The 144,179-nt window shown below is 44.1% G+C and overlaps 1 protein-coding gene and 1 non-coding gene across 2 annotated transcripts; one reads left to right on the plus strand and one right to left on the minus strand.

The window, feature by feature from the left end:
* Positions 1 to 16,996: 16,996 nt before the first annotated feature.
* HS3ST3A1 (heparan sulfate-glucosamine 3-sulfotransferase 3A1) lies at positions 16,997 to 111,182 on the plus strand. Its single transcript, XM_045983872.1, has 2 exons — positions 16,997 to 18,333; positions 108,439 to 111,182. The coding sequence occupies exons 1-2, from the start codon at positions 17,735 to 17,737 to the stop codon at positions 109,058 to 109,060; spliced, it is 1,221 nt and encodes a 406-aa protein (XP_045839828.1). The 5' UTR covers positions 16,997 to 17,734; the 3' UTR covers positions 109,061 to 111,182.
* On the minus strand, positions 85,054 to 85,160 carry LOC123930317. The gene has a single exon (XR_006816038.1). It is a non-coding gene; the product is annotated as a U6 spliceosomal RNA (small nuclear RNA).
* Positions 111,183 to 144,179: the final 32,997 nt, after the last annotated feature.

Raw genomic sequence — 144,179 nt, forward strand, 5'->3', positions numbered from 1 at the left:
CCTCAAAGTTAGGCTGGATCCATTCTTCCTAAGGATAAAAGGGAGGGCCAGCTCCCCAAAGAGCTGTTTTGGGTCCTTCACATGCAAAATAAGGCAAGAGTTCCTCCCTTGTATAGATAAGGCTCATAACACAATGCCCAACATACAGTAAGTAATCCATTAGCCAGATACAAACACCACATAGGAAAACTTTGGGGTGTGGACCAAGTTCTACTTAGATAAAACATTATCGTCCTAAAAACTCCTACCACTGAGCAAGAAAGACATGAAAATGAATAAATATGATTTCTGTGTTTGCTCCATGTTCTAGAACATCACCACGAAATGTACCTAAGGAAAGAAGAAAGGAAATAACAAAGTTACAAGCAAAAATCAACAAGTCAGAAAACAGAAAATGGTCGTTGTACTTCTCAGTTGCCTTTCTGAACAAAAGAAATAAATGCACAGAACTCCAGCACGCTTGAACACTTAATAGAAAGGTGGGGGGGAGAAACACAGGTGCACTAAGAATTAGAATTATAATATAAGGAGATACCATGCTTTTTAAAATTAAAATTTCATGTATGTACAATTTGAATAACATGATAAATAGAATAATTTTAGTTTGCTCTTCATGTTTATTACACAAATATCATACCGATAAAGCATGAATACATTATCACAAAAGAAATCATTAAGTACAGCAAGAAAACGAATGTCTCCTTTTCACATTTCTTTGCTTGCTTTCTTCTTAAAAATAATCACTTTCAGGAGTTGGGTGTTCATTCGTTTCCCCCATGGATCCATTTACAAATGTATGGATTTATGCCTTCTGTGTTATATGGAAAAATCCACATGTGAGTTAATATTATCCATACCGCTCTGAAACGTACTTTTTTGCTTAAGCAAATGAGTTGGTGATAAATCTAGTGCTGACATATGGGTCTATCTCATCCAACAGACCAGCCGTGAAGCACTTCTCAAGAAGGTCTGCCTTTTAAATTATTTAACTGCTTCGCCGTTGATGGACGTTTCGGATGTTAACAATTTTGTTATTACAAATAGCATGGAAATCCAGCATCTCTGTGCATCTTTGGATACAAGTGCAAATACTTATTTAGCATAAATTCCTGGAAGGATTTATCATTTCTATTTTGACAGAGGGTGGCAACTTGCCTTCATAGAAATCAACACCAATATAGTCTTCATAGAACTGTTTCAGATTTTCTATTTTCCACTCATTCTTGAAAACAGTTTCTATCACCTATGTTTTTGCTCTGCTAATTGGATGAGGCCACCCCATAATTCATTCCGTGCATTTCCCGGCTCCCCAACAGCAATCTCTACTCCTCATTGATCAGAAGAGACAGAGAGAGAAAGCTGCCCTCCTCCGTTGTATTTCCTCCTGACTTGGGAATATTTGTAAAAATTCTCAGGATTATGTCTGTTCACCGGGATGGGTTCTGGGGATTGAAAGGCAGAGCAGAATCAAGCTTTATTACCCTGCGCTGTTCTGAATGAATCAGATTTTTTCTTTCTTTCTTTCTTATTTCTTTCTTTCTTTCTTTCTTTCTTTCTTTCTTTCTTTCTTTCTTCTTTCTTTCTTCTTTCTTTCTCTTTCCTCCCTCCCTCCCTCTCTCCCTCCTTCCTTCCTCCTTCCTTTCTTTCTTTCCTTCTTTCTTTTTTAAATGATGAAGTTTGGAATGGGAGAGAGGTAGGTTGTTTCTTCATTTTTTACTCATTTCTGCAGGTATTGGGAAAGAGATTTTCTGTGAAGACATTTCAATTTTTTAAAAAGATTTTTAAATTTTCTTTATTTGAGAGAGAGCAAGAGCGAGAGAAGCAGATTTCCCGCAGAGCGGGGAGCTCGATGCTGGCCTTGATCCCAGGACCCCGGGATGATGACTTGAGCAGAAGACAGACACTTAATGGACTGAGCCACCCAGGGACCCAAGACACTTCAATTTTAAGGCAGAAATCTAGTTGATTTTTTTCTATGAATGCAATAGTCTCTTGATCTTCACCGATGGTATTAATTTCCTTTTTAAAAAAAGATTTTATTTATTCATTTATTTGTTAGAGAGAGAGAGAGCACAAACACAGGGTATGGGCAGAGGGAGAAGCAAGCCCCCCACCAAGCAGGGATCCCAACACGGGACTGGATCCCAGGACTCTGGGATCATGACCTGAGCCAAAGGCAGACATTCAACCAACTGAGCCACCCCTTAATTTTAGTTTTTAAAGTGTTTTTCAGGGGTGCCTGGGTGGCTCAGTTAGTAAAGGGACTGACTCTTGATTTCAGCTCAGGTTATGATCTCAGGGTCCAGAGATGGAGCCCTGAGTTGGGCTCCTGCTCTGTATGGAGTCTGCTTGAGATTCTCTCTGTCTCCCTTCTCTCCCTCCTCCACCCCAATAATTAAATCAAGTGTTTAAAAAAATTAAGAAAGTTCTTTGTAGATATTTCCTTGGTCCCCCATTTTACCTACAGATATTGTTTCTTCTTTTAATATGATTAAGTATTGATCTGCCTCAATGGTTCAAAGCAGGTTAAACCAAATGTCATTACTAATATTCAGCTGTTTTGTAACCTACAAAAATAGCAATTTATATCTGGCTTATCTTTAAGAATCTCTGTTTTTCCGTCTAAGCTTTTCTTTGTGGTTTGGCCACTGACGGGGTGGGGGGGGGGTGTGTGTGTGTCAGGAGCTGTTTTCCAGGTGAGGTGGGCTGGTCCTTTTGTGAGCCAGAGCCTCTGAGGGCTTCCCCTCGGCTGGGCCACACAGCAAGCAGTGTGTGTGGAAGAGGCAGAGAAGGAGGTTGAAGGTCACTTCCCATTTCATCCCCCTGATGAATTGCCCTTTGCTTTTTGAACTACTTGTTGCCTGTGACATTGGGACTACGTGGGACCACTCTCCGAAACTATTCTTCCAACAATATTTTGGACTGGCTTGCCTCCACATAACTAATCTATTTTTCTGTCATGCTTTCATCCATTCTGCAACATTTCCAGTCTCCTTGTTACATTTCTTCCTTTTCCCGGGGTGGAGAAGGGGAGTGGGGGGGTGGGGTGGGGCTTAAGGTAATTGACTCACTTTGAGTGGGTGAAAACATGGATGAGCCACCATTTACCATCTTGATCTCATTTCTCATGAATGACTTTAAGGAATAATCACTGATTTAAAAAATGCTAGAAATCCTGAATATGACAGCCATGAGGAAAAGTTTGAATCGTCACCCTTTTCTATGAGGCTCTTGATCTGAATTGTCATAGGGATAATTTTGATATTACTATCAAGAAATATCTAATCTCTAAATGATTTATACTCTTGCAGACCACTTAAAAATATAGAAAGTTTTCATGTCATTTTAGAAATCCAGCTTACTCACACTAGAAAACACCTGACAAAAATGGAACACAACAAAAGGCTGGCTTATTTTTTTTAATTTATTTTTTAAATAAATTGACTGGGGCACCTGGACAGCTCAGTCCATTAAGCAACTGCCTTCAGCTCAGATTGTGATCTCAGGGTCCTGGGATCAAGTCCCTGCTGGACCCTCCTTGCTCAGGGGGGAAGCCTGCTTCTCCCTCTCCCATTGTCCTTTTCCCCTACTCGTGCTCACTTGTTCTCTCTCTCTGTATCTCAAATAAACAATATAACCTTTAAAAGGAAAAAAAAAAAAACTAAAACAGTCTTTAGAAAAAAAAAAAAGATCTAGGCGCACCTGGGTGGCTCGGTCTGTTAAGTGTTTGCCTTCGGCTCAGGTCTTGACCCCACAGTCTCTGGATCCAGAACCACATCAGACTCCCTGCTCAGTGGGGAGTCGCTTCTTCCTCTGCCCCTCACCCTGCTCATGCTCTCTCTCTCCTTCAAATAAATAAATAAAATCTTTAAAAGGAAAGAAAAAAAAGAACTAAAATGCCTTTAAAAAGTTTCTTTATTCATTTTAGAGAGAGAGCATGCACATGAGGGGGGATGGGGGCAGAGGAAGAGGGAGAGGGAGGAAGAAATCAAAAGCAGATGCCGCACTGAGTGTGAAGCCCAACCCGGGGCTCGATCTCACCACAGCGAGATCATGACCTGAGCCAAAACCAAGAGCCTTTACCTACTGAACCACCCAGGTGCCCCAAAAGGCTGGACTTTTCAATGACTACAGATGCAAGAAAATAAAACCTTAGCAAAAAACATGCAATAGCAAAATAAAATAAAAAATACCACCAACAAGGAGGCAAATGTGAGTACACTTCAACATTAAAACAAATAATGTACCATACAGATTGCTCAATCACAAAAAAATAAATAAATAAATGAAACAAAGCAAGACATTCCCTGTGCCCCCACCCAAGTATCTTAGTATCTATATCTTAGTATTAGTATCAGCAAAGGGCCCTAAATAAAATCCAAACTGATTTATAATGAATGTGTATTTTTAATACTAGAAATAAAGTTGGCTAATTCTTTAATGAGAGGAAGAATCCATCGTGGGGAAAAAAGACAAATGCCATACTTCACGATGAAAGTACAGAAGCATTTCATTAATAACATAAGCAGAAGAAAGATACATGATATTTTTAGTATTATTTCACATTATTCTTAATAGTTTTTTTAGAAATCAAGGATTTAATTAGTTAATTAATTTAGTGAGAGGAAGAGAGAGTGAGCGGGGGTGGGGGAGGGCAGAGGGTGAGGGAGAGAATCTCAAGCAGACTCCAGGCTTAGTGTGGAGTCTGATGGGGGCTGCATCTCATGACCCATGAGTTCAAGACCTGAGCTGAAATCAGGAATCAGACACTCAACCAAATGAGCCATCCAGATGCACTGTATTCTTAGAGTTTGAACCAACGCAACATGGCAATAAAAATGAATGAGTTAGATTTTGGGGAAAAAGGATTTAAAAATGTTTACCAACTAGAAATTAGGTCATTGTCTACTGAGAACATTGAAAGTAATAGGTGTGCCCAGTAAAGGTGCCCATTACTGGAAATATTTGGAAAAGTTCATAGCCTGCTTAGATGCAGGGGGGAAAAATCATGAAAATATCATGGGGGAAGATTCATCCCCAGAAGAGTCATTCATCTAAATCACTTAGGAACAACCACAGCAAACAATGCAAGGAATTTTATGAAGACAATGAAAAATTGTCCTGTGTCATAAAATAGAATAAAGTGTTCCATGTTCCTTGAAGTGGTCAGAATATATTATAAATAGGTGAATTCCATCCTCTTCCCCTCCCAAGCAATCAATAAATGTAATGATAGACCAATAAAAATGTTAACAGTCTGTTTTGGGGGTGACTGACCTAAGAAGCCTAAAATTGGGGGGAGAATAAATATGTGAGAATAATCAAGACACCTGAAATGATAGTATTTGGAGTCTTCGAGGGAAAGTATATAATAAATACCAATATTGTGTAGTTCTGATGTAAGTGACAGATCCATGGACCGAAATAAAACGTCCCAGCACAGATTCAAGTACATATCCATTTAAATACAAGGTAAATGTGTCGTTTCAAGTCAGCGGAGGAAAAGAATAGGTATTAGGAAAACAGTTCATCATTTGGGGAAAAAAAAAGTTAGATGGTTATGTTATTACAGACAGAGAAATTGATTAGTTTAGAAGCTCCCTCAGAGATCTCTTTCTGGGCAACTCTCCCTAGTCTTGCCCTTACTCCCTATCTAGGAACAAAAACAAAGAGATCTAATCATATACAAGCAAAGAAGGGACTGTTTTGGAAATGACTATACAGCCACGTCTAAAAACATTGTTTTGCCCTGTGTAAAGGGTCTTTTAAGAGTCACATTCTTATACAGGCTGGGATGTGAGTTCTTCTAAGTCCTTTAACAGAGGGGCACCTGTGTCATAGTTCAAGGTGTGAAAAGCATAGAGGTGAGCTTGGACATCCAGTGTCTTAACTAGTAAAAATAAGCAACTTCTTTGCAGTTTCAGCTTATATAATTGCCGCAGTTAAAGGACAGAATGCTAAGGGAGAAGAGGCGATCAGATTGGACGCGAGGCTCCGTTACCCCCCAGAGAAGTGACTTTGGCAAAATCCATTTCTGTTTCTCATCATCTCTCTCTCTCTTCCTCTCCCCCCTCCCTTCTTTCCTTCTCTCTCTCTTTCCCTCCCTGTCCCCATCCTTGTCCTGGAAAGACTGCAAAAATTACGGAGGCAATCAGGGATGCAAGAAGATCATCTTCCAGTCTTAGGAAATGAAAATGGTAAGAATGAGCAGAAGCTCCCAGAGGAGAAAGCCTGTAGGAGTTCTAACACCCTAGGACTTTTCTAGGACATCTACAGGTGTGAACAAGACACAACAACGCCCTTCTGAGCTACACAACTTAGGGCATGTTTCCTCATCTTCCTCAAGCCTCAACCTTTCCATCTGTCAAATAGGACTCATAAAACCCACTCTTACAGGAGAACCAAGGGAAACCCGGCTGCGAGTCACTTAACACAGGGTAAGAGCTCATCAGTATTAGCTATTATCAGGAAGCCAACTGCGTTGACGCATGTCTGTTGTGGTTTGAATTGCGTCCTCCCAAAAGTCATGTTCAAGTCCTAATCCTTAATACCTGTGAATGTGATCTTTTCTAAAAATATGGTCTTTACAGCTGTAATTAATATTTTGGAGGGAGTACGGCTCTGCTGACACCTCGATTTCAGACTTTTAATCTCCAGAATGAGGGGAAAATAACTTTCTGTTGGTGAAAAACACCCAGTTTGTGGCCATTTGTTATGGCAGCCCTAAAAAAATCAAACAGTGTACGGTAATTAATTTTGTGCTTTTATTTGCTTAGTGGTATGACTGAAGAAGCTATGTTATTGTGTAGAAAATAATAATCAGGACTAAAAAGAAAAGGAAAAACCATCTGCGGAAAGACGTGCCATCCATGGGTGTTTGAAGGCATGCCTTCTGGGTCTCATGAGAAAACTGCAGGTAGGGATCTATACCTTCCTCCGTGAGTGCTTCAGGGACAAAAATCTCTGGCTGGGAAGTCAGGTGTGCCAAAGAGAACTTTCCTGTGCTTTTGAAAACCGAACTGAGTTTCCATTCCAGCGCCCGTGTTTCTAAGTGGTAGAAATGTACTTTCAGTCCATTCTCGATAATCTCAGGGTCACTTCCTGTTCCCTTGTCCCCGAAACCCTTGTCAATCTCTCAGCTCCCACCCAGTGTCTCCTTTTTGGTCTTGGAGAGCCCCAAGATGTAATAGAGAATATGGGCTTTGGCCATCATTACCCATTCCTGGGACGACTGATGAGCTACCCTTTTGCCTTACCCGTCACTAGCCCCTCCCGTCAAGGTCATGTTTTATGCCTTGTTCTAGACTGCCAGCCTTCTCCAGATTTCACTCCCTCCTCCAGACCTTGCTCTTTCTCAGTTATTCTGGGTCCTTCTCCAAGTCTCTAGAGGTTTGAGGGACCCCTCCCCAAAGAGTTGTTGCGGGTTCTTTGTGAAAAGGAGCACCAAAGCTCTTCTGAACCCTCCATTGCTCTCAGATTCTCAGGCTCCGTCCATGTCTCTTCTCCAGGTCCTGCTGAATGGATGCCTTGGAGTGGAAGGGACAGGACATTGGCTCTTGCTCAGAAAGCACCAGCGTGTCACTCTCTTCCTTTCCCTCTGATTTATCCCCCCTTAAAGCACAAAGAAAAATTTTGACTCTCCTATACAGGTGGGGAACCAGGGAAACTCACTCAGACCCCCCTTACATTTCAGATGCATTATTTATATCCTACATCCTTCTCAAGTTCACTCAAAAGATTAACTTAATTTTTATCTGCTATGAAAAGTGAATGTTATCTTTAAAATAAGAGAAAGTGGAGCACCTCGGTGGCTCAATGGGTCAAAGCCTCTGCCTTCGTCTCAGGTCATGATCTCAGGGTCCTGGAATCGAGCCCCGCATCAGGCTCTCTGCTCAGCGGGGAGCCTGCTTCCCTTCTCTCTCTCTCTGCCTGCCTCTCTGCCTACTTGTGATCTCTCTGTGTCAAATAAATAAATAAAATCTTTAAAATAAAATAAAATAAAATAAAATAAAGCACTGATATTACCATCAAACAAACAAAAAGTTATGGACTCAGTGTCTTCCATGTTGAGAAAAGAAACCGAGGAAGAAGAAAATCATCACATAACCCTCCATGAGCCAAATTTTAGGTCAATATCACTTATTTAAATAAGTCCCATTTTTCAACAATCAGTTGTTTCTTCTGATGCTTTACTGGGATGGTCAGCCTATGGCACAAATGTCTCCTGACGCTTTTGCATGCTAATTCAATTTTTGGTTGGGTGTATTTTGAAACCTGCACCCCTTTCTTTCCATCTGGGAGAGAATCTGAAATAACTGAGCCAGAACAGAAGCAAGAAGCAGCTCGGGGAAATCTTTATGTAATGATCAATCTTCCCTGTTATTTTTGGCCAAATCAATAATTCATGAAAATTACCATTTGTCAAGTCCTTAGATAAAACTCCATTCCTTAGGGGCGGTGGGCCCCTGGAGAAATTACAGAACAAAGGAAATCCCAGATACTTGGGGAAAGGTCCTCCACCTGGTCTCGAAGTAAACCAGGCTCTCACTATAGGCAGCTGCGCCCCCACTGCGTTCACAAAACATGTGCCCTCCGAGGTTCCTAACAGTATCAGGCTCTATACAGTTTAGGGTTATGTTTCTGGATCTGTGTTCCTCAGAACAATGAATGTGACTAGATTGGACATGGGTAAAGGGAATCCGTTGTCCTAAAGTCTTGAAAACGTGGGATTGAGTGAAATCTGTCTTCTTTACTGAAAAGTCATCTCGGAAACGATAATATGCTAATATTTAACAGGAATCTCCCAGACTTCTTCATAGTGCCTTGTAATAATTTTTGTTTGTTTCTTTCTCAATCTGAAATGACCACTGCGGTCCTCTCCAGGTGCAAAACTCATACTCCTTCTTCAACAAGGACCTTCTAAATTCCACCTACTTTGGTCATCTCTCTATCTGATTTGAACTCTCAATAACTCACAGCATGGAAATCACAAATTGTTAGTCATCGTCTCACTTGCAATTGGGAAAGCAATTTTTCCCCCAGTGTGAGACGAGTGAGGACCTCATCTGACTTAGAGGACAATTGAGAGTCCCTGTGACCTCGTTTCCCGCCTGCCTCATCGTTTGCTGAGAATTGACTGGACACCAAGGCTGTATTATCAGTTCTGAATGGGACTTGACCCCACTTCCATTCCGGCTTGTCCCTTTGACTGCTGCCTACCCCACGCCATCTCTCCAGTCCTGCTGGCACATATCCAGGTCAATTTAGAGAGAGGAACCAGCCTACATGACTGCAGAGATAGAGAGAAAAGCCAACTGGCAAACAAACACCAGACCAGCCAGGGATGGACCGATTCAATGGCAATACTTTGGGTCGATTCTGACTTCTGTTTCTCCCTCATCTGCTGTATCTACTCTATCACATTTCTTGCTTTGTGAGATATTTCAGATTTTCTCTTCCTCTTTGTGCCCCCTGCAGACACTGTAGTTTGGGATTCTATGATTTTATGGCGAGTATTTAATTATAGCTTCTTCGCTGGCTTGTTTGCTTCAAGCTTTTCTACCTTATCCAGCATTCAGTTCTCAAAGTCATTTTCTAAAATGCTACCTTTATGAGTCCTGCGAATAAGAAATCAGGCACTTGAATTTGAGGTCTGAAGATCCTGGACTTTTCTTTTTCTTTCTTTTTTTTTTTTTTTTGTCTCTTTGTTTTTCTCTGTTATGATTAGAAGTAAGCCCAAGTATGTAGGACCAGGTAGTTTTATGTCCCAAGCAGGGATGTATCAACCTTCTATTCTCTTAATATTGTTGTGATTGAAATCAGTTCTGAGAAGCAAAAGGCTTCCATTCATGAATGATAAAGCTTTTAAAAACTATATTGGAATGATGCGTACATACAAGTCAGAATGATCAGTATATTTGTTGCATAAGAGTCATTGATTATTGGGTTTTGAAAGCAAGCATTTCTATAGCATAGTAAAAAAAAAAAAGCAGTAATGTGTCAAACCTCTCATCAGGCAAATATGAAGATGACTTAAAATATCCAGATTCGTCTCCGTGTCAGAGCTACACTTTCTGGAATCAGGCTAGGTGGGGCCTGGTTGGTGTGTGGGGGCAGATGAGGGACAATCCGACACCTGGTGGTCTCACCTCGCAAGCACACTAGGTACAGGTCAAGGTCATTAATAAGATCACCAGTAGGACCGTCTGCTCATGTGGCAAGAAATTCTGTATGGTGGAATAGGAAACGAGATCTGATGCTCTTGAGGCAAGACATGCTGCCTAAAATCTCAAAGAGCATTGGACAGAACAGAATTTACTCCAGTGTGGAGATGAATCAGGACTTGGACCAGTTCTCCCAGAACTGACCTCTCTTCCTGGTTCACCTTTGTTTCCTGTGATAATTTCTTCCTCAGGTCGGTTCTTCCCTCCCGGAATAAAAGATGGTGGCCAGCAGCTCCAGATCATCTCCCGCCCACCTAGGGTAAGGGCACAGATTTCCAGGAATCCCACCCAAGTCCTGTCCTTGAACCTCTGGGTCTGGCTTACTTACTTGCATTTTGGAAAACCAGGTGCTGCCCAGACTGGAAGACAGATTGCTCTGACATTGAGAAAGTCAAGGGGTGAGTTTAGCGGTATTGAGATTTTTATGGCATGAGTATAAGAAGGAGTTTTTGCCAGGAGGACAACCCAGATGCTGGTTTGAGAAAAAGGGCAGACAAACATCACAGGTGTCCACTGCCTTCCTACCTCTGGTCTGAATGGTCAGAGGTGCTTTCTGGTCCTTCCCAGGACCTCGTACATGTCACAGGCAAACTTTCAGCACCCATCTAAGTGCCCATTCACACTGATCAAGGTGCTTTGTCCCCAAAACACTGTCCTGCCTTCTGACAGGAAATTGTCACCACGAACTACAAAGCGGCGATGACTACCATGCCGATGATGTCTCCTGGGATGAATCAAGGTGGGTCAGACCTATACACCCAAAGTACGACCCATTGCTCATACTCCTTCAGTCTTCACGTTCCCCTTTCTTTTTTTTTTTTTAGATTATTTATTTATTTATTTGACACAGAGAGAGAGAGAGATCACAAGTAGACAGAGAGGCAGGCAGAGAGAGGGAGAGAAGCAGGCTCCCTGCTGAGCAGAGAGCCCGATGCGGGACTCGATCCCAGGACCCTGAGATCATGACCTGAGCCGAATGCAGAGGCTTAACCCACTGAGCCACCCAGGCGCCCCTACGTTCCCCTTTCTGATGAACAGTGCATTTTTTAAAAAGATTTTATTTATTTATTTGACAGAGAGAGGCACAGTAAGAGAGGGAACACAAGCAGAAGCGGTGGGAGAAGGAGAAGCAGGCTTCCCGCTGAGCAGGGAGCCCGATGTGGGGCTCGATCCCAGGACCCTGGGATCAGGACCCGAGCTGAAGGCAGACACTTAACAACTGAGCCCCCCAGGTGCCCCATAACAGGGACATTTTTTGAGGCTATTTTTGACCAAAGTTGATCCAAAGGAGACTTTAAGATAATTCCGGGATGCAAAATGTCTGATGCAAGTGTTGAGAGGGAGACAACCGAGGGTAACAGCAGTGTTGGGTGAGAACATGATAAAAGGAACATGGCCCCTTATCTGGTGACGCCATTCTCAGGAAGCTGAGTCCCCCAGAGAAAAGACAAGAGATGCGTGGTTAAACAGAGACTAGCGTCAAGTCATGAGGCTACCCAAATCACACTTCTGCTTTTAGGAAACTTTTCTTAAGTGAATAGATGAATAGAAATGCTTTCTTGGGGACTAAAATTAGTCTAAATAAATATTTGGCCCGTTATTAATTAAACATTTACTGCCACCATTGGTTGTGACCGCCACATTCGTACTTAACGCTCTGCGATCCCCGCTCCCAACCAATTCCTCAGGACCCATGTTGAAATCCACCACCTTCCCCAAGCCCCCCTCCTCATTTCCAGCTAATTGTGGACTGTCACAATGGCTGTGTTCTAGGAGGGTCAGTGACTGGGCTGGCGCAGCCTGTCCTCCAGTCTTGACCCTGCTGAGAAAGCTTTTATGGGAAGAAGTCCTCCTAAGAAAGCAAGTGTTTTCCTGTCGATCTCCGCAGATGTTCGACAAAAGTAGACTCTCAAGAAAATCACACAAGGACCTCAGCATCTGGCTGCTGCTTTCTTCTCTATCCTCATTTCTGGGTCACTTCTGGCTCCCTCCAATGGCTTCCCCAGGCCAAGCCCATGCTTCATTCCTGTTGAAACACAGTTAACCACACACAGCACCCTGTCTTGACTTGACCTTTCTGTGAGGTGCTCTCAGACAGCTCCATATTTTCCTGGGGTCATTAGTTCGTCCACATACCTTTACTGGGCATCTCCTTGTAGCAGGCGATACTACAAAGGAACGGTTTCAGGCTCTGTGGGATGCTTACTTTCTTCGGGGGGAGACGTAGCACAGGCGCGCTCTGATAACGTTACAAGCCTCATAAAATCTGTAGGAAAACTACTGGGAACTCGAAGAATCTGCCCGGGGAGATTCGCTCAAAGCAGGGACTGGGGATGGACACAAGGGATGGACACAAAGGGATCCTTGAAGATGTGTTGTTCCAGCTGATAGCTGAAGGGTGAAGGGGATGCGTATTATAGGGAGAGACACCGTGGACCTTGAGACAGTAAGGGGCGGGCGTAACCAAGCACTGACATGAATTTGGTGAACACAATCTGGTACCTGAGTTGAACACAATGCCAACTTGCATTCTAAGGACTGTGTGTATGTGTTTCGTCTCTTTAAGGTTATAAGCTCCTAAGGCTCCCGTTTCCCCATTGGTGGGACATACTCTGCTCTCTGGGATACGTTTTACCCCCTGTTCCTGACGTAATGTTCCTGCATTACGTCAGTGGGCTCCCGGCCTCTCTGGCTTCCATGTTGGGGTGGCGAGCAGGGTTGGAAGGACATGGCAGGAGGGCTGGCAGTAAGGGACAGACACAAAAGGAATAGGACAATGGAGGGCCATAGGAATGTCTTCTGGGGTAAGGGGAGGTTAAAAAAAAAAAAAAAGGTCCAAATGAGGCATCCAAGTTGAGCAGGACCAATCCTGGGTCTGTTATTACAGGCTAAAGGATGCTCTCTGTATTGTCCACACTGCTAGAAAGTCTTAGTATTTTAAAAAAATTTTAAGATTTTATTTATTTGTCAGAGAGAAAGCGTGAGAGACCATGAGCAGGGGGAGGGATAGAGGGAAAAGCAGCCTCCCCACTTAGCAAGGAGCCTGAAGCAGAACTCGATCCCAGGACGCAGGATCATCATGACCTGAGCCAAAGGCAGATGCTTCACCAACTGAGCCACCCAGCGCCCCAAAAGTTTTAGTATTTTTAAAGAATTATGTTTAATTGGGTGCCCGGGTGGCTCAGTTGGTTAGGCGGCTGCCTTTGGTTCAGGTCATGATCCTGGAGTTCCAGGATCGAGTCCTGCATCGGGCTTCCTGCTTCTCCCTCTGACCTTCCCCCTCTTGTGCTCTCTCTCATTGTCTCCTTCTTAAATAAATAAATGAAATCTTAAAAAAAATTATGTTTATCTGTCTATCTCATATATACCTACATCCACCTCTCTATATATTTATCTCTATATAGAAAGAACTTATGTATATAACATTATATAGAAATGCGTATAAATAATGTATATAACATGGAAATAACTAGCCAATATATTAATCATGGTCATCTCTGGGCAATAAAAGTGGAAATTGGGGATATGATTTGTTTTATTCTTGATATTTTTTTATGTACCACATTTTTAAAATAGCATGCATTCCTGCTTCCGGGGCAGGTAGGAGAAAGGCATCTGTAAAGATATTCTTCATTCTAAAATGTAAGCCCTCTGTGGGTGGGGCATGAGGAAGATAAGCGGGGGTCCTCTGTCTGGTAGAGCGAATGGGTTTATGGGATCCAGGGCTCGGGGAGGCCTGAGGGCAGGACACTGGGTGAGGATGCTGATGCAGGGGTGGGTATCCACTAGGGAGAGAGAAGGAGGAGGCTGGAAGTCACCAAACATCAACCTCACCTACTCAACCCTGAATACAAGATCAGCTCTATGGTAACAAAAGCTTTTCTTAGCAGAACCCTGTCACTTTTTTTTTTTTTAAGATTTTATTTATTTATTTATTTGACAGACACACAGATCACAAGCAGGCAGAGGTGGCGGGAGGGGGGGAAGCAGGTTTCCTTCTGAGCAGAGAGCCTGATGCGGGGCTTGATCCCAGGACCCTGAGATCATGACCTGAGTCGAAAGCAGAGGTTTAACCCACTGAGCCACCCAGGCACCCCCACCTTGTCACTTTTAAGGAGTAGCTATGCACTCTAACAAGGAAGGATGGATGAAAGGGAGAAGTAAGGAGAAACTGCAACGCAGTCCATTGTGCTTCTTGGTATTTTCGTGGCCGTTGTTCCTCTTGGAAAGCGCCCGTTTAATAATGATGAGCCGGAATTGTTTTCCACTCGAGTAAATGCATCGAGTGGATCAAAGACAAAGCATATTCTAACGAGTTGTAGGGGAGTATGATTCTCAGTAATGTTATCCAGAGACTTTAATCAGTCTTCTCCATGTTTTTATGATCAGACATAATGCCACATACTTCTCCCCTGATGTTTTGTCCAGAATCTTTCTTTCCCTCTTGCCCTGAAACATTGTACTTTTTTTGCAAATACCCTCCCCCCCATGAGTTAACCTGATTTGAACGTGTTGTTTTGTTTAAATGCTGAGAGATACACATCCTTCTCCAAAAATAACATCCCCGTTGATTTTGCCCAGCGTGGCAGCCAGTAGCCACCTGTGGATATCGAGTATCTGAAATGTGGCCAGTCCCTATAAAAATGTGTTGTGAAGGTAAAACATGCACTAGATTTCGAAGTCTTGATAAGAAAAGATCGTAAAATGATCTCGATCATTTTTGTATTGGCTGCAGGTTGAAGTCACGTTTTCAGATACGCCGGAGACATTATTAACATTGACTTCACCTGTTTCTTTTTAACCCTTTTCAAGGTGGTTGGTGGAAATCTCAAAGTTGCCTTTAAGGCTTGTATTTGTGGCTCAGAATTTATTTGGGAGGCCCAGTGCTGCCCTAGACATTGTGCGTGATCCTGAAACCATGTCTCCTCAACAGTGTAGGTCTTCAACGTTCCGGTAAAGAAAATACCTCTTTGAAATGAGAAAGCATAAATGCATGATCTTGTATCCTGTTGCAGCTTTGGAAGGGTACGTGGAGACCATCATTTGCCCAAGGAGGAAACCAAGGCATGTTTGTTGGTACTTAGGAGACTGTATAGGCTTTCGGCTTCATTTTAAACTGGTCTTTATTTTTATGTCTTCCTTCTGCAAATCAGACTGAAATATCTAGAGAAAAACTTCACAATATATTACAGCTCAAGACCGTACTAACACCGAACTGGTTTGTCGATATCCAATTTTAGGACACAAAGACAGCAGACCCTGGCAGTCCTCACTGTTCATCCTTGTAAAACTTCATTGCTTGAGGGCATCGGAAGCTAATAAGCTCTTGGCTGCTTTGTAGAATACAGTGGGATTGGTACTTCATAAACATAGAGCCACGTCCGGCAAAGGCACAAATACACCAGCGCCACCCGCTCACAGAGTTAGAATCACTGGATGTTCTTTAGAAGGGTCGGTAGGACTCCCCTGACTTCCACTTCCATGGTCAAATAGAGCACAGAGCGCAGGAAGGCAGGCGAGAAGGTTGGGAAGTCCCAGCAGCCGGCAGCTTAATTCCCTGTGAGGCCCAGGATGCGGTGCCTGCTCTAGGGAGGGGAGCGAGGGTGGAGTGTGTGTGGGCGGGGGAGGGGTCTGGTCAGCGTCTACACTGGGCCCAGAGAGCTGCCAGTGTAACTTACACGGGTTGGTGCCCAGCGGTCAGGCTACCGCCCACATTGCCGGGCGTCCTGCTGAGACAAGGAAGCTAAGAAATCAGCAACAAATCGAAATGGAATTAAAAACCACCCCATGCAGGGTCCACGGGCCACCTCCCTCCATTAAACAGCAAGGTGATTTGTATCCCTTCCTGACCTACTCTCCGAGGAGCGCGTGAAGAGGATATAGGGTCAGGGGAGGCAAGAGAAAGAGGAAACCGCTGTTTGGGAAAGGATATTTAACTCCTTTACCCAGACGCGTGCGCACACGCCCGCGCGCGCGCGTCCACACACTCCCCTACAAACACGCGCGCTAGTACACACAACATAAACAAATTCCTTCATCAAAAGCCATAAGGATGTGAAATCGGAGCTAATTTTTTTTTTTCTAAAACTTGATTTCTCTCCTTGATTCATTTACTCGTTCGTTTCCCAAGAGGTTCTTCCTTTCTAGGTCCTGGGGAAACTCTCGATCATCCTAAACTAACACAAGGCAAGACCGGCACAAGGAAAGACAAAATAAAATACCGCCGAGAGGCTAAAAGGCTTGCCTCCCGGCCGGCTGCGCACACTTCGAGTAGGTGCCAGCCGGGGCGGCCGGGAGGAACTCAGTGCGCCCCAGACAAACGGGGGCGTGGCGTGCCTCGGGGACTGGCCAAGGCAGCCAACAAAACTTCCAAAGGGCCGGGGAGGTGGCAGGGGGCGGGGCGGGGGCGCGTAGGATGGAGCGACAGAGGCGGGAGCAGGGGCTCCGAGGGAGTCAAGGGCTGAGCCGAGGCTGCGGGGTGGGTCGGATGGAAGTCAGGCCCCCGGGGATCCGGCCGGCCCTAGCTGTCACTCAGACTACCCCGGAGCCCCCGCAGACGCCCCGCTCGCCGGAAAGGGGGCGAGGCAGCGGCGGTGCAGGGAGGGCGGAGTGGGGAAGGGGCGTCGCCCCGGTCGCCCCCGCCCTCTCCGATGTCATTGGGCCGACGCTGCGGGGTCCGCGCCACCTTTTCTCCATCCCACCCCGTCCGCTCGGCTGCGCTCGTCCGGGGGCCGGTGCGGCCCGGGCCGTTGACGTCACCGCCAAGTTTGCTGCCCTCCGCGCCCCACGTGTGGCGGCGGCGACGGTCGGGAGGCGGCGGGGGAGCGCCTGCGAGCACCGTGGCGCGGCCGCTGACAGGTCCCGCGCAGCCCGGCTCCGGCACGCCGCTCCCAGGTGGGGACCGAAGGCAGTTTGGAGCAGCCGGGCGCGCGCGAAGAGGAGTGCACGGCCCGCCGCGGGCCTCCGGTTCCCGCTGGGGCAGAGAGAGTCGGTGGGACCTCGCAGCGGGGTGCAGAGGGCGCGCCCGGGCGGCCACCGGCACGAAGGAAGGGACTATCGCTCGCAGCTGTCTGCAGCGCACGGAGCTCCGCGGCCCGGGAGCCTCGAGTGCCCTCCCCGGGACCGAGCGAGGGATGCAGGATCGCTGAGCGGGGACCCGCGCCGGGAGGCCGCTCGGGGCCGGCGCTGAGACGCACGCCTTCGCCGCCGCCGCCAGGACCCCCGATCCGGCGACTCTCAGAGAAGCGGGGCGCCGCGGGCCACCCCAAGGCTCGGGACTCGGGCGAGGCTAAGACGATGGTTTCCTAAGCACGGCACCACGACCCCCTCCCGCCCCCTCGACCGGAGGCAGGGACCCCGCGCGGGGCGCCCGGGGCTCAGTCCCCCCGGGGCAGCTCGCACGGCCGCAGGGACGCACGGGCGATGCGGGGCCCCCCGCAGGAGGTCGCGGCACCCGGCGGAGTCCCGGCCTAGCATGGCCCGCGCGCGGCCCGACGTCGCCTCCGGCTAGGATGGCCCCTCCGGGCCCGGCCGGCGCCCACCCCGCCTCCGCCGAGCCGCTGTCCCGCAGCATCTTCCGGAAGTTCTTGCTCATGCTCTGCTCCCTGCTCACGTCCCTGTACGTCTTCTACTGCCTGGCCGAGCGCTGCCAGAGCCTGGCGGGCCCGGCGCTGCGGCCGTCGGGCGGCGGCGACGAGGCGGGGGCCCCGGGACGCGGCGCCCTGGCGGGAGGCCCGAGGGAGCTGGCGGTGTGGCCGGCGGCGGCGCACAGGAAGCGCCTCCTGCAGCTGCGGCAGTGGCGGGGACGCCGGCCGCCCGCGCCGCGCGACGACGGCCAGGAGGCGGCCTGGGAAGAGGAGCCCCCCGGGCTGGCCGGAGGTCCCGGCGGCTCCGGGGCCGGGAGCAGCGTGGCCGAGGCCCCGCCGGGGACCCTGGCCCTGCTGCTGGACGAAGGCAGCAAGCAGCTGCCGCAGGCCATCATCATCGGCGTGAAGAAGGGCGGCACGCGGGCGCTGCTCGAGTTCCTGCGCGTGCACCCCGATGTGCGCGCCGTGGGCGCCGAGCCCCACTTCTTCGACCGCAGCTACGACAAGGGCCTCGCCTGGTACCGGTGAGCTGGCGCAGGGCACAGCCGAAGCGCGGGGTGGGGGGACCCGCTCCCCTCCCTCCCGGTTTCCTGCAGAGGGCAAAGGGTCCTCAGTGGTTGCTTTTCCGTTGAGGGGTCTCGTCCCCCCCTCCCCCCGTGCCTTCTGCTTCCAGGGACGTGGGTGTCGAGGAAGGCGGTGGGAGGGAAATTTTGGCCTTGGTGATTTTTTCTTTTCCTCCTGCTCCTTGAAAGTGGCCTTGTTGTTAGCTAAAAGGGGGGGAAAGGAACTTGCTAAGTGAGAAACCTGTTCCTTACAGTCTACTCCACGCGCTCCCCAGAACGCCTAGTTTTTATTTCTTACTTATCTGCGGAACTAGCCCCTGAGGCTCCCGCAGTCTTTGCCCTCACGTGTTCATTTACCTTGACCCTTGTCCAGATCATTGTCCTGGGTGGTAAGTAATATGGAGACTTAGTAAAAGTGTCAAGAACTCCGTAGAGTCTCGGTAGTTGGGAAATATATGTTCGCGCAAGTGCCAAGAGCCAGTCAGTGTGCTTTAAGGAGGGGCTTCCTGGATAAAATAACTTTTGTTCGTGGTGAGGAATGAGTTTTGGAAAGTGTTCTCTAAATTTAAAGGGAATGCTACCTTGTGTTTTTGGCCTGGCTGAAACTTTCCTAAACGTCTTCAAACAACCCTCTTTACACAAGAGGTAGCCAATTTTTTTTTCCTTTAAGAGAAGAAAAGGGGGAAAAATAAGGACACTGGTTACATTGTGAAAAAGCCTCCTAATAAAAGTTTAGGAAACAAGTCTGATTCGGATCTTGATCTTAAATTTGCCAGTCTTCTCAAATTTAGACCACCTTTAGTAATGGAATCAGCCAAACGCCAATAAATCCTGGTGTCACCTGGATTTTATTTGCCATAAAATATTGGCCTGTTTCTTTCCTCTGAGAACAACCAAAAATCACGTGGTCGGAATGCTCACTTTACGAAGTTTCATCTTGTTCATTAAGTATGCATTCTCTGTTATTTTAACTGAAAGAACATTGCAAAAGTGACGGCACAATTTAGATATATTTCAAAAGTCCACTAAACAAATAATTCATCTCCCAAACAGAAATGAACATGATCTGACAAGTTTATTTACTTGAGGCTGGTCAGGCACACCCCCAGGTTGATTTCGGGAGCCCAATTTACAGTAACCCAACTTTAGGAGAAAACATTGGGTCCTAAAAGTCAAGTTCAAACATTAAACACTTTTAAAATAGTAACTTTCCATTTGTTGGAAAGAAAAACAAACAACCTTCCCTCAATATAGAATATATATCATTTAAAATCATTAGGCACTTAAAAAATACCCTTGTGTTTCTATCATTTATGTTGTATCCTCTGGGAAGTTCTTATAAAAATGACCTGTTGAATCTGAAAACAACAGGTCCTTCTTTTTAGCACAAAGGCAGCTCTGTTTTTTCCATCAAGGACACAAGAAAGAAGTGATTAAAGACCCCTAAAACTCTTATCTATAGCCGTTTGCATTGAATTGGGCCTCCTATAGTGCTAGAAGGGAACACATTTCAAGTCAGTTTCACGAAAGGTCTAAGACAACGTTTGGCTGTGAGGTGCCATTAAATATGGTGAAATATTTAGTACTAAAACCCTTTATTTTTGTTTTGCCATATAGACCCTATTTCCACAAAGTAGGATTGTTTCTTCTTATTCCAGAAATCGGTATTTGAGGGCACAGGATATCTACAGACCTGGATCTTATTTTCTGTGAGCCTTTCTAAGCTCATGTAAGAGAAGGAAGGTTTCAACGTAACTAGAAACACAAGTACGAACCAAAAAAAAAAAAAAAGGGAAGAAGAAGAAAGAGTCCTAAACTTTTAGGTCACTCTTTTGGAAGCTAGATGCACACTGTAAAGTAAATCTCTCCTTGGATTGTTTCTGCTGGATTCCAGCAGAGGAGTGTTATAAAGCAATTTATGGTAGTTACAAAAATAACTGTATGGTAGACTTCATGGTTTGCTGAATTTAATTTTCTAAGTGTTGGAGCAATGTCTTTGTTTTACCATTTGCAATGGTTTTTATTGGATGCATAAATTTAAGTTTAACTCAATTACATATAAAACTCTTACTTAAAAAAAAATCCTCCACCTATGCAGCCTGGATTATGCAATTATTTAATGAAATTTTGCCACAGTTCTCTTTCATCTTGGCTCTGAACTTGGGAGTTTGATGTTTGCGAGAGAAACTGAAGACTAACTATGAAAAAAAAAATCTCTTGCACGGAATACTACTTAACCTATATTAAGCACATGTTACCGCCTGTGTTTAGCTAGTATTTACAGTTAGGGATTTGGTGAGACCTTCCTGAGTCAGCCCCAAATCTGTAATACGGGATTTTGACCACAGACTGCTAACTCCCTGTCCCCTCCCCGCCACCACCAACATGAACAGAAAGAAAACTGCAGCGTTTGCACCCTAAAGTGAATTATGGAGGAAAAAAATGTGTAAAATATTTTGTAGATGCTCATTGACATGGGACAATCCTATATGTCCACTCGTGTGTTTTTCCCCCTGGTGACATCTCACAGTTGGCCATAATAATAGTTCGTTGTGGCAGTGCCCCCTACTGTCCAGACAAAGGGAGAAGTGTGTTGTTAGGAAGGCGGAGGAAAAAGCCATGGAGAATGAATTTGAGAATGAAAACAAGAAGGACACCATGGCTGGGATGTTTTGGTAAATTTCCCTCGTAAATTTCCACTGGGAGAAAACATAAAGTACTTTTCAAATTGCACTGGGAGACCAGTAAAATCAATTTCTTTCTTCCAACAGGTTGGTAGTAAAGGCAAGAAAGTGAGTTTTTTTTTTTAAATCCCTGAAGAAAGGAAGTTACTCTGAATTGGTTTAAGATGTCCTAATGTTATTCTAGAACAAATGAAAACAGTCCGATATTTATATGTCAGGAAATTTATTAACCATCACAGGGGATGCTTCACCCGAGTCTTCTGTATGTGAATGAAACTCCACCCTGATAGGGTTTTAAAAAACATTCCACATTACTTAATTTAGCAGACATGATACCAGTGCAACAAATGTTTGTGGCTTGCATGTCATGGGAAAGCAATGCTTTGCAGTGAACAGTCTGCATTTCCATTGTATGGGTGGCGGGTTCATAAAGGAACGTAGGGGATTGTTGCATTTGCTTTAAAACTCTGGATCCTTTTCTGGAATGCCAAATGCCTCTATGGTAGCTCAGAAGCAGGTTAGAATTCAGGAAGAAGGCCTCCCTCTCCCTGTGTATTTCTGCGCCAACAAGTTGTGTTGTGTTTTTGTTGTTGTTGTTGTTGTTGTTGTTGTTAGACAAATGATACCTATTTATAAAGTATTTAAGATACATGTGTACACACATATATATGTATATATAAATAACACTATATTTTCTGTACCGTTTCCGTCTCATCTCAAATTTGGGGGCAAGATAGTAAGTGTTCCGTGTTTCTGAAAGTGCTAGTACTTTATGTGTTCATGTGTTTAATTTAGGAATACTGGATCATTTGAGTGGAGAAGAGTATCACTAAAATATTTTACTCTGTAGCATCCAGGAAGATCAAAGATCACTCAACTTGGGGTTTAGGAGTTGGTTCTCTCCCCCCCCCCAAGTCCACCCCAGCTTCATCAAAATTTAAAAATTTTCTGGCCTCTAAAGATCATTGCCTTGTTTTCCAAATCCACTGAGGAGGCAGATGGAACAGAGGAACTTTCGGTTCCTATCAGGAGAAACCGGCCTTTCTTAGCAGCTGGGAGCAGCTGCAAAGTACCTCCCTGTACAGTTTCCCACCCTCCTGAGCGACGAGCCCCTTCTGCGCGAAGGGGTGGAAATGAAATTCGAGCCAAGGGAGCTGCAGAGTCTGGCCACCCATGCAAGGTCATAGGGACTGAAGTCCAAAGAGAGCTCTTCTGTCCTTAGAGCAGCGTTAAGAACAGTGGGACGGGATGTGGGGTGAGGAGGAAAGTGGGCAGAAGTTGCTTTGGACGGTGAGTCTAGGGTGCTCGTCTACAGGGGGAGAGGGTGTAATTTGGGCATAGAGTTCTCAGGAGCTCTCAGGGAGGATACACTCTCTATTCCCCCCAGAGGCTGCAAACAGCCCCTTTGCGAGCCGCGGTACTATCATTTTGTTAGCTGAGCGTCTCCCCTCTGGGCTTAGCATCCCAGCGGACAACTCCCATCAATACCAGTTCGGATAGCCTAGTTCCCGTACGTGTGTGTGTCCAGGGGTGCGGGTGAGAGCAGGCACCGCGTAGGTTGCGTAAAGTGATGGAGTTAGTAACAGGCAAGTTACTAAGGGCCTGTCGAACGCCCGAGCACTATCAGACACTCAGGATATGCAACAGGCTGTGGGATTGATGGGTCCAGCCATTAAAAACAAACAGCAACAACAAAACCCACATTTGTTATGGCCTGGAACCGGGAATACCTTGTGTGCTCCAATATTCCTGTATAACAATGAGATTTATCGTGTGCGGGTACGTTTCATGTGAAAGGCGTAACTGTCTCAGAGCAAAAAACGCTCCATAATACGGTCTTCCGCCCTCCCCTTGAAAAGAGAACCCTCCGGCCAAAATATGTGTCTCGTATACATAAGTCTGTTGATTGGCCAGCAAGGCGTACATGCCAGATCTGTATTTTGGAGGGGGTCATGGGAATAAAATAATAAGCCTGTGCAATTAATGACATGAGGGGGCTAACCTTACATAGACCAGATGCTCACATTGCTAGGGGAAGAGTGTCACAGAGCAAACAAACCTCCTTGATATAAACAACGAAAGGGCCTCCCATCTCTAAGGGGGGAACTATGTGAACAACTGCAAATTGCAATTAACCATCAGTCCTAACTGCCGGGTCCTGATGGGAACTTTACGCACTTAGCACTTTTCCTTAGGGGGAGGACGTCTTCCTCCCCCAAGTAATAGTAACTTGGCTGATAAAGAGTGTCCTTTCGGGGCGCCTGGGTGGCTCAGTGGTTTAAAAAGTGTCCTTTCTTGGTATGTTTCCCGGTGATTTCCCGGTGATCCTAGACTCCCCGCTTTTTGAAAATCGGTTTCTGCTGGGGTGATGAGTTACAGTTGTGAAAATGAGATTTCTTACTGAAGCTATGCCTTTAATAGGGAATCAGAGTGGTACTGTAACCACACAATGTTGTAACTCCCTGCTCCTCGCATTTGAGACAGTGTCTTAAGGTGCTCCACAGCACGTTTGCTGATTTGATACAGTTTGAAGAATCTCTGTGGCAGCTCGTGATACAGTTAACAGATAAACCTGTGTGAGACCAGAACTGAGAAACTGAGGAAATGCAGAGTTCGGTGACCTGAAGCATCTTCCCAGTTGCTGGTCTCTGGTGATGCAACCCTTGATTTTTTTTTTTTTTTTTTTTTTTTGGCATTAGTCAGAAAGGTCATGACCACCGTGCTGCCCTGTGATCCCTTGAGGACAGTATCCCAAAAGTCCAGGCTTGACCTGTTTCAGAAGCTGTCAGATGACAGTGAATGTTAAAAAAAAAAAGAAAGAAAAGAGGGAGTGCTCATTATGAATGAAATCTGGTACTTGCCACCAGCCGTGTGATTTTCTTGCACAGTTGAAAAATAGAATCCTTTCCTGCAGACGGTGGAGGGCAGCCCACTGTGGAGGTGACATGGAGCGCCACCTAGTGGGAGGGAGAGTCAGCAAGGGACCCAGGCTGCCGCTTGAACTTGGAAAAACCTGTTATCAGAGAGAAAGTGCTGTCTTCATTAGGGAAAGCGGGACAGGTCACCTTGGGTAGCACCTGGAGCGCGGATCGCCTGTCTAGCGTGGCTGAGCTGTGCTTTGCCTGTCTGAGCTCACTCCTTCTAGGCAAGGAGTTTATTCTTTGGAGAGAAATAAAAGAGACTTGCCTTCACCATAAACCTGAGAAACAAGATATAAATGATTAGGAGATTTTTATTAGAAATGTGCATGAGTGAAAAGGAACGCCAGATGCCCCAGATTAGTTTCGTTAGTGTGTCTTGCCTCTGTTTCTGAAAGCCGGCTTCAAATGAAAATACTTCCAGATGATTTTATTTTGACAGCAGTAATGCAGCCTTATTCCTTCCCCTGCGGTGCACAGGCTCTGGAGGAGGGTCCCCAGATTCCGAACAGGCACCACACAGAAGCATGTTTAATCCCGAATGCACGGAGACAGACAATGAAGATCCCACCCACAGGGGCTGGTGTCACGGGAGGTTGCTTTCAGAGTCCCAAAGAGAGAATCCTTCCCGGTGGGGGAACTGGGCAGCGGTCAGGTGAAAGTTACGCAGGGGACGAGGGGAAAAATAGGAACACCAGAAAGGAGACCCTGGCAGACCCCCATTATAGCCAGGTGCGAAGGTTAACGCCGCCTTGTTATCACACGGAGATCGTGCAGATCAGAGATAAGAGACTAACCACTAGTGAGTAAACACCGTGCGTGCGGCACCCTTGATGAGATCCCGACGGGAGAATGGGAATTACAGGGCTAGTCTGTTCATGGAATGATACCAAGATCAGTTCTGGGATTTGATCACAGTACGAGAGTAATGTGGGATGCTAACCTTAGGGGAGTCTGGGTGGAGGGGTATCTGAGAATTTTTTGCACCTTTTTTTTTTTTTTTTTTTTTTTTTTGGAGAGAGAGAGAGCATGAGCAGGGGGGAGGGGCAGAGGGAAGCTACCTAAAAGACAGGGGGCTCAATCCCAAGACCCTGGGATCATGACCTGAGCCAAAGGCAGACGTTTCACCGACTGAGCCACCCAGGCGCCCTGGTGCTTTTTTTTTTTTTTTTTAAACAGTCTTACTATCTAATATTACTTTAAAACCAAAGGGAAAACAGCCACATCCACTAAGAAGGGAGGAGATGCCTTATGGCATTATAGGAGAGGGCTCTGATCGCAGGACTCCTCTGCTCTGCCCGCCGGCTCCCGTCTCTGCTCTGTCCCTTCTTTCCTTCTGAAGGCCCCGGGCATGGGCCTGCCAGCGTTCCCTGCCCCAGCCAACACCTGTCGCTTCCAGACATGCCGATCCTTCCCTCTGCTCATTCCCCAGTAGAACCGGCCCACGGCTCCCCTCCTAGTCTCCTGTCCCTGAAACAAACACAGAGACTGTTTCCTGTTTCCTTGCTTCTCTTCTCTTAGGACTGGTGCATGTTAACGTGAAGACAAAATAGAAAGTCACCCACCCCTGACCGAATCCTGCTTGTTCTGAAACTTTGGTGACGTCCCGGACAGGTTTAGAGAGCACAGAGAACGGCAGTTAGGGGTCACAGGCAAATCCATCGTGGGCATCTGGTTTTTTGGCTGCAACATAGGAGAAGCAGTTGTTGGGCAGGGAAGCTGGTCATGGGGCTGAATGATTGCTCTCATGGCTGAGGTCCCGCATAGCTCAGATCTTCTCTCCAGCTTCCCTTTTCTGTCTGCTCACTTGACCCGGTGTCTTTGGTTTACACACTGTGGCTTAGGAGACCAGGCGTGGGAGCGACACAGACACAGAGCAATCCCAGGGTTCAAGGACGAGGAAGGACCAGAGAAAATCCAGCTTCTAGAACACTGGAGAACCAGGACCTGGGCACCTGGGGGAGGGGGGAGGGAGGAGGTTTCCCACTGGGACTACTGAGCCTGGCTGTCTCGCATCATCTGATTCAAATGTCCCTCCTGGGGGGCACCGTGGCATTTTCTGCTTATGGTTTTAAACACACACAGTTGTGCATTGGAGATTCTGCTTTACCAGAGTAATGAAAATCTCCCTTGAAACATTGCCTTTGATATTTTTAACAACTGTAAAAATAGTGTTATCCACATTACATCTTTACTTAAGCAAAACAAAACCGGGCACACTGACTCTTGAGACACGAAAAACCTAGTGTTTCCTCTTAGTCGTTATTCTCTTTCTTGATTGGATCAGTTTTTGTGCTTTTTAGAGACAGAGAGAGTATTGGGGAGGGGCAGAGGGAGGGGGAGGCGGAGACTCTTATTAAACAGACTCCACAGAGCCCAGCACAGAGCCCCACAAAAGGCTTGATCTCAAGCCTGTGACCATGACCTGAGCCAAATTTTAGAGTCATGGGCTTAACCAACTGAGCCACCCTGGTGCCCCACTGATTGGATTAGTTTTATGAACCTGTTTTGTGCAAAGAGCAGGCTAATAATGCTTGTGTAGATAAGAAAATTTCTGTGATTTAATACCATTCTCTGCTCCGCTGTTTGGCATCTTTCCATCTTAGTCTCTCTACACTTTTCTTCGGGTGTTTTGAACCTTTCTTAAAAATAGCAAAATAGGGGCACCTGGGTGGCTCAGTGGGTTAGAGCCTCTGCCTTCGGCTCAGGTCATGATCCCAGGGTCCTGGGATCGAGCCCCGTAACGGGCTCTCTGGTCAGCAGGGAGCCTGCTTCCCCCTCTCTCTCTGCCTGCCTCTCTACCTACTTGTGATCTCTGTCTGTCAAATAAATAAATAAAATCTTCAAAAAAAATAGCAAAATATTTGAACCTTGAAATGGACATTTGATGAAATATATCCTCCTAGTCTCTATTCCATTGATTTCTGCTCTGCTCTTTGTTTCCTTTCTTCTGCTAACTTTGGGCTTAGATGGTTCTTTTCCTAGTTCCTTGAGCTGTCAAGTTAGGTTGCTCATTTGAGAACTTTCTTTCCTTTTAACGTAGGCATTCGTTGCTCTAAACTTCCCTCTTAAAACTGCTTTAAGAGCAGGTTGTTCAATCTCTCCATATTCATAATATTTCCAGTTTCCCCCTTGTTATTGATCGCTAGTTTCACACCATTTGGTTGGAAAAGATACTTGACATGGTTTTAGTCTTCTGAAGGCTGTCAATACTTGTGTTGTGGACCAGCACGTGATGTGTCCTGGAGAACATTCTGCATGTGCTGGAGATGAATGTGTATTTTTGCTACTCTGGTGGGAATGATCTGTGTATGTCTGTGAGGTCCAGCTGGTCTAAAGGATCGTCAAGGTCAGTGTTTCCTTTTTGATCTTCTGTCTGGATGGACGATCTTTTATTTTAAATGGACGGGAAGGATTTAGGGACGTTTGGTGAGGCCTTACCTTGTGCTGGGTGTTACCGCATGTAGTCTGGATATCTTATTAGTATGATGACTGTTACTAGATAGACTCTATCGCTTTTTGCCTTCTAGAGATCAGGAAAGAGAGGCCCAGAAAGGTGAAGTAATTTGTCCAAGGTCATAGAGCCAAGTCAATGGTAGAGCTGTGTGGGATCCTGGGCCAGCTCCTCCCCACCAGGGAATTTTGTGGGGTTCTCAGAATTACCCCTGTGTGGTTCTGCCAGTGGCTCCAAGATCGTGGGGATGGAAAGGCTGCCCATGGGATGGGACATGTCTGATCCTGGTCATGGACCTTTCGTTAGAAAATTGGGCAATGTACCGACATATGGTTGGAAAAATAAATTTTTCAAGGTAGTTCTAGACCTTTGTGAGTCTGTTGGTCTGTATGGAAAAACTAAACCACTTGCGTGTTTGCTCAACTTTTCTCTTTCCATCTTTTTTTACAAAAGTAATCTGATGGCAAAATCCATCTTCCTGAGCGTAGCAAAATCCTGGCCGTTCGCTTGGTTCCCCCTCCCCTCCAACCATTAAATACAAACAATTTAACTATGGAAAACAACAACAACAACAACAAAACCTCTTAACTATGAAGTGGTCCACAGGAGTACATTTCCTCCTAAACTGCTGTATGGGAAAGCCAAGATGGTGTTGGACGAGCAGTCGGAAGGCTGCTCGTGGTAGTTGGGGCCGGGTGAGCTGGGGACTGTGTCTGGTGGCTCCCCTCATCCCGTCATGACATCCCGTCATGACATCCCGTCATTGCCTATAAGAATCCACTGAACACGTGCCTGGTCCTCCTGAGTACGGCTGAGTCATTGCCAACGTCCTGATTTCTCACCTTTCCCTGTGTGTGTACATTTTTTCTTCCTCCCCTCCTCCCCCTCCTTTCCTTCCTTCCTTCCTTGATTTTATTTATTTGAGAAGGAGACAGAGCCAGGGGTGAAGAGCACGGGGAGAGGGAGAAGCAGACTCCCCATGGAGCAGGGAGTCCAATGATGCTGATGATGCGGGGGCTTGATCCCAGGACCCCGAGATCATGACCTGAGCTGAAGGCAGATTAACCGACGGAGCCCCCCAGGAGCCCCCCTGTGTCACCTTTTGATTGACGTTTCAGGTTTTTTTAATTAATTGAGGTATGCTAATACTGCCCATCAGGGCACAGCCTAATTGTCACTCCAAAGCATGATTCTGTCTGTCTTCATTATTATTTTATTAATCACCATCATCTAATTGCTTCGCTGGCAGCCGGTCATCATGAGCGCCAAGCCCTTTACTGTAGTGGTCAGGTCAATGCTACGTAAGACATCGCTGGTGATGTGAATTTCCTTTGGTTCCAGCCGGATAGGATCATAGACTCTAAAGGTTGCTGGAGTCGGAGGGTATCTGGGAGATAAAGATTGTCTTGCTTACAAAGGGTCCACCGTGCCTTGCTCAATGTTCAGCTAAAAGACAAGAATCTAGGGCTTCTAATTCTGCAGTACCATTCTGGAGAGTACAATTAAGAAACAATTCTATGTCCAGAAGATACAAATTCGGTTTTGGAGACTTGGCAACCATGACAGAAACATTTGGGAGAATGGAACAAGTTATAGCATTACATTTTGCTCTTTCCAGAATGCATGCTTTAAAGCATTGAATTGAATTGAGTCAACGGTCAGTTCGTCTTTCAGTGGCTGGTTTTCATCTCAGATGACGGACTTCCCCAATATTTTGGTGCATGTAGATTTGGGGACCCAGCTAGCATGATTGGCCTGTGGATCAAAAAATTTGTGTTTTTTGGTTGTTGCCTGCTTGGTAAAGATTAGTAGGGGAAATCCCAGTACAGACAGGAAGAAGTTTGCTTTTTTTCTTCTTCTTTTTTTTTTTTTAAGTTTGCTTTTTCTCTCTTGAGTGTTCAGAGTAGGAAGTAATCAATCAAATTATGGGAATAAAATTCCTTTACCCTTTTTCAGGCTTCTTACTTGGATTAGATCTCTCCTTTCGATAAGAAATATCAAAGTTGCCAGGCTAGTTTGAAGGACAAAGTCAAAAACGATGGATGTGTTTGGTATGGTAATAAATCTTTGTAGATTCTTGCAAAGTTCATGTAGCTTAAAAAAAAAAAAAAAAAAAGAACCGGGTTAAGCTCAAAGCTAATTGTGTGCCTCATCATTCCAAACAGGGGCCTTGTCTGTTCTACCTTGATAGTTCAGAAGGTTGTGGCTCTAGGAAAACGCTACAGAGATGACATTATTTCATTTCCCAAAGCTTTGGAGTAAACAAAATCTGGCGTCTGTTTCTTTTTCTTTTTCTTTTTTTTTTTTTAAATTTCCTGGTGGACTCTTAATTATTCTTGTTCTTTGATCAAATGCTGTGGGTTTTTCTTTGCTTGCTTGCTTGCTTGCTTGCTTGCTTTCTTCTTCTTCTTCTCCTTCTTCTTCTTCTTCTTCTTTTTTAAGAAGAAGTAAAAGCTACTTGTTTTTCTTTCTAATGAGATCTCACTCTTTCTTCTTGGTGTGGGAGGATTTGGGATACAAAAGTATCTGTTAAAAAAGCTCTCCCCAGAGCCAGATGGTTACTGGAAAACCCTGCTAGGGTTTAATGATGGAAACAAAACAAATTGGATCTGTTTTATATTTATCTTGGGGGGAGGTCATGGGGCGCTAATGCCTGTGATGAAAATTCTTGGGATTTTCAGGTGCATTTGCCCTGTGGCAGAGGGTGGCGAGTTGGCAGCAAGCCGGGGAAAAATCGCTTCTCAGCTCTAGCTGATGGTTACCAAGTAAGAAAGTAGACTCATTATTGCCATGCCCTCTGATTTTTCAGAATGATCTCGGAATACTGACTTTTTAAAAAACATAATTGAGAAATAACATAATGATCATGAGAAACCCAACACAATGCTAAAAACAGAATTGTGCATGGGGGGACCTGATCAGTCTCATCTGAAGGTGAGTGGTGGCCAGTTTATAACCTTTGGTCTGTGGTGATGATGGGAGGAAGACCATCAAAAGCTGGGGTTAAATCCAGAGTTTCCTAAACTGTGAATCATAAGACATGAATTTATAATAAAATCCATTTTTATTTTTTTAATTTTCATTTTTTTAAAGATTTTATTTATTTCTTGACAGAGAGAGAGACACACACACAGCCAGAGAGGGAACACAAGCAGGGGGAGTGGGAGAGGGAGAAGCAAACTCCCCGCTGAACTGGGAGCCCAATGTGGGACTTAATCCCAGGACCTGGGATCATGACCTGAGCCGAAGGCAGGTGCCCAACGACTGAGCCATCCAGGCGCCCCCATTGTTAATTTTTTAAATGAAAGTCACTACGATAGGATGAAATAGGAGTGTTGATCCCATGTGGTAATAAGCAAGACAGATTATCTTGACAAAGTTGGTTCCGATGTTTACATAGGCATAGATGAGTGGGTGCAGAGAGGGTTAGTTGTAAAATGTATTTGTTACAGTGGCTCTTGGTGGGAAAAAAAGTTTGGAAGACGCTGGCTATTGTGAACAGAAGTCCTGTTAGCAAAATCCAAAATGAATGTGCTTCCGGGTCTCTCGAGGAAACTAAGCGGGAGTCCTGCTCCAAGCTGTGGAATCACCACCTTAGTTGTCTTCAACCTTGTATCTCCAGGGCGTGAAGCTCTCAGCCGCTTCATAAGAGACTGACTGTTAACTTAATGAAAAACTGGCCCTTGGGTCAAAGGTCAGCAATATTTTTCTGGAAAGGGCCTGATAGTAAATATTTTAGGTGCCCCCCCCACCCCGCTCCCCATCCTCCTACCCCCCACCCCCGGGGCAGATGGTCTCAACCCTTGAGCCATGCTTTTGTCCCGGAAAAGCACCCTTAGTTAGTGTGTAAATGAACAGGCTGGGCTGTGTTCGGATAAAACTTTATTTCCCAAACAGACCTTTAGCTCACTGCCAATAGTTTGCGCCCTGGTTGATTTCCCTTTCTTTACTTAATCTTGTTACTGGCTGGTGAGTGGCCTCCACCGACCCTCATGGCCGCTGTGCACGCGTGGTGTGGAAGTAACCTTGCACCTTAACCCAGCTCAGACCGAGCAGAGCTCCTACCTGCAGAGCAGTAAACGTCAGAAAGTTGGGTGAGATCTGCAGGTTTAGGATAGTGGCATTTCATGTTAACGGAGTTGATCTTACACTCAACTACACACGTTCTGTTTTGGAAGAGAGACCACATGAACAAAAATCAAAAGGAGACTTTGGTCGTTTTCCCCAAAAGCTGAAGAATCCATTTTGATGGCTCCTTGACCTTGTACTTGAATGCATTCTTGGTTGATAGATCTATCGTGTCTCCATTTTCCCTTTAGTCTTCTGGGTGCCCGGCGCATCCTGCAAAGCCTTTGGAGGGAGGACACCAGGAGGTCATCTTCCACAGCTGATCGCCGTTAGGAGAAAGCATCCTGCCGTGTGGTTGAATTAGCATTGTCTTTGCAGATGAGGGGTGAGACATCACGGCTGGAACCAAGCATGGGGAAAGAGTTGTGAGGATTAGTAATTGGCGTGTGTGAGGAGATGGGCTTTCTCCTAGATCGGCGCTATCTGATAGAAATATAATGGGAAGGACCCTTGGGTGGCTCCGTCCGTTAAGCCTCCGATGTTTGACTTCAGCTTGGGTCTTGATCTCAGGGTCACGAGTTCAAGCCTCACATTGGGCTCCATGCTAGGCGTGGAGTCTACTTAAAATACATATGTAATGTATTTATAATAATAATGTCAAATTAAGTATTAATTTATCATTTAATTATAAATGATTAATATTAATGATCATTGGTTGATTGTTAAATTAATTATTCATAACAGCATAAATGCTTATTAATAATTATAATGTATATTGTACATAATGTTATATATATAAATGGGAACCACATTGGGCATATTAAATTTCCTAGGGGCCACCTTATAAGTAAGACTGAAGAGGTGAAATTAATTTCAGTAATTGTTTGATTGAATTCAAAGCCAAGACGTCGGAAATACGGTAATTTCAATAGGTGATCAAAAACAAAACCTTCTAGATGAGATATTTTGCATTTTTCCTGCGGAGTCTTCCAAATCTACTGTGTGTTTGGTGCTTGCAACATGGCTTCCTGAGCCCCATGAGGCTGGTGGCCGCCACATTGGACACTACAACTCGGGAGGCGGGAATGGGGGAGTAGGTAGTGGGGGCTTCCAGCAGAGGATTGAACCCACAGATCGCCTCAGATTCTGCGGTGGACACCTAGTCCCAGGTGGCATAAGAAAAAGGGGGAAGATGCAGACGGAGCTGGGTGGCTGTTTCAGAACCCAGAAGATAACGATGGAGGCTTGATCTGGAGCTGGGCAGTGGGTGTGGGAAATGGGAGAAAGATTTGCCAGAAATTTTGGTAGTAGGGATTATAAAACGTGGTATGGACCACAAGGCATGAGGGAAGGAGGAGAAACTGGAGGGTGTTTGAAGATTTCTGGCTCAGGTATATTCCTGAGGAACTGCGACAGTGGTAAGGAGCATGGAAAGAAGTAACGGGCACCTATGAGAGCAACATCTGTGTGTTAGGCATGAACGGGAAGGGCTTCAGGGCAATAAGCAGGAGCTCATGAGTGAGGCTGGACTGGGGAGCCACATAAGGCATGGCTGTTGAGGTTTTGTCAGCCGTCACACAGCCGAGAGGTGAAAATGTGCAGAAGAACACAGGGAGTGGGCCAGAGAGAACAGGACCAGGAAAATGTGTTTATATTTAAAAAAATTTTTTTAAGATTTTATTTATTTATTTGGCAAACAGAGATCACAAGTAGGCAGAGAGGCAGGCAGGAAGAGAGAGAAGGAAGCAGGCTCCCCGCTGAGCAGAGAGCCCGATGTGGGGCTCGATCCCAGCACCTTGAGATCATGACCTGAGCTGAAGGCAGAGGCTTTAACCCACTGAGCCACCCAGGTGCCCCCGTGTTTATATTTTTATCCCAAGGGCATATAGTTTCTATCATTTATGCCGTGCATGCAGAAAGTGTAGAGTGGGAACCGTGCTGATGCCTATTAATTTCCCTTGAAACACATTACAAAAGATAAGAGGGTGGATGGATAAGGTGATAATACGAATAGAGATTTTTAAGGAAAATATATATTTAGAATTTAGTTGGAAGGCAGAGGGTGTTTGCTGCAGCATTCATTCCAGTTTTTGCGGTGTTGAAAATTTTCCTAACAAAATGTTAGAAGTAGTGGGGGCGCGTTTTACAATGAGCGGTATCAGATGCTGCGAAAAGGGGGCAATAGAGGTTTGGGATGGTGGAGGAGTGTTTGTCTCGTCAGGTAGGAAGTTACTGGTGACCCTGCGACCTGGTGGGTGGCTGTCACAGGACAGGCGCCAGCCAGCGGTGGGTTGATGAGTACGTGGAAATGTGTCATAAGACACAAGGAAGGTAATGAGTTTGGCCCCTGTGTCTGTCTGTCTCCTCTTGTCTGGAGTGGAGTCAACGAGTGGGGTCTTCACACAAGGCTTTCTGGCCATGACAGAGAGTCCTCATGTAGCTAAAACTGCCCTTTGTGAAAAGAGGGCTTAAAACGTGCTCGGTGGGCTTTTCGTTTGGTTGTTGTATTTGTCCATCCTGCCTTCTGCCTGTGGTCACTTAGGTGTGGTGACCCGATCATGACTTTCTTTATCAGAGGGTCTTAGCTAGGACTTTTTTTTTTTTTTTAATGGATGCTGAAGGCTTTCGGCATTGATTATGGAACACATGCAGTGTCGATATGCCTGTTTTCTTGGAAATCTTCGTAACTTTCCAAGGCAGTGCTGCGCCAGCCTATTCTAAACTCCACAGCAAGTGTGGAAGGGAAAATGGACTTGCTTTGCAAGCCGCGTTTTGCACACTCTCTTGAAAGTTCCGTGAGAGAAGCAAGACATGTAACTGCTTTGTGTTTCCTTGCTCTCTCATCAACGCTGGATTTTTTTTTTTTAAGTTTCAGCTATCAAGTAGTCTTCCCCATCAATGACATCATCTCATTGCTTCACTGCGCACACCAGGTAACAGACATTCGTGTCCTCCCGATACTGTCTCCATGGTCAGATGATGATTCTTTAAGTCGGGGGTTTCCAGGAAATTTCCCGAGACCCTCAATTTACTGCCCTTTCAGTTTCCCCCGTAACTCACTCGATCCACTCGATCTTTTTCGAAGAGAAACATTGCCCCCTGTTTCTGGATACTGAATGGCTACACGGTCTTCATAGGAGCTCGTGAACTCTGTCATCTACGTACACATTATCAAAGCCCATGCCCAGGGTTATTCTGCACGGCGATGCTAGTTTAAAATCAAAGCCCATGCCCAGGGTTATTCTGCAGGGCGATGCTAGTTTAAAATCAAAGCCCATGCCCAGGGTTATTCTGCATGGCGATGCTAGTTTAAATGTAAGGCGTTCAAAAAGATAGATGGTATTTCAAATATGGTTTCTTATAATGATTGATTTCCCAGGGAGAGGAAACATGAAAATTACTAATCAAATGATTCGATGTATGCGTCAAGCAGTGCAAATGTTAAAATGTGATGTTTACGAAATGCTTAGAAATCCACTGGACATTAACCTTCTCATTCCACAGGCAGCCCCTTGATCGTGTAGCAAACTGCATCAGATGGATACATTGTAGTTTGGCTCTATTTTTAAAAGCATGCTTACCCTTTGTTTATATAAAAAAAATACAGAAACAAAAACAAATAAATAATAGTTCATTTAAAGGACTCCGTCCCCGTATAATCAGCTTGAACATGTGAACTGTGTGTGCCTGTTACCATAACCGTTGGAAAGGTTGGGTGAAATCATTGCCCTTCAAAACAGGAAGTTCTTAAAAAATTGAAAAGTAGTGAGCTATGGAAGCAATTTCGGTATATTGATTTGGACGTCTGACGTATGCATGCCTGTTATCAGAATGTTGTAGAATATGCTAGCTCCGTGTTGAAGGGTTGGGCAAAATCATTTTCCTTGAAAACAGAAAGTTCTTTTTCTTCCTCCCCAAGGCCTCTAAAAATCTGAACTATTGAACTCAGATTTGAGTAATGATGTACGATACTTTGCCAAATGAGTCGCTTCCCTTTTTATAACATCCATCAGGAAAACGAGGAAGTGTCTCGCCGGACAAACTGTTTCCCAGGAAAGGCCTTTTTGTGTGTTTGCTTAAGTCAAGGTTACTTTTTAAAATCAAAGGAAAACTTGATATGGTTCTCGGGTGACATTTAGGAAGCGAAAACGCTGGAGTTTCTGGGTTCCCTTCTGTAGCCACAGAGAAAATAAGACAGTAGTTAAAGGAAATTAGTGTCGTCTGTAATCAAAAGAAAGCAATTTGCACTGTTTCACAGCATGTGTTCATATAAAAATGACAGAGATAAGAGATATTTCACATATTTGTGGTTGTTTAAAACGCTACTTCAACAAAACATCAAATGTATTTTAAATATTTGTGTGTGTGTGAAAAATCTGAAATATTTAGGCTCAGAATGGCACGACCGGACTTGACCGTTATTATATTCAGTTCCTGTTTGGAATGCATGGAGCTCGCTCGTGCTAAATCGCCACCCCCTGGGACGGGAGCCTGTTTATTCTTGGTGCCCAAATAAATACCTTGTTATTAAGAAAAAAAGCGTCCTGTCATAAAATCTCATCATTAGCGTTGGAAATGACCCCCGGGTTATCTAGTGCAATAGTTATCTGATAGACCAAAGTTTATTAAAACAGCTTCAGGGCTCTTTTCAAGGCGTGCTGTACAGATAGGGCTTCAAAACATTGATAAAACACAACTTCTTTAAAGAGTGAAATATTTAGTCCCTCTGTTGCTGCTTTTGCAGACCGGCTGCCAAGCTAATAGACATCTGTTTATTCTTTGTTCCTGGAACTAGGTGTTTTGAGACAGTGTAGGGTGTGTAGACGACTTTACAAATAGGATTTTATTAGCTCGTATTAAAGTTTATTTGCCTATTAGCAAGATAATACGGTCTGCTCTGCTGTGAGGCTTGTTTTGGAAACAGGAACGTGTGCCAACGGAATTAATATATTAGGAGCCCATTGTCGGATGATGCCAATCACGTTTGCTTATGCAGATTTGGGGGCACGAGAAGCGCAGGATGAATGCGGAAAACAGCGCTCAGCTGACGCCAGCGTGCAGGAATGGGCGTGCCCGCGTGCACACACAGGAGCTCAGCTCTCGCCAGCTACGTCTGTTCACTGCAGCACCCCCCGCCCAGTCACACTCACCCCTGCCTGGTAACCGGCTAGATGCAGCCCTCTGGTGCCCACTGCCACAAGCAAACTTCAGGGCTCCGTCAAGGTCAAGCGTCCTATTGTAGGACGTATGACTTTCCTAACCATGGAAGTGTGTAAAATTGTACTGCCGTTATTACTGGGTTCGTATCTTTTTAAAAATATGGCATGGATAAAGTTGAGAGCGTAATACCCTAACTCCGCTATCCCCACGGGCCCTGTGGTTTTTACTGTGTGATTTTATATAGTGCGGTGATTTTAGGAATGCGCCTGTTGGAGTTAACAGCGCCCCTGTGTGTGCGCTCCCCCATTGCAGAAAATGTAGCAAAGGCACTAAAGACTGTCCTTGTAACCAATCTGAAGTGTTGACTCCCAGAATCCCAGACATTTTATTCATCGTGACTTAGGTTTTAAAAAACTAAAACTTCGATTTTAAAAACTGGTTTACCTAATTTAGTGCAGGACGTATGTATACTTTCTTATGATTTTACCATTAGAAGAACAGTTTAAGTATTTCCTTTTAAAGATTTTATTTATTTATTTGAGGGGGTATGAGCTCTGGGGGTAGGGACGGAGGGAGAGGGAGAAGCAGACTCCCCGCTGAGCAGAGAGCCCGATTCAGGGCTCTATCCAGGACCCTGAGATCATGACCTGAGCTGGAGGCAGAGGCTTAACCAACTGATCCACCCAGGTGCCCCTAAACATTTTCTAACTATATTGTTAGTCCTCTTATAAATACTGTGATGACTTCTAAATCCCCCTTTAAGAACATATCATAGGGGTGCCTGGGTGGCCTGCTCTGTTAAGTGTTGGACTCTTGATTTTGGCTCAGGTGGTGATCACAAGGTCCTGGGGTTGAGCCCCACCTCTGGTTCCATGTCCAGCGTGAACTCTGCTTGGGATTCTCTCTTTCCCTGTCCCTCTGTCTCTATCCATGCGCTCTCTCACTCTCTCAAATAAATAAAATAATTTAAAAAGCACACATCATTGATTTGTCATTTAGCCTTCAGGTACTTTTTAATTTGGGGCTACTATAAATAGCACTGTGATGGCTATCTTTGTTTACTGTGCTATTTGTTACATGGAGTACAAGTTGTTTAGAACAAACTCCCAGGATTGAAAGGTCAAAGGCTATGGACGTTTGATACATTTTGCTAAGTGATTGCATGAATGGATACTCCCAACAGTACTGAACAGGTAGAGTGTGGCAAACTTCCCATGTGTCCACAATTCTCAAACAACAGAGAGAAAAATTTCATTTAAGTGGAAAAAGATGTTCAGTTATACAAATGTCTTACATTTATTTTTATAAAAAGAGACACAGTGCTGGGCATCTGGATATTTTAAAGCGTATAGTTGTGCGGGATGGTCAATGAGTCTCCAACATATCTAATATTAATATTAAAATATTTTTCTAGGTATTTAGACATCCCACAGCTCATACATTCTGTATACTTAATGTAAATGGTGAATTTCACTACCATAACAATGGAAAATCAATTTTTTTAAAAGATTTTATTTATTTATTTGAGAGAGAGACCAAGTGAGAGAGAGTGCATGAGCGGAGGTGGGGGGAGCAACAGCAGAGGGAGAAGCAGGCTTCCCACTGATCAGGGATCCCAATGTGGGGCTCAGTCCCAGGACCCCAAGATCATGACCTGAGCTAAAAGCAGATGCTTAACCGACTGAGCCACCTAGGCACCCCCAATTTCTGTTTTTAATACATGAACTAATTCAGATGATTGCCGTACTTGCAAATAGTTATTTATGTTGCTACAGTGTTAACTCGATTCTGGTATTTTACTATAACAAACTGTGGCGAATTCTGTGTTACTAAGCTTTGAATGCTTTCCCATGAGCATTTCCTTAGGATAATTTTTCAGAAGAAAAATGTTGGGTAAAATGGCATATACATTTTTTAAGTGTTTTGACAGAGAGTGCAGAATTAGCTTTGGGCAAAGTTACACCAAATGCTCCTTGTGGTGGTGTGAGAGAGTACGTTTGATTGGGTTCTAGATCAACGGCCATTCTGAGAAATTCGTGGGTGTGTATACAGAAGAAATACATATATACCCAAAAGCTGTTGTCAGTATTTCTTGGGATCTTTAGAGAGTCATCAGACATGAGAGTTAAATTAGACTGTACCTGAATTTGATGTCTATGGAGGTCATACTGACTGGGGTAGAAAAGCGTTTTGTGGTGAAGAGGTCTGGGATTTACTCCTGGTTTTGTCATTGATTAGCGAACTCATACCAGGCACTTGATTTCCCTGGGACTGAGTTTTGTTAAAATAATGTCAAACTATGTGATTTCTGTTCACTCCCTTGGTCTACGGTTGTACCATTCTATGGGTATTCTGGACTGTGCTGTATGAATATAGGGGAAGCTTCTGGATTTTTCTCTCATGACCAGTATTCTCAAGCTACCGTTCTTCCTTTCTCTTAGGAGGGCACAGTGTGGTTCCCTCCACAGCCAGACCTAAAGGTTCTTGGAGGTGAAAGGCTGTGGGGAAGTCATCTGGAAAACAACCCTGTGGGCCTGTTGGAAACACAGCCCAGAGTAGCTTAGAGGATCTCTCGCCTAGTCCAGGCTAGGCTGAATAGGGATTAAGATACCTAAGTTCCACTGATTACCAGCATGCTGGGTGGGCCATTGCCCCACACACATGCCTGTTCTAGCATCCAGTACTGGACAGTGGAAATTGTGTTAGTGGCACTGGTCCACTTAATGGCCAAGGAAGAAAAAATTAGAGGAATTGCTTGTACTCAGAGTCACTGAGTCTTACAGCATCCCTTGATCTCACATGCTGGAGAGATCTTAATGGAAATGGGTGCTGGGTGCTGTTAATGGTTGTGGGATACGTCCAACACTGCTGTGGTGGTTTTGAAGATAGGTCTACAGATTCCTGATGCTCCTTCCTTTAAGAGATGGAGCTTGGTCCTCCTCCTCTTGAATGTGCGCTGGGCCCGGTGACTTAACCACAACAACAAATTGAATATGGCAGAAGGGATAGAACACTGCTTCCGGGGTTCCCTCATTCAGAGACTGCGCTATCTAACTTGGGTGTGTTCTTTGTCTCCAATGACTCGACATGGGGAAGTAAGCTGCCATGCTTTGTGAGTAACTCCGTAGAGATGCCCATGTGGAAAGGAACTGAAGCCTCCTGCCAACAGCCCCATTAGTGACTTTGAAATGGATCTGTCAGCATAATCAAGCCTGTGACCTACCCCAGACCTAGCTGATAACTCGCCTGCCATCTCAAAAGATACCCTGAGCCCGAATTACTCAGATAAGCTGCCCCAGGACTCCTGTCCCATCAGAAACCATGTGAGATAATTAATCCCTGTTATTCTGAGTCACTAAATTCTGGAGTCATGTTATGTGGCCGTTTCTAACCCAACCCTCCCTTCCCCAGCACCATTTGTGAAGCCAGGATTTCTCAAATCTGAGTGGACGTCAGAATTATCTAGAGAGTGCATTAAAACACAGATTGCTTTGATGAAAGAAATTAAAGAAGACACAAAGAAGTGGGAAGATAGTCTATGTTCATGGATTGGAAGAATTGATACTGTTAAAATGTCTGTATTACCCAAAGCAATCTACAGATTTGGTGCATCCCTTATCAAATATCAGTGGCATTTTTCACAGTAATAGAAGAAACAATGCTGAAATTCGTATGTAGCCATTAAGGACCCTGAACTGCAAAAGCGATCTTAGAAAGACCAAAGGTGCAGGCTTTCCAGCTCACTCTTTACCAATACAGTCTCTCTCCTTTCTTACGTTTTATTGGCAGGCTCCTTGCTAATCGTTGGCACGGTCTTGTGCCATCTGGGAGTGGCTCAGGCAAATGCAGAACAAGCTAAAATCTCTGAATGACCCATTGAATAGGCTATCAGCTGCATGGGAGGGAGTTGAATGTTAGGAAAGGTTTTCTAGGGCACCTGGGTGGCTCAGTCAGTTAAGTGTCCACACTCTTGATTTCGGCTTAAGTCATGATCTCAAGGTTGTGTGATCAAAACCTGCGTTAGGCTCTGTGCTCAGTGGAGAATCTGCTTGAGATCCTCTCCCTCTCCCTCTCCCTCCACCCCTCTCCCCCAACTCACGCTCTCTCTCAAAAGAAAAAAAAAATCCCACTTTTTTATCTGACAGAGTCACACCATAATTAGAGACAGAGAGAGAGCAAGAGCTCCCTGACTGAACTAGGAATGCACTGGGTGTGAACTCCTGTACACATTTCTGTGGTCTGGCTCCTTCTTGAGAGCACACACGGTTCCACGTACGATGTCTTGCAAATTTAGCAAAGGAGAAAATCAGAACGGGAGTCTGGGAATTTCATTTCCTTCTGACCTCAAGCGCCATGAGCCAACTTTTTGAGCCTCCAAAAGATACCTTCTTCCCCTCAGCACAGGAGCTTGCCATTCGGTGGGGGCATTTGGGAAGGAGTCGCAGTAGGGGGTAGCGTATGCCATGTCAGGTGAGGGGGAGCAGATGGCAAATAGCAGAGAATTTCAGAGCTTGAGTGAGCAGGAGAGATCCTGTGTGGTGGGGCATTGAGGTAAAGCCTCCTGAAGGAGATGAGATCATTAAAAACGGGTAGAAAGTAGATAAGCAAGGGGACTTTGGGAAGAATTCCGGGGTGGGGGAGGGAGGTACACGTGGGTGCTGTTGCACTGTGGAGGCAATAAGATTCATGTAACTGGGTGGCTGTTTTGTCTATGGAGAGGATTATGAGATAACACAAGAAAGACAAAAATTAGAACCTCATGGTGGGGGATCTGGGACGTCAGTTGGAAAGTTCTGAAATTCTTTTCTACAGAAATAGGGAAGCTTCAGAGCAGGGTAATGATGAATGCGCTTACAGGCCTTCGGAAGATGGATAGAGCCGTGAGTATAGACTGAGTTAATCAAGGGGGTGCTGGGTATGGGATAGAGCTCCCACCAAGGAACCACTTCTGTTTTCGGGGCTAGAGCTAGTGAAGCGAGCCGTGGTAGGAGACCTGTTGCATGCAAGAGGGCAGACCATCCCCATTTTGGGGTCTAGTTGGCTTGGGAGAATTACGAGGAATTAAAAGCAACTCTCCCCAGTTTTTCATCCTAGAGGTATGGCGACGGGTGAAGGCAAGTGAGCGTGGGCAGAGTTGTTGTAGATGCACAGAGAGGTCTGGGGGTGAGTTCCGGGGGGAGCCTTCATCAGACAGAGGGGTCACGCTGCAGTGCAGACTTGGAGCGATCTGTTGGAAATCTGAGAACACGAGAGGATGAGCAGGCCTTGTAAGAAGTCTTAGTGGAGCCATTGGGATATTTTAAAATGTGTCCAGGAGGTCAGATGGAGGTTCAGTGGGATGCCAGGGAGGACGGTGTTCATCTTAAATGCAGACAGGCGGGAGCTAGGAGAACCAGGAACAATAAAGATCGAATGGGTCTGGCAATTAGGAGTTCAGGGTGAGCAATCTGAGGGCATTCTGGATTTTGACTGAAATCCAAGTGTAAGAGGAAAACCTTTAATGGAGCGGGTTGTACTCTTTCCCCAGGACCTCCCGAACTCCAAGGCCACACATAAAAATCCCCTCCTGCCCACTGGGATTGGGCTATTAAATAAGCAAGGTCTTATGAAAAGGGTCATCACTGTTCTGCAATTCAATACGTAACCTTTTAACTTATTCTTTTCACATCTCCTATAGCCTTAGCAGCACGGTGAGTTCCTCGAGTATGTGTTTTGCTCAGTTTTTTTTTTTTTTTTTTAAATATGTTTCCTGTGGTTTCTGGCCCAGTGCCTCACACCTGGTAGGAAATCAGAAACTAGCTGTGGAATTCCCTGGCTCCTTTATTCCTGCAAAATAAGAGCTTGGTCTGACGATCAAGCAGGTGAGGCGACTTGAGCAGATGAAGATGACCTTTATCACTGCTGGGCAGTCTGAACATCTCCTCTAGGGATCTCAGCCTCTATGAACAGAAGCCAGAGGTTCAGTAACAGCCCTGTGTCAGCCACAGAATCAAACTCACTGGGGCAGCTCTCCCATCCCCTTGGCTAGCTCGTGGCTTTTCCTCAGCGTCCTTACTTGTTTTAAACCTCCACTGAAAGGTTCCAAACACGTTAGTTCTCCAGTTCCCTTCAGATTAAAGTCCCACAAGAAGGAGGTCCAACTGCTCATCCCCTAGAAAGGAAAGTGTATAGGGACACTGTGTCTTTTGGAACACAGGACACCTGTGTTCTGCTCCTGAACTGGACTTGGCTTGTGCAATGGATTGATTTGGGACAAGTCAGTTCCCCTCTTTAGGACTCACTTTGTCCTCCCCAAGAAGGGTTTGGCTCAGTACTTACGGGCCACATTTGGTCATCTTTAGGGACATGGTCCCAAGAAATTCATAGAAGTCAAAAGAACAGGGTGAGAGGGTGAGGAGAACAAAGCTGAAGAGACATGAAAAAAAAGTAGCCAGCAGCATTTTGTTACTTAGAAAAGCATTTTCCTGGGAAGCTCACTTTCTTCTCTTCTTTTTTTCTTTTCTTACCTTTTCTTCTCTTTCTTTTCTTACCTTTTCTTTTAAAGATTTTGTTTACTTATTTGTCAGAGACAGACAGAGAGAGAGAGAGAAGGCACAAGCAGGGGGAGCAGCAGGAAGGGAGAGAAGCAGACTCCCTACTGAGCAGAGAGCCCAGTGCGGGGCTCAATCCCAGGACCCTGAGATTATGACCTGAGCCGAAGGCAGAAGGCTTAACCCACTGTGCTACCCAAGTGCACCTTGTTGTCTTTTTTTAAACAGCGTTTTAGCATGAAAAATTGCAATATGTAGCAAAGCTGAAAGGATTTTACAGTGTGTGTGTACCTACTCATTGTCTAGATTGTCCTTAACGTTTTATTCTACTTGTTGTATCACCTCTCTTTCCATCTGTTGATCCTCTGTCCAGTGAGAATTCTCTTCCATTTTCATGATCCCTCAGGGCACTGGGAATCCTCAGAGCCACGGGAAAATTAGGGAAAGTTGTCAGTGAACCTCAGAGGCAAATTGGAGTTGGCAGATGGGTCACCAGCGCCATCTTGGATGTCCTCCGAGGGAGATTTTTCTTTGTGCAATCTTCAGAGGAGAGCGTTTGCTAGAGTAGTGCATCAGCTGTGTGGTATAAAATATAAAAATAAAGACACTGCTTTTTTTATAATTTGTCATTTTAAGTGAGTGCAGTTCACCAAAGCAGCCTCCAGTAGAGATACATACCTATTTCAATATTGCTGTTATGCAGAATATTGGGGTGGATTTTTTTCTTCTCACAACTGTCCAGCTCACAAGGAAACTGGTTTCATTGCTTCTGGATGGGCACATGCTGATTAGACTTGTAATCGACACTTCTCAAAGTCACCCCCCGTCCCACCTCTCTCCCCTTAGTCGTGGCGGTGGCTCTCCTCTCACAACCCGTGAGTTTGTGTGGGCTGCAGTAGCAAATGTGAGCTCCCTGGGCTTGCAGTTGGCCAAGAAGAGCTTTAATAACAAAGGGACACCTCCTGTCTCTCTCTGATGCTCAGCAAAGGGTCAAATGCCTGTATCTCTGTTTCCTTTTCTATAAACTATGGCCAAGAATTTTTACCTTGTTCTGTTCTGAGGATTGTTGTGATTGAAGAAAGTAAAGAAGGAAGGGAGGGAGAGAGAGGAAGCTTAGGAACCCCAAACTCCTGTAAATACAAGAAAAATTTGAACTGTATTGAAATAAGAATTATAAAGCAAAAAAATGACTGACATACATTAGGAAACTAACACGCTGGAATTAGTGGATGAGTGATTATTTCCTCTTCTGGTTTCCAAAATTACTTATAATGTGATGCTATCATTAAAAAAAAGATAGATAGTGCATTAGTACTAAGCATCCTTTTTATCACTTCAGGACAAAAAGTAAGAAATGATCTCTACAGTAGATAGTCGAAGAAGAAAATGACCAGTCATTTGGGAGAGAAATTGAAATATTATAGAGATGAACCTTTTTGGCTTAAGAGGAGCAGTAACTGCTGATTTAGAGCTTCCATAGCCTAAGAACATTCCTTTACTTTGCACCCTTGCAAAGGGGAAAGAGCTGGAATCTCTCAAATGTGTTGAAAATATTTGAATGTAAGAAGACTTTTGTGAGGTGAGGTTAAGTGTTGGGTAATGGGCTAACTGCTGTCTTCTGCTCTGAGCTACCTTCCGAGCAGGATTAGTGGTGACTCCCAGAATAGAATTTCCAGTGTACCCATCTAGGACACAGTTTATGTGAGCAGGAAGGTGGGAGGAATGTGGAATGGCTGAAGATCCAGTTTAGATTTCTAGAACACGCAACGCAAAAATCAGGGGAGGTCCCAAGGGAGGTGTCATTGAGATTCTTTGGGTGTGTATGATTCAGAAGTTCCATTTTTACCTTTTCCATTTCCAAGGGATTGAATTTCTATCCGAATCTTACTTTCGGTCTTGTCTTCTGCATTAAAGTTTCAGAAGCCGAGAGCTGTGAAAAACGAATGTCTTAAAAATCGTGAATGGTTATGGAGGGAGCTAGAAATTGCCGGAGTGGGCAAGGCATAGCTTGGGAACATGAGCAGTGAATCATCTGATTGATTTCATATCATCTCAGAACATCAGGCTTTGTGCAGGGAGCTGCTGAGCGCTTAGCCTCTCTGCTTCTGAGATGCGGGACAAATATAACCTTGTCATTAAAACCTTTGACTGTCTCAGAAACACTTCTGGCAATGAGATGGACAGAGCAGAGGAAAGATGTGATCTACTTCCCGCCTCCCTCTGACTATTAACAATAAACACATAGGAATGTTGCATAAAATAGAACAACAATCACAATAAAAACAAGTACACCCAGTCAAAGTTTAAAGAAGGGGAATTCTGCCAGAACAGCAAGGAGAGCTCGGGGCTGCAGAAACCCACAGAGGATAAGCAGGAAAAAGGACCTGCAGGCAGAAGGCTGGGGTTCTCTGGTTTGACCTGGGTTTGCCAGGAGATATAAATTTTGCCCCACACATACATACAAGCAAATGCTTTGACACACTCCATGCTCTTTGACCCCATGGGTTGCCTGCCGGCTCAGACAAAAGTCCCTCTCTATAGGATTTTGGACAAAAGAAAAAAAAATTCGCCCACAAGGAATTAAAACCACAGGTAATGGGGCGCCTGGGTGGCTCAGTGGGTTAAAGCCTCTGCCTTCGGCTCAGGTCATGATCCCAGAGTCCTGGGATCGAGCCCCGCATTGGGCTCTCTGCTCTGCAGGGAGCCTGCTTCCTCCTCTCTCTCTGCCTGCCTCTCTGCCTAGTTGTGATTTCTCTCTGTCAAATAAATAAAAAATATTTAAAAAAAAGTTAAAAAAAAGTTAAAACCACAGGTAATAAGAGTTGTATATTTGCACGTGGTCTGAGTTTATACTTTCTGTAAAGTAGTAGAACCACAAGTGGAGAAATCAACTTAAGAACGGGACTCAGAACCATGGAACCCAGCACTCCCCCAGCCCTGACCCCGTATCTTTGGCAGAAGAAAAACTGAAACTACTCGGGATGGTTTTCATAACTTGGTTCCCCTGGTTTCCTAACTTCCCCAGATGAACAACCATGATTGAGGATGCACCATTAGCAATTTCAGCCACTTGAGGAAAGATACCAACCATGAGGGAGAGGCTGTAGCCCTAACAGATACTCTAGAGTGCCTGGGTGGCTCAGTCAGTTGGGTGTCTGCCTTTGGCTCAGGGCATGATCCCAGGGTCCTGGGATCGAGTTCCCCACTGAGCTCCCCACTCAGCAGGGAGTCTGCTTCTCCCTCTGCCCCTCTCCCTGGTCATGCATGCACATGTGCTCTCTCTCAAAAAATAAATAAGATCTTTTAAAAACCCAATACACTAAAAGATACAAATATGCTTATTTCAAGTTATTCAAGAAATGAAATATAAAAACCATAATGAAAAAGCGGACAGCACAAAGAGGATTGGAAAAAGAACCAGAGAGAATATGAAACAAGAAGTAGACATGAAATGAACAACTCAATGATGGGATAAGCTGCAGATTAAAAAAGCAGAAAAACCCAGTAATAATAAAAGATGAGTCTGATAAGTTTTCCAAACAGGAGAGCCAGACAGTTGAAAAATAGGAATAACTGAAAGATTTGATAAAATTATCAAAGAGATAAGGAGCTAGAAACTAAAAACGGGCAGTTTAGAGGCAAGAAGAGTAGGCTACATAGATCCAAGATCCATTTAATAAGATTTCCAAGGGACGGGACACAGAGAACATGGACAGGGCGTTAACTACACACAGCTGTTGACCGAGACCACTACTAGATGGCATACTTTGGCAAGAAAGAATTGTATCCAGAAGGGAAATGTGATGTCATACAGCAATGTTAAGGCAAAAAATTGTTAAATGTGATAGTACATCTAAATGAGCCATGAGTATAAAATTAACAAAGGGAAGAAATTGTTTGGATTATTAGTGAGAATGAAAGAAAGGTGAAGTGAGGGTTAGCATCAAGGCATCTTAAAGTCTTTGTGTGGATTATAAGAAGGATAGCAATAATTAGCTTTTCGATTTTCTTAAGTCCGTCATTGTACACAACATTTTGTGTAACCACTTAAAGAATTAGAAGAATTGCCAGCTGGAGAGACAGTAGCACAAAATACAAATAAACATGATCGTTCCAATAGAAGTTAAGGAAGGAGTAAAGAAACAGACATAGGAAATAAAAAGCATCAAAGAAGATGGTAGAACACCAGTGCGGATTTATAACATCAAAATAAATGTAAATGGGTTAAACCCAAACATTGAAAGATTCGCAGATTGGGTGATTTCCGTAGAAAAACAGGTCGCTGTTGAAAAGAACCTGGGTCTTCGGGGAAGATCCTTAACATCCTTCACAGTTTGGCAATGCCTTCCACTTCTCATGTTTTCCACACTGAGGGATAAAAATACATGTTGTGCACAGGCATAATAAAATCAGCGTCTAGAAAAAAAAAAGACACTAACACATGTCCTGAAGTGTTGCTGATGGAAGAACAGCTTTCCTTGGATTAACATTAAAAACTTCCTAAAACCAATTCCAAACTCAAGCTTCCTACAGAGAAACGGTAAGACAGCTTTTCAGTCAATGGGACGGGTCCAAAAGTTTCTTTACATAAAAGACGATTGAGCTCCAGCTCTAATAGTTGCCATGTTGTGATTTTCGCATTGCCCTCTGACCGTTAATTAAGAGCATTTAAGGGGCGCCTGGGTGGCTCAGTGGTTTAAGCTGCTGCCTTCAGCTCAGGTCATGATCTCGGGGTCCTGGGATCGAGTCCCGCGTCGGGCTCTCTGCTTGGCGGGGAGCCTGCTTCCTCCTCTCTCTCTCTCTCTCTCTCTCTCTGCCTGCCTCTCTCCCTACTTGTGATCTCTATCTGTCAAATAAATAAATAAAATCTTTAAAAAAAAAAAAAAGAGCATTTAAAAAGTCCACAGACATATACTCAGGAAAGGAAGGAGCTCCAGCCATGTTCTCCAGGGAGAAAGATCCAGAAAGGGAGGGAGAAAGAGAACAGTGGTCTTCATCATCACGGACATATATCTTGAGGGAAGGACATTTCCTCATGCTCTGATGAGCAAAAAAAAAAAAAAAGACCTCTGGACGCCACTTACTGATTCCTAGAGGCAGAGAGCATCGGAGCTGGGAAGAACTTTCTGAATTTCCAACCCATCAAGCTGCTGTTGAGATGAAGAAAACTGTATGTCCTCCTACCCCGAATGCAATTGGCAGAACAGCTGGACATAAATGACAGGTTCTTTGTTTGCCCAGATGCCTACTATAGGATGACCTGCCAAAAAATCCTCCTCGGCTGCCCTGTCTTCAGCTGACCTAAGGTCCTCTAAGAATGCATAGGGACAGAGTGAATCATGACGTTGGTACAGACCCAACTCGCAGACGCTTCAGGTTCCTGAAACAGCAGAGAATTTGCTGCCTCCCTTGGAGGGTAGGGGCACCCCTGTCATACCCCTGCTCACTTTGTGTTTTGATTTAACTCCCTTCGAGTACCCCTGCCACCCTGAAAAGATGATCGTGCCTCTCACCTGCCCCAGGGTTCCAGTGGCATGTTTGAGACGTCCACAAACTGCCTTTTTTCCTTTCCAATTGGGATCCACGCGTCCCCGGAGGAAGCGGGGTCGGAAAGGTTGGGGAATGTGTTTCCCTTCCCCCCACCTTCCCTTCCCTATGCAGCACGCCCAGAACAGGGACATGTTTTCCCACTTCCAGCTCAACCCCCGACAATCCGTGGGATCTTGTTGAAGGACCGTTTTAAGTCTGACTCTGACTCTCTACCCCAACCAAGTGAGCCAACAGCAGCTGGCTGACTGAGCTTTTCAGGCTCTGTATCCGCTCCTGATACACAGTCTCCTTGTAAAAAGAAGCTAAGGCCTTCCGGGCTTCCAAAGTTCGACAAAAACCATCTTTTTTATGAACTCAAGTACTGTCCTGTTGTAGTAAATAGAAGACGGTTTACGGTCTTGGGGTTCATCGATGGACTTCATAAACCCTGTCTCCCGGAGCCCAGCTGGGTGCCTTGATATTTGACTCTTTGGATGGAGTTTGGGCCAGTGGAATTGTTTGCCAGTGATTTCCATCAATGCAGAAAAACAGGACTTAGACCCCATAAATTCTCTGCCCGGCTGGGGGTTGGGGTGGGGGGTGGGTAGGTATGGTGGGGCCCCCAGGGAAAGGGCCTGAAGACAGAGGACGTTCAAGGACTGCCATCAGGATAATGTTTCTTTGGTTTCTGAATCTGTCTTTCACGCTGGACATTTTTATAGGGTCATTCAATCCCAGGATGTAAGGGAGATCAGAGGGGGCGGGAGGGGGCCTCAGCGTCAGGAATTGGATAGGGTTACTGTCCTGGCTTCGCTGTTTTCTCGGTGTGTGCCTGGGGCTGTCACACTGGGGACAGGATGTGAGGTGTCACAGAGTGACCTGGGGGTGTCCCCACCTCTGGCTGCTTGAGGCCACGCCAGGGTCTGACTCATCTCCTGGCCTGTCACACGGCGCAGAGCTCCCCTTCCCGGGAGAGGGAGCCAATGTTACCACTCACCCATTCCAAAAAAGACAGTGTGGCCGTGGGGATGGGCAGAAGGGAAAGAAGGGACAGAGTCCCATCTGTCCTGTGTTCTCATTTTCGGTATTTGAAACAGCACAAACACGGGTCTTTGCTGGGGGATCCAACTGTCAGCTACCGATTTCTCCTGCGGCCCAGGGACCACCCATCACGGCCAAGGACTTCTCTGTGGAAGCTGTCCCTGGCCCCACATTGCCCAGTACACGGCGTCCTCAGTGGGCCCTTGGTTCCTCCTGTTCCAGCCTGCGATCCGGCCATTCGTGCTGGGAGAATGCATGGCCCCTGTGGCAAAAGGGCTGCCATTGGCCCCCGGGTCCGTCCATCCTGCTCGAATTCCCCAGAGTCTCCAGCCTGGTGGGAGGTCCGAGGCCAATGTGTGGAGGCATGGCCCCGGCCTGGCAGCCGGTCGGGGTGAATGCTTGCGAGAAAATCAGCACCGGGGAGAGAAGAATGCTGGCTGGTGTTACGTCCCGAGACGGGAGACTCCACGCTTGTTGGAGACGGATGGAAACGCACAGCTGTGGCCTGCCCGTGCCTGAGCTCCCGGTCCGGCAGGGCCTGGGGTCCCCTCTCTGGACGCTTAGTAAAATCCCCCGGGACACCTGTCAGTACTGATGTCCCAGCCGGGGACACCTATTGAACTGGCCAGAGGTGGGCTCCAAGGAGGCCGTGTGTCATTGACAAAGTCCCAAGACAGCTCCAGCGTGCACGAGGGACGGGGCCCCTCTGCCCAGATGAGTCAGGAACCCAAACAGGGACCTGGCAACGGTTTGCTCCCGGCCTCGTAACCAATCTGTTATACCCTGGTCCCCCCAGTTCAAGTTTGGGGCTCTGCCAGATGATACTGCTGGAATTTCAGTCTGGATTTCTCCTCAGCCAGTGACCTTGAGGAATGTCCCTTTAATTTCCCGAACGTTGGTGTCTTGGTCTTGGAAAAAACAAAAACAAAAAAACATTTACAGCGTTGTCCCTGAAGTGCGTGAGTTCGAAGTCCGTTTCTTCCGTGGGACCTCTGCTGTAGTTGTACTTTGAGTAAGATAGAATTACAATATTTAATGTTACATATGATATTATTACTATGTAGTATATAATATTTAACTGCTTCAGGGCTCTTCTTGGAGAGGTGGAGCCGTCTGGTTTTGCCCCAAAAGAGATCAGCTCACCCTAACGTGGGCAGAATACACAAGGGTATCCAGACTAATGAAAACCCTATTTTCTTTTCTTTAGTTGTAAATATCAATATTTATTTATTTTATTCTTATGTTCACTTAGCCAGCATATAGGACATCGTTAGTCTTTGATGTCGCATTATTAGTGGTGTGTAATGACGACCATCATTAGTGGTGTGTAACACCCAGTGTTCATCACAATACGTGTCCTCCTTAATGCCCATCACCCCATTACCCTATAGTCTAAACCCAAATCCAGACACATGTTATGACAAATAATAATAATAATAATAATAATGAATTGTCTCGATGTTAAATATCCAGAGTAGGATCATGGTGTGGTTATGTGGGAGAATGTTTCTGTTCATCAGAGATACACTCAGGGGACACCTCATGGGTGGCTCATGGGGGCTTGGTCAGTTAAGCGTCTGCCTTCGGCTCAGGTCGTGATCCCAGGGTCTGGGGATCGAGCCCTGCGTTGGGATCCCTGCTCAGTGGGGGAATCTGCTTCCCTTCCTCTGCTGCTCCCTCTGCGTGTGGTCTTTCTCTCTCTCAAATAAATAAAAAAAATCTTTTAAGAAGACGATGTACCCAAAAGTATTTAGGGGTGTCTGGGTGGCTCAGTCGGTTAAACATCCAACTTTTGATTTCAGCTCAGGCCATGATCTCAGGGTCCTGGGATCAAGTCCCACGTCAGACTCCATGCTCAGCGGGGAGTCTGCTTCTCCCTCTCCCTCTGCCTGCCTCTCCCCCTGTTCACTCACTCTCTTACTCTAAGAATAAATAAATAAAACTTTAAGAAAAGACCATTAATGTTGGTGGAATATAGCTTTGCTAAGCCGTCAATACTTTCTCCAGAAATCCTGCCAAAATCGGATTCCCGGCCTTAGATGTCTCAGACCATTTGCTGTGTCTTTCTTTCAGATGACTTGTAGGATTCTGTCTTTATTCTTAAAATTCAAAACGTTCACCAGGATACATCACGTGATTGTCCTTTTTCGATCAGTGTGACTTGTCTGTGGGAAATCTCTTCCTCTCTGAGATCCCAAATTGTGAAAGCTTTTTCCAGAACATGAATTTGGCCTCTGACAATGACCTTTTCCACTTGTTTTGTCTCTTTTAATGATTTTTTTCACCTATCCCCTTTTTTCTTCCTTTCCTTCCTTCTTTGTTTGTTTCCTTCCTTCCTTCCTCCCTCTCTCCCTGTTTCTTTCTTTTTTTTTTTAAGATTTTATGTATTTATTTGAGAGAGAGCAAGTGACAGAATGAGCAGGAGGGAGAGGGAGAGAAGTAGAGGGAGAAGCAGGCTCCCCAGCGAGCAGGGAGCCCTACATGGGGCTTGATCCCAGGACTCTGGGATCATGACCCGAGCTGAAGGCAGATGCTTAACTGACTGAGCCACCCAGGTGCCCCTCACCTATCCCCTTTTCATTTTTGTCTTTAGTCTGTCTTTAGTCTGAGCGTTTCCCATTTTCTCTCTGCTTTTATAAAGTCCTTCCTCTATCTGGGCACGTTGGGCACCCATCACTTAAATCTCATTTTGGGTTTTGTCGGTTTGCTGTGCGCTCTTTTTTTCCTTTCCAAAATGTACCTTTGTTGTATTCTTTCTATTTAGGTAGGGCTTTGTTCCTTTCCTTTAATTCTGTGGCTTCCCTTTCTGGAGCTCACGCCGGTGGTTATCTGTTGACTCATACTTGATGGCTGAGCCTTTAATTTGCTCAAAAGACAGGGTGCGTGATTCACCTCAGATAAACAGGAGGTCCAGTTAATGGAAAACATTCTAATTTGGTGATTCAGCAGCAGTGAGGAGGGGAAAGGAGGCCGAGGCCCAGAGCACCCACTGGGAAAACATGTCTGGGCTGTCCCTTTGACCCCTGGTCATCTTTGTGACTCTGCTGGACAAGATGATGGGTTTCTGCTCACTGGGGATGTGTGGGTTTTCTTGAACTCGCTTGGCTGAGCCCTGTCCCTGGGTATACAGTGCCGACTGCTTGATCTTCCTATCCTGGCTGCTACCTTGAATTCCAGGACACGTTCTGCCATTCTGTGGATTTTCTGCTGGGTGCAGACCCCAATACCATTGTGTTTCCGAGTGTGTGTGTGTTTGTTTTAGGACTTCTCCCTGCATCCTAAACCTCCCTAAATTGAGGGGGATTCCCCATGTTGTTCTAAGATAGACTCTGTTCACTGCTGGCCACAGTACGCTGCTGTTTAGGGAAGGTAGGAGGTGCCGTAACCCCACGACCAGCCCCTAGCTTGAGTCCATCTGTGTCCGCTCTGCAGAGGGACCTGGACATTGGCTTTCTATGAGGATGGAGGTTTCCTGCATTTTGATCTTCCTCTGGTCATTTTGCCTAGAATGGATGAAGGATAAGAGAAGCAGGCGTTTTCACAAAGCCAGAGGTCTCTTCTACTTTCCTGGCTTGTTTCTGTGCATTTATACGGAGAAAAACTTCTCCAAGAATATCCGCGCCCTCGTCTCTGTTTCCAAGTTCTTGTATGTTAACATACGACAGGCACATGCAAATTTAACTCTTCACACACCCGGAACTTAACTTTGCCGGGTGCTTGGAGGTGCAGATGGAAATCTGTTTCTGATTTCAGAGTTTCATGGTCATCCCAGCACCTTGGGCTGAATAGAAATATTTTCATTTTCATTATTTCACTAAAAAGTGCCACATTTGGGATGCCTGGGGGGCTCAGTTGGTGAAGCGTCTGCCTTCGGCTTGGGTCATGATACCACGGTCCTGGGATCAGCCCTGCATCAGGCTTCTTGCTAAACGGGGAGCCTGTTTCTGCCTCTGCCTCTGCCCCTTCCCCTGCTTGTGCTCACTGTCTGTCAAAATGAACAAATAAAATCTTTTTTTGTTAAAGTGCCACTTATATGTTGTAGGGGATTCATGTCTTGTTGGGGTGTTAGGTCTTAAACTCCGTAGGTAGGGGAAGTTCTCAGAGACTTAGACACGTACCTGAGACTCTCCTTAAGGTCTGGAGTGCTGGCGCGGGAGGGGATCCCCTTGGAGGGATCCTGTGGGAAGCCAGTGGGCCTGCGGAGGAGGCGTGGACAGCATCAGCTCCCCTACCTGACATCCTAGGGTCTGCAACCCCAGCCGAAGGTCAGTGTGGATCCCCTGCCCTATTTCGCTGGTGCTTTTTTGCTGCCGAGTTGAATCTAAGTGAAATGGGCATTATTTAAGGGGAGGGTAATGCTTCTCTGTCTGCCTGTTCTCACTGCAGTCCTCCACACTGCAGGAAGCGGTGGGTTTGGAAGAGCAGGGAGCTGGGGGAGGCTTCCCGGAATGCAATTGGGGGGACGGGGAGCTCCAGGCAGACACAGGGCTCAGCAAAGAAGGAGGGTGAGGGTTCAGTCTGCGCTCAGGGAGCCTTAGGTGTTCTAGCTCAGCACAAATGTGGGTCGCAAGCTGCGGAGGGGTGCGAGATAGGACTAGAGACGGGTAGGCAGTCTGGGACTCCGCTGGGGGTAACGGTGAATTCCAGACTGAAATGTTCCATCAAGATCTGCTCATCACCGAATGGTTTGGAGTAATAATGCCCGCCCCAGGGGAATTAAAGAAGACAACTTTGACAGAACCCGGATGCAGGACGGACTGGAAATGGGAGTTCTGCCTACAGGGAAGTCACTTAGGAGGATATTGTCATAGTTTCGATTCAAGATAGTAAGGCAGTCCTGGAGGTGGAGGGATGGGAGGGCAGTGGTACCTCGTCGAACCTCAGGGATGGCATCTTTTCCCACGCTGGCAGGTTTTGAAAATCTGGGTGAACTTTTCCCCCTTCTTGGTTGAAAACTGGCACCCTGGCTCTCTTTCGAAGGAAGGCTGAACGTGCTTCGAACTAGATTGGCATCATGGGTTTGGGACTTGACTGGTTCCGGAGTCGCCCGCGCTCAGCAGGGGAGGATTTGATTACGGGGTGGGGCTGCTCATTGACCCCTGAGCCTCCATCCCTCCGGGACCGCACCCCGGTGACGTCAGTGCCACGCAGCACCTGCCTGGCAGGACGGCTGGTCTGGGGGTGGTGGTGGAGTCTGGGAGAACTTACTGGATTCACCATGTCCCTTGTGATCCTTTGTCTTACTCGTTTTTATTTTTAGTAAGCTTGATGCATTTTTTACATTGCTCGTTTGCTACTAAAGTTGGAACCGGTTGAGCGGTAACTGGCAATTACCTCTTAGAAGGCTGGGACTTTCCCCGCTGTTCTTCGGCCATCAGCAGAAGGCTCGGAACTGGGCAGCCTGCTGTCCTGCCCGGAGCACGGGCTCCAGAACGCTCAGAAACAAAAGCAGAACAAACACCTTCCCCCCTCCTCTGCCCCCGCCCCCGTCTGGAAATAAACCTACAGTCGGATGGATAAGATGTCTTATTTATGAGGCCAGAAATCCCTTGCTCTGGTTAATTCACCAAGAATGTTGTTTTTCCTTTTGAACCTCTGATTTTCCTTGCAGGGTCCAGCCCCTCATCCTTGCAGACGGTCATGTCAGCCACGTCGTGCTTGGATCTTGGGGGCTCCTTTTCCTTGAGATGCTTGCCTAAATTTTTCATAGGAGAATGATTAGATCATCCATTGCTCTGAAGAACCTATCTGTAAAGGGCATCAAAGGAATAAAGTTCCCTCTGGATATTGTGTTAGGGGACGTTTGGTAAAGATGTGGACTGGTAGACCAAGAGTCTACTAACAGGTTTAAAAGGAAGTATTTGGGGCTCCTGGGTGTCTCAGTCGACAAGCCTCTGCCTTCAGCTCAGGTCATGATCCTGAGGTCCTGAGATCGAGCCCTGCATCAGGCTTCCTGCTCTGCAGGGAGTCTGCTTCTCCCTTTCCCTCTGCCACTCTCCTCTCCACCCTGTGCTCTCTCTGTCAAATAAATAAATAAATCTTTCAAAAAAAAATCTTAAAAAAAATTAGGAGGTACTCGAGGGGCGCCTGGGTGGCTCAGTCAGTTAAACATCTTGATTTTGGCTCAGGTCATAATCTCAGGGTCGTGAGATCGAGCCCCACATTGGGCTCCATGCTGGGCGTGGAGCCTGCTTGAGATTCTCTCGCTCTTCCTCTCCCTCTGCACCTTCTCTTGTGCTCTCTGTCTGTCTTTCTAAAAAAAAAAAGAATAAAATGAAATACTTGAATGAGGGGCGCCTGGGTGGCTCAGTGGTTTAGGCCGCTGCCTTCGGCTCAGGTCATGATCTCAGGGTCCTGGGATCGAGTCCCGCATCGGGCTCTCTGCTCAGCGGGGAGCCTGCTTCCCTCTCTCTCTCTCTGCCTGCCTCTCTGCCTACTTGTGATCTCTCTCTGTCAAATGAATAAATAAAAAATCTTTAAAAAAAATAAATAAAAAAATAGAAATACTTGAATGAGTAAGAGTGGGGGTTAGGGATAAAGAGCTTGATTTTTTATTTTTTAATCTTTTTAGAAGTCAGTCCTATTTCATGTGCTTAGAAAGAACTCCAGGAGCACTGAGAATAGCAATGAGCTGCCCAGGGCACCTCGGAGGAAAAATCTCCAAAGCCAAAGTGTGCTGTGGGTGGGAACTTGGAGATGTCATCTCCGAGATTTTTAGGGAGACTGGAGCTGCTGCTTAGAATATTGGTCTATGGGTAGTTTCTTGAGGAAGCAGCCTGACCTGGAAAAGATGCTGTAGCAGGCACAGGAGACAGGATATGAGTTTTGGCAGCTAGAAGAGAAAGCAAGCAGGCAAGGAATCTTTCTCTGAGGATCTTTACTGGTGGTTTTTGTAAAACCACCGAACAGTGATGGCTTGTGGGAGCTCCCGCATCAGCAGGTGCAGGGGCAGAGAGCTGCTCCCCCCGCAAACCGGGGCTGCACCTGTTGGGGGTGGGGGACAGCAGCGCGTTTCTGGGGCCGGGACTTGTGGTGCCTCCCGCTGACTCTCCTGTCCCTCCTGCACAGGGAGTGCCCAGAAGAAGCCAGAGGAACGGGGCTCCAGCTCAATTACGGAAAATCTACTCACTTGTTAACAGGGCTCTGGAATTTGTATGCGCCTTTGGGCCAATAAAAATTCGTGGTTACTGTGTAGACCCTGCCTTGTGGGAATAAAAAAAAAAAGAAGAAGAAGAAGAAGAATTTAAGTTAACTCGATTGTGGAAAGACTAGGAAGTCTTAGACCCTGGGAACCGGAAGTTCCAATGACACTAAAAGGTCTCTTTTATTTTATTTTTAAAAATATTTTAAAAAATATTTTATTTATTTATTTGACAGAGAGAGATCACAAGTAGGCAGAGAGGCAGGCAGAGAGAGAGGAGGAAGCAGGCTCCCTGCTGAGCAGAGAGCCTGATGCGGGGCTCGATCCCAGGACCCTGAGACCATGACCTGAGCCAAAGGCAGAGGCTTAACCCACTGAGCCACCCAGGCGCCCCTAAAAGGCCTCTTTTAGAGGCAATTGATTGATAAAGGGGAAGGATAATGGCAGAGTCAGGAACCATGGAGGCTCAAGTTGAGATTGTTTGCTTGCTGTGAAAAGCTAACCCGTGGGAAGCCCTCACCCTAACCTACTGTTTTGATTCCCTCTCTCAAGGACTAGGGCCGCTGATGAAGCTGGATGATGAAAACTTTTAGCTGCACATTTCTTTGCTTTCATTTGCATTTGAAAGGGTCCCCCAGACCCGCCCACATTGTTCCTTACAAACTGTGCACTGAGAAATCCTGAAGGTGGATTTTTTTTTAAGATTTTATTTATTTATTTGACAGAGATCACAAGTAGGCATAGAGGCAGGCAGAGAGAGAGGAGGAAGCAGGCTCCCCGCTGAGCAGAGAGCCCGATGTGGGGCTTGATCCCAGAACTCTGGGATCATGACCTGAGCCAAAGGCAGAGGCTTAACCCACTGAGCCACCCAGGCGCCCCTGAAGGTGGATTTTAACACCATCCGTCCAGCCAGTAGGCAGAGTTCTGGAGAAAAATGCATTTCGGTACAGACGGGAACTCCTTTTTTCCTTTCTTGTGTAACGTATATAAGTACATTTACAAATGAGGTGACAGAACCCAAGAGGAGACAGAAACGGACGCTCCCCCCAGGGCACGTATCCCCATTTGACATTGCCCTTGAGAATGCTTTCGTGGGGAAGCTATATCAATCAATGCCGCGATCGTGTTTCCCTGACGTACCTAGCACTTAGATTATAAGTCCTGTGGCCAGCCAATGGAAAATGAAAGTGTTCGAGAAGCAAATCAGCAGTTGCCAGCCAGACAGCCGTGAACTGAAGGCGAAATCAAATCAGTACGTGCCCGTCAGTGGGCATCTGTGGGTGTGGGAAAAGAAGGAGGACGAGACAGGATTCTTGACTTTCTCAAAGCCTTCAGCCGAGTTGGATAGAGTAGACTCAGACCTGGAATGTTAAATTGTGATTCCTGAATTCAGTCAGATATGGAAAACATGAAAGCGAGCAAGGAAGTGCCACAAGGCCCATAGATGATTATGATAAAGTTGGTGGAGGCTGGTCCTTCACTGAGGAGGGCTCCGTATGATGGAGAAGGCTAAGAAGGAGAAGCTACGTAGGGAAGGCAGTTCACGTACCAACGTACCGCATAAAGATGGGAGCAAATGCAATTTATTCAATAGAATGTCTTTAAAAAACTTTTTTTTTTTTTCAGAGAATGAGAGATCTGTGTAAGCAGGAAAAAACAGTTTGGAGCCTGTGAGTGAAGGACTCTGGCTAAGTGGTTTACAGTTAGCTGGGTGCCCTTTGCATGGGACAGTTAATCTACAACTGTGTGCACGGTGGGAGAACCCTCTCTTAGTTTGGGAAACAAGCTGCTGGAGCAAAGAAATGAGTGATCCTGTCTTTCTTTAAAATGTTGATAGTTTGCCCATGATGGGTATTTTTTTGCACCAATTCTGATTTTTTAAAAAAATATATTGCATTCAAATCTTACTTTGATCGCTGAATTTTTGGGTGCCTCCTCATGGGGGGTACCTGTGGAAAATTGTGCACTCATCTGAGCCCAGTCCTGGCCTCAAATAAATCCCCAAATTTGATTGTCTGCCTGAACGGGGGTTTATTTTTCACTCAGACACCTGACAGTGCAGGTGTTTCGAGTCCCGCGACTCTGCTCCACACAGTGATTCAGGGACCAAGGTTTCTCATCTGACACATGCCTCCAAGCTTGCTCTGAGCTCATCCCCATTCCAGGAGCCGGAAATGCAAGACCACGTGAAGGATAGTGGAGGAGAAGACTTCACAGGCCAGGCTTGGAAGTGATGCACGCCATCTTTGCTCTCCCGCTGTTGGCGGGAGCTCAGTCGCATGCCATACCATACTGGATTGGGTGGGTGGCAAATGACTGGCCGTATTGTCAAAAAGCAAAGGGGATTGGCCGGGTGAACAGCTTGCAGACTCCTGTGTCACAAGTTCTAGAAAGAAAATGTAACTGGAAAGAAAATACAAAATTTCAAGAGCAAACAAAGAAAAGAAAATTTAAACTAACGCTATTCTGAGTTTGGTTCAGTTTTTTTAAAAAAATTTTTTAAGTGTTTTTTAAAAAACTTTTTAAAGTTTTTTAAACTTTTTAAACTTTTTAAAACTTTTTAAAGTTTAAAAAAAGTTTTAAAAAACTGAGTTTTTTTAAAAAAAATTCAGCTACCACGAGTTAGTAATAGTGTCCTGGTAGATTACTAATAAATAGGTTCGATTATCAAATAAACTTCTAAATGTTTCAAGCTGCGGTATCCTTTAGAAGATTCATAATGCGTGTTAGCATTTTGAAGCTGTGACAATGAATGAAACAAGCTTGTTTTAATGACCTTATGTTCCCCCAAACATATATATGACCATGGAACCTTCTTTTCATAGAATATCTATCAATATCCTTTGGGCATTTTGGGAAATGATGTGTCTAAAAGAAAGGGAAGTTTTCAGAGAAAATCAATAAGAAATGAATAGAAGGCCCTCTAAATACCATTAGCCATTAACAGTCCAGTTACATTTGTTGACAAGAATTTATGGATGGGGCACCTGGCTGGTTCAGTTGGTAGAACGTGTGACTCTTGATCTCGGGTTGTGAGTTTGAGCCCTGTGTTGTGGGTAGAGATTACATAAAGAAAGAAAAAATAACAAAATCTTTTTTTTTTTAGAAGACAATTTATAGTGAGTTAAGATAGGCAAGTTTTGTGACTTTTTGCAGTAAATTTCCTAGAGGCTGGAATGGAAAAAGACCTGACTAGCAATTTCCAAGTATGACAACTACTAGAGCAAATACCTAAGTCTTCATGGGGGCTGGGGGATTTGCAAACTCTAGTGGTAATGAGTCCGGCTACAAAACCCAAAACCTCAATGAGGAACAACGGAGTTGGTTCATGGAGAGGGATCAGTGTCAGGGAAGTCTCCCTAGGTCAGAGGATTGATGAATGTTGGGAAGCCAAAGGAATGCAGCAAGAGAGAATACCCCCATAAGAAGCAGAGACTGAGCAATGCTGTACATTAACTAAGTCTGTGCCGTTGTTGATGGGTGACAGGTGTAGAGTGGAGGCTGTCAGGGAAGTCTTGTCAAGATGGTAGACCAAAGGTCAAGGTTGTGGATGGTTTGGTCAACTGAATACTATCTAGGATGATAAGAAACATGGTGGTTATATGTTATGGGCTGAAGGTTTTCATCACCCTCCCCCATCCTGTAATTCATATGTGATGATATTTGGAGGGAACCTTCAGGATGTGATTAGGTTTCGATGAGGCCATGATGAGGGAACCACCCAGGTTGGTATTAGTGTCCTTATGAGAAGAGGAGAGACAGAGCCCTCTGTCCCTGTGCCGTGAGGGGATATAGTAAGAAGGTGGGTATCCACAAAACAGGAAGAGCGCTCTCACTAAACACCAGCTCTCCTAACACCTTGATTTTGAACCTTCCAGCCTCTACAACTGTGGAAAAGAAGTTTGTGGCTTCAGCCACCCAGCCTGTGTACTTTGTTATAATAGCCCAAACTATTGAAGACAATATATAAAAGCAATACAGGTACAGAGTCATTAAAGATGGTGGGAATGGCTATTGGAAACCATCAGAGTATGAAAAGGAGACTTAGACTTGTTAGTATAGTTCAATAATAGGGACTATAAAAGGCAAGACGTGGAGTTAGATGCTGAGGGGAGAGAACGAGCTGAAGACTCCTTTCCTTCCTCTGTCATGGATGGGAGTGAAGAGGGGACCTCTAGTTGGGAGACATGGTTGTAGAATCTAATGGGTCATAGAATCTAATGAATAAGAAATTTGGTAATCACTGAGTCTAATGCGGACTCTGAGAGAGCTTTCTATGAAACTTGCAGAACATGAATTCCCCAGTTCAAAATGTTTGGTAAATGTTCCATATCATATGATCTTGGAGTTTCGTGTTGCTTATTAGCCTGCTACAGGGTCTGAAAGCCCGAGAGTCAAGATTAAACACATTTATCTCAACACTCCCCAAACTTACTTGTCTATGAAATCCATTTTTTTTTTCATGGTACATGTATTTTCACTCATTGAACACATTATTTACCAAACATCTAGTCAGCACTATTACTTTGAAAGGCTGGTGTTTGAGAGAACACAGTTTGAGAGACGATGATCAGAACACAGTTTGAAAGATGACGATCTTGTCCAACCTCTTCCATTTTTCAGATGAGGAAAGTTAGCCTGTGAATAGTGAGTCAAGAGAGAGGCACAGTTCCCTCCCCTAGGGAGGTCAGTGGGAGAGAAATCAGTGGCACGATAATGGAAATTTGAGTTGTGTGATATGGAACCAGTAGAAACAAAATTTGGGAAATAGCTACTTTTTTTTTTTTTTTTTTTAAGATACAGGGATTAGACAAGGTGAAAGTACACACATCTTAGTGGTGAGAAGAGGGTCTACCTCTTAGTGTCATGACCTTAGTGGAAAAGGACTGGTGGAAATTAAGTAGAGAACTACACCCACGTGATCACCCCAAACGACTAGAAGTTGGAGATGAATATCCAATCATCTGAAACTTTTTGAGTTACTCTGCTAGATATTCTTTGTGACAAAGACACGAGGAAGGGAGCATCCCTTCCGTGGAAGAGAGGTCTTTTCTGTGACCTCCTGGAAGATGTCATGCAGCCTCAGGTCCAGGCTAGCCCACCTTCTGTGTCCCAAGCACAGCTGGGTCACTGGGGAGATCACCAGACCCCCAGTTCTAGGGCTCAGCCTTTCTGAGACAGAAAGTAAAAAACCTCTTCCCTCCAGAGAGATGCTTCGTTTCCGCGTGGAGATAAGCAGAAGGGAGAAAAGGTTTCTCAGATGGTGACGGCAACCCAATGGAGGAGCAAATTCGAGAAAGGAAAGCTCTGCCATGACGACGGGCAAACCCCGGGACGAGCCACGGGGCGAGCAGAGAGCCTTGACGTCTCCATTCATTGTGCACGGTCCCTCTCGTGGTGCTTTCATTATTTGAACACTATCTGGTGTCATTAAGATATCAGTGTTATTTAGGTATATCTGCATTGGCAGTTTAATTATGTCTGGGCAAGGCTCGGTATTTATTCATGGGGATCTTAGGGAGTTGTCAGACACCAGCCTGGAGATAAAGACGAGGTGCCTGGAGAATGCTAATGCCCCCCAACTTGCCACTTGACAAACCCACACGCCAGTTATTACCAAACTGATTATTTCGATCATTAACAACCCATACATCAGCCTCCTTCACCCGAGATCGCCACACGCATTCATCTTTTCATAAGATGACAAGGGCACTGAGAATTGATGTTCTGGGGGGGGGGGGGTGGCGGATTGCCCAGTGCAGGTCAGCCACGGGGTGCAGCGAGCTAGACACCCTGTTCGCGACACCCTTTCATTAATCAGATTAGGACAATAAACCCGTGGAGGGGCACCATGTTCCTAAACAATAACCAATCGGGGTGCCTTTGTGTTGCCCGCGGCAACGGCTGCCTTGCCTTTTAAGAGGATGTTGCTTTGCAGATCCCCGTGGAAAACCCGCATCTTTGCTCATCCTATCACTGCCCACTCACAATCATTACTCTTGCTCCAAGAAGCGGGGCATGAGGAGAGGCTCCGGGGTTGGGACACACCATCTGCTCCTGATTGCTCACCTGAGTCAGAGCTCCTGACATCACTTCTCCGCAGCAGCGTGAGCCAAGCAGAGCGAATAAAGAGGCTGGGTTTGCACCAGACACTGCGGGGCTTGCGAATGATGAGCGAGAGCCTTGGGGGAGAGCAGAACCGCTCCTGGGCAGGGAGCCCTTTCTTTCCTTCCAAGGAAAAGGCAGAACGGGTGGTTATGCCCCAGTTAGAAAGGACACCCTTGACCCGTCTAATGAAGGACTCATGTGTGTTTTCTCTGTGTCCGCATCTGGTTTGGATGGTTCTCAACGGGGAAGAACCTTCCGTCCACTTACATTTACAAGGATGATGTTTCCATTTAGACGATGTTCCGCTAATACGGTCTTCTTTGATTTTCATGAGAATTGGACTTGCTTTAAAAAAAAAATTTTTTTTTTTTTGGAAACTAAGTTTAAGAGACTTTATGCAACTTGCCCAAGATGACGGGCTTGTTAGTGGTAACCATTCCCGAGAGATCTCCTGAGTCTTCTTTTTACCACCTTGACACTACCATAGAGTCCTAGTAATGCAACGTTACAAAATCCTATTAAATAGTGACTCGTGTCAGGGCGTCCTGCTTTTTTTGGGTATATAGCTTGTTTTTCTTTTGGATACCTTCAACAGTTAAATACTCTTGTTTTATAATAAGGTCAAAGTCGGGGCGCCTGGGTGGCTCAGTAGGTTAAAGCCTCTGCCTTCGGCTCAGGTCATGATCTCAGGGTCCTGGGATCGAGCCCCACATCGGGCTCTCTGCTCAGCAGGGAGCCTGCTTCCCCCCCTCTCTCTGCCTGCCTCTCTGCCTACTTGTGATCTCTGTCTGTCAAATAAATAAATAAAACCTTTAAAATAATAATAATAATAACAATAAAGCCAAAGTCTTTATCCTTCCCTGCTCCTTCTAGATTTCCTCCATGGGACACGTAGAAAAATCTGATTCTCCACATGGTAGCCCCTCAGACATTTAAAGACAAAGATACGAGTCTAGAATTGTCTCCACTTTAGGCTGATTCCAGGTATGGAGGGACCGTGGTGCTGCTGTCTCTGTCTTCTACGGTGACCGTAATGATGTACCACAGAGATCTGTTGTCTCCCAGCTCTGGAGGCTAGAAGTCCAAGCCCAAGGTGTCTCCTAGCAGGGCTGGTTTCACTGTGTCCTCACATGACTTTGCCTCTCAGTGTGGCACCCTGGGGTCTCTCCCCTTCTTACTAGAAGAGTCTCTAAGTCTTATTAGGACCTCATTTAACTTTAATCACCTCCTTAAAGACCCTATTTCCAAATACGTCACATTGGGGGTTAAGGGTTCAACACATGAATTAGGGGCACCATGACTCTATCCGTAATTGGTACGATTAAGTCAAAGCCTCCCATTTCTTCAGCCTAGTTTTTACCTGTACAGGAGGCAGAAAGCCAGCCCCATTCACTGGTGGAGAAGGACCTGAGCTGTCTGTCTGTTGTTTGAGTAGCCTTCCGGATCTGTGTCCACTGTGTGCATTCTGTGTATAGCCAAGGGATGGCTACTTGGGCATGATGCCCGAAGGCTCCACCTAAGTCAGCGTTGAAAACCGTCACCCCGAGGAAGGGGGTGTGATTCAACGAAGGGAAGAGAATTGTCCAGGAGCACGAGTCTCCCAGAGCTGGAGATTTTGCAGTGCAGGATGGAAAATAGGAAGACTTGCCTTCTCATATCTCAAAGCGACTAGACGCAGGCCTTGTTTTCTCAGAGTCTGTTTGGGAAGGCGGTGGGGGTAATTTGAGCTACTGGCCCTTCCATTCCCAACGTGGATACCAAGAGTGAGTGAGACAGTGATGAATTACCCAAGATGAGGTTAGAATAATTTAATAAAAAGAGGTGGAAATGGGGTCTTTAATTCCTAACCTTTGGAGCTGTGGCTAAAATCCATTAATAGAACATGGATTAAGAAATCCAAAGTAAGATTAGTCAGCATCACCCACCAGTGAATCACTCTGGAGCTCGGGTCAGAATTAACATCTGAAAATTCTTTAAAACTTTACAACTGAGATTTTTTTCCCCCCCTTGGCTTGACTTCTTTTGTAGTCTTGGCCTTTTTAGCCGGGGAGATAGAAAATGTTTGGCATCCATTCAAAGCTCATTCAAACCACAGGGTGGAACTATAAAGGAGGCCTTTGGGGATATGTAGGGTCAGTGTGAATAGTTTATATCATAGCTTTCAGTTAAAAAAAAAAGAAAGAAAAAATTCTTTTACAGCATCAGTAGGGAAAATTATATCACAATATATAAGTAGATTTAGCAGAATTTACAAATCCACGTGTTCCCTTAAGCAGTCGTTTTCAAATATTTGATGACCTTGGAACTCTTGGCTCAAATGAAATTTTACACTGAAGGAAAACGGAACAAAACTCATACAAAGAAGTTGCTTTGCTCACAGAAGGATGTGGGGTCTCAGAGACCCTAGTGTTTCCGTTGCACTCTTTTGGGTAGCCCTTAATGGGAACAAATGCCAAGATCGTCCAAGAAGATAGATTGAATACTTTGTCTCTTGCAGAGTCTTACTCTACAGTGAATTTCTCCCCGTGAACCACAGAATATGTGTGAACGACAGCCGATCATTAAATAGTAAGTCACACCTCTCCTTGAGTTTTGAAAAATATTTTGAAAGCGATGTGGTCTTCCAACAAAAATGTAGACATTAAAGGTGATGACTTTTTCCCACAGCAGGAACGTTTAAAATGCAGACTGTTTAAAACAAACTGCTAAAAAAAAAAAGTGAATTTTACCAATCAAGCGTGTATTTTCTTAGGTCATCGAATCATACACCATCGAAGATGGAGGAGACTCTGTATATTGAAATCAAATGAGATAATTACATAAAGGCACTTTTAACCTATAAAAAACATTTTGCAAGAGTAAGTGTTGATGGTGATGATATCCATCTCCTTTCCTTTAACCGGGGCTTTCGTATTTCTTTATCAACCCCTTAACTGGAGCTCAGAAAAGGCAAAATATTGTGCCCAGCATTAAGCAGTTAGACATAGATAACGTTAGGATGTAGATTTTTGTTTGAGGGCATTTAGATCAAGTCACAAAAGCCTAGTAATCAGGGGCCAGTCAGAAAGTACAATACTTTCTCTTGTGTAAAAATGCATGTTAGGGCACCTGGGTTGGCTCAGTCAGTTAAGCATCTGCCTTTGACTCAGGTCACGATCTCAGGGTCCTGGATTTGAGCCCCCCTGGGCTCTCTGCTCAACAGGGAGTCTGCTTCTCCCTCTCCCTCTGCCTCTCCCCCTGCTTGTGCCCTCTGACTCTCTCTGACTCTCTCTTTGAAATAAATAAGTAAAATCTAGAAAAAAAGAAGGCACTTTATCTATACCTGAGATGGATTCCAAGAACCTGTTCATTGTTGGCACACAGAACACAAGTCTATCAGTCTGGACCTGTAAGTTTAAAACATGTTCATGGAGGGAATGAAGGCTTATTTGCCTAACCCCAAATGGGGGTGGGGGCAAAGGGGCACCTCTAGCTCTTAAGTGAAATATGTGGAGAATACCAAGTGGGCTTTCACCTTACATAGTTGGTGGTGAGTTTCTAAAATCAATATAAAAAACTAAAACTAAAAATAAAATCAATATAGGCGCTGGTTCCATCTGTGGAGCATGCGATTCTTGATCTCGGGGTCGTGAGTTCAAGCCCCATGTTGGGCATGGAGCCTACTTTAAACGATCCTGAACAAAAAAATAAGTCTGTATTCTTTGCCACAGTGTAAGTGGCAAAGATCCTGCAGAATCAAAATGATCTCTGAGAATCCTTTGGGCTCTTACAAAGTCAAAGACATATCATCTATTACTTTTGTCTTTGGGAATTTGGCTGCGATGTTCCTTTTCCTGTGATGTTGGAAGCCAAGGTCTCTTTTGAACCAAACAACATGGCCTACATATGTTCTGTGTTTTGTTCGGTGTGACCTTGATCGGCTGACTATGTGGAGGGAATTGTATAAGCTTTGATTCCGCTGTACAGATTTTCTGCTCTAGTCGCCAACTGACGGTAATCGAACTGTCTAGTAACTTAAATAAATTTGAAATGAGGACATGATAACAAATACACAGTAATGTTTATATTTATGTTTAAGTTCTTTGGTAGTATTTCTAACGCGTTAATTGAAATTATGGAGAATCACCGTGTCTTCCCCTTCTACCCCCCACAAACTGGCCATTAGTACTCTCCCCTGAGCTAGGATCTGGATTTAGAAGAACACTGAGGATGGTTATGGGCTTATCTCCAAGGATGGCCACCAGGAATTCCTGCCGTCCGCATTCGTGCATTCTACTTCTCCCATCAAGAATCAAATTATTTCCTCCCCATTGGAGCTGAGCTGGCCTGTGACTTGTGGTGATCCGTAGAATGAGGCAGAAGGAGTGCTGTGTTGGTTCTCGACTTAGCCACGTGGAGGCCCAGTGATTTTCCCTTTTTTGCTCCCTTGGAGCCCTGAGCCACCGTATGTGGAGGCCGACCACCCGGCTGGAGAGAGAGGTCGGCCATCCCCCAGCTCTTCAGCCTCCCTGCTGAGGCATCAGATGCGTGAGGGAAGCCATCTTGGTCATTCTCACCCCAGCTGAACTCCAGGACGAATAAAGCTCTGTGACTACAACTGACATCCCATGGAGCAGAAGAACCACTTGGTCAACAAGCCTTTCCTACAATACAGAAACATGAGCAAATGAATGTTTTGAATTGTTTCTTACATTCCGGGTGCTCTGTTAAACAGTGGAAGATCATTGAGACAGTTGGCCAGGAAATTTCTAGGACATTGAGTTTCATAGACTCTTGCCAGCTATTTTTCCTTCTTCCAGATCGGTTCTTCTGCTTTTCTAACCTCTGATGCTGCCCAGACTTTTGGTGAAGAAACGTAAAACAGACAAAACAAAAGAAAACAGAAGGGACTTCCCAGGATCCTGTGGTAGCTTCCCTTCTGCTCAAACATGATGGAGGCAGTGGACGTGGCCGCCGTGTCTCGATGAGGCCCTCAGCTTTGTAGGTCACCAGTGCTGGGTGTCGTTTCATAAATTTCACTTTCCAGATTATTTTACAGGCGCTTGGTTTTCGATTCCTAGCGTGGAGGGAGACAGGGACAGGTGGCACACAATTGCTTGACAAAGGGTTAAAATCCTCAGGGAGAAGGAGGCAGTGATAAGGATCAGAAATGGGAAATTAGACACTTAGAGGGAAAGGAAGGGTAAATGAGTTTCTAGGAAAAATAAAGGGCTACCACGAAAATACCAAGAAACAACCTTTCCATGGCTTGCAAAATGGCGTATCCACCTCTCCTGGGCTACTCAGCAGTCCATCCCGATAGCTGGGAGTAAGTCAATCATAGAGCCACGTCAGCCAATGATAAAACGTATTTTTTGGGGGGTGGGGGGAGGTGGAATCACCATCTGTAAATACAAAGGATGGCTTGCTCATGCAGGACCCCAGTGAGTTTAAGTCCATGAAACACAGTTGCTAGATGTCTGAAGATTAACTAAGGAGACATGTCACTTCTGCTGGATAGGAAAACACTCCAAAATTGATGTGTCACTTAAAATACACAAATGTAGCACTTACAGGCCAAATAGATATTTCTTGATAGAAAACCTCTTTTAAGAGCTTGGCAGGGCCAAGCAATCTGCCCACGAATGTTTATTGTATTAGTGGGAAACTCAGTCAAATTCAGCCGCGTTGTCACCCAAGGAAACACCAAAGCCCAGATCTTAACCTTACTGAAATATTGATGGCATAAAGTGGAGGCTGATAAGATAAATAATTCCTATGACTTTCAGTGCTTTGGCGTAACCTACCTGTGCAGGAGAGGAAAATGTTTCCCTCCCCTCTCCCCAACTCCTCCCCCTCCTCTCTATCTGGGGCAAGAGTCTACCCTCTGTTGACAAGTGTCTGGTGGAAATTTTATAAGTTTTGTTTTTTTTTTTAGCGAGGCACCAGTTGTCTTTAATTCTTGAAAGAAAATTGAAGAGCCGGATCCAGTTACTTCTATGAAAAATGAACGTTCTCCCCAAGCTTTGGCCACTGCTGGTAGGCTTGTTTTAAAACTGAATTATAGGCGTAATACATTTGCCAGAGACACGGGCATTAATTTTTCTCGAGCCGTTCAAGATCGGGAGGACAGAACAGGAGGGAGCAGAGAGAAAATAAGATAATCAGAGTTTCACGTTGATTTATTCACCCGTGTGCAAAGGAATGGGGACACGAGGGAGACTATTCCGGGGGCCTGAAGGAGAGAGGGGGGCACTGCAGAGAGAAAGCAGAGCGAGGGACGGCGGGGCGGTCTGCCAAACCCCAAGTCCCATTGTTGTTCTTAGATGATATAAGATTACTTTATTTCTTGAGCTGCTTTATAAAAACCCATATGCATAAAACATGCCACGCTGTGGATCCAGGAAACGACTGTGTTCCTAACCTGCCTGGCTCATTCCTTGAATAAAGATCAAGTGGTCTGTGCAGAGCAGGGTAGAGGCTACGATTCCAGCTTGTTCAAGAGAGACTGGCTCACAGCCCGCCAGGGGCAGATGGATGGGCTCTTGAGGCCTGAACTTGACTCCGCGCAGAAGTCTGTGTGTGACCTGTCTCGCAGACCTAATGTCGAATCACTTAGCGGAGGTGGGAGAAGCCCTCAAACCAGGGATGTGTGGCATCCTCCCTCAGTCAGTGATTAGCTCCATGCCGGACCAGGTTTCTAATTTGCAAGCCTCCGTGCATGATGAAAGTGTAGGGCTCCTGGTTAAAAAACTGAATTTCGGGGGAGGAAGGGATGGCAGAGCATGAAACAAAGCGAGGGGCTCTTCCCAGCGTGGAGTCTGAGAGGTGGTATTGGATTCCTGCCCTGAAAGCCTGTCCAGGCTCCAAGACGTTGTGATAAGAATCTTCTCTCTCTCTCTCTCTTTTTAAATTTTATTTTATTTTTTCAGTGTTCCAAAATTCATGGTTTTTGCACCACACCCAAGTGCTCCATGCAATACGTGCCCTCCTTAGTACCGACCACCAGGCGCACCCAACCCTCCACGCCCCTCCCCTCCAAAACCCTCAGTTTGTTTCTCAGAGTCCACAGTCCCCCATGGTTCGTCTCCCCCTCCAATTTTCCCCAATTTTCCTTTCCTTCTCCCAATGTCCTCCATGTTATTCCTTAAGCTCCACAAATAAGCAAAACCATACGATAATTGACTCTCTCTGCTTGACTTATTTTACTCAGCATAATCTCCTCCAGTCCCGTGCATGTTGATACAAAAGATGGTATTCATCCTTTCTGATGGAGGCATAATACTCCATAGTGTATATGGTTCACATCTTCTTTAATCATTCGTCCGTTGAAGGGCATCTTGGTTCTTTCCACAGTTTGGCGACTGTGGCCATTGCTGCTATAAACATTGGGGTACAGATGGCCCTTCTTTCCACGACATCTGTATCTTTGGGGTAAATACCCAGTAGTGCAATTGCAGGGTCACAGGGAAGCTCTATTGTTAATTTCTTGAGGAATCTCCACACTGTTTTCCAAAGTGGCTGCACCAGCTTGCCTTCCCACCAACAGTGTAAGAGGGTTCCCATCTGATGTCTGTTGCCATGTGTTAAAATAAACCGATGGCGGTGGGGGAGGGAGGTGTGATGAAAGCTTGGTGAAGTCAGTTAGCAGTCATACTAAATTGGGTCTTCTCTCCTTTATGGAATTCAGGTCTTCATTCCAAAGAACCTCTCCCCATCCTGTTCTTTAAACCATGTGTCTGTGCAGAGAGATGTGCCTGTGGGACCTTCTTGGGTACCCAGGAGGTGGGAAACAGAAAGCTTGTGGCCATTGTTGTCTTGTATAGCAAAGAACTTAGGTTAAAAAAAAAAAAGAGCATTGGGTGACTGGGTCGGTGAAGCATCTGCCTTCAGCTCAGGTCATGGTCCCAGGGTCCTAGGATTGAGCCCCACATTGGGCTCCCTGCTCAGTGAGGAGTCTGCTTCTCCCTCTGCCTCCTGCTCCCTTAATTGTGCTTCCTCTCTCTCTCTCTCTCTCTCTCTGATAAATAAATAAATAAAAACTTTAAAAATTTTTTTTATCATATCCATAAGATAAATTCAAATCCACTCACTTGCCTTAAAAATGACTCTTTGTCTTTCTTCTAAGACCAGGTAAACCTCTTCTCATCCCTCACACAGAAATTAAAAAAAAAAAAAATAGCGTAAGTTCATCTGTCTTAGAACTGACTTTGCAGGCAATGTTGGTAAGTTTATCTATTTGAAAAGAGACCTTGAATCCCTAATGCCTTCTTTAAAGCCTGGGTTCTCAAGCTGAACCACGGGGAGATGAGGGAGGGGATTCAGTCGAAGTATAACTTTTTCTTCTTGCTCTGACCATAAAAGAAACACTAAACCTGAACATATCGATTTGGGTTATGAGTTTGAGGAACATCACTCTGTGTCTGACAGCTGAAAAGTGAGGAACGTTATGGTTCTCCAGGTCACTTGGGGAAGGTTCTAGAGTCCCCAGAAAAACATGCTTTTTCGGTTTCTGGTCTTGAAGAGACTCTAACACACTTCTGTGGATCTGTTCTTTTCCCCCCTTTTCTTGTCCGGGAGAATAGACCATGAAGTCAGTGAACCCACTCGTTAGGATAAGGAAAGCAGTTTGATATCAACTTGCTGTTTTGTAGGAATGGGTGTGTTTCTGATCTGTAGCTGTTTTGCTTTTTTTGCAAGAGGGGAAAACCCGATTTGGAAGAACAGAAGCCTCGCGATACATTGCGTCTACTTTTATACATTTTTAATTTCTTTTTTCTCTTCTGCTGTCCAGTCAATACAGCTGACCTTCACTACCCACAGGTTTGTCTCTGTGAACTCATCTCCTTGCTAAAATTGATTTGCAATCCCCCAAATTAATACCCATCAGTTTTGGACATGCCCAGAACAACAAGAAATTTGAGTCACTTGAATGCGCATTCCCAGCCGAGGTCAAACAAAGCAACCTTCTGCCTTCCTGTTTTCAGCTCTCCTATTGTAAATAAGAATCCTTTTTCCCATCTCATGCAGTGCTGTGTTTTTCACATTCTTGTGGGGTTTTTGGTTGGTTGTGATTTCACTGTTCAAAGCCCCCCCCACCCCACCCCGGAGTACTGAAGAACGCCCTTCTGTTTCTTAGTAAAGGACGGCTGTGTTGTGCTCTATGGAGAAAATACGTGTGTTAGATAAGCTTTGTTCAGCATGAGTTACAGTGCGGTTGGCTGTGAGCTCCGTGCTAATGGGTCAGTAGTGCGTGTTAAATAAGGGGGCTTTAAGCAGAAACTCATACAAGATTTTGTATTAATTGTTTGGCAAAAGTGTGACCACAGGCTCATGGGAACCTAACTCTACATTCCCCCTGGGATCAATGGTTCAGTATTCACTAATTCAGCATTCCCAGGGACATTATGGGATAAAAGGACCTCGGATAATGAGAATAGACTGTATGGGTTGAGAACCCATCTTAGTCAGGAACCCTAAAGTGTCCCAGAATGAATCCCATCCTCGAGGAGTGTGTTTAATGGCAATAGGGACCATGTTTGACCATTACTTATTCCAGGCACCTGAATACAGTATCTGCTTTAAATTATCTCAGTGATACCGTAAGCTGGGCATTAAATCATCTATAGGAACAAAGACTCAAGCTGGCCCAGCTCCTAAGTCGAACAGCCAGGATTGGGACCCGATTCGATTCATTGACTCCCCAAACTCATTCTCCCACATGCTTCTATGTAACTAGTCAAGAAGAAGACAACTCAAGTGCGGTCACTCTTGGACCCAGGAAGGGAAGGGACCAAAATAGATATTTCTGGTTGGTTTTCTCGACAACACCGAGTCCATCTTAATTTCTCCCACTGGCTTGCTTTGAGAGAGCTGCAAAAATGTTCTCAGAGAAGCTTTTCAAGAATTTACCGTCCTTAATATAAGTCCTTTGTCTTCTGATTTGTTGCAGGAAATATCAGACAAGAATTTTAAACAAGAAAAGAACTTTATTCTCTAGTCTGTGACCCTTTGTTACAATAAATAGCATTTAATGGTTTGTTTGGGTTTTTGTTTTGGTTTTTGTTTTGGTTATTGTTGCCCTATTCGACCAATTTATAGACCACATCTAAAGCATTAGGAAGTTGTTTCTGTGAAAGCAACATCTTTTTATCGTATACAGATTCCTCCTATTACTTATTATTTTGACTTAACCTGTTTGCGATGGATGTAAGCAAGCTCCAATAACGGATACAGAGTGGTTTCCCCTTGACTTAAGAAAAGTTGAATAACTTTTCAGATTATGAGTTATTTGGGGATTTTGCTGTGGTTACTGTTGTTGCCTTGAAAAGTCTGGGAACACTTTTTTTTTTTTTTTAAGAATTTTTATTTATTTATTTAACAGAGAGATAGACAGCACAAGCATGGGGAGCAGCAGGCAGAGTGAGAAGCCGACTCCCCGCCCAGCAGGGAGCCCGATGCGGGACTCGATCCCAGGACCCCGAGATCATGACCTGAGCCGAGGGCAGATAGTTAACTGAGCCCCCCAGGCATCCCATGGGGATTTTTCTTAAAAGCAGGGTCTGCATGTTGGAACTTTCCCTTCCAAACAGAACTTAGGACAACGCCACTGTTCCCATGTTCTTCAAAGGTCGCTCTAAGGACAGACTGGGATACATAAAAATCACCTTCAGCACTACCCATGTTAATAGTGGGGCGCCTTCCATATTTGTTCCTTTTCTACTCTCCTTACTAAATGATTATTTTTCTTTAGGAGCTGGGGTCCTTTCTAAGGCTGGTAGTATACATGAGCAAAGCCTATCTCGTACAGCTCTTAACCATATATAACTCCACACGTGTAGAATTTTCTATAGCTTACAAAGCCCCCCCCTCACTCTCAAATGTATTTCATTCAATGTGATCCTCCCAGTGTCCCTGAGAAAAGAACAGAGCAGGTGCTTTGCCTTCTTCTAGGTAAGATGACCAGGCAGGGGTCTAGAGAGGGAGAAGTTATTGATTGCCAATGTCCCTGAAAATAACTCGGTATCATTCTTCCGTGATCATTATGGGTCCAGGTAAATAATGTCACCATACTGCTCCCTCGCCGCAAATATTTCTTGGACACACAATCACCAAGACTCTAAATACCGCCAGCACTGGATTGTAGCGTGCTACTGTTTGATGTTTTTATCTCATGCTGCCCAGATGGCCCAGATTTCAGACTCGGATTCGAGGACACCCGAGGACGGCTGTCTCTCCCCATCCTGCATAGCCTGTCATCAGAATCCCGAGAATTTCTTAATCCTCTCCTACGCTCCGAAGATCCAGCTTCCTCTTCTGTGCGGATCGCTGCTTTTCCACATTCATTCTGACCCCTAGGGCTGTGGAGGCTCCTGGAAAACAACTTTCCTGCCATTTTACTGTCTCCCCATCTCCTCGGTGCCAGGTCTGCTCCCTGCTTCTTCTGGAATTGGCTTCCGGCCCCCCGACGACAGCCCAAGGACCGTTTAGCGGCCCGTTTGAGATCTTAACGAGGGCAAGGGAGCGCCGCTGCCCCCCTCTCCAGGCTCCCGGGCTCTTGCCAAAGAAGTCACTCCCGGGTCCACGCGGTCCGTGGCCTTTCCAGTTGAGCGTGGGCTGGCTGGGCTCCCAAAGGAACTTGATTCTGAACTCTAATTACAGCCGCTAATTCAGGCCTGGCCTTCTGATCATTCATCTTTTAAGTGTTCAGCTTCTGAATCCCATTTGGTTCCCTGTCCCCCTCTCTTTCCTACCACCTCCCCTTGATGTGGGCAGAATAGTTAACTCAGACAATTAGTAAATGCTGAATCATTGAGTCAGTGAATAATGCAAGTGTCTGTGTGAGGTATACAACTTCCTGAGTGGGTTTAATGGAAGTCTAAAGAGATTTTTCACAGATTCATGGGTTTTCAAAGGAGAAATTTGCATATTAATAAGAAGCTGTTCAGACTGATTCGCTTAATGTGTTTGGAGTAAGTATAATTAAATGTCAAGGGAGATATATCATGGAGTAATGAAGCTGAAGCCAATTTATCAAAAATAAGGTCTAGGGAGAGACATTTCAAATAATAAACAGTTCTCTAACCTTCCTTTTTAAGGTGATTTGCTTAGTCTGGGCCAAGATTTACATGTTTTCTGAGGCTAGTGCAAACAAAGATTCCAGGAACGGGCGTGGGGGGCGGGGAAGGAGAATGGACATTTTTCCTATTCAAGTTTATAACAGATTCAAGGAGGTCTTTCCTGGCTGAAACACTTTTTAAAAGGGACCAAACCTATTTAGTTTATCCCCTCGCGGATCATTGAGATGTGGTTAGGATCGGACCCCCACCCCACCCCCTCACATACGGCTGCCATTTACAAACCCAGCTGGGGGAAAGGCCAGATACGGGGGTGGCTGGCTGCTCAGAATTGCACCTAAAACAGAAATGGATGGGAAGCGGAAAACCCAACCCTGGGTTCTGGATTCTGAGCCCCGAGGAGTTGGACATTCTTAGAACAACACTCAGTCCATGCTGTGTTCTGAATTCACTTAGGAGAGAAGTCATGATAAAATTACACGGGGCCTCTTTGCATCCTTTATTCCTTAAGTGTTGGATTGAGTTAATCAGGAAGTTGGGGCTCGTGCAGAAGATGGATTCTCTTCAGTCCTCGATGACACTGAAGTGACCTCGGGAGAAGCTGCTTTCAAGCTGGGTCCAGTGGAAGTAAATACTCACTAGTGTTTGATTCTGTTCATCTGCATGTAAAAGCTGGTGAGTTGGGTCCTGGGCAGAATGGAGCCATCAGGACCCTCCCTGAGGTCTCTGGGAAAGAGAAGAGGATTTGAGTCAACGTTGTAAAACCATTGGGTGGAGGAGAGCAAATGCCTCCCTCATACTCTATTGTTCCACTAACCACGTGGAAAGTCACATTTAAAAACAGACATTGAGGGGTGCCTGGGTGGTTCCGTGGGTTAAGCATCTGCCTTCGGTTCAGGTCATGATCTCAAAGTCCTGGGATCGAGTCCTGCATCAGACTCCTTGCTCAGTGGGGAGCCTGCTTCTCCCTCTCCCTCTGCCTGCCGCTCCCCCTGCTTATGCTCTCTCTTTCTCTGTCAAATGAATAAAAAACAAAAAGCAAAAAAACCCAAAACCCTGAGAGAGAGCGAGCCGACAGTCCATTTTGTCCTATGTCTGGACGGTTCATGGTACCCAGGGCTGTCAAAAGTAAATGTGACCCATGCCTTTAAAATCTGCCTGGCTTGGGTTTAAGTCCCCACACCCTTCCTGATCCCGTGGGGTAACTCTGGACAAGCAACTTAGCCTCTGTGAAAATGGGAATCGTGATGTCTGCCTTGCTTGGCTCTTGTCAAGAGTAGAGATGGCGTGTATGAATTACATTATTTTGATATGGTGGTTTTTATCATTTGACCCTTGAGCCCACGAAGCCATCCTTTTTGGACACATCATTTGCGAGCATCCTTCCCTCTTAAAGTGACGAGAGACATTGGACCCTGCAAAAACTCAACTTATTTTCAGAGTTAAAGTAAGAATAATATTTTAGGTGGGATTGTGTATATGGAACCGGGAGAATTCCTTGGGAACTTTGTTTTGGATCTCTTCAGAGCAGTGAAAAGGAGGGCATTTCTTTGCCAGTGATCAAGCCCCTGGTCACGTCTCTTTTTCCAATGACTGATTTACCTTCCTCTGTGTGTTTGTGTAGATACATAGATTAAAGTTGTGGTTGTCAGTGTCTATACCACTAGGACTCATTCTTAAAATTAAAAACAAACCCTGTTGCCCACTCCATATAATAGAATCTGTGCTGGTTGGAGGAAGGAGGGGATGTCTAGAACCCACCTGCTTATCCACTCTCTTTCTTAGTTGGGTTTCCCAAAAATATTTCCAGGAAGCCTCAGCCTGGTTTGAATGCATAGCTCACTGGCTTGCATTTTCCCTAGCTTTCCCTGTGTCGGACAGACTTGTATCACTGTCGTAGTAGTGTGTAATTTTTTAATCACATACCTGAAACTTAAAATGAGCACAAGAATATGGCACTGCAGTCCTAAAAGTCCCTTAATTTTATAGAATAGGGGATTCTTTCCCTAGATGGTTGTTCAGTACCTCAGCAAACCGTAGGCCTAGAACTTCTCACCGATACCTTCAAAGTGGGCTTCGGCTGTGAGCTTTACTCTTTTGATCACAGAAACAGTAAATTGAACATCCTGTCTCACCATTCACTGGACCTTCCACAACATGACCCGTTGGAAGGACTGTCCTCATATCTAGCTTGAGACAAACTCCTTTAACTTACGAATCCGTGAGTCCAAAGGCAGCAAGTTCAAGAATTAGTTCAATCCTTTTGTTTATTGCCATCCCATTTTTTAAAACATAAATCACTTTATTTTTTTTCTTTTCAGCATAACAGTGTTCATTGTTTTTGCACCACATCCAGTGCTCCATGCAGTACGTGCCCTCACTAATACCCACCACCTTATTCCCCCAACCTCCCACCCCCCGCCCCTTCTAGACCCTCAGGTTGTTTTTCAGAGTCCACAGTCTCTCATGGTTCACCTCCCCTTCCAATTTCCCTCAACTCCCTTCTCCTCTCCGTCTCCCCATGTCCTCCATGTTATTTGTTATGCTCCACAAATAAGTGAAACCATATGATAATTGACTCTCTCTGCTTGACTTATTTTACTCAGCATAATCTCCTCCAGTCCCGTGCATTTTGATACAAAAGTTGGGTATTCATCCTTTCTGATGGAGGCATAATACTCCATAGTGTATATGGACCACATCTTCCTTATCCATTCGTCTGTCGAAGGGCATCTTGGTTCTTTCCACAGTTTGGCGACCGTGGCCATTGTTGCTATAAACGTTGGGGTACAGATGGCCTTTCTTTTCACTACATCTGTATCTTTGGGGTAAATACCCAGTAGTGCAATTGCAAGGTCATAGGGAAGCTCTCTTTTTAATTTCTTGAGGAATCTCCACACTGTTCTCCAAAGTGGCTGCACCAACTTGCATTCCCACCAACAGTGGAAGAGGGTTCCCCTTTCTCCACATCCTCTCCAACACATGTTGTTTCCTGTCTTGCTAATTTTGGCCATTCTAACTGGTGTGAGGTGGTATCTCAATGTGGTTTTAATTTGAGTCTCCCTGATGGCTAGTGATGATGAACATTTTTTCATGTGTCTGATAGCCATTTGTATGTCTTCATTGGAGAAGTGTCTGTTCATATCTTCTGCCCATTTTTTGATATGATTATCTGTTTTGTGTGTGTTGAATTTGAGGAGTTCTTTATAGATCCTGGATATCAACCTTTTGTCTGTACTGTCATTTGCAAATATCTTCTCCCTGTTGCCATCCCATTTTGATACGAAATGCTTTTGAAACCCTCAAAGTCAGCCTACGAAATGTATTCCTTATAATGTTGCTTCTACAGTCTTTGTAGGTTTCATGAAGGAAGAGGGATTTTGTGGTCAGATACGCATGGGAAATGAATTCTTTGTTGAATGGATTTTTTTGACAGTGGACTTTTCATCTTTGTGTTTTAAGGTTCACTTTGACAAGCCAAAAGGGGTTTGTCATTGGCGGAGTTTCCCCAGGACAGTGACCATGCCAGGCGTTTGTCATGAAAATCTGTAGGGCTGTGTGTTCCTTGGAACACAGTTTGGGAAATGCTACCTTTTTTAAAAATTAGAGCAAGTTGTGATTTATAAAAATCACAGGATGGTTATATTTCGTTTTTGGAATTTGATGCTGGTCTTCAGGAGGTTAATTTGCGACCGATGCAGGTCCTTTTCTTCCCCCTGAATAAGTAGACAGAGATAGGAATATTAACTGCCTGTTTCTTTCCTGAAAACATTGGGCCTCAGGACTGGATTTTACATGATAGATTGGTGTGATGCTATGATTGATTCTTTTGTACCATGGGACAAGCAATTTATTTTCTCCCTAACAAATGGCAGGTGCTATTCGTTCAAGGAAACCACCTACATAGAAGTAAAATATCATTTTTTTTTAGGGCTGTCAAAAGTACTATGCTATGAAATTTTCCATATTTTTATTGCTTTGGGTACCTCATTATTCTCCCACAGTTACCATTTCCCTGTATCGGAGTCTGCAAACCATTAGAACTGTATCAATAAGGCGGTTGTGACAGCTGTATATCTTGGACCCTTACTTTCCAGCCACATGTCCCCAGCCCAGCCTTCAGCCCCCACCACTGCACACACCTGTATTCCATTCCTATGCATGACCTGTGACCCCATATCCACCATCATTATATCCTTGTGTCTTTGTGCATGTGTCCATCCCACTGGCTGAAATACCTATTCTCTTTCTTCTACTCCCCAACTCCTTCTTCAAAGATAAATTCTGATGCCACTTCCTTTGTGACTTGGCTTGTCCCAGTGTGGTTCCAGTGGTTGACCTTCCTTTTTGGAGTTGAATGCCACTTTGTTTATAATCTATGCTTTGTCGCCATTTCGGTTTTCCACAAAGCAGTTCCCAAGAGGGAGTGAGGACTATAAACAATGTCTTGGAACACTGGAACAGGAAAAGGGAAGGAAGCTGGATTGGACGGACCCAACACCAACCTGACAGTCTCTGCGAGCCCCACCTGTAGACCTGGAGTGAAGATTGCTCCTCAGGGGTGGTCCCAACTCCAGCAGATGGGGCTCAGCTCCTGTGCCGCCATCTTGTTTGGTCCCTGACCAAGAGCCACTTAGAGCAAAGTAGGTGCTCATTGAGACTGGCCCCAAGGAAGGACTCTGGCGGCTGGAATCGGTCAGCGGAGTATACCTTCCACAGCTGGGCTACAAGTCCTTTTGTGAAGGGGATATCAGAGTAGCCCATCATTGTCTTCTGTCTTTGTGGTGCCTTACTGGACTTTTTATTCCACGACCCGCACACCCGGACTGCGAGCTCTCAAAGGGGCTTTCAAGGTCATGCAGGCGAGGCTCCACATCTTACAGACAAGGAAACGGAACCCTTTGTCACCCCGCGGGATCATGATTTCCTTCATTGTATAACACATCAAATCCCCAGTCAGAAGCTGGTGGGTCAGCCCCGCTAATCCCGTTCCGGTGACACCCAAGCATCCATTTATCTGGTCACCCAGGATGCACCATCCTTTCTTGGGGGCCAAAAGGAATAAATGCTGCTGAAGTCGGGTAGAAAATGAGGAGATTATTAGTGATATCGGTGGTAGGCTGTCGTGATTCCATAACACATTAAACAAACAAAAAACAGCACCGGCGCTTTACATATTAGGCTTTTACAACTCAAGTCCCCAAATTACAGATGATAGAGGGACCTGAAACTCACAACAGGTCAGCAGCCATTGGGAATCTGAACACATTTTTGTTTGTAGAAGGAAGAAAATCAGTGGGCAGAATGGGAGTAAAGGGCAACAGAGCGTCTGTTTTCTTTTCTGTTTATCAGTCACACTTTCTAGAAGCCGCCGTGGCTCCAAATGCACTTTTCAAGACTCTGCTCTCACTGGCGCTCGGTGCTCTTTGCGGGGGGGGGGGGGAAGGGGGGGCTCCCCTCTCCCACTGGGGTCTGCCCCCCTCTGCTGGTGACCCATAATGCCTTAATTACCAAACTCAAAGCAGGTGATGTCTGTCTCCTTGGTCCTGAGGGCTCTTGATGACTCAACTCCCTAAAAGGCAGCACTTTCCACATCAATAATTAAACAGAGCAATTAGGGGAATTTAAAAAGTATAATTAGACAGAATCAACTCTCCAGTCCCTTGAGCATTCTGTCTTTTTCTTTTTCATGCTCCGTTCCCTCCCTCCCCTTCCCCTAAAGTGTTATTTTGTGGACATAGGAGGCCTCTGTTCTGTGTTTTTAAAGCCCAGGCAGAAAAGGGGGGAAAAATGTCGATCGGAAGGGAAACTGCAGACCCAGACTGCCCGTTTCCAGTTCTTGTGACTTGTCACTTTCTCCTCCCAGCCAGCCCCAGCTCTTGGGGCTGGAGGAGTGGAACGGGGGTAAACTGTTTCAGGCTGACCTATCCAGTTGTGTTGGAAGTCTCTGGAAAGCCCCCCCCATCCCTGGAATAGTGATATGTACAACCAGAGCACGGTGTGTGGCCGCTCCAATGGGGTGCCCATAGGACATTCACTCTGTTCACGACCTTCCAGTTGACTTTGCTGTGATCTGTTGGGTGTCCTCACATGGGGAGAATCCCATTTTAACCCCCTACCTTGAGGTCATGGAAATCCGCGGGCCAAGTAGAGAATATGAAAAATGTGAAAACTGAAGATGTGTCCTCGTTCAATATGTTAATACGGGTGTAAGTTCCCCCTTCTCCGAAGTCCCCGGTGAAGGGGCCAAAGAAATGGTCAAACATTGTCAGCGATAGAGCAAGAGCAGGTCACCAGCAATGCAAATTTGTAAACTTCTCTAAGATAGAAGGTGGGGAAATTGGGATTGGGGAGAGGGCAGCCCGTGAAGGGAAGAGGAGGGACCTCGTGGATATCCATGTGCTCAGGCACCGGGACTTAAGGGAAGGCCTGATGCTCTGCAGTGACAGGGGCAGACCCATGCCTACTCCGGGGACCACTTGGTCTACACCAAGTGTGTTCGCGTCTGCAAACCACAAAGTCAACCCTGGGGCCCTGATCCTGCCCCCCTCCCTGGCCCTGTGACAGTTCCGGGCTCAGCACAGCTCATTCCTGCTGTTGGCTTCCCCTGACTTGACTTTCCAATAGACAGAGTAAAGCCCAGATAATATGTAGCATTTCGCTTCTCCCTTCTTCTGGCCCTGGCAGATCTCAACGGGAATCCAGAAAAACAAAAGCCGTCTCAGCCCTAACGAGGGACACATACAGATTTCACCTCCAGTTCCCTGTAGGGGCAGCCTGCAGGCACAGGATCCAACCCAAGGCTCAGTCTCTTACAAGAATCTAACCAGTTGGGGGAATGGGAATGCGCGTCTTCCTTCCTGTTCCTCCATGATGTAGAGAGCTTTAGGGTGAAATAGGAGAAGTCTTGAAAAAAATCTCTAGTTTATTTTCTCAACAAGATTTTAGTCTTCCAAGGCCATCCAGATACCACACAGGAGTAGTGAACATGGTCTTAGAGGTAACCTGTAAGAAAAGTTTCCCAAAGGATAAAGGGAGAAAACAGCAAAACAAAAATCTTACAATCATCTAGACGACAAACACAGATTCCCCCAAAAGAAGATAAAGGAAGCTTCAGCGAGATATCTTCCTTAAAATACCGTCTTTCAGAAAGCCCTGGACTCGTGTTACAGAATTTTGAGGGAGAAAAAGGTTGTGACCTAAGAATTTTTAACCATTCAGATGACCTCAAATGGCTAATGTAAAGAAAGTTGAGTTTACAATAAAAATGAGTGAAGAAAATTGTATAGTAGACAAGGGAATTAGTAATCTGTGATGGCTCTTTGTTGTTTGCAAGAGACGCATGAAAACAGTGCGAAATAATGTTAACAAGGAGAAGAATGGCCAAAGCCGACTCAGATGCATGGGCGAATGTGAAACCACAGGCATGCAGACACACACACATGCGCACGCACACACATACACGCGCACGCACACACTCCCTCAAAGAAGAAAGAGAAAGGAAATAAAAATAAGCAAGCTGGCATGACAAAATCCGCATCAGGCAATGCAAAAAGCCAAGAGAAAACACTTAAAATGAAACAAGAAGATCCGTTTTTAATAAGCGTTCAACCCATAGCTTAATTTCCATGAACCTTTATGTACCAGGTGACGTAACCACATAGCATCAAGATAAAGGAAGGGAAAGCTGTTAGTTATGCAAATAGATGGCATGGTTTGGGTTTTTTAATTTTTTTATTATTTAAAAAAATTTTTTAACGATTTTATTTATTTGACAGAGACACAGTGAGAGAGGGAACACAAGAAGGGCGAGTGGGAGAGTGAGAAGCAGGCATCCCGCTAAGCAGGGAGCCTATGAGGGGCTCCATCCCAGAACCTGGGATCATGACCTGAGCCGAAGGCAGCTGCTTGACGACTGAGCCACCCAGGCGCCCCTTTACTTTATATTTGGAAATAATTATAGATTTGCAGGATTGCAAATAAGTGGACAGAAAAAGTTCTGTGTACCCTTCACCCAGCTTCCCTCAATAGAAGCATCTTGTATGTTGTAGTACAATATCCTAACCATGACTGACGCTGATAAAATTCACAGAACAGAGATTGCTTAAAAGATCACAGTACCGGTGAAGTATTCCAACACATCCGTCTGAATCTTTGCCAGAGCAGTTGGGGAAGTATGAATAAACACATGGAACCCTTCAAAATACACATACTTTTTATTTTAAAAAGAGCTATCAGAAGGCTACCTATCTTACAAACAGAAAACAGGTGGTCTTTTCAAAAGCCTGTGAAACATTTGCAGAAATGTTTATCTACGTGGCCACAGTAAGTATCCTGAAAGTTTAAATAATATCAAACTCACACTTTGACCACAAGTGAAAAATAATAATAAAGGGGGAAATAAAATTAATAGAATGTCAAGATTAAAAACTATTTTCTTTAAAATCCTTGAATGAGAGAGGAAATCAAATCTTTGGTTAAAGGTCATTAAGATAAAAGCCAAGTGATAAACTGAATTCCTACCATACTTGTGTAGTCAGTGATGTAAATAGAATGAATTCATGTCTGTGATTTTAAGATCACACTTGGGAGGAATGAGCAAAATCAGCATTCAAATCCAAGACCTAGAAAAGGAACAGAATACAATAATGAGCAGAGATATGGCCAGAAATATCAAAGACATTAGAAATCATCCAGCATTAACATTAAATAATGAATTTTAAATAGACTAGACATAAATTATCTACCAAAAAGAAATCCGTCAGCCAAACCGTCTGCAGGAAACAGAGATGACTTCACCTATTAGTGAAGGGCAATCCAAATTCAGTTAAAAACAACCACATAAGAGCAGACAAAACTAAGCTCCAAGAAAACCATGCTTTCTGAGGGCGACATCAGTCACCCCCTTGTTTTTTTCCCCCGTTGACTTCACCCTGCTTCTGTGCCGTCTTCTTCCTGAGTTCACCCCAAGTGGGCCCTCAAAGGCCCAAGCTTCGTCCTACCAGTTGTTACGCCCTTTGTCTCAAGGAAACCATCCTGTTTTCCTCTTTAGAAAATAAGGCGACTGGCCTGATTCTTTGTCTCTTCCTTATTATTCACCCATTCTCTGTGTAACAACACAACCAGATCTTGAAATCATTTTTTCTAGAAAGGAACCTGCAGAAGAAGGGAATGGACAGAACTTCCCTTGATCTTTTGTCTAGGTCTTAGAAGCTGGACCCTTAAGGTCCAGTTCCTTCTCTCTCCTTTAGGAACCTCCTGGCTTGTGTAACTTCTTGCTTTGACCACACCTTCTGCCTCTAGCTCCCATCTCCACCTCATTTCTGTTTCGTTTCCAAACACTCAACATTTCTAGTTCATTCCAGATGTCTGTTTCAGCGTCAGAACGTGCTCTACCACTGTCTACAAAACTCCACCTCCGTGTTCTACAGTAATATGGCATAAGCCAGGAGTGTCCCTTCTGTACTCACTGTGTGTGTGTGTGTGTGTGTGTGTGTGTGTGTACACATGTGTGGTCTATGAAGCTTGACTTGAAACAAGCTTTTGTGTTGTTAAACATTATTTGATCATTATACACTTGTTTCAGTGTTTACAGGTATATGTCCTATGTGCCTAACTGAGCCAAAACCATTTCTTATATGACTCCCAATACTCACCAGCAAATTCTGTGTGATCTCTCGGCAAAGTCAGGCATATGTACGTGTTACCTACTAGATTTTATATCGAAATAGATGATAAATCCTGACACAGAGAGGTCTGGCTTCACTCATTTTTCTTTAGCACATAGTAGAGACTCACTAAATTGCTAGATGATCTGTGACATTCTGTTTTGGTAATTTTGTGTACCTAAGGGGCACATATATTACCACAGTTGCCTTAATATGACAGGAAGACTAAATTTCATTAGTTTTGATAGAAAACTATATTAAATTAAAAACAAGTCAAAGCATGCAGGAAACTTTTGAGAAAAAAATTGGAGTTTTGGTTTTTTTTTAAATATGGAACGCTTCATGAATTTGCGTGTCATCCTTGCGCAGGGGCCATGCTAATCTTCTCTGTATCGTTCCAATTTTAGTATATGTGCTGCCGAAGCGAGCACATGGAGATTTTTTTTAAAGAATTTATTTATTTATTTGACAGAGAGAGAGAGATCACAAGTAGGCAGAGAGGCAGGCAGAGAGAGAGGAGGAAGCAGGCTCCCCACTGAGCAGAGAGCCTGATGTGGGACTCGATCCAGGACCCTGAGATCATGACCTGAGCCGAAGGCAGAGGCTTAACCCACTGAACCACCCAGGTGCCCCAAAATCGGAGATTTCTAAGTGGGAGACGAACATCCATCTCTTAAGCAGTAACACAGATAAATAGTTTCGGAGAGTCAAGATACTCTATCTGTATTTTTCAAACTTTTAAAATTGTGATTCATAAACATCCAAACAAGTATGAAATATATGTTCATGAAAGAATACTTGCTCTTACTTGATTTTGTCTGATAATTTCTGTCCTATCCTTTTTTTTTTTTTAAATTCTCATCTTTTTAATGCAGGTAATAATCTTGTAAAGCAATGATTCTGAATAGAGGGTGGTTTTGCTTCCCGGAAGGGGACAGTTGGCAGCGTCTGGAGACATTTTTGGTCGTTGTCATGCTCTGGGGATGGGGCGGTAGGGAGAGAAGCAACTGGCATCGGCTGGGTCGGCTGCTGAAACCCCTCATTAAACCCCACATTACAGGGGACGGCCCCACAACAAAGAATGACCCATCCCGAAATGTCAATAGCGGTGAGATTGAGACCACTGATCGCAAAAGACTTGTACCCACAAACCTAAAAACACTTCTTCACTAGCATTAACCAAGAAAGGGAGAACATTGCTTGTAATAATACCTCGGGGTTCTCTCCAGGGGAATCATAAGAACAATTTTTGTCTTTATGGGCTCCCCTCAAAGTAGACCCATTTCTTCTTATGGTGTTCAGTGGACGCTTTTTCAGCATTTATGCCCACTTATGAGACTTGGGTCCTCAAAGCCACGCAGGGCTCTTTGAGGTTAAAACATTAACAAATGCATCTCTTAAGTGTCCCTGAAAGCTGATTCAGCGCTCGGGGCGATTAGCTGTGTTGGGTCAGAGCTAATGAGCTCTGGGTGCCAGTAGTTGGTATTTGAGTTTAGTGGGGCATTAAGACCCAACAGCAGTCAACTTCTCTCCGCTGCTTGGGCCTCTGTGTCTTCAAAACCCAGTAGGGAGAAAATCGCTGACATGGCAGTTTATTCCCCATCGGGCTAATTACTTATTTTCCCAAGATCAAGACTATGGTCTGGCAATGCCGTGACCTCTGAAAGCAGAGAACATCCTGCCTACTGGGGTGAGGAAGCCGAGGCAGGTTTTGTGCCCTTCAAAAGAAGCAGGCGATTAGCAAAGAATATGAAAGCGGGGCACACGGTGGAGGGACTTCTAATGTGGTCTGGAGAATGACACGGCCAGCGGGCACATTGTGGCTCTAACCCAGAAGCGTGGGTTTTGGGACCGTGCCACCGCGGACAGCTGCGCCGTGGAGAAAGGGGACAACAGTTCGTGTGTGCACAATGGAGAGTCTGGAAGGAAGCATATGAAGTTGCTTTTATTTGAAAGGGTTGAGGCTGTCTCAACAAGCCCAGTAGAGAGGAGTGTTGTTCTAGTGCTTCTATGAAAAGCAATCTATTTTATTTATCTAAATGCAAATGTTGGGGCGCCTGGGTGGCTCAGCTGGTTAAGCGACTACCTTCGGCTCAGCTGATGATCCTGAGGTCCTGAGATCAAGTCCTGCGTTGGGCTCTCTGCTCAGTGGGGAGCCTGCTTCTCCGTCTCCCTCTGCCCGTCCCCGATGTCTGCATGCTCCCTCTCTCTCAAATAAATAAATCAAATTTTTTTAAAAATGGAAATATTTTACATTTTCATTAGCATTCTTTTTTTTTAAAAGATTTTATTTATTCATTTGACAGACAGAGATCACAAGTAGGCAGAGCGGCAGGCAGAGAGAGGGGGGGAAGCAGGCTCCCTGCTGAGCAGAGAGCCCCACGTGGGGCTTGATCCCAGGACGCTGGGATCATGACCTGAGCCTAAGGCAGAGGCTTTAACCCACTGAGCCACCCGGGTGCCCCTTCTTTAGCATTCTTAACTCTCATCACTATGGATTGCTTCTGCAGACATATACTGCTTGGGAATGCTGGAGAAGCTGCTCTGGCCTAGAGGATGGGGTCCTAGACTTTTGTTCCTATTTGATTTCTATCATGTTGGGCAAATTATCTTATGTCTCCTAGTCTGGTACTTGTAAGTATAAATTTACCTTTATGTTTAAATGCAAATGTGAGTGTATGGTTGGGTGGTATCATCCATAAAGGTGTCTTTCCCCTTGACTATATTATGGATTTAAGAGAACTGGGTCTTATGGAACTGTCCTGACTACAGCAGATCTTTTCTATCTCCATTCAAATGGACACTGGTAGATAAAAGCACGGCAGGAAAGGGTCCTTAATAATGAATCAAAACTTTCTGGTTCTAAGAGATAGGGAGAAGGGGCACTTGGGTGGCTCAGTCGGTTGGGCAACAGGCTCTTGATTTTGGCTAGGTCATGATCTCAGGATCCTGGGATCAAGCTCCCTAGTGGGTTCCACACTTAGCAGGACATCTGCTGAGGATTGTCTCTCTCTCTCTCCGTCTGTCCCTCCCACCCACACTTGTGCTCTCTCTCTAAAATGAATAAATAAATCTTTAAAAAAGAGAGAGAGATGGAGACTGTCAGTAGCATAGTATGTCAGTTTTTATCAATCCTTTGCCAGACTTATTTTGAAGGCAGAAGTAAGGAGACGATGGCAAATGAAAATGAATTTGATTTTCTTAATGAGAGTACTTTGGTTATTTCCATTGAATGGATGGGGAAACTGAGCCACAGAGAAATTAAGACACTTATGGGTCACCTGCCTGCTAGAAAATGGGGCCATATACATTTAGTCCCCAAACCTGACCCGTTTCCAAGGTATTTTCTCATCCTACTACCTCTGAGTTCTGTGCTTCTCAACAAGGGATGATCCCCTGAGATTCTGGATTTCTGAAGTTACTTTAAATGCCCTGCAGGCAGTTAACTGTACTTGTTGAGGCTTAATGTGGGGAGAGCAATCCAAGCAAATTAATAGTGGCTTATAATTACTTTCTTTTTTTAAGACATGGTAAAGGTTAAGCATTAACCACATCTTCTCCCAGAGAGTTGGTATGAATGAATGAAATAATGATATACGTAAGTCTCCAGGCACCTATAAAACATCTGATTTAATTTGATCATCTGGAAGTCCAAACTAGATCAACCTCAAGGAGCTTAACAGATCAGTTAGTTGACTGTTGCTGGATCTAAAAATACACATGCCATGGTCCTCACCATCATCACCATCATCATCATCATCATCATCACCATCATCATTACCATCATCACCATCATCACCATTATCACCATCATCACCATCATCATCATCATCACCATTATCACCATCATCATCATCACCACTATCATCATCACCATCATCACCATCATCATCATCATCATCATCATCATCGCCATGCTCAATACTCTCAGATTATTTGCTCATTGATACAGCATTTCAGGTAGCTTTAACAGTTTCTCATCATGTCTTCTCCCATTCATAGCAGACGATGATGATTATCTCAGTGACCTCACTCCCAGCAGAAGCCACTTGCCTCTTTACAAAAGAAAAATGGGCTAAAAAGTAGAGGTTAGTGGCTCATTCACCGATGTTCTATTAGTGTTGCAGATGGGAGATATTCTAACTATTTTAACACTTTTGTGAATAAAGCGCTATAACCATTTAGACTCACTCTTCTGGCAGCTTCCAGAATCAGGACCTAATTTCTTATCTAGCCCACTTTTGACATTGAAAGAACAAGTTAAAGAAGGCAGATGAATCAGATCAGGAGTACCAGTTCTGTTTCTTAGAGAGTACAGCAGGCCTTTCAGTGTTTGGAAGTACAGGCTGACCGACAATTCCATTCCCTAGAGGTAACCACTATTAATAGTTGGGTGTGCATCTGTCCAGTCATTTGGTTAAGCCTGTGTTATAGACAAATGCAGTGTATTAGTTATCTATGGCTAAAATAATATTCCATGGCATTACCACAAAACCTCAGAGACATAGAGTTCTTTATTTTACAAGGCTGTTGGGTTCCATGCTTGGTTTGAGATCTGAGCTGGCCTTGTTCATGTGTCTGTGGTCAGCTATGAGTCGGCCAGATGGCTCTTCTGATCTTGTCTGGGTCTGGTCACATGTATGGGAATCTGCTGGCTGAAGGCTGATTTAGGGTAGTCTTTGCTTGGATAACTTGGGTGACTAAACTTTGTTCCATTTGTCCTTCATCTTCCAGAAGCCCGGTCCAGACATGTCCTCATAGTGATGGCCAGGCACAAGAGCATGAGTGGAATAGACAAGAGGCTTTTTGAGCCTCTTCTTGAAATAACTATACACTCAATGGTGTCCATTGCCCGAAAGCAGGTCACATGGTTGAACTCAGTATCAGGAATGGGAAAAGAGATTTCACTCACATTGAAAAAGCTACAGAATCCATGGCAAAGGGTCAAGGATTGGAGAAAGGGGCAAAAAATTGGGGCCATCAACACAATCAGCCTAACAATCACTGAAACATATTTAAACACACAAGCATTTTTTTATATTGTATGTTTTTAAAAAAATTTATGAGATAATATCCTGTTGCTTTATGGCTTATACTATTCTGAAATTTCAGACTCAGATTTTGGTGATCTTTCTTAACTTGAAATCGATTTGAAATCTTAATTTGAAAAGCTGTAACTTGATCTTTTTAACATTGCAAAATGTTCCATTTTATGGTTGTACCGGAATATTTTATCCAGTCTCCTGGTGGTGGACATTTAAGTCATTTCCTGTTTTGGAGACCTTTTTGACAGTGCTGTGGTGGACACCCGTTTGCATTAATGCTTAGGTATTTATACTGGTATTTCTAGAAATTTCTGAACCAGTAGATGTAGAACAGTGGGATCCCTCACACTTAATCCTCCAACAAGACAAAACCACTTGGAATCCCCCACGCCATGATCTCTTACACCTCTGTGTCTTCAAATGATTTCTTCTAGAATCCTCCTGCCTCTCCTACTTGACTTTGATAAACTGTCCTGAAAGCCATGACAAGGAGAGTCTGTATATAACTGGTGATGGGTTCCCAGGCTCCAGATCACGCTCACTCTTCAGTAACCTCAGGTCCCAGCATTTGCAGTTGAAGGGTTCTGCAGCCTACCTAGAGCTCTGCTGTCATCAACATTTTCATCTGCACTCAAGCACCACTGTATTTGTGGAGATTTCTGCACAGTCTTTAGGCAGATCCAGTGCTCCTTCTCTGAACTTAATGAACGGAGACTCCCATTCTGGAGCTTCTCCCACTGAAATACCTTGCTATTATGTCTTTCTCCTTGAGGACAGAAACATTGCCCTTTCGTCCACAGAGGTCCGTATTCTACTTGGGTGCTTGGCCAAAGGAGGCATTCAATAAATGCTAAATAAAAATCTTAAGCTTGAGGTCAGACCTAAAGTTTTACTGTATCATAATAGTTCAAGAAACATTTATTTGCTCAGTCATTCAATAAATATTTATTGAATGTGTACAGTGAGTTGGATATGTTTGAAACGAGAGAATGGAGAGAACGTGAGTGTGCCTTCTTGGAATGGAATGGTATTTTTAGAGAGTCTGATGAGGTTTCAGGCTTTTTACCCAGGGTAATGCACATATGCTCATGTTCACATTTTTGTACACACTTAACACTGGTTTCATTACCTCCCAATACTCATTCTCTGAGCTTGGGTTAAAAACCTCTGCCTTCAAGTGGTGGGCCTGTGTCGGACTTAGCTACCCAAAGGGCAGATCTGAGGACTTAAGGTTAGACCATCATTGTGACTGACCCACCCATCACAGTCCTCATTCTTACCTCATGCCAAGTGTCCAAGTGGCCAGAATATATGGATTCTGCCATATCTATATATGCATCTATATTTTTGATACCTTGCCTGCCCCTAAAATATTTTTTGACACTCACATGTTATTTTTATAATGAGATACATATGAGTGGAAGCATCTATTGCAAATATGCCTCGTGACTTATTTGCCATTACATGACCATAATTCTGTGTAAACACGCGATCTGTTCAATCTATTGGAAGAAAGAGATACGAAAAACATTGCGAAATACGAAATACGATTTTTGCATCTTCATAAACATTTTAAAGTAGATTTAGATAAAGTGAAAAATCAGTAATCCACTTAAAATTGCAAGAAATAGAAGCTATTCAGGGATAATAGCAACAAGTATACACAACTAGTCTGTAAAAAGCTTTACTGAGTATTTGTAACCAAGAGTTCATAGACGTGGTACCAAAAGCATAATCTGCGAAATACATGAGTAAATTGAACTACATCAAAATTAAAACTTTTGTTCCGCCGGAGACACTGCTAAAAGAAAGACAAATACTGTGTGGTATCATTTTTATAGTGAATCTAAAAAGAAAAGTCAAAATTGTGAAACAGGGAGTAGAAAAGTACTTACCAAGGGCTTGGGGTTGGAAAGTAAGGACAGGCTGGCAAAAGGGTACAAATTCTCACTTATAAGATGAGTAAACTCTGAGAATCTAATGTAAAACATGGTGACTATAGTTGGCAACACTGTTGAAATTTACTAAGAAAGTACAACTTAAATGTTCTCACCAAAACCCCCCAGAAAGCGGGGGGGGGGGGGTGGTGGTGGTGCCCAAAACAGTGTTCAAAATTTAATCATCACAGAATAGTCAAGCAATTATGAAAAAAAAGAATGAAAAGACAAATTGCAGGCTGGGAAAACATTTCAAAATTCTGTTGCCAACAGAGGACTTCTAGTTATAATATACAAAGAACTTTCAAAATTCAGCAGTAAAAATAATTAACAGCCCAATTTAAAAAATGGGCAAAAGGCTTTCACAAACATTCAACAAAGAAGGGTATTAAGTAAAGGAAAAGATGTTCAATAGCATTAGCCATTAAGAAGCTGTAGATGAAAAACCAGTATGAGCCATCACTGTGTATCTATAAGAAAGGAAAAACACAGAAAGCCTGACAGTACCAAGTGATGACAAGGATTGGAGCAAATGGAACTCTCATACGTTGCTTTGGGCATGTGCATGGGAGGGCCACTCTTTAAAAATTGGCAGTTTTTTATGAAGTTAAATACATTAAGTCATCGAATAACCCAGGAATACATCTTTTTGCTAGTTACCTGACAGAAAAACTGCTATTCACACAAAAACCTATATGCCAAGTGTTTTTAGCAGTTCTGGTCATGATTGTTGAAAGCTGGAACCAAACCAATTGTCCTCAGTGTGTGGGTGAATAAAAAATGATGGTATGCCCACACAATGGAATACTACGCAGCAGTGAAAAGGAACAGACTCTTGATGCGTGCCGGAGCTTGAATGGATCTCAAAGACATTAAGCTGAGTGGAAGAAGCCAGGCTCAAAAAGTTATGTGTCATAATTCTGGGGCGCCTGGGTGGCTCAGTTGGTTAAGCATCCAACTCTTGATCTTAGCTCAGGTCTTGCTTTCAGGGTGGTGAGTTCAGGCCCTGTGTTGGGCTCCATGTTGAGCATGGAGCCTACTTAAAAAAAGAGTTATTTGTCATAATTCCATTTATATGATATTCTCAAAAAGTCAACACTATAGTGACAGAGAACAGATCAACACTTGCCAGGAGGTGGGCAGGAAGAGAAGGTAAGATGACAAAGTGAGAGCTCAATGTGGGAGCGATGGATCTGTTTTACACTCTGATTGAGGTGGTGGCCAGACGGACCTAGATATGTACTGAATTTGATAGAACCCTGCTCCAAAAAAGTCAGTTTTTGTACATGTCCATTTAAATATAAGGTTTTATTAGGAATGTAAAGATCTGTGTACATGAAAACCATGTCGTCTTTCTAGACTGACAGACTCAGTATAGCAAGATGTCCTTTCTTCCCGAATCAGTCCTTAACATGTAACGACATTCCAATGCCACCTGGAAGTGAAGAGGGGAAGGGGAGTTGATGAAAATATTTTATAATTCCTTCTTTTGGAAGAAAACCCACTTAATAAAAAATACTCAAGAATAGGGGCACCTGGGTGGCTCAGTGGGTTAATAAGCCTCTGTCTTTGGCTCGGGTCGTGATCTCGGGGTCCTGGGATCGAGCCTCACATCGGACTCTCTGCTCAGTGGGGAACCCGCTTCCTCCTTTCTCTCTGCCTGATTCTTGGCATACTTGTGATCTCTCTCTCTGTCAAATAACTAAATAAAGTCTTAAAAAAAATACTCACGAATAGAATACACAGGAAATTCCATGTGAGGTTTGAGACATACTCTAAAATTACAATAATTGAAAACGTGTTCTCCTGGTGCAAAAGTAAACCTAGAACAGATTATAAAACTTTATGCACAATACGAAGGTTATGTAGGAATTTAGTATATGGAGTAGATGACCTATCAGGATTGGATGAAAAGCCAGTTATCTGTCATTTTTAAAAAAGGAAAAAAGTTTAGAATTCAGTATCAGCAAGCATTTCAAATGAATTTCAAAATAAAATGAAAATCAGAGATGAATTTTTATTTAATGTTAACAGAAGAACAACCTTACTTAGAAGACATTGTGAAAGCAGAGGGAAGGTCGTAAGAAAAAATCTGACAGATTTGAGAACATTACAAAACTTTTAAATACTGTAAACAAAGAGGACATGAAAAATGATAAACGGGAATTTTTGCTACATTAAAATGTATAAATATTGTAAAGAAAATTTAATGGTGATTAAATTAAATCTTACGAAACATTTTCGGGAAATTGGTACTATTCTGAAGTCTAGCTTTCCATGTCGGTCTGGCTGCCCAAGGAAAGACTTCAGTATTGTGCTTTTCTGCCTCTTTGACCTTGACCTACACAATTTAAAAGTTTTTGCGTAGCCCCTTTTGCTAAACAGTACAAAATTCCTTCCACCTCGGGGTGCGGCTCTTGCGAGCAGCAGGCTAGTGTGTGAGCACCTCCGGGACCATGAATTGGAACAGGAAACAGAGCAAAGGAATGATCACTCAGTTTCATACCGAGAAGGTATGCCATGTTCTCTGTCCTGCATTATTTGATAAATGACTTGTTCTTTCCCTCCATGACCCACTTCTCTCCCTCAGATCTTCCCCAAAACAGATCCGCGTCCCCCTCCAGTGTCCGCAGTGACGCAAAGCCATGTCCCATGTCAGCATTCAGACGTTTGCTTGGAAGACACAGGGCAAGAGTTAGGGAGAAGCTTTTCCCTGGAACCTGAGTAGGGTTGGTCACGAGAGTGGATACTTAGGGTCATGGGTTGCCTAAATGGGACCGCAAGTTGGGTCTGTCACAGGAGGACCTCCTGCATGGCGGGGCTCTGAGCAAGGATGCTTCTCATCCAAGGGCACTGCTGCCCCAGGGTCCCTGGTAGAGCGGCGAGAGTGCCCTGTGGCATATCCACGCTGACGGACTGTGTCTAATGGATGCTCCTTGATTGCTTTCCCAAAGTTTGTTTTGTCTGCACGCCTCATTTCGCGATGAGGTCATATTCTGGAGGCTTCTTTATAGCATACAAGTGAGATGATTTGGGAAGTTCCGTTGGCGGGATAGAAGGTGTATCTTTTTATGTTGTACGAAACCAGGGAAGCTGGGGACTGGGTCACCTGCTTGCAATTTTATTTATTTGTCTGTTGTTTATTTATTTATTTATTTGAGAGCAAGAGAGAGCACACAGAGAGGGAGAAGCAGGCCCCCCGCTGAGGAGGACCCTGAGCCCGATGCCAGACCCGGGGATCAGAACCTGAGCCAAGGCAGACACTTAACCGACTGAGCCCCGCAGGCGCACACCTGCTGGCAATTTTAGAAAGAACATCCAGGCAGTCTGGCACCCTGGACCACGTTAAAACCACAGCTTTGAGTCGCCTTTCCTGTTTTAAACTTGAAAGACCTACTGACTTAGTAGCTACTCTGCGTGCAGAACCTAAAAATGAAACCAAAAAACAAAAACAATAGCAGAAGGAAAAAAAATCAGACACCAAAAGAAGCACATGCCCCTCTGTTTCCAAAATGTAGCAAAGGACCTTCCTTCAGGTTTCTCTGCACCTGTCTTAGCATCCCCCACTGTCCTTAGTTTCCATTCTCGGCAAGCAAAGCACAATTCTTCCCTTATCTCCAGCAACACATCTGCAAAGAGCTGATAATTCCGGGTTAGGAGAGGGCTCTGCTCGGAAGCAGCTGTCCACAGTAGCGCAGAGCTGATAGCCCGGCTCTCCCACGAATCATTTATAAAACTCCCGTCATGGCCAAGAGGAGCCTTGATGGGGCTTTGTGGGGGCGACCGCCACAGAGTGGAGAGAGGATGCCCACCGTCCGCCCACGCCTGCCCACGTCCATTAGGAACTCCCATCTTCGCCTTCTAGACTGTTCTTCTTCTAACCTCGGTTAAAGTACCAGATAGGACGAAGAAAACCCGATTCTCATCCTAATCAGGGCTCAAGTTCAGTGTCCCTTTCTGGCGTCAGACACAATGGAAGGGAATTCACCATCCACGAGGGACGTTTCTTTTCCAGGGGTTTGAAATGTGAAGGTGGTCCAGCCCTGTGCATCTTCTGTTTCTAGAAACAGGGAAGAAAGCTCTGTCACAGAAAGAGAATGAACCGGTGGCAGCTGAGGGTGACCAGTGGACCAGAATCTAAGCTAAGCTTTGTGTCCCCTGGGTGGCCTGACTTCTCAGACCTTTTGCATCTGAAATGAAGGGGCTGGATTAGGGGATTTCTGAGTCTCCTCCCATTCTCACGTCCAGGGGTTCTGCTGCCTAGCAGAGCGGTCCTCCCACTTTTCTTTATCCAGAACGTTCTTCTTCTTCTTCTTCTTTTAAAGATTTTATTTATTTATTTGACAGACAGAGATCACAAGTAGGCAGAGAGACAGGCAGAGAGAAAGGAGGAAGCAGGCTCCCTGCTGAGCAGAGAGCCGGATGGGGGCCGGATCCCAGGACCCTGAGATCATGACCTGAGCTGAAGGCAGAGGCTTAACCCACTGAGCCACCCAGGCGTCCCCATTCTTCTCCTTTTAATCCCACCTTTGTTTTCTCTGTAATCAGTCTCTTCCCCTACCCACCCCTCACCTCCCTTTCCCTCTCCCTCTCTCTCTTTTCTCTCTCTCTTTCTCTCTCTCATATACTCTTCTAAGGGTTCATAAATATTTATCAGACTTCCGATCCCGACTAATTTAATTATACTTCATCTCTGTTATTTGTAGTCATTTTTTAATAACTAGCTGCTGAATCATTCTTTAAGACTTATTTCTATTTTGATTGTAGATGTCCCCTTGGTTTCTTATACATAGACTTTTTTATTCTTGAGCTTTTAAGTTTGCTCTTTTGTTTCGCCGAAGTGAAACTTCAGGGTTTCTTCCCCAAGGTCACGTCAATGCTAAGGTTTCTGAATCATTGCATATCTGCAAATGTTATATTGATATGACTTTAAATGAAATACAGCTTAGATCAGGATAAGAGTTTTTCTCTTTTTAATCTTTAACGACCTTTGGAACCTTCCTACAAAAGTGCAATTTAAACCCCCCACCCGGAGCCGTGACCTTCGTTTTTCAAGTAGCTAGTTCTACTGTTACTGCGTTTGCCTTTCTATATGAATGCCTGTGAAATGCTTCTTTATTCTCAAACACCCAGAATTTTGCAAATAGTTTTCAAAGCGTGGATCTCTACGAGGGCTTTTGGTGATGGTTGTGACTTTTTAGTATGGTGCCTCAGGAGTGTCTAAGGTTCAGGATCCTTGGTGGCTTAGTCGGTTGAGTGTCTGACTGGTGATTTTGACTCAGGTCATGATTTCATGGGTAGTGGGATTGAGCCCCTTGTCCGTGTGTATGTGGGGGGGGCGGTTCCATGCTCGGTGGCGGGGTCTGCTTGGAATTCTTTCTGGCCCCTTCCCTCTGCCCCAGAATAAATAAATAAATCGTTAAAAAATATATTAAAAAAAAGAAAAGAATGTCTGAATTTCAGAGACAGATCCACTGTGGAGAGGCATGACAAGTTCCTGTCTTCCTCTAGATGATTCCTTAGAAAAAGAGAGAGTTGTATGTGAATTTCAGTTGTTATTGTTGTCAGATTTTGTGTTGTTTTTGTTTTTTTTCCCCCTCTGGATATTTTTTGGCATCTTGATAGGACATTGGGAGAAGCACATCAGTTCCCAAGAACAAGACCCCTTTTTAAAACAGAATTTGGGATCCATGGATATAGAGTTAAAATTATATTTTAAATCTTACCAATGCACAAATTCCCCCAATGGAGTAAACTTGGAAGGAGAAAATCAGGGTGAGGCATGGAGCCTTAGAAAACACTGGTCTATTTCTGTATTTGCTCAGAGTCCATGAATGAGATAATTCGTGGCCTGGCTTGGGGAAACTAAGGCTTACAGAGACATAAAGGATTCGTGCTTGAATCTATGATGTAAGATAACTCTTGTTCCTTTCCTGTCAGGGTCCTTCTTCTCTCTGACCCAGATACAGATGTATTTTCTGCCTTATTATGATGCCCCCCCACCCCCCAAAAAAACGATCAACCAAGAATGCTTGACTTCTCTCTCCTTCCCTGGAGCACCAAGGAACATAATGGGCCTTTGTTTGGTTGGTTGGTTGGTTGTTTTTCAAAGAAGCTTTCTCCCTTTGTCATAGAGCCTGGGAGAGTTAGAATGCTTTCTCTTTCTTTACTTGATCGTTCACAGTTTTACCGGGAGTCGCCCATCAAGGGCCATGGGACACGTACCAGCCTTTACGCGTGATAATGACGTACCTTGTCGAGGGTTGGGTTATTAGAATCGTACATCTAGACTAGGTCAGCGTGGGGGCTGGTTCAAAAACATAAGCCTTCCTCCCCCACAGAAGCCAACTCAAACAACTCAAGGGAGTTTTCTTTCCAACTTTCCAAGTCACGTTTGGAGTGGGGTCCCACATCACAACAGCAGGAAAAGAAATACTGATGCGGTTGGACCTTGGCCCGAGGGATGGCGGGCTGACAGCGCTGGGAGTTTGCTGGAAACTTCCTCTGCTCCAGGCTCACGCCGTTGGGGACCCCTGGGAGCCACCTTTACGCCAGGGCCATGCAAAGAGCATGTTTTTCCTAGAATTTCCTGCTGCCAGAGTCTTCCAAAAACAGACATGTTGTTTCTGTTGGGTTGTATAGACAAAGCAAAATGTGTGCTTGCGAGAGCCAGATTTATTGACTCCTCAAGGTAAATTACCTTTGTGTTACAACTCTGGGGACTTTTCCTTGCAGCGTGACCTTCTCTGACGGAAGAAAGCCTTTGACAAACATGTTCCGTCTCTTGCCTGTTCACAAGATTCCAAGCAGAATGATTTGCACTCTGCGATGCATAGAGAAGTGAGTGCATTGAATGCTCATATGTTTTGACAGAATATCGAAGATGGCCAATAATCCCCACTGCAGGGGTCCTGCTCGTGCCGCCTGGGTGCCTGGGGAGGTTTAAAGAAGACGCACATGAAAGCTGAACAAACCTAGATTTTCATTCTGTCTCTTTCCCTCATTGCTGTGTGTCTTCGGACAAGTCGCTTGACCTCTCTGAACCTATCTCTGCAACCGTGCAATGTTAGTAATTCCAGCTTTTCCCTGCCGTTAATGATGTGAGAAATCTTTATCAGATCCGGGTCTGTGGTAAATGCTTGGTGAGTGTCCATTGGCTTCTGTCTTCAGACACCTCCATTTGAATTCTTGGTTGCCCCTGCTTTGAGACCACTCATCTCCTGGACTTCCTGGTCTTTCTTCTGCCTCCAAGCACCAAGGGAACAGCAAGGGAATCTTCATTGGGACTAATCCCATTCTTTCAGATCTCATTGATTGTGAATGAATTCTGTTGATGTGGATTTGTCCTAATTATTTATACAAATCTTTTTTTTTTTAAGATTTGTATTTATTTATTTATTTGAGAGAGAACAAGAGAGATCACAGAGAGAGAAACAGACCCGCAGCTGAGCAGGGAGCCCCACGTGGGGCTCAGTCCCATTACCCCTAGATCATGACCTGAGCCAAAGGCAGATGCTTAGCCGATGGAGCCACCCAGGCGCCCCTGATTTATACAAATCTTTTGATGTGGTTGGTGGGGTCACACTTCAGAACAGAGCAGTTGTGAGGCTGTGTAGAGTTGTAAGCCTGACAAATTAACAATGAATTTAACTTCTGAGCCCTACATGGAGTCTTGGAGGTGGGAAGGCCCTAGAGACCCAGAGGACAATAGTCTTACTGTTTTGCTTATGAAGAAGCCAAGGCCCAGAGAATGAAAGTGATTTGCTTAAGGTCACACAGTTTAGGAACAGCAGAATCGACATGGGTCCACATTCCTATTCCCGGTTTTGAGTTTCCTATAAAATGATGTTGTCTTTATGGAGACATAGGTGATCCCTCAGTATTGTATTTTATAATAAAGTCAATAATGTTTTGCCCTCATGAGAATTCTTAGGCAGAAATCTTAACTTTAAAAAAAAAAGCCTCTTGGCACCTGGGTGGCTCAGTCGGTTAAGCAGCTGCCTTTGACCCAGATCATGATCCTGGGGTCCTTCAGTCAAGTCCCACGTCAGGGTCCTCCCTCAGCAAGTTCCTTGCTCCCTCTCCCTTTGCTGTTCCCCCTCCTTGTGCTCGCTATCTCTTTGCCAAATAAATAAAATCTTTTTAAAAATTAAAAAAATATAAAAATTAGTCTCAACTCTCCTTAAAGAGAAAAATTCCCCCCCCCCTTTTTTAGAAGAAGGGGAGCATTCTCCTTTCTTCAAAACAACTTTTTTATTGAAGTATAACCAAATTCAGAAAAGAGCACAAATCCCACGTTACGCAGTGGGACATATCCACCTCTCCAGAAGCACCTTGCACCCACTTCCAGTCACTCATTCCCCTAAAGGTAGCCACTGTCCCTGACATCTAACACTGTAGGTGGGTTTTGGCTGTTTTTGAAATTTTATAAGAGAAAGCATACAGTACGTACATTTTTGTGACTGGCTATGTATGTCAACATTGTGTTTATGGGATTCATTCACAAATGTTGAGTCATTCATGCCAATTCTGTATTTCATATATATCTTATTTATATATACATATATGTATGTAATACATTGTTTATGTCATCAAAAAAGATATATACACACATATATATGGACATGTATCTACGTATACATACATAAATATATACATACATCCTTCTGTTTTTGATGGGTCTTTAGGGAGCTTGCCTTTGGGGCTGTGATGATTAACTATGAGCACTCATGACCATGTCTTTTGATGAGCATGTGTATGATGTCCATTGCATATATTCCTGGGAGCAAAATAGCTGGGCTATATGTATATATATGTGCAGCTTTAGTAGATCGTTCCAAATAGTTTTCCAAAAGTCCTTATGCCAGTTTATACTCAGACCAACAAAGAGCCAGTTGTTCCATATCTTCGCCACATTTGGAATTCACTGTGGTTTTTATTTTAAGCCATTCAGGTGGGTGTAGGTTACTGTGTTTTAATTTGCAGTCCCTTGAGGACTAATGAAGTGCAGTACGTTTTCATACGTTGATGGACTCTTTGATGCTGCTTTTCGTGTGCAGTGCCTATTCAAGACATTTGCCCATTTCTCTTTCCTGATGTCTAGTTTTTTAACTCATTGATTTGTAGGAACTCTTTACGTATGATGGATGTAAATCTCTAGTCAGGTATATGTATTTTAAATATTTTCTATCATTCTCATGCTTGCCTTTTTACTCTCTTATTGGTATCATTTGGTGAACAGACATTCTTATTTTTAATATAGTACAATTCATTATTCTTTTCTTTGTGGTTCTTCCTTTAAGAAACTTAAGATGCTCTCCTAGGTCTCCTTCCAAAAGTTTTATTATTTTATCATTCATATATATATGTACCAGCCATCTGGAGTTGATTTTTCCATATGGCGAGATATCAAGATTTATTTTTCCATGTGGATAACCATGATGGAAAATGCAATGAGGGAGGGTAACTTTTTAAGGAAGAAGTACCTCCAGAGAGGGCTAGTAGCAGTTCTGGTGGAAGGGTACAGGCGCGGGAGGACAGTATGTGGACAGAAGGAATTTGGAACAAAGGAGTACGAAGGGTGAAGCACATGAGGTGCGTTCTTTCTTACCCTTTCTTGAGTGGTATGGGCAATGAATATGTGTTGTTCATTGCCATTGGGGGCTGCCTCTTGGTGGTGTCCCTGACCATGCAGGTGATGGTGATGCAGACGGTGGTGACCTTGCCTCTGGGACTATCAGTGGGGCGCTGTCATGGAGGCAGATCTGTCCTATCCACAGTGTGACAGGAGGAAGGCCTTCTGGGTCACCTTAGCACTCCTACCATGAAGTACTCAGTCGACTTAGGGCTTAAGTAAGAATATATTATTTGGCAGATGTCTCATGGTTCATACTTGGCCGTTTCCTATACCATAGACCACTAGAAAACTGTTCAAATAACTGTAGGCCCACAACGATTCACCCCATTGTGATTGGTTGGATCTAAAATGAAACCCCCAGGATATCCAGGAGGCACAATATCCCGAGTCACATGGAAGTGTTACCAAGCAGTTCCCTTCCAGAAACAACTGTGCCACATGGCATGGGGGGAAATTGATTCCCCTTAAAAACTGAGCTCCCCTCTCTCCCACCGTAATAGGCAAATAATTCGGTTTTGCCAGTTTATGGCCTTCAAACCAGGCACTCTCACTGCTGGAATGTTGTACATATAGGGTCTCTAATGGACATGTGGGTGGATGTTCCAGGAACATGTCAGAGGGGCTCTGACCTCCTCTGGACCCTTGTGATCTGGACTAGATGGGGTTCTCCTGGCAGCTGGAAATTCTAACACCAGGCATCACCTTCTTAAAGAACAGGTCTTGGTATGCTCCTTACCCTAATGGTCATGTCAACTCTGCTTATGGTCCAGATTGCCCAGCCCCTTGGCTTGATTTTTCGGGTGAGGTGAGCTGAAATTGGAGAGGTTGGATGACTAGCTCATGGTCATCCACTCAGTGGTGGGCAGATGCAGGCTAAAGAACATTATTTCCTAATCAGACAGTTCCATAATAGTGCATAAATTATTATATTCCCCTTTGGCCCAGCAAGAGGAAAGCAAAACTGTAGCCTCTTTCAGTTCGTTGTGCTAAATGTTTAATTATCTGTAAAACCAAAAAGGCTCTTTTGTCTAATTAAATTCTACTGATGCAATTGAAGACCTTGTCTTCTTGGGAAGTTTTTGTTTTGTTTTGTTTTTTAATAAATGATAATAAAATAAAAATAGACGTAATGTAATGTTTACCATTTTTAAGTGTACCATTCAGTAGTGCTGAGTGCATTCACACTGTGGAACAATCATTTTCCAGAGCTCTTCCTCTCGCAAAATTAAAACTCCAAGCCATTAAACAACTCCCTCCCCATCTCCCAGCCCCTGGTAACTGCCATTCTACTTTCTGTCTTTACAAACGTGATGACTCCAGGGGCCTCATGTATGTGAAGTCACATGTTTGTCCTTCTGTGACAGGCTAATTTCTCAGAGCAGAATGTCCTCAGGGTTCCCCCATGTTGGAGCAGGTGTCAGAATTCGCTTCCTTTTTAATGACCGAATACTATTCCATTGTGCGGTATGGAGCATATTCTGCTTATGAACTGTTGTGTTGCTTCTACTTTTGGGCTGTTGTGTTCTTCGGGGAGAAAGAGCACATGTGTGCAACCCACTTTGTAATAATCCTTAATTTGCTTGTGAGATTTCTTCTTAACCCTTGCCTTCCTGCGGAGCAAAAAACGAATAAGTTTTCCTGATTTTTCCTTATCCTTCTGGTTTCTACCAATTTCCACCTCCCCGTACCTACTATTAACGTCTCCAGATCCGCATCACTATTTAGAGGTGAAGTTAGTTAGCATCACCTGGTTAGCCAGGAAATTAGGGCCTCCTAGGAGCTACCCCGCCCATCGTCCAATCGGATTTCTTACTCCCCACCCCAACTTGTCCCATCTTTAGGGAAACTTGATGTAGCTTACTATACACACCTTTCTTCTCCCTTAGCCTGTCTGGTATCTCACCCAAGCTTTCACGATGCTGGGATGGCTTTTTCTCTGCCCATTCGGGCCCACGTCCTGGCACAGGGTAGAGTCACAGTGTGTATCTCACTCAGGTAAGGAAGGACGATTTGCAAGTTCTCAACACTTTGAAAAATCGGTATTCCAAATTACACATGCATTTCGTTTTTTGTGATAGATGAGCTCTACTCTAAACATGGAAATTCAAATTGCAGTAAGAAAATGAATAAAGAAATGAAAAAGGAGATGACGATTTAAAGAATCCTATTGTGAGTCCTTCTACAATATAAGCTTCATTAAGGATTTATTTAGACTATCACTTCTTCCTTTTTGAAAAAAACCGGCTTACAGGCAGCTTCTGGTTTGCTGGGACTCTCCCAGCTGTCGCCTTCTCCCCCCACCACCCCATGCCAAACCAGTTCGTTTTCCGCATCCCAGAGATGACAGTCATTAATGTGTTTTTCTTCTGAAATCCTATTTTAGCTCTCTCCTCTTCAAATGCCTGTTTTGGATTGCTCTTTCCCCCCTCTATTGAAAGAATGGAAAATATGGTTTCTTTTTTCAGAGATATTAGTGGGATTTCCATTCATGCAGCACAATCTCCAGCCAGAATCTGGGCTGAAAAGGGCGGCTGGAGATCTCTGTGTTCCTCTGAGACAGGAGAGAGGAAGATTGAGATTCTCAGCCAGTAGCTTTTGAGTAGTTAAAAGTCAGAGATCACAGGAAAAGAGGCAAGAATGCGGACTTCTTTTTTTTTTTCTGTTTTAATCACCAAATATTCTTTCTTATCACTTTGCTGGTACTTAGCATTTGCTTTTGTTATCCCAGACTTTTTTTCACACAGTTGATCAAATTTCCTTCACCGAATTATTCCAACAATGTCTGGATGGACCTCCTGGCTCATCTCGTAAAGGTGTAAGCTAAGCTTCCAGAGTGGGTTGGCCTCGCCAGTTTCTCAGTTCTCTGTGGGGAGAGACACAGTGATGGGCCATGAATTCAAGCCGTGCAGTGACACCAGTGTGAGCGTGGGCAGTGACCGCTACCTGGGTCTGCTTTGCGGCAACACTGAATTTTGGTTGCGGCTTGATTTTCCCCAGACCCGAAGGTATATTTAGGGAGTGGGGGATGGGTGACATGAAAGGTTCTTTTGCAAAAAGAATTGCGGGTTTCTGGAAACAACAACAAAGAGCAAGAGAAATCAGATATCTAATTATCATGTCCTTCCCTAAGGATAAAAGCAAACATAACCAGACTAAAATACCAAAGACGACAAAAATCTGAGAATCCCAGCATCACTGAACTAGCCCAGGGTCAATGACTTATTGCTACAGATGTTGAGGAATTTGTGCCAAAAATAATGACAATGGGAAGCAGAATGGGTCTTTTAAAAGTTCTTACATAAATTCCAGTTAGGTAACATATGGTGTAATATTCATTTCAGGGGTACGCTAGAGTGATTCAGCACTTCCATAGGTTACCCTCTGCTCATCACAAGTGCACTCCTTAATCCCCATCACCTGTTTCATCCGCCGCTCCCTACCCACCTCCTCTTTCAGTTTGTTCTCTATATTTAAGAGTCTGTTTCTCAGTTTTTCTCCCTCTCTTTTTCCTTTGCTCATTTGTTTTGTTTCTTAAATTCTGCATATGAGTGAAATCATGTAGTGTTTGTCTTTCTCTGATTGGCTTATCTCCCTCAGCATAATCCTTCTGGTTCCATCCACATCACTGCAAATGTCAAGATTCCATTCGTTTTGATGGCTGCGTAATATTCCACTATGTGTATAGATCACATCTTTAGCCATTCAGCAATCTGTGGCCATTGGGCTGCTTCCATCATTTGACTGTAAGCATGGGCATGCACGTATCTCTTTGAAAATTAGTATTTTTATATTCTTGGGGTAAATACCTAGTAGTGCCGTTGCTGGGTTTTAGGGTAGCTCTCTTTTTAACTTTTTAAGGAACCTCCACTGTCTTTTGCAGAGTGGCTGCACCAGTTTGCATTCCCCCCAATGGTGCAAGAGGGTTCCCCTTTCTTGCACCATTTGTTGGGGGACCAGAATGTCTATGAACCAGTTGACGTGATGTCTGAGACAGACTTGAAAGTAGCTCATTTGTGGAGGAGGGAGTAGAACGGGAGGGGGTTATGAATGAAATTAAATTGGCCACTGGTTGTTTTTTGAAGTTGGATGTAAGGTCCACGAGATTTACGTTATAATTCTCTCTACTTGGGGTTGTGTCTGAAGTTTTTCTTAATATAAAGTTAGCAAATAGTGTAAGTGGGACTAAATTATAGGAAGTAAACAAAGGCAAATTCACATAACACAAAGTACATTATTTTCCAACAAAGGAAAACTAGAAACTCATAACCCAATTACGGCAAAAATGCAGCAAACCAACCATTAGAATTAAAAGTAAAAACAAAAGCAATCCTGGATCACACCAAGGCTATAAAGGAGATAAAAAGTACAAGACACAATTAACTAAATAAGTATTTATGAAAATGACAACAGTACATGTCAAAACATGAAGTTTGACCAAGTTTGTGGGTAAAGGGGTAAATAACAGCTTCAAAATTCTTTTATCACTTGCATAAAGGGACTGAAAATAAATGAAGCTTCCTGTTAAATGAATTAGGAGAACAGCAGATCGTTAAGTAGAAGAAGAATAAAGGGGAGCATTAGGAAGGTAAAATGCAAATAAGTGAATTTAAAGAGATAACAGAATCTGGAAAGTAGAAAGAAAGGGAAAAAGCAGGAAATCCCTGGGGACTATGAAATCACAGTCCAGACTGCCGATGTAACTCACTGCTCAACTATGTGATTTTTAGAAACATAATCAGTTGCCAAAATTGACACAAGACAAGGCAGAGTATTTACCAGAAACCAATTACCATGGAAGAAACTGAAAAGATAGGTTTGAAAATTCTCATTTCTTTCCTGTCCTTACCCTCAAAAGCATCAGTATAAGATGGCTTTGAAGGTAATGCCCACCAAATTTAAGCAACAGATAGGGGCGCCTGGGTGGCTCAATGAGTTAAGCCTCTGCCTTCGGCTCAGGTGATGGTCTCAGGGTCCTGGGATCGAGCCCTTCATCAGGCTCTCTGCTCAGCGGGGAGCCTGCTTCCCCCTCTCCCTCTGCCTGACTCTCTGCCTACTTGTGATCTCTGTCTGTCAAATGAATAAATAAAATCTTAAAAGAAAATTATTTTGCCAGGCGCTTGGGTGGCTCAATCAGTTAAGCGTTTGACTCTTAATTTCAGCTCAGGTCATGATCTCAGGGTCTTGAGACTGAACCCCAGGTTGGGCTCCACGCTCAGCTGGAAGTCCGCTTCTCTCTCTCTCCGTCTGCCCCCACCATGATCTCTCTTTCTCTCAAGGAAATAAATTTTAAAAATCTTTAAAAAATTATTTTGCTACTTACACTCCTCTAGGATAAAGAAGAATGTGAAACATTTCTCAACTCATTTTATTGGTGGAATAATTCATATTCTAGCCAATGATTAAGCTATTGATCACAAGAAAAACTACAGGAACATCCCATTAGTGAATATGAATGAAAAATCCGGAACAAAATAATGATGAACCAAGTCTAGGATGATATTAGAAGAAAAATCTATCAGAATCCAACGGAAATGGCTTGTATTCCAGGAATAAAAGTGAATCCTGTATAAGAACATGTAGAAGTTTGATTCTTCTCACAATGGAGCAGAGGACAAATTTAGTGTGGTTATTGAACTAAGTCCCTAGCTAAATTTATTCTAAAACTGATTTGAGCCAGAGCTGTTTCTTATAAAAATTGGGATTAGAAAGACAGTGGGGGTAGTATTGAATAGTGGATGGAATGGTAGTACGTTTAAATTGGAAGAGTAAATAGGTTTTGTCTCTCTGGCTCATCCTTTTTGACTGGCCCTGACACCCACCAGTTCTCAGCAGGTAATGTTTGCTTGACCCAGGTGGGAACGTCTGCTCTGTCAAGACCCAGTGGCGTACTTTTCTTTCCACGGGACAAAGTGATCCTAACGTTCGTTCATCAGGAAGAATAACCAGACAAGAATCAAGAACATTTGGAATGGCAAAGAGCCAGAATTCACCCTGTCGTGGGGAAAATACATGATAATAACAACTGGGCCCAGGTTGAGAGGAACCAAGATATACAGACTGTTGCAGTGAAGAGGTTTCAAGTTTGAGAAACGATGGGTTGTTTAATAAGTCTTGTCTGTTAACAGGAAAATTCAGAAATTCTAAAGAGAAGTAGTGTCGTGTACCAGGCAGTGGTTTTGTGTGAAATAAAACTGCTTTGTTTGTAAGAAAAGTACAGAATAGGGGGCGCCCGGGTGGCTCAGTGGGTTAAGCCTCTGCCTTTGGCTCAGGTCATGATCTCAGGGTCCTGGGATCGAGCTCCACATTGGGCTCTCTGCTCAGCAGGGAGCCTGCCTTCCCCCGCACGCCCGCCTGCCTCTCTGCCTACTTGTGATCTGTATCTGTCAAATAAGTAAATAAATAAAATCTTTAAAAAATATATTTAAAAAAAGGAAACTGTAGAATAGGCTCAGGGTATTTTAATACTGTCTCCTAGTAGTGTGATCACGTTATTATTAGGATAGTCCAATTTACCTAAAGAATTTGATGAAGGTCATTTTCTGACAGCAGTGTGGGTTATCAATAAAAATAAAATAAAAAATTACATAGTATTTTAATTCTGTGCCAGGCCCTCTTCTGAAGTATTGAAGAATATTATATTAACATGCTTAATTGTCCCAACAGTCGTATGAGATGAATATCACTATTTCCCATTAAATACCCAAGGAATGGGCGCCTGGGTGGCTGGGTGCGTGGAGCATCTGCCTTGGGCTCAGGTCCTCATCCCAGTGTCCTGGGATCGAGCCCCATGTAGGGCTCCCCACTCAGTGGAGAACTTGCTTCTCCCTCTCCTCTTGGCTGGTGCTCACTCTCTCTCTCGCTCTCTCTCGCTCAAATATAAAATAAAATCCTAAAAAAAATAAATGAATACACAGGAACCTGAGAAGGCTGTGCACTTCTCCATGTAGGAAGCAGGAGAGAGGGCACCGCAGCTCAGGCATCCCCCAGGCTCCAGTCTGGAGGACACTCCCCTCCTTGCAGTGAGCTCTCTCTGTACAGCAGGGCAAGCGCTCCCTTTGCAGGCTCTAACAGGCCCTTTTGCTTTCCCCAGGGACCTGATGCCGAGGACCCTGGAGGGCCAGATCACCATGGAGAAGACCCCCAGTTACTTCGTCACCCGCGAAGCGCCCGCGCGCATCTCGGCCATGTCCAAGGACACGAAGCTCATCGTGGTGGTGCGGGACCCGGTGACCCGCGCCATCTCGGACTACACGCAGACGCTGTCCAAGCGGCCCGACATCCCCACCTTCGAGAGCCTGACGTTCAAGAACCGCACGACGGGCCTCATCGACACGTCGTGGAGCGCCATCCAGATCGGCATCTACGCCAAGCACCTGGAGCACTGGCTGCGCCACTTCCCCATCGGCCAGATGCTCTTCGTGAGCGGCGAGCGGCTCATCCGCGACCCGGCCGGCGAGCTGGGCCGCGTGCAGGACTTCCTGGGCCTCAAGAGGATCATCACGGACAAGCACTTCTACTTCAACAAGACCAAGGGCTTCCCCTGCCTCAAGAAGGCCGAGGGCAGCAGCAAGCCCCACTGCCTGGGCAAGACCAAGGGCAGGACCCACCCCGAGATCGACCGCGAGGTGGTGCGCCGGCTGCGCGAGTTCTACCGGCCCTTCAACCTGAAGTTCTACCAGATGACCGGCCAGGACTTCGGCTGGGATGGATAACCGTCTAATTTAAAGAGAAAAAAAATATCAAAATATAATATATTTTTTTACCACTCGGTAGAGGAAAGGCAGTTTAATATTTGTGCTGAAAATGTTTGTTTCAGTATTTTTTTTTTTTTTTTCCCAATGAATGTTAAGCGTGTTCTCACCTCTGCCCCCATCTTCGTGGGTCACGGGCACGGAACATTTGGATAAACAAAAAAGGAAAACCTCATGCATCGAAATACTTGGCAGTTTTCGATTTCTGTTTTAAGTTTTATATGCACAGTTATAGACTCTGAGCATCGGTCGCCGTGAAAACTTTCAAAGACGTCCTAAGGGTAAATCAGTCCCTGTTTCTGTCTCTGCTTTTCTCTTTCTGTCCCTTTTCACAGACCCCCAGATAAAACACTCTCTCCTTATATTTCCTCCCTTTTAGTTTTTTCCTGTTCTTGAAAACCATTTCCCAGTTAATAATCCTGCACGTTGGCCCACCATCTCACAGTTAACCACAGTGTTTTCAGATAAAACACCTTCTTCCATCTTCCTGCGATGTGGTAGAAGTACGTCACAGAGATGATGATCCCCATTTTACAGATAAGGAAACCGAGTCTCAGGGAAGTTGGGCAAAAACCCCATCTTCCACCTGTTCCCTTTCCCATGCCCCTTCTTTCGGAGAGATTGAGAAGTAACACAGCTCTGCTTTTAGAAACGGTTCGCTAGTTTGGGGATGATTGGAGACAGGACTGAGAGGGCTTCCTGTTGCCTTCGAAAGTTCCTGGCCAGCCGGGTGACGCTGTCATGAGGAGTCACCAGGGTTCAAGGACACCTGGGCACAGTGTCTTTTAAGAGTCAATCTTGGCAAGTTGAAATGCCCTGAGCTTGGAACTCTCGGCTTGGTTGAGGCTCAGAGAAATTACTGGATTCTTATTTGGAGAACGAGATGGACAGTCACACTAGGAACAGGACAAAAAGTATTAGGAACATAACCTAGTTGTGGTTTTGACTTCTTTTTTTTTTTTTTTTTTCAAGAAAAACGCACTTCAGTAAGAGCTCACTGAATGAATCTCATTTTCCTTTACCTCTTTTTTTAACAAAGAAAATCTGCTTCTCTTTGTAATATCTCATTTCTCATCTTGGAGCTGATACTAAAAAGATGAATAAATGTTATTTTTCATGGGCGGAGGACTGTCACTTTGTCACCTTATTTTTCCCCACTTCCTGTTCGCACCAAGAATAACGGAATATTAATATTTGGAAAATATTCTAAGAAATACAGATGTGGGTAAAACGGAGGTTTCTCTTCTCCCATCTACTTCTCTCATCCCCCATTTAAATAGCTCAAATAAATCAGCAGTTTATTAACATATTCCTTTCCTCTCTGAGTGGGCATTAACAAGATTAGCATTAATGGGAATTAAATTGGTGTAGAGAGAAGCACATATGCACGAAATATATAAAACATTTATAATTAGTCTGTCAGCAACATTTTATTACAGGTTTAAACCCAAGAGGAAAACGTCTCCTATCTCGTGGAAGTTTTCCATATCTGCCGAAAATTTAAAGGCGCAGACACTATGGTATTCTTAAGTAATTATTTTTTATTTCTCCAAGGTTGTCAGTCCAAGGAAACTAAAGTTGCTGGAAAACACGCAGAGTGCAAATGTGCATCAACCCTAAAAGCTGCATCAGGTGAAATAAATCTTCCCCGAGAGGGCTCACATGGGATTAAAATGCAGGGAAAAAGGGGAAAATTTTCTTAAGTGTCTAGATATTCCCACATTGCTCCAAACCCTTGAATTTCTGTGTGACTATTCCGTTTATGAGAATTAAAAAGAAAAATAATTCCCAGGTCTCCTTTGCCTAGTAGATTTTCTTCCCTTCTGGTGCCTTCGTTTTCCAGTGCAACACCCTGTTTTCACTGTGCTTAAATTGTACTTCTAGAAACAAGATACTCCTCTTAAACTCTTTGCATTTTTTTCTCTTAACTCATTTTGTTTGTGCCTCTGATCTTTTTGTAAGCATTTGCTTGGCAATAGGCAGACGAGGCTTGCACAAGGAAAGGAGTGCATCTGACCATTGTATTGGGCAATCTTCCTCTTTCTGTGTGAAGAAATAATAAAAGAACAGAATTGAGTTCAAAGCACCTCTTCTTGCATGTAGATTTTTTTTAATTCTTATTTTTTAAATAATGAATGACTCTAGAGCCTCCTAGGAAAGCTTCATAACTTTAAGTTCATAAGAGTGTCGAAAGTTCTAGATCGCAGCAAAAATCTAGAGACCTAGAGTCCGTACACTCGACTTCTTCCAGAACAGGAATTCTACTTACTCCTGCTACGTGTGGCTTCAGATTTCTTTTGTCCATGTAGCTGTACCAATTAAAAGGTACGGTTCTTGATTTGAACGTCTTAGCCATGCTTCCTCTGAGCCATCGGCTCCTTGGCCATACCACTGACCTACATTCTTGGTAGGGGTAGAGCATTCTTTCTCTCTAGAAGAGCAACTAAGGTCTGGAGTTTTATCCTGAACAGTTTGCCCTTGAAGCCCCGTCTATGGTGTAAAAATTTCTCTCAGTCACTGAGTAACTTTTAGGGGAAATTCATTTATTCTAAGGACTGGAGGTAATAAGCTGCTAGAGAATGGATATTTCTTTCCCAAGAAGTATTACTCCTCTGTACTTTCCTTAATTTCCAACATCTTCAAAGTCAGAATACACCTAGTGGATCAAACCGCTATTTGGCCCTCAAATCCTTTCTTTAACCAGTCGCACAGGGGTTTCAAACACGAACGCGTCTGGGAATTCTCCTCTCTTGATTTTGCTGCTGTTGTAAAGAGGATCAGCTTCTCCTTAACACCGTCATCTGGTTCCGCGGGCTGAGATCGGCCAAATCTGTTAAACATGAAGATACTTACAACTCAATGTGTGGATACCTACAGGTGCACGTATAATAATGCTGCATTACATTCACCTGGCAAATTACCCTTTCGTTGCCCCTTAAACCGACAGCCACTCTCCACTAGTTGTACTTTCCAGACACTTAGGAGAACAGTGGTTCCCCACCAAAGACCACTCTGCCTCCCAAAGGGATCTCTGGAAATACTTTGGTTTTCCCAACACTGGTGGAGTGTAGGGTGCTTCTAATGGGCGATGATGCCCAGGAGAGCCCCCGTAGCACGAATCATCCTACACTCCACCAGCTGGTGCGTGTCTGAAACAGGTCTACAAACCAGATTCTAATGAATGCTTGGCTGGGAATTCTTTCCCTCATCACCCTAAGTTTTTCTCTTGCAACCTTTCATTCTCCCTCTCACTCCATGAGTGATTCCATCATAGTAAGCAGATGAGTGTTTACCATCATGCCTTGCCAAGAGGAGCGCTAACAAGAAACTTCGTTGAACTGGGTTATTACAGCCAAGATCCAGGAGCTGCTTCCAACGGAAAATTGAGTGGAATCTGTCAACTTCAAGTGGGAACCCCACAGTACGATAAAACATTTCTAAAGGTGTTTTCAAGTTCAAGTCCTGCTGTTTCAATTTGTCTCCACGACTGTATTTCTTGTTATCTGACACAACCACCGTGTTGAGAGAGCGAGAAGTAAACGGGTCCCACTTCTGTTGAACAGCAGAATTCAGACGGATGTATTAGGGCTTACGGAGGGCCCTGAGCTGCTGAGTAAATTGCAGAGGAAGGCAAATTCTTTCTGTTGTATTTTCTAGAAACCCCAGAACTTTGTGTCTAATTTCCATAGAATCAGGGAAAGGGAAGAGCTTATGATCACCAAACATGGAGAAGTGTGGCTGGGATTCGGTCCAAGAAAATTCTTCTTGTAGAAATAAAAGACCCTACCTATTCTCCTGGTGTATCCTGTAATCACAGAAGAAACATGACTCTTTTCAAACTTAAACTTCCAGCCCTGTTGGGGAAACATCCCCATTATCATAGCCTGTCTGGTCCTTGAAATATCTTCAATGTGCAAACGGATTGTGCATTTAGAGTCTCAATTCTCTGGATGAAAAGAAGAGAGCGGAAATCTATAAACCCGTGTGTCCCATCATGGAATGTTGGAGTGGTAGGCCTTCCCTTTAAAGCTTGAAGAAAGGGTGAATTTGGAGAGTTCACAAGGCAGTGCAACTTTATACACAGTCGTAAAATTGTGGATTTTCGCTATGCCAGGAGGAAAGAAAGCTGAAAATAGAAATTGCTTCTAACATATGGACCCATTGTGGGGTATTGGGAAATGTCAGTATGTCTTGGACTCTTTTCAGTTCCTTTTAACTGTCCATTGTGTTCTTTTAATAGCTATACGCTCAACAACTTAGCCTCCTTCCGTTTTACCATCAAAATAAAAGCTAGCAATAAATGGGGAACACGCTTTCTGCTAGGACTCCTTTCCATCCCACAATTCCTGGGTCTGATGTTTTAGGTGGTTCTGAAGGACCTGATGTGATCGGGCTGGATTTTTAGCGTGGTGTTAGCTGATGACTCAGAAAACGTTTAGGGCGCCGTCTGGTTCACATAGGGACAAGCACTAGTCTCTGCTTCATGTCCCTCCCAAGTCACTTTCTAGTAAGCCCCAAGCATTTAGATACCCCTGGGGGGTTGTCTTCATTGAAAATAGGACTGATGTGCCTTTTTCCCTTCCCACTTCCTCTCCGTGCTTCCTATGCTTTCTAGTGCCTTCTCTCCATGTCCTGCCTGTGTCCTGTGATTGCTCGTATCCCAGCCTCTACCGACCTAAACCCTTCCATCTTCAAACGCACTGTGCTCTATAATGTCCACTTCCTACCTCAGATTCTGGGGGAAATGGCTCTCAGCTTCGGCACCTCTAAAGAAAGCAGTGGGACTGATGGAGACACCGGGATGGGTGGAAAGCTGATGGATTTAACTTTCCCCAAGAGTGTCTGTGTGAGGAGAAGAGTGCCTAGAGGAAGACAGATGAAGCCAAATAAGAACCAGGGCATGTTTTTTTGATTTTTTGACAGGAGACGGAGGTGCTGTTGGAAGGACACTTCCCAGTCCAGTTTCCCGCGCCCCACTCCTTACCACACACCGGAAGAACAGGGTTGGCACCTTGGCTTTTCCCTTCTGAGGGCCCGTTTGCCTCTGGTCTGGGCAGTGGCATTTTCCTCCCACCTGTTTTCCAAGAAGTCTTATCCAAGCTCCTCTTTCTTTATTTCAAGCCCACAACAGCTGGTCAGCCAAAGAACAGGAGGAAGCAAGAAAAGCTTCACTGCCATTTTTCAGCATGAACAAAAGTTCTTGGTCTCCCATCAACTGATGTCTTTAGAGCTCCAACCCAATTCTCCTTTCAGACTATTTGATATTACTCTTCGAATCCCAGATCAGTGCTCTGCTAGGAAAGACGCAACTAACTATTCTATCATAGCAACAACTTGCTTTATATAAAATGATTCAAAGCATTTTTACATCCAACTTTAGCCTCGAATATTTTTTCTTTTGTTGGTTTTCCTCTATTTTCCAGATGAGGAAAAAAAAGAGTTTATAATTATCACATTTTCTCATTTCTAACAAACCACATTTCCCCTCAACTGAACGACTTGCAAATCATATCATTTCTTCCTACCGTATCATTTTTCTTCTGCCTGAAATTTTACCCCTTAACATTTTCATATTGTCCTGTACTCAAATCCTTCTGTGAAAAGCCATCTTGCATCTTTATTTTTGTGTATTCCTCTTTGCTTTTCAACGAGACCAGGAACTGTGCCTTCCCCCACTTTTTGCTAACCATCTGGCCCCAGAATTATACGTTATTTTTCATTTCAAAAGTTGGCCGTCATACTACCTGCTTGGATTCCCCTTTACTTTTTCTCAGATGGTGCCTCTCCATTTTAGGGAAAGTTCTCCTTAGAGAACCCTCTCCTTTCCACCAGCCTTCCAGCCTCTGGCATTTGGAACTCTCTGGGGCTGGAGATGCGTGACCCCCTCCTTACCTACTAAAGCATGGAAGAAGCAAACAGCATTGGCTTCCAACTGTAAAACGATTTCTGTTATTGAACACCCTCCACTCTTCTACTTAGCCATAAATAATGAGCTCTTTTTCAGGACTCTTAAGCCCCTGCTATTTGAGGAGGCCATCAAAAAGAAATTCTGTATCAAAGGAATGATAAACCCTACTTCCCCAAGCCCATATATAATGAATATCCAGAGAAAATTGGAAGCAGATCTGGTTCTACCAGATGAACCTTGTCCTCTCACTTGGGTTGCAAATCTCCCACGTGGGATGGATGCCCAGTGTCTGGTTTTCAAGTCAGTCCTTCAATGCGTGTGCCCAGGTTTCCCAACCAGTCTTCTATGCTTTTCCATGCCCATTTATTCCCACCCTGTTTTCACTGATTTTACTCTAGCTCTCATTTCTCCAGCCTAATGATCATCCATTTCAGAATCATTGCTTTATTTCTACTCTTACCACTATGACAACTTTTTACAGGTGTCTGTGCTGAGTGTGCCTTTCCCCGACGCTCTCGCATCTTCACCAACATCCTCCTTCGTCAACATCAAATAAATAAAGTATTTAAAATGTTTGTCCGTTTGATGAGTCCTGGGATCCAACCATATGATAAATCATGTGATTGTGGATTCATTAGACTTTCCTGGCACGCCACACCTTTATGTACCTCGAAAGGAAGCCAGACGTTGTCCAAACCACCCATTTTCTTGATCCTACTTACTTTTTTTTTCAAAAGATGATGTTCCTTTAATCCATCAGCTCTTCCTGTGTCTTAATGATGAAACCCCATATCTTGTGGATAATTTGGGGAACAGTCTTAATTTGACCACAAATAAGGAAGTCTTACATGAATCATTCAGTACTGCTGAACCTCAGTGTGTGTTTGTTTTCTTTTTTAACTAAATAAAAAAATGCAGGAAGTAAGCTGTGTTCATTGCAATCAAAATGTCTGGAAACATTTTATGGCAGGGGTCGTCACTAATTATTTTTCTTCTCTCTTAAAATGGTTATCATTAGATCAGTCACTTTACCTGTTTACCATAGGCCACTGGAAACTATAAGCAAAATGTTTTTTTATTAGTAAGATTTGGTGCTGGCTGGCCACCAAAATTTTCTTCCCTCTACCTCTTGGGTCACATGTGTCAATGTTGGAGGAGTGGTCACTGCATTAGAATTGTGAGTTTCTTCCTACTTTCCTTAAAGTCCAGGCATTATCATTCCTCTCAACTCTGAGGCTGTATCTTTTCCGGATTTTGAAAAAGTTCTCTTAGGGGGAAAAAAAAAGGCCTTAATCACAGTTTCTAAATTGGGCCTATCTTAATCCATCCATTTTAGCCTCTTTAATTTATAGACCACCTCCCACCTGGAACGGTAAAATATAAAGAAACTCATTCATTCTTGTGCTAACCATTGCTTCCATCATTACTTTGATCTGGTCCAGATAAAACATGTCTTCCCTTGGAAATCTGCTATTTTCTGCAAATTTTTATACCATGTTTTCCCCACTCCCTGCTTCCTTCCTTGCTTTTGCAAAAGAAGGATGTAGCTCTCTTCCTCTTTTATAACCTTTTATAACCACTTGAAATTGAAGAGAGTGCTTCTGGCTTCCTGGTCAACCATCAAAAGCCTTCTGAGTCTAGGATTTGCACAAGGAGTGTCATCGATTAACAGAAAAAGCAATTATATGTTGCTTTGGGTCCTTGCCTATATGGTCCTTACAATGAAATCCAGCCAGCTTTCATTTGTGGGAATTTACTTAGGTCCCAATGTGTCTTTTGAACTCCCTTTTACAAAAAAAGGAGGGTCATTTAAAAAATTTTTTGGTAAAATACACATCCCATAAAATTTACCCTCTTAGCCATTAAGTGTATAATTCAGTGACATTAAGTACATTCGCATGTGGTTCTGCAACTGTTACCCCATCCATCTCTAGATCTTCTTCGTCATCCCTAACAGAAATTTGGTACCCATTGGACAATGACTCCCCATCCCACGGCTTTCGGCCCCGGGTAATTTCTATTCTACTTTCTAACCCTAACCCTTCCTTCCCTCCTCCTTCCCTTCCTTCCTCCTTTTCTTCCCTTCCTTCCTTCCTTCCTTCCTTCCTTCCTTCTTTCCCTCCAAAATAATTGTCATCATCCTACTAGGTGTGAAGAAAAAAAGTTTGGGGTTTTTTTTTTCTGTTCTTATTCCTTAACTTAAAACCTTTGGATGTCCGTTTATTTCCTCTTCTTTTTCTTGATCCTCTTCCTCAGGACTTTTCCAAAAATAATAATATCCAGACTCACCTCTCATTTTCCTTGCCTTTTTTTGTCCTCCTTCCCTTCCCCTCCGATGAAATAAGCTTCTCCCTTTTCGTTCAACAGCAGGAAACTGCAGCTGCTCTACTTTTTAAAAACTGCTGCCTCCGCTTTCTTTCACACTTCCCACACCTTGCAACCCTCCCTGGTCATCTATCATGAAAACATGTGGTGGCTTCATTTGGATGGGCCCTGATTTCACCCCTTTCTGGACTCTTGAAGCTGACCAACTTGTCCTTTTCTCCTCCTCATCACAGCAAGCCCGTGGTAAGGGTACCCACATTCACGAGCCCATACACAAACTTCCCCCAAAGACAACGTTCAGTCTCACCTTTACTCCCAAGTATTGCCAGATTCTTGTTTTGAACATTGGAGATGATTTTTTGTTGGTATAAAACACTCAAGAGACCTCTTCAACATCCTCTGGATGTTGAGTCCATTAATGAGTGAGTGGTCTAGGTCTTTGACTACCAGCCATGACCAAGCAAGTTCCAGAGAACAGACATGATTTCCTTCCTGCCACATTCCTTTTGCATGTAATATATTCATCAATACAGTCTTAGGGATGACTTGTTGACCTCACCAGAAATGTAAACATAGTCAGTGCTTCTTTCCTGGGTCACAATATCTCCTTTATTCTGAAGGGATAAGCAAAATTTAAGCCTACTTAGTAGGATCACTATGATTAAAAGTGATTCATCACTTTCACTTAAAAACAACCAAGTATTACCATGAATAAAGAATCTGCATGAGGGATACCTGGGTGGCTCAGTTGGTTAGGCAACTGCATTTAGCTCAGGTCATGATTCCAGAGTGCTGGGATTGAGTCCTGCATCAGGTTCCCTGTTCAGCGGGGCATCTGCTTCTCTCTCTCCCTCTATGATCTCTCTTGCTCTCTTCAAATAAATAAATGAATCTTTAAAAAAAAGTGTGTGGTCTTTTGATTTGAATTCTAAATTTGCCAGTCTCTAGCTGTGTGACTTTGAGAAGCATATTGATCTCTCTGATCCTCAGTCTTCTAACGTGTAAAGAAGGGATGATAATAGTAACACTCACAGAATAAAGTTGTTAGGAGGACTGAAGTGTTACGTGCTTCTATCAAGGCCTGGGACGTAGTCAATAAGATATTAGTTCCAGCTTTTATTTAGAAGATTTATGTGGGCTCCAGAGAATGACTGTAGTTTGCCTGAATATATTTACACACACAAGCATCCTATCTTTCTGTGCACTCCCAGGCCTCTTTGTCTGAAGATTACACAACTAGGAATCACTGCATTACACTTTAATATTGTTTTCCCTTGAATTAAAAGACAGCTCAGATAGGCACCAAAAGTTTCCAAATCTTAAATCTGCCTAATAACTAAGTAGAAATCAAAAGGAGCAGGAAGGGCGGCAGGGCCGGTTGGGGGGGAGAACAGGAGCAAGGAATAATTTAAATTCACGAAGAGTTGATGTTTGTCATTCTATATTTGCATCCCCATATTTTGCAGAAACACGTCATGGGCAGGAAAGACACCAGCTAGGCTTCTTCATCAAGTCATCCAATAGAAAGGGAACACCTGGGGCCCCAGTCTGGCTCCATGGGGAGAACATGTGACTCTGGATCTCAGAGTTGTGAGTTTGAGGCCCACCGTAGGGGTACAATTTATTTATTTATTTTTAAAGATTTTATTTATTTATTTGGGGGGGTCACAGGTAGGCAGAGAGGCAGGCAGAGAGAGAGGGGGAAGCAGGCTCCCTGCTGAGCAGACAGCCTGATGTGGGCCTCGATCCCAGGACCCTGAGATCATGACCTGAGCCGAAGGCAGAGGCTTAACCCATTGAGCCACCCAGGTGCCCTACAATTTATTTTTAATTAAAAAAAAAAAAGAAGGCAAACACTCGGGGTTACTTGGTAGAGTGGCCCACGGTTCTCCCCACTGCAAAGCTATGAGGCTCTGGATGGAGCAGCCTGTAACCAGCCCTGGAGTTTTGCTTTGTCTGGCATGATCCTGTGACTTTCCATAAATCCTCAGTTTCCGTTTGCTCATCAGGGAGTAGATTAAATAGTTTCGAAGGTCCCTACCAGCTGTGAGCAAATATAAATGCAAGTTTCATCAAACTGTTTGCTTGGGGAATTCTAGTTGATGAAACATTTCATTTGCAGAACAATTCAGGGTTTGCACAAGTCTTTTAATGGCACAGGCTACACTTTTTTCTTTCTTTAAAAAGATTTTATTTATGGGGCGCCTGGGTGGCTCAGTGGGTTAAAGCCTCTGCCTTGGGCTCAGGTCATGATCCCGGGGTCCTGGGATCAAGCCCCGCATCAGGCTTTCTGCTCAGCAGGGAGCCTGCTTCCTCCTCTCTCTGCCTGTCTCTCTGCCTACTTGTGATCTCTGTCAAATAAATAAATAAATAAAATCTTAAAAAAAAAAAGATTTTATTTATTTATTTAAGAGAGAGCGTGCATGAGCAGAGGGAGAGGGAGAAGCAGACTTCCTGCTGAGTGGAGAGCCTGATGCAGGGCTGCATTCCTGGGATCATGACCTGAGCCAAAGGCAGATGCCTAACCAATTGAGCCACCCAGGCAACACCCACTCCCTTTTTTTCTTTCACAGTCAGTGTCCCTAAAGGTGGGATATTTCCATCTCCCTTACTCTACACTCCTAAAACACCTGAGTTCAATATTTCACAGTAACGCCTTGGTAGCAATATGGCAGAGTATTTTCTTTACTTAAAATAACTTCATGGGCACAATGATCAGGTAGATTAAACCGTCCATGCCACATTGCAGTTCTGCAATCATCTAGTCTAGAAACAACTTAAATGCAGATTGTATACATTGGTTACCAGAGGAAGAAAGATGGTGATACTGAAGCTAAAAATCTGTTGATTTTTCAAGTGATAAGCTTTAGGGGAAAAATGAGTGATGGGATGTGATTCATACTCTGGCAAGGGTTCAACCCCAACTACTATAAAAAGTACATTAATCGGGGTGCCTGGGTGGCTCAGCGGATTAAGTGACAGATGCTTGATTTCAGCTTGTCATGATCTAGGGTCCTGGGATGGAGCACACATCCCGTCGCCTTACGTCAGACTCTGTGGAGAGCCTGTTTCTCCCTCTGCCCCTCCACCTGCTTGTGCTTACTCCCTCTCTCTCTCTCACAAGTAAATAAATAGAAATCTTTAAAACTCGGTTATTCAAATGTGGATGCTCTGTTTGTCAGAATGTTTTGAGGTCATGGAACAAATTCACGCCTACAGTTGCACAACTTCCACAGGAAGAAAACGGTTGTTAGCAGTGGTTTCATGAGATGAAGATATTTACCATGAAGTCGGACTTCTATGCTGCGAAATAAAGTTTTACAAGGCTCTCAGCTTTATAGACTAGGGCGATTAGCATTTTATATATCTATCAAGATGCTTAAACAGTTTTAGCTTTCCTCCCTTTTTTTAAATTAAAAGTTATAGCTTTCCAAGGGCAAATGTGGGCTTCCCAGGGATTTTTGCAAATATATTAAAGTTCATAAAAAAACAAGCAAATTAATAGTTTCCCTTAATGGTTGGGTTCAGTTAAGCCAATTGTACATTTTTGTTTATTTTCTTCCCCCTGTAGTGGAAAAGGAACTGAAAGATCATTTGTGGTGGTGGATGGTGATTTGATGCAATTTGTTTTGTCATATTTGTTGAAGTAGTAATTATATTTATGCATATGCTATATTAAGGAGGCACTGTATTTGAAGTTCCAAGTTTTTTGACCATATTTGATGTTCATTTACATTTTTTTAAAAAGCTCTTTTCAAAACTCCTTTAAAATATTTTTCTATGACTAAGTCATCAAAAAGGTAGCTTTAATGTGTTTCAAGTCTTTGAATTGTTTTTTCATAAGTATTGCAAATTTTTTCCCATCTGAGAGAACTCACCAGTTTCTTTCTCTGAGGAAATATAAATTATTCTCCTGTTTTATGTTGATCATTCTTGATTATTTCTTACAACAGTTGCAAAGGTCTTTTATTCAAAATGCTTCTCTGAGAACGTCCTTAATTCTGTGATTTTTCCACTCTAGTAATTTAAACTGGGAACTGTTTCATCTATTAAATGTAAATTCACTGTGACAAAACTACCAAGAAAAGAATAGACAATAGCAACAAATTACAAATTTAAACTTAAAATTGGAAAAATCCCATTTTAAATGTATTTATTTAATTGCATCATGACACCAGGTTTTCTGTCTCCTCTTACATAAAAAAAAATATGTATGTTTTCTATGATAAAGGTTCAAAGAGTTTAAAACATGTGTCTTCATATAATGTTTTGTTGGACATTCTCCCTCAGTGTTATTTCTGTTTAAGAAAATAAATTTGACTTGTGTTTTTATTTTACTTAATAAAAGGCACCTGTTTAATACAACACAGTTTAGTTGTTCTCATCTATTGATGCCTGTTTATACAACATAATGCTTATGCTTAGCATAAGATCCTAATATTACTGCTGGGGTAAACATTATTTCAAAATTAAAATTAATCTTATGTTCTTTGAAATGAAAATTACCAGAACTTTGGACTTGCATATATTCTTATCCTTCCTTAAAATCAACTGTCTAATTTTCCTTTGACCCAAAAGCAAGCCATGGGAGGGTTTGGGGTTTTTGATAAAGCAAAACTTAATGTTAGTTTATTTATTTTTTGTTCATGTTATTCTTTTGGATTTCAAAAATACTTTTTAACAGCTCTATTGAAATACAGTTGAATGTAATAAACTATACATATTTAAAGCATTTGACCTGATAAGTTTTGAGACATGTAAAAACCCATGAAACCATCACCATACTCAAAATAAAAAATGTACCCAACATTCCAAAAAGTTTTCTATTTCTTCTTATAGTTCTATCAGATTTTGTTTTATACATTTTGAAGTTCTGTTGTTAGGTATATGCACATTTAGGATTATTATATACCTTTGATGAATTGACCTTTTTACCATTATGAAATATCTTTCTTTATCCCTGGTAATATTATTTTCTGGGAAATATATTTTGTCTAAAATTAATAGCCATTCAAGTTTGATTTTGATTAGCTTGGTAAGCCTTCCTCCCCCCACCCCCCCATCTTTTTCTTTCAATCCATTTGTGTCAAAATATTTCAAATATTTGTCTTGTAGGTAGCATATTGTTGGGTCTTCCTTTTTTAGCCATTATGACAGTCTCTGGAGTTTAACTGAGGTAGTTAGACCATTTACATTTAATGTGATTATTGATATAGTTAGGTTTAAATCTATCCTCTTGATATTTGTTTACTATTTGACTTTTCTTTATCTAGTTATACCTTCTTTTGGATTTAGTTACTATTTTTTATGATGCCATCTTGTCTTTGTTGGCTTTTGGAGTGGACTACTTAGCATAATGAGTCTTGTTTTCTTCTTGTATGAGATGTCCAAGAAGTGGGATTGCCACATTGTCTAGTCTTTATAGTTTCATAACAAAAATGTTTCTTCCATGTGACATCTGGCATTAAATTCTACCTTCCCATCTGCTCCTTATTGAGGTTGATCGCATGTGGTTTAAATGAACATGTGTACATACACACACACACACACACACACACACACACACACACAAACACACACACTCTTTATCTCTCCACTGCTCTCATTGGGTCTTGCACATCTCTAACTCTATACTGGGACCTCATCACTTTAAGGAACTTGGACTAAGGAACCTTGAGAGTAAGCTTACTACCAAGGTATTAGGGCTGCCCTAACAAATTACCACAAAATAAATAGCTTAAAACAACAAAAATTTATTCTCCTATACCTGAGGAACCCAGAAGTCTGAAACCAAAGTTTTGGCAGAATTATTTCCTTCTGTAGACTCTGAAGGAGAATCTGTTCCATGCTACTCCTAGCTTCTGGTGGTTTCAAGAATCTGTGTCATTCCTTGGTGTATCACTGAAATTTCTGTTTCTGTCTTCATATAGCCATCTTCCCTCTCTCTGTGTCTGTATTCCCTCTTTGTCCAAATTGCTCTATCCCTAAAAAAAACATGAGTCATTATATTTAGGGCCCACCCTAATCTAGTAGCCCTTAGCTTTTCCTTTTTTAACTGAAGTATAATGATATATAACATTATATTAGTTTTAGGTATACACCATAATTATTCAATAATTGTATATATTGTGAAAGGATCACCACAATAAGTTAACATCCAACCATTATCAGTTAATCTAGCGAACATCCATCAGCATACACAGTTAAAATTTTTCTTATGATAAGAACTTTTAAGATCTACTCTCCTAGCCAACTTTTACATATATAATACAGTATGGTTAACTTAGTCACCATGCTGTAAGTTACATCTCCATAACTTATTTATTTTATAACTAGAAGTTTGTACCTTTTGATACCTTCATCCATTTCACCTACTCCCCACCCCCTGGCCTTGGCAACCACCAATCTGGTCTCTGTATCTGTGGGCTTATTTTTTGTTTATTTGTTTGCTTGCTTGCTTAGATTCCACATATAAATGAAATTATATGGTATTTGTCTTTCTCTGTCTGACTTATTTCATAATGCCCACTAGGTCCATCCATATGGTCAGAAATGGCAAAATTTCATTCCTTTTTTAGGGCCGAAGAGCATTCCATTGTGCATGTCATCCATGTTTGCTTTATCCACCCCTCTATTGATGGACACTTAGGTTGTTTCCATATATCAGCTATTGTAAATAATGTTGCAATGAACATGGAGTTGCACATATTGTTTGGAGTTAGTGTTTTCATTTTCTTCAGATAAATACCTAGAGGTGGAATTGCTAGACCATATGGTGGTTCTCTTTCAAATTTTCATCATTTTTAAATAAGATGACCTCATCTTAACTTGATTATATTCTCAAAGACCAAAGAGTCCTATTCACAGGTAAGTGGATTTCAACAGATCTCGATGGGGAAGCATAATTCAGTCCCAAGCAGTACCATAAATTCAGAGGACTTAAAGTAAATACTTACTGAGTTATACTGAATTCACCATAGACTAATGATTTATTCTTTGGGGCTGTGTGTGTGTGTGTGTGTGTGTGTGTGTGTGTGTGTGTGTGTATGCACGTGTGGATTATCTATTGCTGCAGAACAAGTTGTCACAAGTTTATTATCTCATAGTTTCTGTGGATCAGAAGTCCAAGCACAGCTTAGTTGGGTCTTCTGACTGGGGTCTCATAAAGTCACAATCAAGCAGGCTGCCCTCTTATCTGGAGGCTAGTCTGAGAAAGGATCTGCTTCCAAACTCATACAAGGTGTTGGCAGAATTTTTTTTAGGTGTACCAAGGACCCAGTTCTTGTTGTCAGATGGAAGTCACTCAGCTCTTAGAAGCCACCACAGTTTCTTGCCATGAAGATTTTCTCAGCCTTCCTGTGTACTTCATCAAGTCAGCAAGGAGAGTCTCAAGAGTGAGTCAGCTAGCAAGGTGAAATCTTATATCATGTAACATAATGACAGGAAGGAGATCCGTAACCTTTGCCATAGTCTGTTGGTTAGAAGGAAGTCTTGACCACACTCAAGGGGAGGGGATTACCAGAGGCATGTACACCAGGAAGTGGGGGTCTTGGGGGACCCCTTAGAGTCTGTCTGCCATGTGTTTCCTCACCTGATGAATGAAGGGACTAAAGCTGGTGTGAATGTTTCCTTCAGCCTTTGTATCTAAATGTCTAGGGAGATCCTTCACCCTAAGTTTGCATCTGCTGGTAACCTCTTCCTCCATCCATCACATCCTGCTTTTGACTTCTAAGCATAGAGCCATTCATAACCGTGTCGGTGTGTTCACCAATAAAAGACTCAGACTTCTCAGCTACATTTGCTAAGACGGGTAAGCATTCATAGAAAGGCTTCTTCAACCAACATATGGGGATTTTTAATTCCTGCATAAAACAAGACTTTCACTTTCCTCTGACTGAGTGGAATAACTTAAATTTAGAGCACTCTTGACTTGTTTATTTTTTTCTTGATACACTCTCTTGTGTAGTCTCTTGAAGAATAAGAGCACTTTCTTTGCTGATCTGAGGTTATCCTCAAATCCCTTGCTTCTGAAAAGGTGAATTACAGAACTACGACTTTTTGAAATAACTTACTGATGGCCAAGAAGGTCACTATCATATTGTTTTCCCCTCCCTGGGCTGTTTTTAATCAGATCTGGTCTCCAGGTGACTCTTGTTTAGAAGGCTTGTTTCATAATCCTCTTTTGGTCACTTGCCACCAGATTCCCTTTGCTTACTCTGCTACCTTCTTTCCTCCTATTTTCTCTCCTCTCCAGCTACAACCAACCCAGCCTTGGCACAGCTACAGCATTCAAATAAAAACAGTAGCAAAATAACACACACACACATGCACGCACACATCGTGAAGTGCACTGCCTGCCTTTATCTTTTCTCATATCTGTGTTGGTGTCCTTGCTCGTCATCCTTTCCCAGCACTAATCCACCTAGTTATACGCCCACCTTCCTTTTTATTATAGAATTTCTGAGTTAAAATGATGCTCCCTGGGAGAGAAGAGCTCAGAACTGACATGTCCCCACCCCCACCCAGGACACTAGGTTCTTTAACACCTGGTTTAAATTGACATGGCAGTTCTTGAAGCCCTAATACCCTCTTCTCCCCTCCTCAGCCTGCTCTACACTCCATGTTCACCCTCAACCTACCTCTTGCCTCACTGGTAAGAGAAAGACATTCTCAAACCTGAGATACAACAATACAGAGCTGGATCAGTTTTACCTCGAGATTTCAGTTAAATACTGAAGGGTCAGTATCTGCTGAAACTCTTCTTTGAATCACCAGCCTTATGACAGTGAACCCATTCCTCAGTGTAGTAGTATATGAGAGTACCTTCATAGGATGGATAGGATTATCTTTTTAAAAGAAGTATTTATTTATCTTAGACAGAGAGTGGGTGGAGGGGCAGAGGGAGAGGAAGAGAGACAATCTTGAGCAGACTCCCCACTGAGTGTGGAGCCCAACGTGGGGCTCGGTCTCACAACCCTGAAACCACGATCTGAACCAAAGTCAAGAGTTGGATGCTTAACTGACTGAGCCACCCAGGTGCCCCGGAGAGGATTATTTTTGGTGGTGTGAGGGCAGGAGACAGAGTAGTATCACCACAGAGAAGCTTCTTAGAATACATAAGTTAATAAATGAGTTTATTGTCTCAGGTCACTCGTGAACCATCAACAGAGATACAACGACACCTCTGTGCGAATGGAGATTCCCTGGGTCACCTGGGTCATATATTTCCTCCATGTCCGCAGAAGACTGCACTAACTGATCACAGTACTTTGACATACTGAACCCCTGATTTGCCCCCAAAATCCTCCCCTGCCACATACTTTGGGAAACTACTATCAATTGATTAAAGCTGGCACGTGCAAGGAAATCTCTTTGCCATCCTTGCTCTACAGCTCACGGTATATAAAGGGATAAAATTCAGAAGGAGACTTATAACGGAAAATGGACAGGATTACAGGGATCTCAAATGACGGCTTACTCTTTCTTGTAGTATGATTAACTTCACCACACTTCAGCCTCCCAGCCCTACAACTGAAACACAGGCACCCAGAAGATATCTGAGTTCATGGAGACTGCAGAGCCAGATTATAGTGTTTTGCTTCATTTTCCTTTGCAAAAATTTCCTTTGCAAAATAGGAGTAACAATGGTTTCAAATCAAGAATTACTGAAATCATCCAATCAAATTATGTACATCAGGTTCTTAGGAGTAGTGCCTGTTACAGAGTAGGTACTTGATATATACTAGCGATATACATTGATATCGATATTACTTAGGGTAATAAGTTGCCCTTTCGATGAGATTAGGAAGTCTTTCTTCCCCACCAACACAGCCTCCTTCGTGTGGGCTGGGAGGAATTCTGCCTCTGCCTCAGGGACCAGCCATGGGAAGGAACTGGCAATCTTGCTTCCCTCTACATTCACCGTGTCCCAGCAAAGTGGCTATGTCGGCCAGGTCCACGGTGTTGTGTGAATCGTAATAAACTTCCCAAATGCAACCTGACCCTGGCCCCTCACTGTGCTTCCCATTAACTTTTACTTCACCTCAGAAAGACCTTCGTGGGAAATGTGGTTTTAAAAGTGCTGGAGGAATTTGTCATGAGGGACCTCTTTCGTTACAGAGCCCAACTGAAGTAACCAGGGCAGGAAATACATCTGTTCCGCAGGACCAGGTTGCCCCAGTGCGTGCACCGCCCTCCGACTCCCAGGGAACTTTTCCTAGCGGCACCCCACGTCATAACCATCTGCCCCAATAAATCCTGCACCTAGGGCTAGTTAAAACCCATGGTATCCAGGGACAGAAAGCTCGATTCATTAGCTACCGATGAGGCTAAGAGTTGAAATCCTTCTTGGAAATCCTTCCCTTTTCTGCTGCATTGCATTCAAGAGCCATTAAGAAAAGTAATTTTGTCATTGCGCTCTTGATGACACATGGCAGTTTCAGTGGGCTTAGCTGTAGCCTTGAGGCAAAAAAGAGTCCTGGGTTTCTATCACATGTTTAGGGTAGAGTGGATGATGGTCATTGCCTCAACCTCTTTGCCTACCTTTGTCTCCATGTCACTGCCTAAAACTAAAAAGAATGGATGAACACCATTTCATTGCTCCTTTCAAAAGAGCAATGAAAGTTGGAACCAGCTGGCCCTCAGGGACCTTCTTGTGGCATAAGGGGGCCATGCTACTGGTCTGAGAGGCTTGGAGGCAAGGTGCTATTCAATCTGGCTGAGGGATTGGAGACTAAGTGTTGCCAACAGACATAAGGGAGAACCACCTCCCCCCCCCGACCCCCCCAGATTTATGAAGTGTCCTGAGATTTCAACTTCCATTCCAGACCTGGAAGGAACATCATTCCCTTCTCCTTGTTCCCTTGGGCCATTCACTATAACATTCTGAAGGGCCATAATAGGAAAGGTGGATTGATATTAAAGAATTCAGCAAATCACAGTGTCTGGGGGTGCCTGGGTGGCTCAGTGGGTTAAGCCTCTGCCTTCAGCTAGGTCATGATCTCAGGGTCCTGGGATCGAGTCCCACATCAGGCTCTCTGCTCAGCAGGGAGCCTGCTTCCTCCTCTCTCTCTCTTTGCCTGCCTCTCTGCATACTTGTGATCTCTCTCTGTCAAATAAAAAAAAAATTAAAAAAAATCACAGTGTCTGTCTGTGTGTGCGTGCTCTAAATAAAAATTATATATATATAATATATAATATATTTGAAAACAATGAAAAAAACCTCAATGAACTCATTGATTCCAATTATTGCCACTAAAAATGTTCTGTTTAGATCCTAATTATATCCACAACCTATACTACTCTCTTTCATGAGAAACAGAAGATGTATTAATTTTTAAAGTTTTCCAACAACTTAGAATTTCAAAGACAGCAAAACAATCTGATCTTTTCCCCAACCCCCTGGACCCAAACCCAAGAATTCAATATGATTAGCCAGGGGCATCAACAAATGCACAGAACTGTCAATAAAATGTCAACTGCAATACAGAAAATCTTAATTAACTTTCAGTTCAATTTAATCTTGCAATTCAAAGAGATCTTTGGGGTTAGCCATTCCAGCTTTGTTAAGACCTACACAATGCCCCCCACCAAGGGTCTATCTTAGTCCTTTTCTCCAGTGGTCACATCCTGATTCTCTCAACCTTCTAAGAGCACAGAGGAAGAAATCCTCTCAGCCCCTCTTGCTCTATTAACTATTCCAAATAAAGGGGGATCCTAGACGCACCCTCCTTGACAGAACAGATTTTAACTGTATTTCTGCAACTTCACACTGCATCCAATAGCACCATGGAAATTTTTTTTTTTTAAGAAGGGATAGGGAGGGGAGAACCCAGTACTTCCAGTGGAAGTTGCTGGTTACCACAAACAATCCCATCCTTCAGTCACTCTTGGCTTTGCCCTCTGGGTGTGCATCCAGACCTGCTTTGGTGGGCTCTATAATTTGTCCAAGTAATACCATTTGGTCTGACTTTCTTGCTAATCACATGTTTAGCTCCTTGCCCCTTCTCCTGGCTTCTATGCTCCTAGCCACAATGTCTGCAGCCTGGAAGTTACTTAAGCTCTCTGCTCAGTTCTAGGTTCTTTCTGACTTATCTTGGGACTCAACACAGAAAGCATCAGAGCATTCACCGCAGAAAGTGGAGCTTCAGAGTCGGAGGGAAGAAATGAATACCACTGCATTGTGTAGCATGCTGGGCTCAGCGTCAAGGGTTGGCATGAGATATTATTCCTGATATTAATGCAAACCACATGTGGGATAGGGACAGAGAGAGGTCTGATCCAATTCAGAGAGAGGTCTCGTCCAATTCATAGAGCCAGAGTCTAGTACAAATAAAGCTCTAGTTATAGCAAACAGAATGCTCAAAGTTTGGAGGAAATTTACTGCAAGCCAAACTCACTCTGATGGAGGGATGGCATGAGTTAGGTGAGAGAAAGCCAAGAACAAATAAAGATAAGACAGTTTGCAAGGAACATTCCCCAAAGAGACTCGGGAAGAGATGAGAAGATCAAGATCATGACATGTGGGTTGATTTCATCAGTAAGGCTCTACTCCTTAACTCCTGGTATATTCCAGAAGGATATCCTCTCCAGCCACAGGATGTCACCCCAATAATCCTGGGAGTTCCTGGCAGATGGAATGACTAAGGTCTCTCTGCAAAGAGTCATCCATAGAAGAACTGAGTGTACTGCCCAACTGAGTAAATTAGGGAATTGCATTTCTTTTCAATCTATCTACACAAGTATTGCAAGGAGTTGTAGTAGTCAACCTTGGTAGATGAGAGACTGGCCTTATTTTTAACACTTCATCTACCTCTAAGAATGATCATTAATACTCTTGAGTTCTGACCCTAGCAGATGTGTGGCTGGTTTCTTTTGTGAGTTCTCTGCAGTTTATTTCTGGCTTCAGTCTACACTCCACTCATGACACCCTAACACATGACTATCCTAAAGGATATCACTCTTTGGTGGTGGCAGCTATCATCCCAGGCACAGTCCCCAGAGGCCACACCACATTCCAGGAAGTGTGCCCACCCACAGTGCCTTCTGCAAACCGTTAATCCTGAGCTATTGAGCTATCAAGCTATCGTGCTGCAGAAAGCTAAGTATCAACCACTAGCAAGCCTTTTGGGAGATGACATAGTATCCGATTTCCGCATTTGCTTTCCCACACATCAAAACCTTCATTTCTTTGGTTCTGTAACTTGATCTACCTTCTGATTACTCTTTTAGCCCCAACATTTTCTTGAACTATAAATTCTCACTTCAGTGAATCCCATCACCATGTCTCTGAAGGGAGAAACCGAGCTGATTCCTTTATAACATCAGTGAAATGAAAGGGGTTATCAGTGACGACTCATGGGATTCTGAAATGGTTCATGTCAACGCTCTTTGACACCAAAGGACACATGCAAGAGGTTCCCCAACTCCCGTCCCCCTCCATTCCCTCCAGCGTCTGATGTTCCCCTCTTATCTGGGCTGGTGGTGATTCCGGGGCATCGCATGGGCAAGGAGGAGACAGAGACTGGGCAAAGGTCTCAGCGTCTAGCTAAATGTCCCTCATGGTGAGCAGTCACAAGATGAGAAAATTAGAGTCTCATCAGTGACCAAAGATGCCATGTTTACTGCAAAGGATACATTCTTGGGAGACTCGCATACCATAAGGCAGGAGGAATACACCCCTGGATTCCACAAATCTACAATCACTGAAAAAGGTTTTGTTGTCATGTTTCTGGTACTCCTCCAGCGCTATTGAATATTCTGTAGAGGTCTTTTTCTGAATAACAGCTTGACGTAGCATAGGGCCTATCTGGCCTTTTTCATAGCAATGTGTACCATTTAAATTCCACACCTAACCTACTCACTTTCATGTGCGATTTTTGGAATAGCATTAGTACTACCACTTAATGAATGTTCAGATGACACCGTCATGAGATTAAAAAGGATTTGGGGTTGTATTTACATTGCGTGCTAAAACGGAGGCATGCCAGTTACCAGTATCACTTTAGAAGTTTCCAGGGACAGAAACAACAGCAAAGCACAAAGGACGTGGACAGAAAGTGCCAAGAATGTCTGTTTACAGATGAAACAGGACTGCTCATCGCTATGGGGATGGCACATGGGGGCTTTCGGAGTGATGTAGTTCTTCATTTGATTTCTCCTGCGATTTTTCAAAATTCGGTTTTTCAATTCATTTTTTCCGAATAAAATGCAACCATATCAGTAATGTGTTCATAGGCTATCTCAATTTTCACAAACGGGAGATGCACTGTCTTCTGTGATAGGGAATAATGTTCAACAGGGAAGATGGGAGAATCCTAAGGCACTGACTCAACTCCCAACACCCCTCTGCTTTTGGGAGAAAGTGCCCCTGGTGGTCCTCTGACTGGTCTAGCCCGCCCTCCAAGCAAGGGGCCTCTCCTTTCATAAGCATCTCTTTGGATATGCTCTGCAGTCCTGAGATGCTTGTCCAGTAATTCCTCTTTTGTCATTGTTTTCGTTTCTGTTTTGGCTCATAAACTTTATTGATGCAAAAATGAATTCTCTTCCAAAAGCAAGATAATGCCGTACCAAATATGCTCAGAAAAGCAGAAAAACACATGGAATGTTCTGACCTTTTACAGCGAGAAGCAAATGAACTTGAATTTAGTCCTCGATGAGAGGAACATCTGAGAAGAGAATTCAAATCTCCTCTCTCTCTTTCCTGTCTGTATCAGTCCAGAAAAATTTCAATCTAATTTGGTGAAAATCCTTGTCCTTTCTCTCCCCTCCATACCCTCATCAAACTGTTTGGGCTATACCCATGGATTACACGTGTCTGAGTATCACCCTGCCCCTGCTAGCATTCCAGAAGGTAATGGATGACCAGAGCAATTTTCCAGTGGTATCCTGACAACCGACTGGGAGAGGGCCATGTACAGTAGTTCACATCACTATGTATTGCTGGGGGAAATTGCCAAATGAAGTCAAAGAAACTCCTAGAAGGAGTGTTCCAAATTCGGTGTTCTTCAGAACTCCTATCTGCATGGGGCAGGGGCTAGGGAGGAGAAGAGAACCTTATAACCCATAGTTTTTGTTCCCGTCCTATTTTGCATTCCCCACATTGTAAGCCTGCTTCCCATTCTGTGAATTAACCATGGTACACCTATTAATTTGGTCTTTTTTGAAAAACGTATTTAGGAAACTGTATTTAAAAAAAAGAGATGAGGGGCACCTGGGTGGCTCAGTGGGTTAAGCCGCTGCCTTCGGCTCAGGTCATGATCTCAGGGTCCTGGGATCGAGTCCCGCATCGGGCTCTCTGCTCAACAGGGGGTCTGCTTCCCTCTCTCTCTCTCTGCCTGCCTCTCTGCCTACTTGTGATCTCTTTCTGTCAAGTAAATAAATAAAATCGTTTAAAAAAAAGAGAAATGAGACTTACTTTGGACTATAGGGAATTTCTGGAAGAAAATTCTCCTATCCTCATTCTCCCTATAACTGGAGAGTGACATTTAATTCTGCCCCTCCCCCCCATTTTAGTGATTATATAATTGACATATAACTTCGTATTAGTTTAAGGTATAACATAACAATTTGATAAACATCTATATGATGAAGAAATTACCATAGCAAGTCTAGTTAACACCCATCACTCCACATAGTTACAATTTGTTTTTTGGTGATGAAAACTTTCAAGATCTGTCATACACTATTGTTAACTAGAGTCTCCATGCTGTGCATTATGTCCCCATGACTTATTTATCTTAAAATCGGGCGACTGGCAGGACTTTCTGAAGAAAGCTGGACTGAGTTGGAAGGTTCTGGGGATAAGTGAGAGATAGCACATTTCAAGTGAGGAACAAGTACATAAAATGAAGTCTTCTCATGAATTGTATACGCACATTGGTTTAAGAGAGAGTGAGAAAGAGAGAGAGATAGAGAGATTGGAGGGCAAATATATATATTGTCCTGGAGTAAAATCGTCTGCAGAATAGAAAGTACTATGGATTGGAGGTGAGAAAAGACACCCAAATTTCTTCCACAGGCATGTTGTGGGCCATCCAGTAGCCATGGAGATGGAAGCACAGAACGCTGTAGATCTCGTGTTTCTCATGCTCAGTAAGACACACCAGCACACAATGAAGCATCTTTAAAGTTTTGTTTAAAACCCCATTACAGATGTTGGAGGTGACCTAAAAATGTAAAAGAAGAAGGAGGAGAAAGAGGAAGAGGAGGAGGAGGAGGGAGAGAAGGAGGGGAAGAAGGAGGATGAGCAGGAGAAGAGAAAGAAACAAAGAAGGAGGGGAAAAAAGGCAGGCAGGCAGGCAGGCTCTAGCTGCATTTCAAGGCCCATTTAGACAATAAAGGAGGCATGTTCTTGGAAGAAAGATTTAAAGACTCGGGAATTCTTTATGCTCCTGTTAAATAAGGTGCTTCCAAATGCATTCTCATTCCATCTTCCCATCCGCCCATGCAGTGAGGGAAGGAATTTAGCTTTGCACCATATAGGGGAAGGGCATGCTCAGTGGTCTAGAGAAATTCAGAAGACCTTCTGGGAGTCTAAAGGCTCCAGGAAGACATCCAAGGATTACGTTGACAAGAGAGCAATTAAAAGACCTTATTGTCCACAGACGGAAATGGGCATCCATTAGACAACTTCTCTTACAAGCATCAGCACCACCGCAGGTAGAATCTGGAGGTGTGAACGTGTCCCGCCTCCATTCTGGATGTTTCAGGATATTAAGAAATGTCCAGCTGATATAAACAAAGGTAAACATTCAGTAAAGAGACGTTGATAGGTATCACTGGCTAATATTTATTAAGTGCTTATTATGTATTAGGTTCTATTCTAATTTCACATGTGGGTTCACTTAGCACTCCCAGCATCTCAGCATTAGTTTCTGGAAGAGGAAACTGAGTCATTGAGTAGCTTGGTGCGTGTTTAAGTTTCCAGAGGATGCAAGCGATAGCAAACCAGACAGCCCGGCTCCAAAGCCTTCACTTGTAGCCCATTGCTCCCTGACTCCTGGTGCATGACGGGTACCTCATCACAGAGGACTTTGTACTTGAAAGTTTCAAAGTCAAATGAGTCATATTTGGAAAGCATTTCTAAGTCATTCCTATAGTTATGGTGCTAGATGGTTTTATATTACTTATTTTTAGCAACCCTCTGATGAATCTATTGCGTTTCTTCCAAATCGTGTTCTTGGGGGAGAAGGTTGATGAGAGAAGGGATATCGTTTCCTCTGGAGACTGCACTTTTATAAAGAAAACCCAGAAGAAAAATTTAGTGAGTGAATCCTATTATCTCCACTTCCTTTGATTACCCATATCTCATTCATACTGTCGTAGGGACCACATTTCCCCCATGGCAGTTACCCAAGCCCTGGCAAGATGTCCACGCTGGGTTAGCTTACCTCTAGAGCTAGCATTCCACATCTCTCATATCCTTTTCATTGATGCCAGATACCCTATCTGTGGTCATCTTTTAATACAAACGGCATCCTGATCAGAAAAAGTTTCAGTGTCAGATTGTTTCTGGGTGAAATAGGATCTTACTTCTATTATGTTCCTGGCTTCACACTATCATCACAGTCATCTTCCAGACATTCCTGGAGGGACTCCCTCCTGCTCAGAAATTTTCATTAGCTCATTATTTGTCTTCCCACGATCCAGTCTGGGCTTTTTTGTTTGTTTGTTTGTTTGTTTGTTTGTTTTTTTGATGTTACTTTTTGTGATTCCTTTCTACTTTTCTTGTGCCGCCTCTTACTGTCCATGCCTGCCTGATTCTTATCTGCTGGCTCATGCTTTCTGGAATGTTCTCCCGTTCTCCCCACCTCCAAATTTCTCTGCAGATCTTCCTACTGTGAACCCCTCCAGGCCAGGTTGCAATGCTGTATCTTCCATAATCTCTTCCCCAATCATTCCATACTTTTAGCTCTTCTCCCCTGCTCCCACAGTCTTTAGCGGACACTTTGGGGATGAGTTCTAGGCTGTTATTTCTACACTAGTTATATACAAAACTTATATTCCTAAATTGCAGGTTCCTTAAGCACAGGACTGACTTCACTCTGTGATAGAGACAGACGTGGGACCGTGAGGAAGGACACAAGGAAGGAGAGCCAGGCTGTGGCCATTACTGTACTGGATATACATCCCATCTCACAGAGCACCTTTTCACACTTCACAGAGAAACATCTGAGGGCAAATGACTCAAATCTTCTGTGTTTACATTTCTATGCTTTCCCCAAAACGACCTGATTGGGTCATTTTGCCACTAAGCTCTATAAGTGCTTGTATAAGTGCCCCCCCACACACAGGCTGATGTTTGTCCCAGATCACCCCAGAGGCCATTGAGTTCCAGTGACCCTGCCCCATATACAGTTGCTTGTATAAGTGCCCCCCCACACACAGGCTGATGTTTGTCCCAGATCACCCCAGAGGCCATTGAGTTCCAGTGACCCTGCCCCATATACAGTTGCATGAATCAAGTACGAATCCTTAAACAGTGGTGAGCAGGGAAGTCCAGATGCTTCATGGGAGTTTACTTTGGCCATAGCAACTTTTACACAAAATGACTGGTGAGGATCCTTTTTCTTCAAAGGCAGTTAGATTCATTCTCCTGCCTGCCCAGCACAAGACAATCTGGTGGTTTTTATTTTTGTTTTTGTTTTTCAAGGCTGGATGAATAAAGGTTGGTTCCCAATTCTGTGTTTCTTCATGGTATGGCCAAGCCTAAGCAGGAATTTGAGGGTCAAGACCGGAGAGCTTGGCCTGTTCCCCATTGCCTGAGTCAACATCTTGAATGGCCAATGAATGGTTCCTCTTACCTGCTTGGTCTCAGGCTGGAGTAAAATGCATTATGTCAGCTAGTTTGGGCTACAGCCAGTCCCGCCTCCTCCGTCACTTGGATTAAGAGCTTTTATTATCTGTGCTGGCTTGAAGAATGCAGGTCAAGAAGAAGTTCCTTTGCCTGTACCCATCACACAGCTTTGTAGAACCAGCTAATAGGTTCCTGGGCTGTGCTGGAGCGGACTCCTATTGGCTCACTGGAGGAATTCTTTGCATCTCTTCCCACCTTCACAGGCTCTGCATTCAGTGATGCGGGTGCTTGAAATCAACCATGGTGGGAGTATTCCATGAGTATGGAAGTCGTTAAACACTACAACTATGGCTTGTCTTCCTTTCTTCCTCCTTTCCTCCTCCCTCCTTCCCCGCCCTCCTTCCTTCCATCGATCCACCCTTCCTCCATTCCTTCTTTCCCTCATTCTCCTTTTTAAGAGAGTTGTTTTACCAAATGCCACTGAAATAATCCCAAATGACTATTCCTAACAACAAATATTAGACAGAACACATGCCACAAAAGCATTATCCCCATTTCTCCAAACACAGAAAATGCATCCTGTTTCTTTGAGGCCAAGCCCAGATGAGGAAGGTGAGACACAGCTGATTCCTCCCAGGGAAAGAACATGGAATGGAGCTCTAGAAATTAGCTGGATTGGCTCGGTTGGCATTTGAGTTCTAGCCAGAGCCAGCCCAAGGTACCAAGTCTGTCTGCCCCAAAGAGTCAGAAGAACCTAACCAAAAGGAAGAAGAAAAAGCCAAATGGACTAATTAACTTTTTTAAAAGGATAAATGAAGTCAATCAATGTTTGGAATGGAAAGAGCTGCTCCCATTCCAGGCCTCCAGGAGCCCCTAGTACATTTCCATGTCATGCTGGCTGTAATGGGAAGTGACAGCTGATGAAAGCTGCTATTCACGGTCATCTGAAACAGCTTTTCCTCCCAGATGAAATTCGGTGTGGCATGAGTCTAAACACAGACCAAAGGCCGGGTGAATGTATTCCCCAGGTCCCCCAGGGCTGGCAGAGGCGACTGTTTGTGAAGGGGCTTCCTGACCGGGCATCAGAGAGGCCCAGCGTAAACAATAAGAGTCTTTATGGCCTCCTCTGCTCAGGCCCGAGATGGTGGTCCCGACCCTACACTCTGCCCATCTCACGCCCTCCTCTTTGTCTATAACCAGCCACAGGCACTCGGGGTGGCTTCGGAGTTTTGTGACCAGTATTTTCCACCCCCATAATGAACAAAGCCCAGATTTATCCTCACTGCCTTCTAGGTGAACCATTTTCCTGGAGGCAGCAACGTCAGGGAGGCTGACATGATGCGTGAACTGCTTCGGTTTTGAGCTGACTGGCCTAACCCCTTGTCTGGAAGTACCAAGAGCAAATGTGCGTCTAGCAAAAGGGTTTTTGTATGGAGTCGGGAATGCTGAGTTATCCCAGCAGCCTACAGGACTGATCTTTCTCAGCCTAAGGCGAGCAAACACTCTTTGGAACAAGAAACCATAGCTTCCACTCCATGTCTTGCCATCTGACACTGACATGAAGTTACAAGCATATGGTTTCCATCAAAACAGAGCTGGCGGTGTTCCATTAGCCTCAGGGAGCTAGGGACTTACTAACTAGGGTAGCTGGTAGCTTGGTTGCTAGAGGCTGGGCACTTGGAATAACAGCATCTGGGCCAGAAGACAAGTCCTTCCTGAAAAGCTGATACACAAACTACACGGGGGTGAGCATTGGACAAAGTGGCAAGATCAAGAGTCTAGGACGAAGCTATCTAATTTGGTCCCAGAGCGTCTGCTTCTGTTCTGAGCCACCTAGCAAGATGGTTCTTTCTTGCTCTGAGGTTAAGCTACCAGAGGTCTGGCCCTAGGTTGTCCGTCAGTGCTGGAATTCATTGAGCTGACCTGGTTCTCATCATTCCTGCAGTTACTTGAACACTTAACTTGTTGCTTCATCCTTCTTGTCCTTGCCAAAAGGTCTCTTCTCACACAGTCATGTGGCTCCCCGGGATTGGCTGTGGTTCGCTGGATGGTGCAAGGCAAACATTCAGCCATTCTCCAGTCCCATTCTTAAGCCTCAAGGACTCTAAGTAGTTGGGGCACACACTACAGCCCCATTGCTGTGCTGGGTGCCCGAGGACAGGGTTGTCATTGCCCCACGCTCCACAGGGAATGGAGTCAAATTGGTGCTGCCTTACTTCTCCTGACCCACCTGTAGATGTCATCATGCTGACCTCGCCTGAGGACCAGGTGGGTAGGGAGTGTGGCATTTCAACTCCTAATCAGTCTATAACTTCTTCCTAACCTCCATTTCCCTCTCTCCTCCTAGCCTACAAAACCTGCCGAGTGTATGTGCAGGATAACCCACTCTTCATCTACTCTTTAATGGCAGAGACGTTTATGAGAAAATTTGCTGTACCATGCATGAACTCATCATTTTGAGGTCCTTATGACTTAAAAATCTTTTTTTTTCCCCCTGAAGACCCTTGCTCCTGCCAGGAGCTTCAGAAGTCAATTTTGGTCTGAAGCTGACTCAATTTTTCTTCCTCTTGGTATAGCTGCTGAAATATTCCCCTCCTAAGACATGAAAGTAGAATGTTCTATCTGTCTAGTTACAAGAAGTATCACAGAGTAAAGAAAAGTGATTGAAAACCTTTGACCAATACTTCAAAATGTTATCCCATGTTATATGGTCCTTTTGATCAGTGAGATGCGGTAAGCTTCCCACATTTCATTGCCTGTCCTGCGGCTGCCACTCCTGTGACTCCAAGGGGCCCTCAGGAATATTTAGGAGAATGGTCTGACATCTATTGCCTATATTCTGAGATTAAAAAGAACCTAAAATATAAGGATCCTGTCAAAAAGTTTGGACAAGAGATAAATGGGCTCTGCATTTCTCTTGCAGTCTCTCAGAATGGGGGTTGGGGTGGTGGCCGTCTTCCCATAGCACATTTTACTGATGAACAGTTCAAGAGTCTTAGGCTGCCTGTCATCCTAGTACACTGTAGTACTTGAAGCTTGAGGGGAGGGGGCAAGATCTTTTTTTCCAAGGTTTGTGGATTTCAGGGTCTCTTCCCACTGGTGGGGAAAAGAAATAGGGAGGTTTATGCCAGTTTTCTTTTCTCGTAGAACTTTGGAGTGGCGAGGCATAAATAACCAAGGTTTAGTCCTGTATTTCAACCCTCCTTACATGTTCATATTACTGCCTTTTATTGTCAGGATATTCACTGCGAGCCTTGATGGACAACCAAAAGACTAACATCTAATCCAGGAGTTAGCGAACTTGCCCAAGTGTATCAACAAGACCATTGCCTATTCCAGAGCAAGCAAGCGCATGAGTCTCTAGATATGTACGGGTGGGTCGTTGGGAAGGGTGGGGTGTGTGAGTGCGTGTGGTGAGTCCATGATGGATATACAATGATGCCAGGAAAACCACTTTTTAAAAATCTTCTCAGTATGGCCTCAACACTACTGGAGAGTCAACAGACAGGCTGAATGCAACTCATTTACAGGCATCTTTTAAAATATATATAAAGAGGAGCTCCAAGGTGGCTCAGTTGGCTAAGCATCTGATTCTTGATTTTGGCTCAGGTCATGATCTCATGGTCATGGGATTGAGCCCTGTGTTGGGGGCTCAATGGGGAGTCTGCTTGAACTTCTATCTCCCTCTCCTTCTGCCCACCTCCCTGCACATTTTGTCTCTCTAAAAAGATAAATAAATAAATAAATCTTAAATATATACATATATATACATAGTGCATATACATAAATACATATACATATACACATATATACGTGCGTATATAAGTACACACACACACACACACACACACACACGTGCTTACTTGGCTCAGTCGGTTAACCATCTAACTCTTGATTTTAGCTCGGGTCTTGATCTCAGGGTTGTGAGTTCAAATCCTACACATGCCCAGCATGTGTTTTCCTTTTTCAAAAAAAAAGGAAAAAAAGGAAATATATACAAACATACAACATTTCTATATTTATATATTTAAATAAAAATATATATTTATCCCAAAAATGTAAAGCAAAATTTCAACCATTCATATTGTTGTATGAACTCATTTCTCAGAAAATGCTTTCAGTGTATAATAAACATTATAAACTAGATGAGAAATTGGAAGCCAAGGGAAATGAAACTATTTTATCCAAGAACTTCAGCTAGTTAAAGGTGGTCTCCCGATTTCCATCGAAATTCTCTTCCCACTTTGAGTTTAATCAAATTTCTGGCAGCTGGAATAGTGGGCACTCATGGAATAAGGGTTTTTAAATGGATTTTAGACAGGCACCAAGAACACATTTGGGTGGTGAGAGTTCTGATTTGTGCATGGTGGTCAAGGTCTTAGAAAATGCCAGAAGGAAACTAGAGGCCATTGGATACTAGAATGTGCCTGAGGGCTTATGTAAAGAGCAGTGTGTGGGGGGGGGGGGGGTGAGGGGGGAAGAGCAGACATAAATTTTGTGGGGTCTTTATTCTGCAATGACTACAACTATATTAGAGCGACTCCAGGTGCTAGTAATGATTAATATAAAGATGAATAAAATCAGATCAGGTAAAATTTAGACACAGCAGCCTATAAGTGTTTCACCTATTTTTTTGCAAAGTTTATGCCGATTTTTACTGTTTTCTTAGCTTCATTAGAAGGGTCCCTCTGGCCTACGAGGGGGTGGAGGAAGGAGTACAAAGACCTACCCTGCACAGAATAGAGACCAGGAAGGCAAACCAGTTGTTTTGCATGTGTTAATGATTTAGGCTCAACTAGGTGGGATATGTATTTCTTTCTGATCTGCCACCCAAAAAGAAAATAAGGAAATAGAGCTATTGCGTAGGCAGATATAGGATGTGTGGCCAGGAGCCTGGAGGAGAATGAAGAATGAGCATAAGAAGGAAGCGGAAATTTGGAAATCAAGTCTGTCCCTTCAGGTTGTCTGGAAAGCAGACACTAAAAATGGAACAGAAGGAGAGATTTTCAGGGATGGGGGGCAGAGGGTGGGATGGGATGCCTGTTCATCTTTCGGTGAAGGGGGAGACCTTTGTCAAAGAGTCTGGGTAGAACCTTCAGTTTCACTGTAACCCTCAGAAAGCCTCTCTAATGAGAAAGCCTAGAGCAGAGACTCCCATCTCCGGAGCTCCACGTCAGGAAGAAGTGACCTGCCACCATCTACCTTCCTCTTCTGTCACCATACTCAATCATCTGCCACGGGCAGCCTGGGGAGAGCACGGTCTCAGCACACCTGCTGCAGTATGTCCAAAGTGGGTCTCAAGGCTCTTAGCCAACCATGCTCCACTCAGTAGGTCACCCAAAGGGAAATGAGAGCCATGCATCTTCATGGAGACCACATCTGGCGTGAGTTGAACCAGCACAGGGGGTCCAAGGGTAGACTAGCGCCCTAGATGTGCTGAGTGAGGAATCCAAATGTTGCCCTTTGCTAAGGGGTGCTGCTCAAATGCCTCAAAGCCATGTTGGCTCAGAATCTTTGCCACCCAGCCACGCAAACCTTCAATGACAGGACGTTCACACCACCATTGAGAGCTGGCTGGAAGAGGAAGAATTCCTGGTGACACCACAGATCTTCCCTTGGTCACAAACAAGGGACTGCTGTGCATAGATCCAAAGACCAGTGAACCCCTGGGGGTACCTTCACGGTAGGCAGCGGACATCTTTTTCCACTATTTACTGTTTCCACACAGACTGTAGAAACCAGATTGCCCAATCTGGCCATGTGAAGTGATGGATCCAGAATTCATAAGAAGGAAAGGCAGTTGAAAGGCCACAAAACACACCTGAGAAATAACGTCGTCACCCTCATCGTGCCCTCCCTAGGGTGAGGATAAGTCAGCAATGCCTGAGAAGATGTTGGCTCCCGGGACACACTTAAGTGATTTTGTGAGGTAGTCCTTCTACTTGGGGGGAAGGGAAAGGTAGGCATAGACCAGTGAATGAACCAACTCCCGAGACCCATCTGTCATAACTTCTGGGCATTTGACAACAGGGCAATGGAAGGTTCAGGTGAAAATGGTATAATCAACTAGAAGTCTATCAAATGTACAGGTTACCACAATGCCACCTACTTCAAGAGAGAACATCTACCATAATCAGAAAGAAAATTACATGCTTTAAAGTCATAAGAGCTGACATGCTTCATATCCACAAAAAGCCCTACCTGGAGACAGGGAGTTGTGAATAAGTAATGCCTGATTCCTTCTGCTGAATGCACAATGGATTTTTGCATCATAAATAAATGAGCAACCTTTTATTTATACAGTGGGACCTCCTCTGCACACCCACAGCACATCATTCTTGTACCACCACGATCATTTAAGGGCTCAGCAGCTGTGTGCTCTGTGTTCTGTGGAGCAGGGGAAATGGTTCATGCAAATGAAAACAGCGAGGATGTGTCAACCATGGAGACAGTGAGGGTCTTGACTCTGTGGTATTTTATGATTGTTCCTTCAACTTCACATAAAGAAAACTAGAACGCGATATTCTGGAAGATGAGCTTTATACATCTGTATCAGGGGTCCCAACAGTTCGTGAAACTCTCAGTTTAGACGTGTGTGGCAAAGGCAGGACTTGAGGGGCTGATGGCTTGTTCGTGAACATTCTGCCGGCCGCCGACTGAACACTTCTGCTTTGCCGTGAGCTCTGGGGGCCACATGACAAGGTCTGTGCTGCAGTATCAAGGGCTTACATTTTCCTCTCAGTGAAATAAAATGCCATTTAAGTCATCAGTCAAGGGAAGTGTGGTGGTTTGAGAACCTCTCTGTAAGTTTTTGACTTGCCTGGCAGGCCAGGTGGGAGGAGCATCCCCTTTCTTGAATCTGGCCAACCTGAGGGCGGTGTCAACCCAGGCTGTGGGAAAAGCAAGGCTGGATGGCTCTGGAAACTGGTCATGAGACAGGAGGCTTTAGCCTCGTTCTCTGGAGCACTCAAGCTAGCACTAAGTCACGCACAAAATCCTCCCACTATGACAACACTAAAGGTGGCCAATGTGGGAAAAGCACACAGAGAAACCCTGAGACTTAATGAGGAGAGAAAGAGAGAGACATTCAGAAGCCCGTTTGAATGACATGCGAGACCTCAACCCCGGTCTGCCTGTCTGACCCCTCTCCAAATTCTGACCCTCAGAAATTGCCAGAGATAATACCATTGCCTTGATAATAAGCCACTACATTTTGGAGTGGTTTGTTAAGTATCAATAAATAATAGGAATATGAGTTAATCATAAAATTATCATTAGAGCATTGGAAATTATTCTATTTGTTCTCACTTCATTATAATCCACTGTCCAGACCCTGTTCAGGATAGCCACACCATGACATTATGAACCAGAATATTCAACTGGGATTTCAAAGCTTCACCCTGCATCAGCCCTGTTTTAGGGCAACTTAAGGCCTTTACATAGTCTTTCCTGATCCTTCTTCAAGCCAGTAAGAAGAAAGTCTGCATTTTCCCTTCTAATTTCTCTGCTTGCTATCCCTACACTCGTGTAGGAGGTTAATGATTGCCATCTTTCTCCTTCGAAGGCGTGCCCCCCATCCCTAGGAATCTAACTGGGAGCCCCTTTATGTACTAGATTAATTTAATTACTTAAGAAAGAATCCCTCCAAATCCAGCGGCCTATTAAAAGGATTATATACCGTGACCAAGTGGGATTTATTCCAGGAATGCAATGGTGGTTTAACATATCAAAATCAGCCAATATAATGTGCACATTAATAGGAAAGAGGGAGAAACCAAACGGTTTTTCTTAGCTGATGAAGAAACACCATTGACAAAATCCAACATCTTTTCATGATGAAACACTCAGAAACAGGAACAGAAGACAATTTCCTCCACCTGGTAAAGGACATTTATGGGGGGGGGGGAAAGACATATTTAGCATCAGACTTCATGGTGAAAGGCTGAAAGCTGTTCTTCCAAGACCAGAAATAAGACAAGGACATCTACGCTTGCCACTTCGCTGAACATAATATTAGATGGTCTAGTCAGAGCAATTCAGGAAGAAAAAGA

The sequence above is a fragment of the Meles meles genome, chromosome 18 (genome assembly GCF_922984935.1).
Source record: "Meles meles chromosome 18, mMelMel3.1 paternal haplotype, whole genome shotgun sequence".
Taxonomy (NCBI): domain Eukaryota; kingdom Metazoa; phylum Chordata; class Mammalia; order Carnivora; family Mustelidae; genus Meles; species Meles meles.

Excerpts from the sequence above, each read along its gene's own strand:
- HS3ST3A1 (XM_045983872.1), top strand. The coding sequence starts at position 17,735 with ATGGCCCCTCCGGGCCCGGCCGGCGCCCACCCCGCCTCCGCCGAGCCG. Across the intron at positions 18,334-108,438 it reads AAGGGCCTCGCCTGGTACCG|GGACCTGATGCCGAGGACCC; the intron begins GTGAGCTGGCGC and ends TGCTTTCCCCAG.